The sequence below is a fragment of the Sebastes fasciatus genome, chromosome 17, assembly GCF_043250625.1.
Source record: "Sebastes fasciatus isolate fSebFas1 chromosome 17, fSebFas1.pri, whole genome shotgun sequence".
Lineage (NCBI taxonomy): Eukaryota > Metazoa > Chordata > Actinopteri > Perciformes > Sebastidae > Sebastes > Sebastes fasciatus.
In genome coordinates this window covers 28,419,305-28,535,845 of record NC_133811.1, presented here as the reverse complement: position 1 = coordinate 28,535,845, position 116,541 = coordinate 28,419,305, and the positions used below count along the sequence as shown (strand labels likewise).

The following is a 116,541-nucleotide window of genomic DNA, read 5'->3' as shown; positions in this document are numbered from 1 at the left end:
ATTAAAAAATAAATGTAGCCGTTAATTGATCAAATGTGACATAAATTGGTATTTATGTTTTAATTTGTTTCTTCTTTATGTTTGTATTAATTCCCTTGTTTATTTACTCTTCTGTTTAATTTTCCCTTTTATTTATTTATGTATTTATTTTTCTTTTAATCTTTAACTTTATTTATGTTTGCATATATATTTTATTTTATATTTATTTTAAAATGTATGTATTTATTTATTTTTTTATTTTAAGTTTGGGGAAATAAATAAGGGGTGAAATGCAAAGAAAATCATGCATAAATAAATGGATAAATAAATACAAATACATATTAAATATATAAATAAATACATAATGAATTAAAAATTAATTAAAAAAAACGAAAATAAATAAGAGGGAAAATTAAAGAGAATAGTAAATAAATAAGGGAAATAATACAGATAAATATAGAAGTGAAAACATAAAAACAGAAATATCAATTTATGTCACATTTGATCAATTAATTAAGGGTTATATTTATTTTTAATATTATTTTTGCTGCATTTAGTGACATATTTATCGTGTCATTTATTATTTATTCATTTATTTTTTATTTTGGCAGATTCCATCCTCCATAGAGAAATTTAGAAATTGTTCAAAAAGAAACACATTTCTTTTAGGTTTTAGAAATTGTTGTTTTTTTCAACGGTTTTCAAAATGAAGTCTCATTTCACTCCTGTTGAGTATGAAAATATGAGGAAGCCAGACAGTAGTAGTGCCCGAGAATCGTATCACTAACCCCATCAGCTCTTCCTCATCTGAACACATTTTTATGCTCTAAATTTGTATTTATGACGTGTTTGTATGTAACAAACATTTTATAAATGACGAGGTGTAAAAATTCAACACAACAGGAGCCTTTTTATATGTGAATATATTTATTTAGAATTAAAAAACAAAGTGTTGACAGTGAGACACACATCACAGTGGATGCTACAGCATTTAAACAAATAAACTTTCTTTCATTATGTGCATTTAACTGGCAGTGACAGCGTTACAGTAGTAAGAAAGCAAAATATAAATCTGAAACATTATTTCTACACATTTCACACATTTAATATGAAAAAATATAGCAAATGAAATAGCTTAAAATATCAGTTAAAGAAAAATTACTTTTTTGGGGAAAGATGTTATCTGAAACTGACTTTAGAGAGAGATCATTTATAGAAACTTGTATTTAAAGTCATTATTGACTTGTTTATAGAGCAGAAAGTAAAAACAGCCTTTTTTGAATAGCCAAGTTTATAAAATCTCTTACATTCAAGTTGTTTTTGTGCCATTAAATGACAAACAACAAAGAGCCGTTCTATCTGTGGTCATGTGATGAGTTTGGGATCTTGCGATTGGTCACTGCCGCGTAAGTGACGTCGTTCTCGACCAATCCTGTTCCTCCTCGGCCGGAGGGGCGGGGCTTGTCTGCATGCTTCAGACTGGAATAGTGCAAAGACACTTCCTGCAGAGACAGAAAACTAATTTGTCTCACCAAATTAAACTTTCATTAATATCAGATCAGTAATTTACTTAATATTTGTAATGAGGGTATTCAGTATTGCTGTTATTTAAAAGGACCAGTGTGTAACATTTAGGAGGATCTATTGGCAGAAATGGAATATAATATTAATAAGTATGTTTTCTTAAGTGTATAATCACCTGAAAATGAGAATCGTTGTGTTTTCGTTAGAAATAGAATGAGTCATTTTTATATATATATACAAATATATATATATATATGTATATATATATTTGTATATATATTATAAATATAATTATAGTATGTTAAGTGAGAAAGAAGTGAGGAATAAAGAGATGAGGAGGAGGAGGAAGAGGAGGAGGGCTGTGGACGTGTTCATTGTTTACTGACCTCTGTGACCCTCTGATTTGTGCTGCTTCTCTCCGGATTACAGCAGCAAACAGCTGGTTTACCTGCAGACAAAGGAGAGAAGGGAAGATTACACAAACAGCTGATTCTCTATTTTAATCTGGTTTAAGTAGAACTCACTGACTCTGAATCTAGTACTCAGTATTGTAACATGAGTCCAGCTAGCCTGGACAAATACAGCACACAAGTCCAGCCCTTATGAGAACAGCCTGTGACTCAGTCAGTCAGTGAAAGTGAAAGTATGAAAGTGAAACTAGGGCGAGTTGTTTTTGCCGAAGCAGCAAACAGAAAGAGACTTCTTCCTCTTCATTTCTACCTTTTCTTCAAGGCAACAACAACTCAGAACAGAGAAACAGACGGTTTCTAACATTAACCTCTGTCTAAGGGAGGAGTAAAGATTGTAGTTTCCTGCCAGCAGCATGCCGGTGGACAGCCAGCTGTGTCTGGAGGCCCTGTCGGCTCTCTCAGGCTTCAGAGTCGAGTCGACAGGTGGAGCCTCCCAGCTCACCCCGCAGGACTTTGTCAACATCGTGGCTCTGAAGGAGTTTTACAAGCAGGAGGGGTTTAAAGAGCTGGAGTACCCCAGTCTGGGGACGTTGTCCCTGCAAGACCTGGACGACAAGGACATGTACAGCTCCCCCCCGGCGCTGACAGAAGGCCCCACCATCGCCGGGCCGGCTGAGAGAGACAGGAAAGAGGTGAAGGTCAACCCTCAGGACTTCTTTGATCCGCAGTACAACTACGACTTCACCAACGTAAAGGTGAGGAGGTCACGTGATCTACACCTGAGGTTCATTCTCGACTAGAATAATAGTGATATTACGAGTTAATCAATGGATTAAGATCAATAACATGATCACGTTTATATGGTATTTATGTATATAGTAAGTTTGGATGTTTTTTTGCAAAATGTCAAATGTGATGAGAGGAAGTAAATGAGTGCATGAGTGAGGAAGTGAGGGAGGGAGGGAGGGAGGAAGAAGGGAGGTGGCGAAAGATTGGGTGAGTGAGTGAGGGAGGGAGGGAGGGAACGAGGGAGGGAGGAAGAAGGAAAAAGGGAGGTGGTGAAAGAGTGAGTGAGTGAGTGAGGGAGGGAGGGAGGTGGTGAGTGAGGGAGTAAGTGGGGAAGTGAGTGAGGAAGGGAGCAAACAAGGGGCGAAGGGAATGAGTGAGGGAGTGAGGGAGGAAGGCAGAAAGTGAGTGAGAGAGTGAGTGAGTGAGTGAGGGAGTGAGTGAGTGAGTAAGGGAGGAAGTGAGTGAGTGAGTGAGTGAGTGAGGGAGGGAGTAAGGAACTGAGAGGGTGAATGAGTGAGTGATTGAGGAAGTGAGGAAGGGAGTGAGTGAGGAAGGGAGGGAGTAGGTGAGGAAGGGAGTGAGTGAGTGAGGAAGTGAGAGGATGAATGAGTGAGGGAGTAAGGAAGTGAGAGGTTGAATGAGTGAGTGAGTGAGGAAGTGAGAGGGTGAATGAGTGATGAGTGTGTGAGTGAGGGAGTGAGGAAGGGAGTGAGTGAGTGATGAGTGTGTGAGTGAGGGAGTGAGGAAGGGAGTGAGTGAGTGAGGAAGTGAGAGGGTGAATGAGGGAGGAAGTGATGCAGTACATGTGAATATATTATTGTTATATTAATATAAAATATTGAGATTAGCATGTAGCATGTCCCTCTGACCCCGTTGACCCCGCTCTCCCCCTCCAGGACGGCGACAAGAAGTTCCTGCGTGGTAACGAGCCGTACGTCCGTCCCTGTGGGTGGAACCGGGTCGCCCTGCGGGTCACGCAGCGGTACGATGGCGGGGACACCTGGCTGGGGACGGGGAAGGACGCCTGGCCCGTCTCCTACCAGGGACGGAACATGGACGGCTCCCTCGGCATCATCCTGACCCGGGACGAGAGCCTCGGCGCCGAGCCGGAGTTCCTGGATGTTGCCGCCTCCTCTCTGGTCACCGGGGAGACGAGGGGCAGAGGGGTGTACTCCACGCCGGACATCAAGATGGCGGAGAAGTACTGCAAGAAGTTCAAGTCCAAAGTGGACGGGAAGACGTACAAAGTGATTCTTCAGAACCGCATCAACCCGGAGAAGAGGGCGAAGTGCCAGAGGGAGAACGTCTGGCTGGTCTACGTCCCGGAGGGAAGCAGCGACGTCGAGACGAGGGTCATCGTGCAGGAGTCCATCCGACCGTACGGGATGCTGCTGACGCCGGTGTGATCAAACCACGTCTTCACGGTTATCGGGGACATTAATTAGTGTTCTCAACGAAAAGGATTCATATGCTCAACGCTGCTGAGGAGGACTGTTTGTTTGTTGGAGGAATTACCAATAAACCAGTTCACCGTTAGGTTACATTTTATCAAGAATAATGCTGTTTTTCTTCTCAAAAGGCGACATGTACATGTTGTAACATTACACACTGACTTACTGACCTGAAGCTGCCTTACTTAAATAAACAAGCTCTGTAGAACTCAATTGAGTTAACACAGCAAGTGTTACAATTGATGGGTGTGACTTCTGGGAAATAAAAATGAAATGAACATGCAACTGTGGTTTCATCTGTAAACATTGGACATAAATCTAAGCAGCAGTTGAGCTCTCTACGACACCTAAAAAAAAAAAGTGTACGTTATATTTAGAATATTTTCACGGCTTTACCTCGCCGTCAGACGGCTCTTTCTGACGGGGAACTGAAACCGTTAATGCTCTCTTCGAAGCCTCCAGACTCCATTCACAAAACCAGTCATTTTACCTCTCAGAGCACGGGAGTAGCTACACACTTACGCCCTTATACACTTTCACAATTTATTTTAATTCATTCATTCATGTTTATTTCTGATTTATGACTAGAACAACTTGACACACACTGCTGAGCTGCATCTCAAATTAATAATCAGCTTCCCAGCTTTCAGATGATGTTCACCACTTCTATGTGACATCTACAGTTGACCTCTATCTCCCCCTAAAGAAGACACAAATGGGTCTATTGTGGCTCTCAGAGGCTTAAAGCTGCAGTATTGAGGACATGTACTGAGTACTTTCCACCACTAGGTGGAGACACTGTCCACACAAATGTCCTCCCTCTCTATGTCTAAACCTTTGGTCCTCAGAGATAGAAGTAGAGGACACAAACACACACCTGAGCGCAGGCAGATTCCAACGATGAAGACGAGACAGAGGACGAGGACAGCTGGAAGGACACAGATCCCCAGAGTCCAACATGGCAGCCTGGCTGACTGCCCGTCAACACCTGGAGACACAAAATACAGGAACAGTTAATAACTGATCGATTGATTTCTGATTGATTGATTCAATATTTCTGAAATATAACTTTGTTTCAGAGCTCCAGTTAGAACAACAAAGAGCTGCTTCTTACATGATTTCAGTATCATCATTTTCATGTGAACCACAAGGACATTTAAAATCTGCATTTCTTTCTAGAGAAACATCTGTCTTAAACAGTTTGCATGACGCTAAAGGCTGTTTTCATACAACCTTCCACACATCATGTGAAACATGAAATAAAACCCAGCAGCTCAGATGACTGAACGTCACGGCTGCTGAGCCCAAACTGAAGATGACAAGTCACAACCGGCACGTTATGAATGTTACCAATAAAACTGATTGTAAACGTCACCCAGTGGAGGAAAAGATGGCTAATAGAAGTCCTGCTCACTTTATCAGCCAACGTTAACATCAAGCTAACCACTGTTGACAAAACAGGACATGATAGCAACCCAACTTCCTGCCAACTAAACGCCACCGATCACGCTCGCCATCAGATTTGAAGAAACCTTTTCACCACTGAAACTGCTGCTTTCCTCAGAAACCTCACCATGACCTTCATCTCAGCTGAACAGCTCCATATAGTCACTCTTTGACTTAATGAAATAGTAATGAGTTTCTCTGTACCAATGTGTCTGTCCTCTTTACAAACTTTACAAACTTTAGTTCAAACTCACAGACGTTTATTTCAGATTCTAGACGAGGTCTCAACGTTTCCAGAGATACTAAATATGACAAACTACATTTTGGGGGAATTTGTAAAAAGATGAGACAAAACTTAGTTAGGGAGTGAGTGAGTGAGTGAGTGAGTGAGTGAGTGAATGAATGGGGGAGGGAGGGATGGAGTGAGGGAGGAAGGGAGGGAGGGAAGAAGTGAGGGAGAAAGGGAGGGAGGAAGTGAGTGAGTGAGAGCGTGAGTGAGTGAGTGAATGAGGAAGGAAGGAAGGGAGTGAGTGAGTGAGTGAGTGAGTGAGTGAGTGAGTGAGTGAGTGAGTGAGTGAGTGAGTGAGTGAGTGAGTGAGTGAGTGAATGAGGGAGTGAGGAAGGAAGGAAGGAAGGAAGGGAGTGAGTGAGTGAGTGAGTGAGTGAGTGAGTGAGTGAGTGAGTGAGTGAGTGAGTGGGGGAAGAAGTGAGTGAGGGAGGGAGTGAGGGATTGTGGAAGTGAGTGAGTGAGTGAGTGAGTGAGTGAGTGAGTGAGTGAATGAGTGAGTGAGGAAGTGAGTGAAGGAGGGAGGGAGGTGGTGGGTGAGTGAGTGAGTGAGTGAGTGAGTGAGTGAGTGAGGAAGTGAGTGAAGGAGGGAGTGAGGGAGTGAGGGAGGAAGTGAGTGAGTGAGGGAGTGAGGGAGTGAATGAGGGAGGAAGTGAGTGAGTGAGTGAAGGAGGGTGAAAAGAGGAGATGTCACGCTTCATATCATTGGGGTAAAACCTCACCTCTGAATTTAGCTGAAATAAAGATATAACAGATTAAAACAGATATACTGTAATAATAATATAAATAATAACTATATGAATAAATGAGGTTCTTACCATCAACCACCAGCTGAATTCCTCTGTTAACACTAACATCTCCATCACAGCGGCTGGTGCAGAAGTAGAGCCCGGCGTCCTCCTCCTCCACCTCCTGGATCTCCAGAGCCCCCGGGCCTCCTGTCACGTCGCCCCGGTGGCTGAAGCGACCGTCTGCGGTTTGATAGATCACAAGGACCTCTTTCAGTTTAGACAACGTCACCGTCAGCAGAGGCAGCAGCTGATCTGAGTGCAGACGGTACCAGGTGATGTCCACGCAGGACGTCAGGTTACAGGTGAGTGAGACGTTCTGCCCCGCCTGGACCACGAGGGCAGAGCGGAGAACAGGTGAGGCTGAAGTCAGGTGACATCCTGCAACACCTGAGGAGACAGACAGGTGAGGACAGAGATCAGACTGATGAGGACATTTAACTTAACATTGAGGGTACTTAATATTAATAGTGAACAACATATAAGATGTGGCCTAGAGAAGTAGTTTTGAGAAGGCATGACTTCACCATAACCACCTGATTCATGAGTCAAAATCATGAGCATAAACAAAATAAACAAACCACACATAATACATTCTTCTAGTTTCTCCACACAGCACCTTGAAAGTCATTGACACGCCCTTGCATGTGATATCCAAAGCAGCCCGCAGCCCTGCCTGCATTAAAATCAGCTAATAAATATAAAATCATTATTAACTTACAAAGTAAAGTGAGGATCCGTGTGACACCTGCCATCATTTAGTAAATTATAGTCTCCAGGTTTGGTACAGGAGATGCAGGAGGACTCGTCTGTTCAATAAGTGAACAAACAGTGACTGTAGTGGGAGGAAGTGAGAGGGGGTTTTTATTATGCACACAGTAGAAACAGTAGAAACAGTAAAAGACCACCAGTCAACATCTTGGAGCAGAAGATTTTCCACTAAACACACACTTCTCTGTAACCCCCCCTGTGTGTGAACTGATGAGGCTGCAGGCTGCAGGCTTTAGGTTTCGTTTCTGCAGAGATCCCTCAACATCGCTTACGTCATACATCCGAGAGATGCTTCAAAATAAAAGCACGACAACCCTAGAGGTTTTAAGGAGACAAGGCATGCTCAGTTTTCTTTTTTTTAATATCGTGAGAAAAAGAAGAAGATATTGTTGGCCCCCAACACTCACAGGATAGTTCACAAGTTAATATAATAATAATAATAATATATTTTTTTCTATTATATATTTATGTTTCTCGTCTATGCACCAATATGATACTCCAAAGCAGATAAATAAATAAATAAATAAATAAATAGATAAATAGATAAATAGATAAATAGATAAATGAATAAATAAATAAAATTTCTGGTTCTTCCTAGTTATATGCCCTCAATCACTGAACTAATGTTTAATTGGAATAACAATATTTCTTCAAAGTGTTTTCACAAATGAATTGATCAGTACAGTAATGGGCAAGAACAGAATAATTATTACTATATTTGATTTGATTCTGGCATAAAACAACATACACATACATACACAAAAAAAGAAACAATATAAATAAAATAGCGAATCTAATTAATTACCTGTTGCCAATTATCGTTCACTTTTAATAATTATAGTTATTTTATACATATATAATTAGAATATAATCATCTTTATTTGTAGAGCATATTTCAAATATTAGGTTACAAAAACCAACAGATTAAAAATTTACATAAATAAAAACATATCTAAAAAAACTTGATAAAAACATTAACTGGACCAAAATACAATTTCAGTTAAATAACATAAAATAAATAAAACCTTTTAGTTCTAGCTGAGTTCTAACTTTTTGATTATTACTTTTTTAAAATGTATTTATTAAAAGTACTGACAGTGCTTCTGTATGATTAAGACTTGTATTATTTGTAGTTTAAGTTTTAATTCTAATTGGACGTAGTGTATTTGGGCAGACTAATAGAGTTATGGCATATGAGACGTATTTCTTCTTTCTTAAAATGTATGACATCATAAAGTTTGAATTATGTAAACAGAAATAACCACTTGCAGTTAATTTGTCCATTTGTACATGGTAACGTTTATCAGCCTATTTTATCTGTAGTTTGGGATTTATCATATAATTATTATTAATGTCAATGTGTGCTTTATTAATTATTATTTATTTTATTTAAATTTATTTTTTATATATTATATATAATTTTTTTTAAATCTTCTTTTCTGTCTTTTTTCTTCTTTTTTTAAATGTAATTTTGTTTTTTGTTCTTTATCCTTTTTGCGTCGGCAGTGGGTGACGGTTGGGTGGGAGGGGACTTTGGGGGGAATATGAAAGGGACATAAATTACTACTGAAAAAATAATGTACTTTTATTTTGAAGGCAACCGGAAGTCGCTCATTGATAAATTGTGATGTCTGCTGATTGTAAACAGACATTTGAAACTTCAGTCAGAGGAGAGAGAAGAAGACTGAGCTAAGTTTCCAAACAGCAGGCATCATGAAAACAGTCAGCAAACGACAATGGTAAGAAACTTTATTTTGAAACTAAAAGCTTCCTTCAGAATATTTACTGTTTTTATGTTTTAAATTATTGCACAATAATCACAAATATTTTTTTTAAAATATAAATAAATATGGTAGTAAATTAAGCTGACTGAATATATATCTGCAGAGTAAAAACAGTTTGATATTAAAGAGATGAATTCCAGTAGGAGTTATGTTAGTTATAATGTGTCAGCTGTGCAGACTGCAGGCAGCAGGTGATGCTCTGTTTCGTTTATGAGGAACTCAACAAGTCTCTAGAAACGAAACTTACTGAATGAGTCAATCCTATAATCAGCTCCCTGTTGATAGACAGGGATGCCAATTAAGTTTCAAATTACAACAGAATATTAATAAACCTCATAATGAAACTTAACATAAGATACTGTTTCTTTTCTCAGTTCTGATCAAACACACCTTACATGAGAGAATAGCCTCAGTGTGTACATAATATATAAATATATGAGAATAAATATATTAATAATATATAAATATGAAGAATAAACATCTGAACCCCAGCCTGCATTAAGGATGGAAGTCCTCACTGACTCATGGTGTCATTATTATGAAATGTTTATAAACAGTCTGTTTTATATTCTGTCATATCCAAATTTATTATATTAAAAGATTTATATATTGAAAACCTATTTAATGTTTTTTTAACAAACTATATATAGATATATAAGCAAAATATGAATAAACCATATATCACTCTGGAATCGTCTGTGACCCCACCCTAAATTAGAAGTGTGTATATATATATGTATATATGTGTGTGTGTGTGTGTGTGTGTGTGTGTGTGACCCCACCCTGCCTTAGAAGTGTATATATATATATATATATATATATATATATATATATATATAATACAAATATCTGGACAAATATTGAATAAATATGTAAATTTCAAAAATATCTGTTAGTTTTTCTGTATCTTCAAGATGAAACTATGAATGTTTTCTTAATTAAAAATAAAAATAAATTAAAAGATTAAATACATTTTAAAAAAAAATTGAAAGGGTAATATTACATGTTTTATCCTTTTTTATTCCTTTTGCTGTTGTTTCCTAAAAACATTTATCATGACATGTTTATAAAACAATACATTTATAAAGTTATATATATATATATTTTAACGAACTATGTACGTATATATAAGCAAAATATTAATATACAATATAGATAATACAACTATCTGGACAAATATTGAATAAATATGAAAATTTCAATAATATCTGTTAGTTTTTCTGTATAATTAAGATGAAATTATTATTAATTTAAAAAACTTTTATTTCTTATGAATGAACTCTATCAACACTAAATATGTTTTATCATTATGATGAATAAAGTCAACTTCCGTCTGCTGTTGTTTCCTATAAACTCATATAAACTTTGAAGTATTTTTGGGGATGTTTGTGTGACGGTTGAGGTTAGGAAAATAAAAAGCAGGTGTAGTGTTTCTGTGGTTTTTCTAATGAATCTCGTCTCTTTCAGGTTTTTCATTCATCTACAGTGTTTCCTGGTTGGCAGTTTAGTTGGTGAGTTTCAGCCTGATGAACATAAACACTGTTAATTCAGTGTCATTAGCGTAGCTTCGAGGTTTAAAAGTTTAAAGGTGCAGTGTGTAATACCTGACTGTAAGGAGACAGAGTTATTCTGTTCTATATTTAAACTGGTATTAATAGTAGTGAAACTAGTCCATAAAGGATAAATCTCTGTGTGTTGCTCCAGTGGCGTTTCTACATTCTCTCCTCAGCAGTTGTCGGTCGCTGAACTTCAGTTCAGTTCAGCAAACCTACAAAAGGTCACCAGATAGATCTGGGTTATCATGTGATGATTAATGGGAGAGGAAAGAAAAACAATAATAATTTGACCTTTTGGACCTTAAACATTTATTAAAATGAAACCATCTGACAAGTTTAGATTATAAGTGTGTTTCTGGTGGAGCTGATAACAACTCACATGACAAGGAACCACAACTATACAAAATGTTTTGGAACTACTGGTTTAATCTTTAGCAACCTCCTTCAGGACAAGCTAGTATGACATGGTTTAGGTTTTCTAGTTTCATATGATACCAGAATATTCACTCAGGCTTTAAAACTGAGCCGCTACAACCTAAAAATTACAAGTTGCATTAATGCGTTAAAGGAATTAGTGGCGTTAAAACAAATTTGCGTTAATATCGTGTTAACTTTGACAGCCCTAATTACAAACCTACTTATTTTAAGCCAATCAATGATCTTTTTTCAAATCCTAACCAAGTAGTTTTTTTGCATAAACCTAGTTTCACACATGGATGTATAAAGAGAACGTTAACTTTGACAGCACTAAACGTTATATAACGTACTTAACTTGCGTCCGGTACGCAACATAGCCTACTTAACTACATAACAAACATACTTATTTTAACCCAAACCACCATCTTGTCCTAAACCTAACCAGTAGTTTAGTTGCCTAAACCAAACCAAGTACACGGAAGTTTATTTTGGTAAAACAGCGTATGCAGGTAACAAGCGGAAATTGACACGCACAAAACTGACTAGAGTCGTAGAGCGCCATAGTTTGAAACGTAGGATCACTGACCAAGCTGTGTTTCCTCTGTCTATTCTTCCAGAGTCCTCTCCCCTCTCCTCCACCACCCACTTCTTGTCCGTCACCTCCAGGGTGGGGAACCAGGCGGTCCTTCCCTGCAGCTGGAAGCAGCGCCTGGGGGCGGCGGCCCCGCCGGCCTGCCACATCCAGTGGACGACCCCGGCCGACACCGTGTTCGAGCAGCGTGGCGAGGAAAAGTGGCAGGCGGAGGAGTTCGAGGGGCGGGTGGAGGTTCCCGAGGAGAAGCTGGGGTCCGGGGACTGTTCTCTGATCATCACTGACGTTCAGATCGGAGACACGGGGAGATACGAGAGCTTCATGGTGGTGGACGGAGTGAGGTCAACCAAAACCAGGGTCTTCATTCAGAGCGTCAAGCTGTCGGTGTTTGGTGAGTTTAAAATCTAATAATTCTGTCTTCCATCTTTTGATCTCATTTGGTAAACTTTTTTCCATTTTCACTTTAGTCTGTCGTCTTTTTATATCATGTTTTCTCCTTTAATCTTATTTTTATTTGTCTTTAACAATGCTGACGTCCTTACTCGTTTTAATTAGGACCCGAGCACCGACCGAGGTCAGCGAGGCCTTATTGACATTTTTTTTTTCCCATCTTAGACCACAAATCCCTTCAGTCTCGAGGTCCAGGTGGGGACTTAGTCCTGGATCTGTACACCCGTCACTCTATGAGAGTGGTCTTCCAGGGCAGGTGAGCTGCTGACCTATAGTTTACATTCACATCTTCTGACCTTTTCTCATGTGCGTGCTCCTCTTTTCACACATTTCACCCACTCTCATCTCTTATGTTCTTGTCTCGTCTCTGCTGCCACCTACTCCGATTGTTTCCCTCCCCCAAAAAACTCCTATAAAATTACAGTTTGCATCAAACTAACACAGATTACAGGCTGCTGGTTGAGTTATGAGTCACTCGATGAAGTCTGCTCATAAAATAGAGGCTAAATAGAGACTGGAGCATGTGGGTTTTGGAAAGAAAAAATGCTTTATGTAGGAGAACTTTCCAAAGTAGGTGGATGCAATTTTGGAATTAATCATTTGTTTTTCCCTTATTGATGTTCACATCTACTGTTCGCTGCGACATGTACTGTGCTTTTGTTTGTTTTAAGCTCCACAACAGAACCAGGAACCATGTAGTCCTGTTTACACATCATACTGCTTGTTTAGTAAACGGAAAATTGAAAGAGTCACTCCAGGCTTTTATCATGCTGTGGTCCCTTCTGCTGCTTGCTGAGCAGACAAACATGTCTACTCTTGTCTTTATGTTTTTGCATCATTCTAACAGTAACTGAACTGTGCTCCACAGGAATAGCTCCGAGTGGTCCGACGTGTGGATGAGGGGGGATAAAAACAGCGAGCGTCTCCAGAAACATCTGCTGAACGAGCAGCTGGCGATAAAGATGTTAAAGAGCTCGGACGAAGGAACGTACAAAGTTCTGGATCAGAACGGCCTCGCCGTCAGCACCGTGCAGCTCTCCGTGGAGGGTGAGAGGCCGATTAATCTATCAGCCCATCTAAAGCTTTCTGATATCTGACTGTTTAAGTCATTTATCCAGCTAACAAAAAAGGCTTAATATTCTCTGGTTCAAGCTTCTACGTGAGGATTTTCTGCTTTTCTCTGTTTTATGTTTTTGTAAATTGAATATCTTTCAGTTTGGGACTGTTACATTTTAACTGCAAATTCAAGGTGTTATCTAGCTGCTCAACACGGAGGTAATCTGAAGGGTAAATCTGAACATTTGAAACATGAAACCCAGACATGGAGAGTAAATAACACACCCAGGTCCCTAGGTAATTTCAGTCCACTGTGAATAAAGATTTAATCACAGACTTTGAACCAGGAAATGTTTTGTTGAAAAGGTTTCTCTTCTATTGTTTACCCTTTCAGAGCTGTGGTCAGGGCCATATTTTCTAACTTACTGATATTTCAGAGCCGTGGTCGGGGCCATAGATTCTGACTTGTTTAACTCTTGCTTCTTTAACATTGTCCGTTTTATCAAATGAGGCATCTCTACAGACATGAGACTGATTCTTGTGCCACATCTGCTCGCTGCCTTTGCCATACATGAACTCTCCTTTCATTTCAGATCCTGCTTCTCTCTGCTGTCCTGCTGTAACCCTTGTGTTCCCTCCATTGTCCATCACCTGTCCTCCACCCCACCCACCTGCACACCTGTTCCCACTTCCTCATTAGCCTTGCTGTATATATACACCATCATGCTTGCCTGTTTTTTGATTACAAGTAAAGCTGAACATTTGACCTTGCTGGGCTCTGAGTTGTACCTTTGGGTCCAACCCTGGTTTACAGTGTCATTACAGCAGTTTGCCTTGACTTGTACTACAGGTCCAGTTTTTAATACTGAACTATGATTTGCATCTTTATCACATGAAACTGATGTAACTGTTCTCTGTTTAACATTAGACTCCACAGCTCTCAAAGTCCAGCAGGCTCTGGAGAACCAAGTACCGACAGGTGAGAAAACAACATTTATATTCTGGCACATGAACCAGACCTAAAGACGATTCACATGAAGGGAAGAATACCTAAAGACCTGCAGAATAACCCTTTATCTCCACCCTCTGATGTCTTCCAGATGACGCTGCCAAAAGCAGCTGTTCGGCTCTTCTCATCTTCTCTGTTCTGAGTTTCCAAATCCTTCATCTCCTCTGAGAAAATTCCCTCTGCAAAATAACTGCACGTATACCAACTGCTTAATACACTATAGCCAGCGAACGATGTAGACGTTCTCTTTCTGTCAGGTGTTATCATCGTTTTTATGACATTTAACCTGAGTGATGTTTCTAATGAGCCAGGTGAGCCGCGTGTGGGATTGTGTTGATTGTAAATTAAGTTCAGAGTGACGGATCGGAGTGCGTGAGATGAGATTTAAAAATGAAGAAAAGTTTTATTTTTTTTCTAAAACATCTTCAACAACATCTAAAACAAACTCTGGAGCCAAATTTCAAACAAAACAAAATGTGTATTTAAAGAATTGTTCTGCATTTTTGGATTATAAAGTTAACTATTAACTATGAAGCTTGAATCGTGATGTGGTTAGCCTAGCTTAGCACAAAGACTGGAAGCAGAGGGAAACAGCTAGCCTGGCTTTATCTGAATTTCATAAATACACCAACCAACACCTCTAATGCTAATCTAATCTAATCTAATTCATTAACATGCTTTGTCTAATTTGTCCAATCCAAATCCAAACAAGTGTAAAAACACAACATATTTTAATGGAAGGACATGTGCGGGACTATTTCTTGACTATAGGCAAAATTTAATTATTTCATGAATAACTAAGACGATACAGCGGAAAGGAGCAGCGAAGTAGCACAGCTCCAAATGTTGAACAAAATCCGGTGCACGGTAGTGGTGAGGACAGAAGAAACAAAGCACCGGCACTCACAGATAAACAGGTCTTTCTTTGTTTATTGTGGACAAAAAAACAAACGTTTTTTAATCTAGAAGCCATAAACAGTATTGATGACGCATTCGTTTTTTGCCCACAATAAACAAAGAAATAACTAAGAACACAGACTGAAGGAGAAGTTTAAAAATGAACAAAATTGTGTGAAAAAAATGTGTGAACTAGACACTGGAAAATGACTATATGTATGTACTGTATGTGTGTATTTTCATGGGTATATAAGTATGTACTGTATGTATGTTAATATGAACATACATACACATACGCACATATTTTCTCCTTTAGTGTTTTATAGTTTTTTTAAAAGGTCTGCAAAGTCCACTTCAAAGGGAGTTCCTCTCCCCCAAAGAAACACTGCTCCTGAACTGCCTCAAATGCCTTGATTGAAGTCCCGCCTTTTCTTCCGTAACGTGGTGATGTCATCAAGTAAGACATTTGCATAAAACCTGACTAGCAGCTAGTTTGGCACGCCCTCAAACAAGTAATTGATGATGTACAGCGAGCGGGTCATTGTTGTGAAATAAACCTTGACGGGTTTATTTCACAACAATGACCCGCTAGCTGTCCATTATCCCGCTTATTACACGGCTACTTACTGAATAAATCAATAACTTAACACGAAAAAGGTCCGCCAGAGTCCGACATCATAGCAACGGTCTGTTATAAAGAAATAACAGACCGCAGAACGCCGTAATTGACCAATCAGAATTGAGTATTCAACAAAGCCGTGTAATAATGCTAGTTAGAGCGGAGCTGGAGCGGAGTCCGAAGAGTTTGGTTTGGTTGACCAATCACAACAGAGTGAGCCAGCTGACCAATCAGAGCAGGCTGGGCTTTTCAGGGGTGGAGCGTTTCAGACATAGTATGAGAAAAGTAAAGTGTTTTTTGAACATTAAAGCATCTAAACATGTTCTATAGAAACCCAGAATACAATTATGACCTGAAAATAAGCATTATTAGTCCTCTTTAATGTTCTGCGTTAAATAGTAGCTGGTTTGGATTGTGTTTGCTTCACGTTTGTAGATTAATCCACACTTCATATGGTGTTCAACTTTCAGAGTGGTATTTCTTTTGCATATTTTAACCAATTAAAGTGGAAATGAAGCGCCGCCATGTTGCAGTACTCTAGCCTACGACGTCACTCGGTTGGCTCGGCTGAGTTACACAAATACAACGGTAGAGACCGTGAAAGACGGAGACTGAGGAGACACGAGACAGAAGAACATAAAAGGGTGTGTTTGACAATGTTAAAACCAAAACAGTCCATTTCATAAACCGACGCTGAAACGGAGATCTGTAACGTTAATAACTGCTGCAGCGCTGGCTCATTATCGGCTACCTGTGTCCTCTTCCAACTATCTAACTAAAGGACCAAATATTTAATAGACGCCGAAAGCACTACTTTATTCGAAGCCCACGTTATAGCGTTTGTTTACGGAACTTGCCGTTAGCTTCTGCTACCTAGATAGCGGCTCAACATTAGCGTACCGAAACTACCGTCACAAAGTAAAACTGGTCACCAAAACAAACGCTAGAGACATTATCGCCCTAATGATACCTGCGTTCTAGCGTTTGTTTATGACTCAACGACGGTTAGTTAATCTTTTAGTTCGCTAGTTAAAGGAGAAAACGGGTAACAAGTTAACAAACGCTATAACGTGGTCTTCAGGATAAAGGAGTGCTTTCTGCGTTTATTATTGGTCGTTTGGTTAGCTGGTTGAAGGAGAACACAGGTAGCCGATAATGAGACTAGCCAGCACTGCAGCAGTAACGTTACTGATCTCCGGCTCAGCGTCGGTTTATGAAATGGACTGTTTTGTTGGTTTTAACGTTGTGAAACTCATCTTTACATCCAGGAACTATAAAATAGTGTCCCCTCTTTTGTTTTCTTCTGTCCTGTGTCTCCTCAGTCTCCGTCTTTCACGGTCTCTTCCGTTGTGTCTGTTAACTCAGCCGAGCCGACCAACCTGGTGACATCAGACTACAGTACTGCAACACGGCGGCGCTCTCGTCACAAAAAGATGAAATGGATCTTCTTTGTTGTTTTAAATTTGTTTGTTGTTGTTTGTTTGTTAAATATAAATGTTCATCAGAGTGTAAATCTGTAAAGTAAACCAGCTTAACTTGGTTGAACGTTTCATTTCATCTTTAAATTTCCTGGACGTCTTCCAGACAGTCACAGGTATATTTTTTTATTTCAAGAAAAATCATTCTGATCATTTTTGTCAACAGTAATGTCATGTTTGTTTTTTTTGCTTTGATTAATATTTATATTTAGCCTACATTTCTATTGAAATATAATATATCTCATCTTTTGTATTTCTGTCAGCCTTAAAATCTCAAATAAAGAAATGAAAATAAAACAAACACAGTGTTGTCGTATTTCCATTATTCATTGTTAAACTCCACAGACTGGAATGATTTCACATACAGATAAATGCAACAAGATGAACTCTGCACAGCTACAGAAGATAAATGAGCAAAGGCACAACAACAACAACAACAACAACAACAACGTGTCACAACGAAGTGAGCGAGTGAATCTTTAAAGGATCCAGCTGGTGATATTCTGGATGTTTCTTATAGTCACTAGATGGATCTCCTAACAAGTATAGTGTATGTGTTTTAAAGATTTACTTCTTCAGTAGGAGCCGATGAGCCACAGACAGGAAGTCAGACAGTATTGAGAGACGGACCAACATTGGTTGTAATGACGATAAGAAACAATCAGAATATCAGCAGCTTCATTCTTTAACGGTCCGTCTCACCCGCTGACGTTCACTGAAGCTGCATCACAGATCAGACAAAAACAGTTTTTCAAGTAATGTGTTTGCAAGAGCTCCTCTCACTAGTGCAGCGTTAGAGATGTTAGAAACGTTATAAATCAAATCTGATCACTGAAGGATTTCTTCTTCTGGATTAAAATTAAAAGACAAAACATTAGTTCAAATTCTCATCATAACATTGTTTTTGTTTTTATATTTTCCTCATAAAGCTGGAACATTTTACACCAGTATTTAGATTTAACACTTTATAATAACCATCATTTATAAACGGTAGATTGATAGTTAATTAATAGTTATTTTACTGTTCACAAATAATGGAATGATAATGTATAATGTTTACTAATTATTTGTAATGTTATAATTGTATATAATAAATAATATATTAAAATAATAGTGTTATTTTATCATAAGTTTGTGTAATGTGAAATCATTACTTAATAAGTTATATATTGTATCATAGCTGATAAGAGATGATAACAATTACATTCTGATTACATTAGTAAATTATTTGTTAACAGTTTATTGTTGCACACATTATAACATTTTATAAACTATATATAAGTATTTGTAAACTTTTAAGAAATCGTTTGTAAAACATCTAAAAACATTAACAAGGTATTATAATCATCAGTTGCAACAGTTATAATATATGTATATATTATATATTATACAAACAATTTCTTTAGGTCTAAGGTTTACAAATAATTTCATAATCATTAACAAATACTTATATAAAATATATATCGTATATAAAATGTTATAATATGTGAAACAATAAACTGTTAAAATAACAAATTATAACATTACTAATAATTAGTAAACATTATTAATGATCATTTCCTTGTTTTTAACAGTAAAATAACTATTAACTAAGTTTAATTAACCATCAATTTACCGTTTAATGATTATTATCATATAAAATGTTACCAAAATAGCTTTAAAAGCTAAAATCCTCAAGATGTTAATCACTATTTATGGTCGACCGGGTCTGCCATTCCTGTGCTGGATTCATTTTGCCTTCACACACACACACACACACACACACATGCGCACACACACGCACACACACACATACGAGGGATCGACAGGAAAAAATGCATTGTGTTGCTTTCCAAAATAAAAGTGCAGCATGACTGATGTTCTTCAGATGAGAGGGAGGGAGGGAGGGAGGAGGAACCTGGGGATGAATCAACACCTCCAGACTCCAGGTGTTTCCAGGTATAATAATAATAATAATAATAATAATAATAATAAATGTTTCAATAAACAGCCAGTCTGGTGTCGTCGACGAAGCCGCCCCGTTAGAAGTTGGGTTTGTGCTTCTTCACCTCCACCATGAGGTGGTGCAGGTTGATGAGCTCCGAGCGGACGGCCAGGCTGCGGAACGTCGGCTGGTTCAGGACCTTGTGGAAGCCGTGGTAGTACTGGATCAGCTGGGTCAGAGCGCCCTGCAGCACAAACAGGAAGTGTTGCTTCGTGACTCACTTCCTCTTTCACACACACACATCAGTATGGATATATAACTAATATCATTTCCTCAAAACTAGTCAGGAATGAAAGCCAATGAACTGACGGATAAAGAGTGAAATATCCAACATTTTTACCAATAAAAACAATATTTCTAAATAATTAGTTGATTAATCTACTGACACTGATAATATAAGTAATGTATTAATTAAAAATGTAATGGTTTCAGGTTCTGAATTGGGAGAATTTGCTGCTTTTCTCTGTTTTTGGACTGAAATCATTATTTTTTGACAATTTCCCAATAAAACAACTGAAATATTAATAGATAGATTTATCAGTAATGATAATAATCATTAGTTGCTAATTCATTCATTCATTCAACCATTATTTATACTTGGAAATATGCTATATTTAGAATATTTTCACCTCTTTACTTCATCGTCAGACAGCCCTTTCTGACGGGGAACTGAATCTGCCACCAGACTCCATTCATGAAAACAGTCATTTTTTACCTCTCAGAACACGAGAGCTGCTGGTCTACCGCTTGACTGATCTACTGTAGGTAAAGCACTGACTATGGAGAAGTGCCTCTTACAAGCCCATTGAGAAACAGTGGGGTTTGATAGCTCTCTGCAGCTACTCGGGAACACCGGTAAGAGTCCGGAGCTTCAACATCTGCTGTTAATGATTCAGTGAAGACAGAGCAGCGTGTCTGAAAGCATACTTCCCTTCTTTCTAGAACATGATGTCTGCAAAATGAGTTTGATGAGTTCCAGATCTCCAGATGAGTAAATGTTAGTTAGTGCCGAGTCGGAAACAGGAAATAAATCACTGTTTTCAATGTATTACGAGGAGAGATCGATCGCTCCTCAGCAGAAATACTAAGTTTATTCAGATGACTCAGCATTTTCTCTTAGTATTTCTACACTTTTTTTTCCTGTTTGTGGTGGTCAGGTGGGATGGGGAGTATTTGTTTGTTGTGTATGTATGTGTACCTGCTGGGACAGCAGTACAAGGACTTGTATTTTTATTTCATTTGATTATACTGTTTGTATTCGTCGCTCTCCTGTTTTTGTTGTATCAAAATAAAACAAAGTGCTGCACAAATATCAGCACTGTTCTCATTTGTTATCGTACCAACAGCAGTGATCAGAGGTGTGAAGCCAAATTCACACCAGGCAAAGAATATGAAAGTAACTTGTAACGACTGCTATCAAATAAATAAACTGGAAGTACAGAGATGCGTAAGCAGCAGGAGAACACCTGTCTGCTGTCTCACCTGGATGATGCTGGTTCCATTTTTGAAGTTGGTGAAGGACCTCATTACGTCCTGACTCATCGCCTCCACCGACTGTTTCCATGTGCCGGAAAACCCCCGAACCAGCTGAGTGATACGAGCTGCAGGAGAAAACCACAGATCAGTTAAACGTCTGAGACCCTGAAGCAGGTTCAGAGTGAAGATACTGGTATCATATGAAACTAGAAAACCTAATGAATCCATTGGTACTAACCATGTCATACTGGCTTGTCAGTAAGGAGGTTAAATAACGCTTCAAATTTAGGCAAAAGTTTGGTGAGGAAAAACTGTCATGGACATTTTCAAAGGGGTCCCTTGACCTCTGTCCTCCAGATATGTGAATGAAAATGGGTTCTTTGGGTACCCACGAGTCTCCCCTTTACAGACATGCCCACTTTATTATATATTTCTGCATACTGGGGTCCCTAAACAGTCTTGGAATTACATAAATTGGGTATCACTGTAAAGCTGAGACTCTTGTGGATCCAATGAGCCCAACTGTATTCATGTGTGATGATGTTAGTCCCCATAGGAGACATTTCATTGTATTGAGACCATGTTTTTTAAACTTGTCCTCACTGTATAAAATGACCTTGTGGTGACCTCTAGGATAATCACAGCCTCATGAAACTTTACAGCCACAAACTAGAGACCTAGAGCATTCAGAGGATGGATGGATCAAACTAGAGACCTAGAGCATTCAGAGGATGGATGGCTTTCCTAGCTGACATTAAGGGGGTTGCTGAGTAGTTTCCAGAACAGAAGCGCTCGCCATCCAATCACCGAAAAAAATGCAATTCTTGCAGAAAATCTCCAAATGTCAAAAGTTTTTGATCCGAAATCACAGCATGACTTTTTCTATGGTGTTCCTCAAGGTCTTGGTGTCTTAATTAGGTATTTTGGAGGAATTATTGATCATTTTTATCAATTCTTGAGTGGTAAAAAAATGGTTAAATTTAGCACCAAATTTGTGTAACGAATGGTATCAACCCAAACATTGCTGCAACAATAACTAGGACAACTGGACACACTGTGCTGAGCTGCATCTCAAATTAATCTTCAGGTTTCCAGCTTTCAGATGATGTACACCACTTCTATGTGACATCTACTGCTGACCTGCTATCTCCCCCTAAAGACCCCCTGTACCCCCCTAAAAAAGACTAAAACGTGTCTATTGTGGGTCTCAGAGGGTTAAACAGATGGGATTAAATTAAAATCTATGTGATGTTGTTTGAGTTTCTTTTTACTTCTACACATGTGAGTGAGACTGTACAAATAAAATAAATAAACTGTGCAGGCATGACGCGTGAATGTGAGAGGAAATGTGAGATGTCAAAAAATGAAAAAAAAGGATGTGGGAAGCTGAAATATGTGCAGCCTCAGAGCGACAGAGGAGAAACAAAACCGAGAGGACGGCTGAATGAAAGCCGGTCATTACTCTGTAAAACAAAACTGAAGCATGAACTGAAAGAGTCACGCTGAAATGTGTGAGTCAGGATGTTGGTGGTTTAAAGAACGTAGGTCTATAACTGTGATGGAATTTTCTATGAATTCCTCTCTCGTTGGTCGGGAGGTCAGAGTGTTTCTCAGAGTTTCACTCTGTTGACATCATTGGGTTGGAGTCCTGTCTAGGGGAGCCACCGTTATCTGCACAGCTGTGTCTGTAGTAGGGACCGTAGAGCCAGTCGCCGGGGCAACCAGGGTCAGAGAGGAACCGAGTAAGTCAAAACATGATAAGGGTAAAACACTGAGCACCAGGGAGGAAGGGCAGAGTCGTGAGGCCTTCAGGCAGAGAGCACCTCAATGTGCAGCTGTGACGATTGCTCCTTGATCAAGCTTCAATAAACCTTCTGTGTAAGACATCAACAGCTCCGAGGCCTCTTCCTTCCTATTGAGTGAACTTGTGTATCAGAAATTCCTCCACAATAACAACACCAGCAGCTCTGTGAGGTGGTGTTTTAATTTAGTGTTATAATCTTTAATTAGAGCTGCCCCCCCTCTTAGTCGATCAGTCGTTTTGGTCTCAGTCGACTAACATTTCTTTAGTTGACTCGTTTTTTATGCTCTTTTCATGCTGAATGATTTATTTCTAAGAGACTTCTGAGCACATCTCTGGTAAACAGAAGATTTAAAGTGGTGCTTCTGTGTGATTCTTTGTGGAGAAACTGGATTAAATCAACTAATCGATTAGTCGACAAAAAGGTATGAGTGTTAGACGACTGAGATCTTCTTTGGTCGAGGAAAGACCCATCTTTATTTAAATGTTATTTCTAAGTTTTGTCTTGTTCCAGATATTCTCCTTCCTTCTTTCTTTAAAAATATTAAATACGTTTTTTAATTACACTTAAAATTGTAAATAAAATGTACATTTAAAAAGAGAGAAAATAACAAACCCAAAATAAATTGACTCTTCGTGCTGTACTGACATTCAAAGCTTCTATTGAGGTTTTTCGGATGAAGCTTTGAACGTCTGGCGTCATCACCCTAAACACATTTTTTAAATCCTCAATTTAAATAAAGTGATTCATCGGATCGGTCGTTAATGAAGTCGTCAGTGCGTTCTTCCCTTTGTGTGTGGCGAGCGTGAGAGCAAACCGTTTTTGAAAGGCTAAACGCCAACAAATATGGATTGAAATAATCCAGTTCTTTGTAAACTGTAAGCAGAGAGCTGAGCTTTCTGGATCAGTTACCAGTGAAAGAACACATTGATTTAAAGGTTATAAACACAGTAAAAGTGGCTCCTGAACACACAACGAGATAAACTACAGAATAATTATGTTGTGAACAATGTCAAGTGACGAGGTAAGTACACGAGGCGAGCAAGGGGGTGTACATCTCGGCTCTTATTTCGTTGATTGTTTACATGGTTGTAACTCGTCATTGTGTTCCACCCTTTGTGTGCAGCAAGCGGGAGAGCAAACACTTTTTTGACTGCAGTGAAAATGTTGTTTTTGAAAGGCTAAATGCCAACAAACATGTTGTGAATTTTGAACATGATTACATCTATTTTCTTACAATAAATGTTGACTTTTGGACTTTACAACACTCTGGAGTTATTGGAAATTGGAAATTTGGATTACACAAGTCGGAAACAATCCTATGCAGCCACCAATGGAATCTAATTCTACCAATAGTATAATATGAGTAATAATAGTGTAGCCTGATCTTTATCGGACACTGTGCAGAAATACCGGCTAGACATGAAAAAAAAAAAAAAAAGCTGCTCAGCATTTGAATGTCAACGTTACGAATGAAGCTTCTCACCTTCTTCGTTCTTCAGTCGGTCCAGCTGCCCTTTCTCCATCAAAGCCTCGGCCTCCTTCACGAATGCGATCATCCCTCCGAAGGGCGGCGACAGAATCTCTTCGATGAACTCCTGGAGGGGAGAGGAGGTTTAAAAACATGACAGAGAGGGTCTTTTCAATGTCTCTGAATGTTTTCATAATTAACTACAAGAATACACAAGTTACTTTTCAGTAGCTTGGTATTGACAGTATTCATTCATATACATTTAAAGTAGGGCTGTCAATCAATTAAACTATTTAATCAAGATTAATCGCACATTTTGTATCTTTTCAAAATGTACCTTAAATATGATATACTGTAAAGCTGTAGTATTGGTCTGTTTCCAGAGTCAATTAACACTTTTCCTGCAAGTGTGTCAAAATAAAAGCTCTGAGCACAAAGAGGACGCAGGAAAAGAAGGTTAGTGTAACGGGGCTTCAGATTTCCCATAATGCCTCTGTGATGTTTACCTGTGTCCTGGCCAGGAGCAGCTGCTGGAAACCTTCCACCTCTTTGCTGTCGTCTGCCGCCCTCTCCTGGACAAACAGGGAAATCAATCAATCATCACATGAGGGTTTTCATTTGTCTCAGGTATAAGGACAAGAAGCTGAGATCAACATGTCAGAACAAAGACACGGAGCAGCCGGTGCTGAAGCAGCTCACCATGAGGACGCTGAGCAACATGTCGTAGTTGTTGATGAGGAAGATGAGCTGGTCTCTTCTGGAGGGAAACTCTGCTGCCATCTTTAGAACAAAGTTTTCCACCTCAACCTGGAAAACAAATAAATATGTTTTATCATTTATGACAAAGTCAGTTTGTGACGAGAGTAATAAAATAAAATCTACTGCTAACTGATGCCGTGTCCACGCTACACGAGAGTCAAGACCATTTGTGTGTGTTCTACCTGCAGCTGTCCCAGCAGTGTGTTGGTTCTCTCGTTGGGAAACGTCTGGTTGATGCTGACGATGGCTGACGAGAACTCTGCGTAACGACGAGTGATCTGGAATCAACAAACACACACTCAAACACACTGCTGTATGTGGTGAAACACGTGTGTGTGTGTGTGTGTGTGTGTGTGTGTGTGTGTGTGTGTGTGTGGGTGTAGACCTACATAGTGTGGTCTGCTGTCCAGTACTCCCAGTTTCTGAGGGTCTGTGTTTCTGATGCTGTGGATGTTCATCTCTAGAATCATTTCAAACCTCGGCCACAGCAGCTCCAACACCGCCTCCCAGTACCTGAAACACAACACACACAGGTGAGGACACGTCAGTGTCTTCATCACTGTCTTCATCACTGTCTTCATCACTGTTCTCCAGGTCTTTAAAAACTATAAGAAGAGAGCTGAAGATAGAGCTACATAGATCTGTTATCCAGTGAAAGAACGCACTGATTTAAAGGCTCCAAACAAAAATAAACAAATAAATATGTCATTAAATATAGCAAAAATAATATTAAAAATAGATGTAGCCATTAATTAATTTATGAAATGTGACATAATAAATAGAAGTAAATGCAAAAACAAATAAATAAAAAAATAGATGAAAAAATAAATGAATAAATAACAATATATGCTACAATAAATAAATAAATTAAAAGAATTAGAAAAATAAATACATAAATAAATAAAAGGGAAAATGAAACAGAAGAGTAAATAAATAAGGTTATTAATACATAGATAATTAAATGTAACAAAATAATATTAAAAAAATAAACGTAGCCATTAATTAATTAATTGATAAAATGTGACATAATAAATAAAAGTAAATGCAAAAACAAATAAATAAAAAATAGATGAAAAAATAAATGAATAAATAACAAATAAATAATAAAAAAATAAAATAAAAATAAAACAATTTGAAAAATAAATACATAAATAAATAAAAGGGAAAATTAAACAGAAGCGTATTGTTTGACAGTATGTCAAGCATCTTTGAGAACTTTGAGAAGTGCTATATAAATCTGATGTATTATTTCCTTCTTGTAGCTTTTCGCCAACGACAGGTACAGTATATGTAACTTTCTTTTTTCTTTTCTGTTGAAATTAACAAGATCATTAACAGGACACTGACTTGTCGAGAGCAGGGATGGTCCTCTTGACGGTGATGGCTCTGAACCGGAGGATGATGTGGATGCAGAGGAAGACGGCGATGCTGTCATAGCAGTCGGACACGTACGTGGCCATGCTCTTCTGCAGGGACGGAGCAGACAACAGTACTGAAGGATACGATACGACGCCACGTTGTCTCAAATATAGAATTAAAAACACCTGAACAAGACAGAAGGGTGGTGCGTTGTTCGTACCAGGAACATGCTGAGAGTTTTCCCCATGATGCTGTTGAAGAGGTCGAGGGCAGAGTTTCCTGTCACCATGAAGAAGTCGGAGAGGAAGAGGTACTCCCTGCAGCCGTTGTCCAGCAGAGCGTAGTGCTGGCTGCGAAACAACGTCTCATAGGGATACTGGAGGAGAGAAATATATACTGTTGACATTATCTCCTGCAGTGATTAGTCTCATTTAGAAAACCTTCCATAATAAATCTCTCACAAGATGCCACAAGATGTCAGTGTTGATCAACAGCTTCCACCTCAGTACATGTCGATGAGTGATGAATCTCGCTTCATCATATGACATTCACTAAAGAGTCAACACATTCTTCCTCTACAGGTCGGTGTACTCTCAGACTGCACGGCCAGAACTTCTCTTTTCAAATCCACCAATGTTAACCTCTTAAATATCTCACGGCTTGTCTATGGGCCCGGCCACTATTCTGTCTTTCAGAGGTCGTTTTCAAGCTAAAGTGAAAATGCAATTCTTGCAGAAATCTCCAAAATGTCAAAAGTTTTTGATCCCAAATCACAGCATGGTTTTTTTTTATGGTGTTCCTCGAGGTCTTGACGTCTTAACGTGGTATTTTGGAGGGATTATTGATAATTTTTTATCAGTTCTCGAGTGGTAAAAAATGGTTAAATTTAGCTCCAAATCTGTGTAACAAATGGTATCAACCCGAGAAATTGCTGCAACAATAACTAGAACAACGTGACACACAGAGCTGAGCTGCATCTCTAATTAATCTCCAGGTTCACAGCTTTCTATGTGACATCTACTGCTGACTTTTTATCTAATATCTAATGATGTTAATCTGAAAATGTTATATTTATCTAGGTTTTTATTAATATGCTGCCCTATATGCACTAAAATTTAAATAATTTAATTCACAATGCTACAACCTGGATCTTGACTAATATTAAAAAACAAAATCACATCAAGAAATATAATAGTTTTGAATTTTCAATTCTTTTTTATTTTTTATTTTATAGTATTATTATCTTATAGAAATGTTCTCATTATAAATACCGTGTCTAAGGTGTGAGGAGGGAGAGTCACTTTAATGGCCCATTATCTGAGACTATTAACGTCTTTTGTTCCCTCGGGGCCGGGATGTTCAGCTCAAGATTATAATAGTTTTGAATTTTAAATTAGTTTTTTTTTATTTTAGTTTTCTGGTTTCCGTTTTAAGAAAGGTTTAGTTTTAATTTGTACATATTTAGTTTTAGTTTGTTCTTGTTAGGGCCAGGTATAATGTCTCACAAGACGTATGTAACTACAAATACATACAAAACACATGGTTGGAGAGCTGTATATTCAACATGCTCAATCGGCGGAAAAACTTCCAATGCGGGCGGACAAGAGCCGACGATGTGGGACAAGCGACGGACGCTCCCCCAAGGACCTTCGGACAGTTTGGGGCCTTTAAAGTGCACCTAACAAACTCCCTACTAAGCAGAACGGGTGCACATGTACCGTGTTGTTGTGTTTTAGTGACGTCTCACCCTGCTGTCTCCTCTCTGGGCTGTATGTGGAACCAGGATCGGCCCCTCCAGCTCAACAGGACTCAGTATGGCCCCCCTCTGGCCCACCGTGAAGATGGTGTTCCTGCTCTTCAGAGACGGTTTGGAGAAGAAACCTGCAGCGGGAAGTCAAGGAGCTCAACGCGTCGTATAAAAACGAACACAGACACCACTTTGATCACGTAACCCTAGGCAACATACAGTAAAGCCAGAATCAGGTGTTTTGTTATGGCTGATGCAGAGATCCTATTTCACGCCTTTTGTATCATCCAGACAGGATTATTGTAACGTTTTGTTGTCAGACCTGCCGCGTTCTCGCACTTTTTAAAATTTTTTATTCATGCATTATTTAACCAGGAGAGTCCTATTGACAGCCGTGTGTCACTGTCGAGAGAGGCAGCAGCATAACAACACAAAGCATTAGAAACGGTTCAGAACGCTGCAGAAAGAATCTTAACTAAACCTCTTCTTTTGCTCTTCCTGAGATTTCTTTCATTTTTACCTGTTAAAGGGGGTTTGTTTGTTTTGTTTTTATCTGGAGCGAGGGTGATAAAGAACAGAGGGTGTCGTCCCTGTACAGATCGAAAAGCCCCCTCGAGGCAAATTTGTTTTGTCGGGGTGATACAAATAAAACTCACTCGACTTGACTTTCAGTTTTGATAGCAGGGCGTTGGCGTTCCGCATGACGCCTGAGGAGTCGTTAACGAGCGGATCTGTGTGTACGGTATGCGAGTGTGACAGCGGCACGCCCGTCTAACAACGAGAGCGTTCACATGAAACAGTTACACCTACATACGCACAAACATCTGAGGCATGTCTTTTCACCTAATTCCATGCAATTACTTTAATTAACTGTGACTTGGAGAGGAGCCACGAGTTATTTCTGTTCTTGTGTTCTAGCACTTTGCCCGCTCAAAACTTCCGTTTATACATTTACAAGAAACCCTGTTCACGCACATGAAATGATGGTGATCACTCAATCAGGAATTATTCTATGTTTTGGTTTGTTTGGAGAGAATAAAACAATTTATGTAAAAAAAATGTGGTTCCAGCCTGAAATCCTGCCGAGTCATTTTGATATTCACTAAAGAGTCAACACATTCTTCCTCTAGAGGTCGCTCTACTCTCAGATTGCACGGCCAGAACATCTCTTTTCAAATCCAAGAGCGTCTTGCAGAAATCTCATGGCTTTTTCTATGTTGTTCCTCAAGGTCTTGACGTCTTAAAGTGGTATTTTGGAGGGATTATTGATCATTTTTATCAGTTCGCGAGTGGTAAAAAATGGTTAAATTTAGCACCAAATCTGTGTAACAAATGGTATCAACCCAAGAAATTGCTGCAACAATAACTAATAATAACAACGTGACACACAGTGCTGAGCTGCATCTCTAATTATTCTCCAGGTTCACAGCTTTCTATGTGACATCTACTGCTGACTTTTTATCTAATATCTAATGATGTTAATCTGAAAATGTTATATTTATCTATCTTTTTATTAATATGCTGCCCTATATGCACTAAAATTAAAATAATTGAATTCACAATGCTACAACCTGGATCTTGACCAATATTAAAAAAACAAAAATAAAGATCACATCAAGAAATATAATAGTTTTATTTTATTATATTATTATTTTATAGAAATGTTCTCATCATAAATACCGTGTCTAAGGTGTGATGAGGGAGAGTCACTTTAATGACCTATTATCTGAGACTATTAACGTCTTTTGTTCCCTCGTGGCCGGGATGTACCGTTCTGGATCGCCAGTTATGTGATTGACCACCGCAGTTTGGCGTCACGTTGCCTTTCTCCAAAAACACCGCGGGGCCACTTCACGCCCTGCAGCCACAGCCAAGGACGCACTACGCCCATTCAGAATGAATGTGTTCCACAAAGGGCTTTCTGACGTCAATGTAAAGCAGTAAAAATATTTCTAAATATAGTGTAGACTTAAACTGATTTATTAGATGTCTAAAACTCGTTTTGCTGCGGCCCCCCCGTCCACAGCAGAACTTTACTTTGCTCCCGTGCTGGTACTCCATCTACTGCAGGTAATACACTGACTAGTAGAGCTGGGACCAAACACCTATCTCAACACACACTCAGTTTAGTTTAAAGGATATCTTTCTTGGCTGTGTCTTCTACTCCCATCAGGTCATCTTTGTCTGCCACCTCCTCGTACTGCAGACAGGACAGAGAAACATCATGTCAACGGAGAGAAACACTGAGGCTTCATCCACACTAATACGTTTTAAAATGCATAACTCATGCTACGTTTATGTCTAGTGTCCACACTACTCCTTCGTTTTCGAGCCCCTAAAACGGAGAAGTTAGAAAGCTCTGCTGACCCCGTTTTAGTTTTAAAACTCCGGGTTTGCGTTTCAGTCTGGGCAGACAGAAACGAAGACCTTTGAAAACGATGGCGCAGACGCCCACGTTCTCTTCTTGATTGGGTCTTGACGTGTCCTTCCCCTGATTCGCCACGCCCCATCATGTGAAGCAGCTGTTGTGCAGTGAAATTCTACATCTTAAAATGCTGCTACTGCCTACATGTGCAGGAGGAAAGCTATTATTCGAGTGCCTTACATCAATTCCTGTGTCCAGCGCTGCTTCCTGTTAACACCGGCATGGCCAGTGTACGTGAATGATCATGTGATGTGCGTTTTCAGGCGTGGTAGTATGGACGGAGATTCATTCTGAAGCGACCCTAAAATGCTCGTCTGGAAGAAGAACGTTTTAAAACGAAAACGTATGAGTGTGGATGAAGCCTGAAACACGTCTGTAGCGCTCAGGGAGGTGCTGTGATAGAAATGCAGCTCTCCTTCAGCATCAGCACTCACAGCTGCAGTCAGTTCACCTGTGAATCCACTGACCTGCACTTTGAGCAGCCTGCCGCTGTACGACTTGAAGTAACTGTAGTAAATCTTGCTCATCGTGTCCACGTACTCGTCTCGGATCTCCTTCGCAACCGTTCTCTCGTTGGCCAACAGGAACTGATAGAAGAATCTACAGCGAGAACAACCAAAGCACCGAGTCACGACGAGGACGTTTTAATGTCTGTAGCTTTCTGAGCACCAGTTATCTTTTATATACTATGAAGAAGAAAGAAGAGGAGCTGATGTATTCATAGTCTGAGAGCCGCTGAGAGGAGCAGCTGAGCTCACCTGTACTTCAGCAGGCTGTTCTGTGGGATCTGGTAGTTGGTCATCGGCTTCCTGAAGGAGTAGATCTTCTGAAGAATGAACTCTCGGATCTTTGACACCGCCTGAAGAGAGGAAGAAATATTCATACAGTTTCACGCCAGCAAGAAAGTAATTTAAACCTCTGAGAGCCACAATACACCTGTTTTAGTCTCTTTTAGGGGGGTACGGGGGGTCTTTAGAGGGAGATAGCAGCTCAACAGTATATGTCGCATAGAAGTGGTGTACATCATCTGAAAGCTGGGAACCTGAAGATTCATTTGAGATGCAGCTCAGCACTGTGTGTCAAGTTGTTCTAGTTATTGTTGCAGCAATTTTTGGGTTGATACCATGTTTTACACAGATTTGGTGCTAAATGTAACCATTTTTTACCACTGGAGAATTAATAAAATGATTAATAATCCCTCCAAATTACCACATTAAGACACCAAGACCTTGAGGAACACATTAGAAAAAGCCATGCTGTGATTTGGGATCAAAAATCTTCTGCAAGAATTGCATTTTTCGGCAATTGGATGGCGGGCACTTGTGTTGTGTAAACTGCTCAGCACCCCCCTTATTGTCAATCTATAGCTAGGAAAACCATCCATCCTCTGAATGCTCTAGGTCTGTAGTTTGTGGTCATAAAGTTTCATGAGGCTGTGATTATCCTAGAGGTCACCACAGGTCATTTTATACAGTGAGGTCAAGTTTCAAAAACTGGTCTCACTACAATGAAATGGCTCCTATGGGAACTAACATCATCACACATGAATACAGTTGGGCTCATTGGATCCATAAGAGTAAATCAAGAATGTTAATGGACCCCAGTATGCAGAAATATTCATATACACCATTTTAGAATAGGCGAAAAATAACACATTAATACTGCATTCGAAAAACTACATGTGATTATCATAAAGTGGGCATGTCTTCACTAACCTTGAGTTTGAGGCGGTCCACGATGTCCTGGATGTCGGAGCAGGCCAGCGTCTCTCTGAAGCTCAGCTCTTTGGCGAAGTTGATCTTGTTGTTGAGCTCGTGGAGCTGCTCCAGAAACTCCTGCTCCGTCACGGGACTGTCCAGGATGGTGCTGCGTCGACATCAGACCAACATCAGACCAACATCAGACCAACATCAGACCAACATCAGACCAACTCGTTCACACTCCTACGATACAGTTAACTAAACAGCTGTGTGGAGCCACCGCTCTCTCTCTCTCTCTCTCTCTCTCCGTCACTACTTACGAGATCATGGCTCCGGGCACCACCAGCTCGTCCACCAGCTGGCTGAGGTGGCTGCGTACCGCCTGCCTGTTCTTCAGCCGGACGTTCATGCTGACCGACTGCTGCTGCAGCGTCTGGATCTCACTGCTGATGGAGGACAGGTCGCTCTGGAAGCCGCTCAGCATGCCCTCCATACGCTGACAGGAAACAACCATCCAGTTGAAACATTATCTAAACATTTCCTTCTGGATGTTTAATCTCTTTTACCGTGTTAAAATGCTGCCTTTAAAAACCTCATAAAATGCTGTGATCATTCATTATTATAATAAAACGACTCCATTTGGAGTCAAAATTACACAATTTAGTTGTTTTTTCATTGATTTTATACAGAATGTGATGATGCACAGGGTAAATGTCATGGCCAAAGGATCCATTGTGTGCACATAGCCTCCTGTAGTGGATATCACGAGTAGTTTAGAGCCAGATTCCCTTTCAAGAGGTAGAAAACCCACCTGGTCCTATCCTCACTAAAACCTTTGTAGTGGCATCTCTGTGCATGGCATCATCGCTATAATGGTGTTATCCACTGTCTAATCTAGAACACATTTTAGGCGAGGTTAAAAATGTAAATTTGTCCTTTGGTTCATCACAATTTACTCAGGCATAGGAACAGTCACAGTGTTACTGACACTGGGGATGAATTCTCTGAGGTCTTTTATATCCATAGAGACCAAGATCATACATATAGATCTGGTAGTTGTGGAGCTGTTCTTGATTTATATCCAAAACATCTAGTTTTAAGATCTGGTGACAGGTTTGGGGAGTTACATCATCATCTAAACGTTCACTGATTGGTCCGTTATCTGAGCAGGTAAATGTTTTCAGACTGAGCAAAATAAAACACTGACGTCCACAATCATCTATCTGTCCTGAACTCTTTACGTCTCCTACTGACTCACGCTGACTTCGTCATGCGGCGGACTGCGGGATCAGGATCTTACCTCCAGTATGGAGTCACAGGCGGTGATCTGGTTGTGCAGAAGAGCGATGTTCTGACTCTCCTTGATGTCTGACAGATGAACAGTCAAGGAAAACAAAACTATGGACGTTCAATCTCCTCCCAAAGATAATCTCCTCCTTTAGATAATGTCTGCAATAAAAACAAAAACCTAAATGATAAGAAGTTATGAGAAAAGCTGAATGTGTGCTCACAAGTAGGAATGAACCAACATCACATCAACATCCTGTATTTTACACACCTTAATATATCAGCTGATAAATATCAGCATTTGTAAGTGTTGGGATTTGCAGGTACAAAACATTTCCCCCACATAGTTGAATGAATTTAAAGAAACGATGCAGTGGTTTTTATTCTATTCCTTCTGGATTCTGGACTTTTGTATTAGAAGACATACTAAAAAAAGAGAAAATAAAAGTCTGGACTTTGAGGCAAATGCTGAAAAACACTGGACTGATACCAATCTTCCATTTAAGCTGAAAATAAATCAGTTTCTCTCAATCAAACTTTAATATAAACGGGCCGTAACCGTTGAGGAGACAGATGCATTTAAGCAAAAAACTAAAACCTGCAGATAAACAATAACAAGGTTGATGCAAAGTATATATTTGGCCACCTTAAAGAGACATTAAAGTAAAAAAACAGATTGTTATTAAAAGGTTGTAAGACCCTAGGAAATAGCAGGTAATAGGTCAAACCTAAATAAAGAGTTGCTGTAAGTCTCTCTGGTGTGTTATAACATTGTGACGTCATGAAGGATACAGTCTTTGATGGAGGCCTGTTCGATCCTCTGCAGGTCCGACTCCACCTGTTTGGAGTACTGCCGAAGGTCAACGCCCTGAACACAGAGAGGAGGAAAGACCACCGTCATCACATTTACAATAAACACACTGTACTGAGACGACATGCTTAGTATCGGCTGTGTTTTTTCTCTCACTCAATCTCACAAATACTGGACTTACTGTGTTTTTAATAGGGCTGTCAATGGCATGGCCATCTTCAAAGGGGTCCCTTGACCTCTGACCTCCAGATGTGTGAATGTAAATGGATTCTATGGTTACCCACGAGTCTCCCCTTTATAGACACGCCCACTTTATGATAATCACATGCAGACTGACAGCTGTTGTTGCCTGTTGGGCTGCAGTTTGCCATGTTATGATTTGAGCATGTTGTTTTATGCTAAATGCAGTACCTGTGAGGGTTTCTGGACAATATCTGTCATTGTTTTGTGTTGTTAATTGATTTCCAATAATAAATATATACATACATTTGCATAAAGCAGCATATTTACCCACTCCCATGTTGATAAGGGTATTAAATACTTGACAAATCTCCCTTTAAGGAACATTTTGAACAGATAAAAAATGTGCGATTAATCACAATTAGATATTTGATATTCGATCGACAGTCCTATTTTTAAGGTAACAAGCGAGATAATAATGACAGCTGACAGGAGATAAATTATAGAAAGTCAATCTGCGTCCATCGCTCTCTCAGACCTCCCAGTTAAATCCTGCCTGTCAAACATTAGCGACGTGATATTCTCACCGTTTTGAGCGCCTCCTTCACGAGGTCATCCTCCAGATTGGCCTGGATGTGAACTGCAGGAGACAGAGAGGAACAGCATTCGTGACAAATGAAACATCCCACCGAAGCTCTGGGCGACAGACGGTCTGTACCAGGCTGCAGCTTCTCTTTAAAGACACAGTCTTAAATAAATATCACTATACCTGATAGTAGTACATGACACAGATAATCTGTGATAAAATTAGGTCGCTCTGCTTCCTTTTGATCCTCCTATATATATATATTGGCATCAAGATTCAACCGCGCCCCAAGAAAAACAGCCAGTCAGAGCCAAGGAGTTTCTAAAGCAGCTGTCAATCAGCGCTCATATATTCAAATCAAATAGTAAAACTAGGTCGCGCTGATCAAATATGAGTTTAATCAGAGTTAATGAGCTTCACCAGCAGTGACTGACAGCTGCAGGAGGCAGAGGAACCGGATTCTTTTCACACATCTCATGAACTACTGTCAGGATATAGTGACACTTTGAGCAAATATGACTAAAAGTTATTTTTATTAAAGTTACCATTCGTAGATTTATCACTGGGTAAACCTTGTAGTTTCCTCCATACAGGAAGGTTTTAAAAGATCTGGATGCAGAAGTCGAAATTAAATGAAAAGTGCATTTTTAGATCACCTCTCCGGGCTTATTGTGCTCCTATTTAACCTATTTAACAATATATGCAAACATGTTTTTACAAAAAAAATCGATTTCTTTGTATTTTATATCAAAATCCAGTCGTCTTTTCTTCCTGTAAAACTAAATAAGACGCGTGCTTACGAAAGCTAGTACCACACAATTAAAAACAATAATATCATGACATCCATCCATCAGTCAATCTGTGTAGCTACTAGGGCCGGGCAATATGACCAAAATCATGCTATGATTTCATATCTCCATAATGATATATGTCACGATAGAGCATGTTTTCTAGTAATTAATGAATAAATATATAGTATAATAGTAATAGTAAATAAATGTATATTGTTTTGATGATATATATATCCTCATATAGGGAATGGAAATGTGACGTCACAGGGTAAGCGTGTCATCTGCAGACTATTTACTGCAAATATAAAAAAATAACAATATATAAAATAATAACAAAACAATGCACAGTGAATAAGATTCAAAAGCCAAAATGTAGTATATATAGAATACAGTCAGACACAAAGGTAGGCTAACGTTATGGGTTTCATTTTGTAAGATAGCGGTAGATTAATTATGCGGTATTAGCCGATGTTTTGTTAGTATTCCGTTGGCATAACATTAGCTAACTTATCTTTGTGTAGCTGTCAATGTCCTCCTGATTTGTAATGATTGATATCATAAACTAACTTAAATTTTGTAATATATGGCCCTTTTGTCTCTTTATATGGGTATTTAAATATTACATTTATTTTAATATTAAATATTTTGAATTTATTTTAATATTAAATATTTTGAATTTATTTTAATATTAAATATTTTAATTACTATTAATGATTAATTATATATTAATTATTATTAATTATTTAATAATATTTTAATTATTATTAATTATTTTAATATTAAATATTATAAATAATTATTTAAACATTACATTTATTTTATATTGGTATGTATACCTTTACCTCTCCTGTGATTCACTCTGTTTGCTGATGTTGCTGCTTTGACACCTGAATTTCTCTCCGGGGATTAATAAAGGTTCATCTTATCTTATCTTATCTTATTTGTCTAGCACACGTACTTTATACATTTCCGATGATGAACGATTGACAGATGACAGATAATGATGGCAGCACGCCCCAGAGTGCTCCGTGATTCCCATTCCCTCTTGCCCAGCCAGAGTAGCTACGTATCGCGCTACACTATAAGCCCGCCCACTTTTAGCGGTCCAATCAAATGTGAAGGATTTGATTGAGATCTCTCTTGTAACAGTACATCGCTCAAATGTTCTGTTTCACTGTGAGATTCGTCACAGTACAGACGCTTTAACTTCCGTTTCACTGGGACTTTAACAAATGCAAAGTTACAACGATTCTTAAGTTACAGTTAAAAGACACTGCAATCATACGGTTTAAAAAAATATGAATACTGATAGCGTCAGGCCAACAATCCATCACTCATCTGTGTTGTTCTCCTTTGTGTCCCGATCACAATACGAGACACATTAATGATAAATGCTGCCTTACTGTCCACTTCATCCAAGATGAACTCATCAGTGGTGAGGTCCAGTTCTCCCAGGTTGAGGTTCACCATGTCGCCATCGGTGTTCTGGAAAAACAAAAACAGACATAATCACACACAAATAATTATTTAAAACAACTAATGGGTCCGAGGTGGCGGGTCTGTCTTTAACACATGTAAGTAAAGGAGGTTTAGGGTTCCCAACGATTCAAAATCCAATCACATACTCGGCGTTACTCTGGATCAAAGCTATTGCTGAGAAAGTTCAATCCAAGAGTGCTTGTAATCTCATGTTCCTGTATCACAGATCTTTGATACTGCAGATCTTTGATACGCAATAAAAAAAACTCCTTGGTGAATTTACTTTAGAGGGAAAAATACACATAAAATCAGAGTCAGACATCGAGGAAGTCCACAGAGAGGATATGGAGGCCTGAGATGAAAATCATCTTTGGAGAGTTTTTGTTGTTCAATACAAAGTTCAATGAGTCAACGCATTTAATAAATGCTCAACTCTAAACTAAACTGTTTTTTTTTTTTATATATTTGAAGGGTTTACATTTGTGTCTGCTTTTGATGTGGAAGGTTTGTTTCCATCTGCCTGCAAATAACTCCTATATTTCCATTTTATCCTCATTAATTCCCATGGAAAGTTTCCAACTTGAATATTCCTGGAAATTTGCCGCCCTAGTTGCACCTAAAGATTATGGGCATGAATCTTCAATGAATTGTGTAGTCGATAAAGTATCATTAAATAGGGAAAATGCCCATCACTAGTTCCCAGAGCTTTTGCTTTATGAATAATTTCATGATTAATTAATAAAATTGCCAAATTTCTATCAATCGACTAATCAATTATTATTTAATTTTTTTATGAACACATGCTCATTTGCTGAGATACAAGCAGATGCATAGACAATAGAAAAAAAGTACACAAAACAAAAATAGTTATATATAATTTCATAATGCCAGAGTTTATGTTATATGCATCATAATATATTAATTTAATAACTTAAAGGTCTTAATGGCTTTTCTGTTTTTAAAGGGACTGTTTGTAAGAATCAGAATTGCTTGTTAACAGCAACACCTGTGACCGTTAAGTCAACGTAAGTCAGCGTCCTGTTGCTCGGGCTCGCTCTACATAGACATGAAGGAGCATCGCTCAACACAGTGAGGCGACACACGTCAGCTAAAGCACAATATCACTCTATATTTCACTGCTTGGCAGTAATGTTAGCTGACCAGACGAAGGTCTCTCCATGAATCAATGCTGATCCTAGTGTTGGCTTTTCCTGCCTCAGCCTCCCGACCGCGGCCGGAGGGAACAGGGGAGACGCCGGAGTTTTGGTCGGAGACGATAACGTTTCTCTCTGCGGAGCCCCGTCACTTCACAAGACACGGGAAACCTCTGTTGGTCTGGAGGAGCTGCAGCAGTTATTTCTGCACAAACGTCCACTGTACATTCACTAGATATTCTCAGAGCTACTAACTCTTCTGCAGTGTGGAGTGTGCGTTCATGCACGTGAGGTGGAGCGAGCTGAGTGAAGGCAGGCAGAGGAGCAGAGGAGCAGAGACTCCGGTCCTGGAGACCAAAGCTACGGTCTCCTCCGCGTCCTCCGACCGCGGCCAACACTGTTTAACAGACGGGCTTCACTAGATACAACCAAGAGGTTTTGGTGCTTCGGTGTAGTTTGTGTTGGAGTCTGAGTCTGAACAGCGTAGCAACACGCGAGCGTGCATGGGACACCGACCCGGTAGATTTATACATGTAAGAAGTAACAGTCCCTTTAAAGAGGGTACGACGATGCTATATGGTTTTAATTCATTAATAAAGAGCAGGGAAGCTGGCTCGGTTATGAATGTGTAATTTTCCAAAAAATAACTGTATGATATGCAGCATGTTATTTTCAATCTCATCTCGACTAATCGACTAATCGCCTTCGACACCAGTGACGTCACAGGATGTGTTCCGGAAGTCGTTGAGCTCCTCAGTGTTTTGACAGGATGCTAACAGCTAGCTACATTAGCTTCATCTACATGGAAACAGCTAATCAAAACACACAATGTGGAGAGTTTACTGTCACAGCTTTACTAATTCATCAGGCTGCTCATCTGACCAGATACACTTCAGTTATCTGACGTTAAACGTCACAGTTCATTGATAAAGACTGGTGTCTCTTCTGATGCTAACAGGAAGTAGGAACTAAAAGCTCATCAGCTGTTGAGTGTTTCATGTTTTAACTTCGACTGTAGATCTAAATAGAAGTAATCAAATGTCACCTCGTCTTGTAAATACGCCATGGCGACTTCTGTCGGGTTTCCAGTTGTGTTTACATCCAAACCAGCTCCAGCTGCTGCAGCTACCTCCGCCATGACGGCCAATCTACTCTAACGTTAAAAAACAAACAACTACCGACGGAAGGTTCCGCCTCCGGTCAGCCGCCGAGGAACGAAGAAGCGTCTCTGAGTTTTATAGAATAGAACAGATTAGAAAGCTTTATTGTCATTATCGTATCAAATACATCGAGATTCACAGTTTCCACTTCTGGTCAGTGCTTTAAAGCAAATACTTGACAAGACTAAACAAGGCAGATAAAACATATAACAAGTATAACATATAACAGTTATAAAGCAAATAAAACAGGTAAAACATAAAACAGATAAAACATATAACAGATAAAACATATGACAGTTATAAAGCAAATAAAACAGGTAAAACATATAACAGATAAAACATATAACAGTTATAAAGCAAATATAACAGGTAAAACATAACAGGTAAAACATATAACAGGTAAAACATATAACAGGTAAAACATATAACAGATAGGAGGACGGTCTGCAGGACAGATAATAATGCACACAGTGCACTATCATAGACTAAGCTACTGGAGTTACCCTGCACTATACTCATTTATATATTTTATATAAATGAAATATTTATTATAGTACTTTATACACCACTATAATAAATATAATAATATTTATTATAGTATTTTATACGCCATGTATTATTATAGTATTTTATAATTATTATAGTATTTATTATGAAATATTTATTATATTAGTATATAATATATACTGTTATATTTTTATAACAGTCTCTTTCTGCACTTTTTTAATAGTCGTGTATCACAGCTGTTACCCTGCACTATATTCAGTTTTAACAGTTTTCTTCATCTCCTTGTATTTTTATATCTGGTATATTTTTTTGCACTTTGCACTACTAACTTTTTTTACTGCATTTTTACTAACATGTTTTGCACTATGGAACTGTGATGCTGGAAACTTGAATTTCCCTCGGGATCAATAAAGTTACTATCTATCTATCTATCTATCTATCTATCTATCTATCTATCCATCTATCCATCTATCCATCTATCTATCCATCTATCCATCTATCCATCCATCCATCCATCCATCCATCCATCTATCTATCCATCCATCTATCTATCTATCCATCCATCTATCCATCTATCTATCTATCCATCTATCCATCTATCTATCCATCCATCCATCCATCCATCTATCCATCTATCCATCTATCTATCCATCCATCCATCCATCCATCCATCCATCTATCTATCTATCCATCCATCTATCCATCTATCTATCTATCCATCTATCCATCTATCTATCCATCCATCCATCCATCCATCTATCCATCTATCCATCTATCTATCCATCCATCCATCCATCCATCCATCCATCTATCTATCTATCTATCTATCTATCTATCTATCTATCTATCTATCTATCCATCTATCTACCCAAGGTCAGAAGGAAACATGGTGAGGCTGCTTTTAGCTGCTCAACTGTGGAACAAACTTCCAGATGAGATCAAAGATGCACCAAACAGTGGCCACCTTCAAATCTAGACTCAAGACCAAAAACTGTTCTCAGACGCTTTTCTTTAATTGATCAAATGCTGCACTTTACTGTCTTTGATTGTTTTTATTTATTCTTTTAATTGTTTTCTTTTAATTTATACTTTTATATTCTTTTATTCGTTTTTATCTTATGCACTTTGTGCTCTTTTATCTTGCTTTTATATAAATATGTAAAGCACTTTGAATTGCCTTTGTGAATGAAATGTGCTATATAAATAAACTTGCCTTGAACAGTGGACTAACTTTCATGTCGGACAGATTAAAAGTGATGGACTGACTTCCGTTCACAGGCAACTGTCAAAATCTCGCGAGAACTCGTCGACTTCCTCTTCGCTCGGAACCTCCTTCCAAGATGGTGAGTGCGTTTTCTGTTTCTGGAATAGTGTTTAAAATCTGTCATCATCTGCTGTTAATCTCACGCGTTTATCACATTTAGAGCTTTAATATGTATCTACACAGTGTGTGTGAGCGGTGTGATGTTGAATTGTTGGCGTATTAGTCGCAGAAATGGAGGAATTGACGTAGTTTCGTGTGGACGCTGAGCTGGATGGACTGACTGAAGCTAACGAGCAGTTTTAATACAATAAAACACGTGTGGCCTGTTTATAACCGGTTTAAAGCAGCGCTGGAACCGGGCACAACTTCTAACGTTACCGGAACCGTTAAAGATGAATAAAACATTCATAACAGAAGGCGGCTAGCAGCAGAAGCTAACTAGCTTCATGCTTTCCAATGGCAAGGTGTTAGCATGTTAGCATGTTGGGATCATCAGACAGACTGAGAGACAACGTGCGCGTTGCACCGGGGTAATACAGACTTTGGTGTGTGTTGTTAGTGAAGTCTATCAGTCTGAGTCGTTATGAAGGCTTTAGAGATGCACACAAGTTGGTGATTAGAGTTAATAACAGCTAATAGCTGCACTTAAAGGAGCCAAAGCGTTCGCTGCAGAGGCACAGAGGCTATACACGAAGTATTTGGCCCATATTAACTTAGACAGACAGCTTTATTGATCCTCGTGGGGAAATTCAGACAACAAACAACAAAAACACAGTATTCACAATACACCAATAAATCTCATAAGAAGCCCTTTGAGACATAATCAACAGCTGAGAGGAACCATGGATCTAAACCATATCTAAGAATGGTCATTACAAAATCTGACCGCTGCTGGAACAAGAGACCTCCTGAATCGTTCAGTAGAACACTGAGGCATCACTAGAACACTGAGGCATCGCTAGAACACTGAGGCATCGCTAGAACACTGAGGCATCACTAGAACACTGAGGCATCACTAGAACACTTATGTATCACTAGAACACTGAGGCATCGCTAGAACACTGAGGCATCGCTAGAACACTGAGGCATCGCTAGAACACTGAGGCATCACTAGAACATCACTAGAACACTGAGACGTCTCTAGAACACTGAGACGTCTCTAGAACACTGAGGCGTCGCTAGAACACTGAGACGTCGCTAGAACACTGAGGCGTCGCTAGAACACTGAGGCGTCGCTAGAACACTGAGGCGTCGCTAGAACACTGAGGCGTCGCTAGAACACTGAGACGTCGCTAGAACACTGAGGCATCACTAGAACACTGATGCATCACTAGAACACTGAGACGTCTCTAGAACACTGAGGCGTCGCTAGAACACTGAGACGTCTCTAGAACACTGAGGCATCACTAGAACACTGAGGCATCACTAGAACACTGATGCATCACTAGAACACTGATGCATCGCTAGAACACTGAGACTTCACTAGAACATCACTAGAACACTGAGACGTCTCTAGAACACTGAGACGTTGCTAGAACACTGAGACGTCGCTAGAACACTGAGACTTCACTAGAACATCACTAGAACACTGAGACATCGCTAGAACACCGAGACGTCACTAGAACACCGAGGCGTCACTAGAACACCGAGGCGTCACTAGAACACCGAGACGTCACTAGAACACCGAGACGTCACTAGAACACCGAGGCATCACTAGAACACCGAGGCATCACTTGTCGCTCACTGAATGAGCTTGTGAGTCCGTTAACAACACCATGTAATTGATGGCCTTCAAAATGCAGAACTGTTTTAAGTTTGGCCCTTGTCCTCTTTTCTATAGTGACCTCCAGTGAGTCTGGTGCGAGACCAATCACTGAGCCAGCCTTTCTGATCAACTTATGTTTATCTCAATCGGCTGACCCTTGATTACCACTGAGGAGACCTCCTTCTTCCTTCTAAAATCAATAATCAGCTATTTGGTCTTCTGATCAGACCCCAAACCCCTCTGTACGTTATGTTTAAAATTAAATAACATAAGTTGGGGTTGAAATTACCTTTTGAGGACGCAGAAGTGTTTTCAATCACTGCTATAGTACCAACATGTTACCATAAATGCATCATAAGTATGTCTGGACTGGATTAGTGTCACTGTATCCAGTACTGATCCAGCATTTCTACCTCATATCTAATAGTAACGTAGACTAACGGTGTTTTGTACACTTTTCGCCATTCAGCGCCACACCAGGGAGCACTCCTCTGTTATTAAGAGCCTGACAAGCTGCTTTCGCTGCTCTAGTCATAAGCTTCCCCTCCGGGCGCACCTCACAAACTTGCTGAAATCTCACAGAACAAATGGTTGAGGTCTCTCGCTTGGTCGGGAATGAAAGAGGGGGAACTGAAGAAGACACATAAATTGTTAGTGTTTGTAATTGTTTGTTAGTGTACGTTACTCTATAGCTGATTGTGAGATTCATGCTAACGTGTATGTTCTGTGTTTTCAGTCTCTAGTCATCCCTGAGAAGTTCCAGCACATTCTTCGTGTTCTCAACACGAATATCGATGGTAGGAGGAAGATCGCCTTCGCCATCACTGCCATCAAGGTGAGGTGTTCTCTGAAATACACAATGCTTAACGTGCACTCAAAGCTGCTTTCTTTACTTTTCCAATATAAGACTGAACCTGATGGGTAATGCTTGAGTTGCAGTATTTAAGCATTCCTGTATTTTCACAGCTTATTTGATGTTGAAGTTATTTTGCACATCAGACATTCATGTTGTGTATCAAGAGTACAATGACGCTTACGTCCCTGTCTGTCTCGTCTCAGGGTGTTGGCAGACGTTACGCTCATGTCGTCCTGAGGAAAGCAGACATCGACCTCAACAAGAGGGCCGGAGAGCTGACTGATGATGAGGTGAGGAGAGCCGGGGGTCTGTAGAGGGAACAGCGTTATAAATATATATTACTGCTTTTTAATGCTTAGATTATCACAAGACAGTTTGTCTATAGCCTTTGTGCACATTTTGGAAAACCTGTGAAACTTGAGCCACCTAAAACCACATAAAGAAACGGAACTACCCCGATGCTGTTTTATAGAACTTAAGTTGAGAGTTGATGTGTTTGTAATAAATTGGCGTGTTTTAATTTTCCACACAGGAAGTTGATGATTTCCCTTTAGGAGTAATAACTACATCTACACAGATGTATGTAGGCATGTGCAGATGTTACTGTGTCATGTGTTCTACGTCTGAGGAGTCTGTTGTGGTTTAACTTTGGCACATTCTGTTAATTTTCCTGTGAATTAACAGCTGTATTTTTTAATTTTTTCAGGTTGAACGTGTGGTGACCATCATGCAGAACCCTCGTCAGTACAAAATCCCAGATTGGTTCCTCAACAGGCAGAAGGACGTCAAGGACGGCAAATACAGCCAGGTATGTGACCACCAGTAAAGCATCAGAGGCTTGTACTATGAAGTAAAGCAACCCAGGGTTTCTCAATCTGGCTATGAGTGTGTTCACATGAAAAGGGCGGGGTTTGCAGCATCTGACCAATCACAAACATGGACAAGTCTACTGTCAGCAGAGCGGCACATTTTACAAACTATAATATTAGACAAATATGAAGAAGTTAAACACATAATCAAGACTAAAAGTTACAGTTAAAGCTGTAAAATGCAGGAAAGAGCTGGCAAAAGAATGCAGATGTGTGAAATTAACAGACTTATTAATTTAATTTGATTGAAGGGTTAACCCTGAAGTTACCTGCTTCGTAGTACAGGCCTCTGATCTCCTGTTGACTCACTAAGTTCAGGTGAACCTAAAACCACAATTACAATGATAATATGAATAGGATGACGTTACATTAAACATAAGAAGTCGTGTTCTATGAGCAGACGTAACCGCCTTTCTGTGTCTTTATCTCAGATGTATGACTGAGTAATAATTTGAAAGGCGTCATCCTTGTTGTCGGTTATCAGTCGGTGTGTTTTGATCTGCAGCTTTTGGCAGGCGACTTTTCTATTGTACGTCAGTGAAACGCCTCCGCAACAGAAACTGAAAGTATTTGTAGTTAATTTAGAGAATTTGTTTACATGTTGTGGTGTTGATGGTTGACCGATATGTCAGATTAACAGCAGGTGAGAATATGGTTCTACGACATACTTGACGCTACACTGGTATGTAGGTGATAAGGAAATGCCAAACCTGTCTCTCTCTCTAAACTAATTGTTGCGTCTTGTTTCAGGTCCTCGCTAACGGTCTGGACAACAAGCTGAGAGAAGATCTGGAGAGGCTGAAGAAGATCAGGGCTCACCGTGGTCTCAGGCACTTCTGGGGGTAAGAGATCCGATCCAATCTGCAGTTGGGATGCAATTATTGTTCGGTCCAAAGTGAGACAAGTCTCTGCATTGAGATCATGTAATCTATGAAGTTAGGTCAATCACAGCATTTTATAGAAATATTAGGGCTGTCAATCGATTCAAATATGTAATCGCATGATTGTCCATGATTAATCGCAAACTAAAATGTACCTTAAAGGGAGATTTATCAAGTATTTAATACTCTTATCAATATGGGAGTGGACAAATATGCTACTTTATGCAAATGTATGTATATATTTATTATTGGAAATAAATTAACAACACAAAACAATGACAGATATTGTCCAGAAACCCTCACAGGTACTGCATTTAGCATAAAACAATATGCTCAAATCATAACATGGCAAACTGCAGCCCAACAGGCAACAACAGCTGTCAGTGTGTCAGTGTGCTGACTTGACTATGACTTGCCCCAAACTGCATGTGATTATCATAAAGTGGGCATGTCTGTAAAGGGGAGACTCGTGGGTACCCATAGAACCCATTTACATTCACACATCTGGAGGTCAGAGGTCAAGGGACCCCTTTGAAAATGGCAAATAAATGACAAAATAGCGTTATTTAACCTCCTTCCTGACAAGCTAGTATGACATGGTTGGTACCGATGGATTCTTTAGGTTTTCTAGTTTCATATATCAGTATCTTCACTCTAGCTTTAAAACTAAGCCCGCTACAACCTCAAAATCACAAGTTGCGTTAAAGAAATTAGAGGTGTCAAATTGCATTTGTGTTAACGCGTTATCACATTAATTTTGACAGCCCTAAGAAGTATATAATCATCTTACCCGTCATGGTGCTGCTTCTCCGCGAGCTGAAGTGTGTTTGCATCTCTGGGAACGTGACGCTTTGCAGTTCAGCTGCTCGGTCTTCCTGTCTGACATTAGAGAGAACAACATAACATTTCTGGGTCAGTGGAGGAGATTCGGTGCAGAGAGAGTCTGTCCTGGAAAAACTTGAATCTAAAAGCACGAGTGTTACCTGAGAGAGCTGAAGTAGCTGTTGGAAACCACTTCCTGTCATAAAGCACTCCATTAAAGTTCAGTTAGTCAAAGTGATGATTTTGGTGCACAACATACTGTTTGACTTTCCTAATTTTTAACTCTTAACTTCTCTTCTCCTTCCAGTCTGCGTGTTCGCGGTCAGCACACCAAGACCACCGGCCGTCGTGGTCGCACCGTCGGTGTGTCCAAGAAGAAGTAAACTCCCCTGCTTCCCTTTGTTTCAATAAAACGCCACAATTCAAAATCTGTGTCCTGCTGTGCTGTTTCACTGGGTTTGAAGACACTGGTGCAAGTTTGAAGCTTTTGCATCTTGGTTTCTTGGCAGTTTCACTTCAAAACAGTCGTGTTAAAGAGGTTCTCTAGTGCAGAGGTTCTCAGTCTTTTTCCAGCCTCTTAAAGACGGAGAATAAACCAGTGACCCCTTCATGTACGTCCCTTGGAATAATTTGACAGAGCTTATTTTTTTTACATTTCTATAGTAAGGTCAAAGAACACAATACTAGACATGTATGTAAAATGACATATCTGTAACTTCTATGAGTTATAGATATATATTCGATTACAACATAATCTTTGATACCAACCCAGTCGTCAGAAAAAATGTTGGCATTGTACGTTCCTGCAAACCACGGGATACGTTGGTTTCTGAACCAGTTTCATATCGGCCTCGTATCACAGAAACACACAATGTTACGTTGTGAAACTATTGGTTGGGTTTAGGCAGCAAAACTACTTGGCTAAGGTATAAAAAAAAATCATGGTTTGTGTTTAAATAACGTAAAAATGTAACTAAAGTAAATATAACTGCCCTCAGCGGACTTTCTTACGTAACGTTACATAAGCCTAAAAATGTTATGTAAATCGTTGCATTAAACGCCACGCAAGATGTCACAAAACATTACGTAAAACAACGCCTCGCATTTGGTTAAGGTTAGAAAAAAGATCTTTGTTTGAATAATAACGTAACAATGTAACTAGAGTAAAAATACAGTATACCTGCCCTTTCCGGACTTTCTTGTGTAATGTTATTTAACAAGCGCAAAACATTCTATAAAACAATGTTGCTTTAAGTAACGTTGCGTAAAACAAAGTCATGTAAAACAACGCTGCGTACTTTAAGGTTAGAAAAAAGATCTTGGTTTATGTTCAAATAACCTAACATTGTAACTAGCGTGAAAAAATAACTGCCCGTAGCTGACTTTCGTACGTAACGTTACATAACTAGTGAAAAACGTTGCATAAAATGCCACGCAAAATTAAGTCATGTAAGACGACGTCACAAACCGTCACGTGAAAAATCGTCATGTAAAACAATGTTATGTAAAAAGGATAAAGTCGGCGTTTACTCTCTCCTGGGTGAAAGTCCGGGGTTTATGGAGTTTCGTGTTTGTTATAACGGTTCAATATACTACATCACATCACTCGCTCTGACTGGATGCGAAACGTCCACATTCGTACACGTATCTGTGGTTTGCGGAAACGTATGTAATGTAATGTATGATGCCAAAATGTTTTTTCCCTGACGACTGGGCTGATTATACTGTAGATTTGAAAATTAAAATATTAAATGAATATGAGTATATATTATATACCCCACTTTGACAATCACTGCTCTATTGATTTTAATAAATGAATTGAAGCAAGACCATATGCTGTAATAAATGACTTCCTGTCAAGTATAGTCACAGAAAAATCACCTCCCTCATAACTTTTTTTAATTTAAGTTTATTGTGCTGCATTTGCTGACAGAAGGATAGAGTATTATACAACAGAAGAAAAGGAAATATTCTTAATATACAAATATTCCATAAAAACTGAGGTAAGCGAGGAAAACGTATATGGCTGCAGGCAATATAAAGTGCATAAAGACGGAAATGAAAGAGTCTAAACGGTGAGAAACTCAGGTTAAATCTTACAGACTTATGGCTTTTTAAGGGACGAGAACACCCTGTGGACAGTTATTATTAAAGGGCGATGAGTGTGAAGTGAAAATGTCATGCAACCAAACACTTGGTATTTTATAGGAGAACTAACTAAACCTTTATGTTTAAAGAAACAGGAGGTATGGTGGGAGTTACAGCTACATCTTTAAAAGGTGGAAAATGAATATATCAGTAAAATATAGCAGACGAGTTTAAGGTACCTGCACACATCTTCGTAGCTCTTAAGTTACACATTAAAAGGAATAAAACCGCCTTTTCATAACAAGGCTTTAAGAAAAGAAACTCAACTATTGCTCCTAACAATGTGTCGTCACCCTGTCCTACCCCAGTGCATGCTGGGATAGGCTCCAGCCCTTGACAGGAGAAGCAGATTAGAAAAATCCATGGATGCATTTGCAGAAGTTAGGAATGACTGAACATTAAGTTTAAGTACGTTACAGCTGTGTGTCTTTAATTCAAACTATACTAAAGTGTAAGTTTAGTTGTGACTGTATGAGAGAGGCAGCGTTAAACTCTACACGTCCAGCTGGGAGTGGACCGAGAAAGCAGCAAAGAGCTTCAGTCATTCTTCAGTCGTGTTCTTAGAAATTAAATTATATAAATAGATTAATTCAGACGTTACGTTCTGATCTAATTACTGAAAGAAACTTTTTTTTTTTTACAACCAAAAACGGACTTTGATTGTTATATTTCTCTCTGATCTTACCAGAGAAACAGACGATACCTAAAAGTCTTAAAGCGTCATTTTGTACACAATAACTGCTCAGATTATTAGTCTTGTTTATATTTTCTTCAGCAAGATATTTATGGATGCTTATTTCTGCCAGGAGAAAGAAAAACATAATGTCATGTTAGGAATTACAAAATTATTGAAGAGGACAATTTTAATTACTGCGTCAAAATAAATAATAAAAATTGCCTAACTTATCTCAAAATTATTACTTAATATTCTATAATTTTGAAGTGTCAATAAATGTAGATAATATTTGAAAATTGTGATAGTTTAAATTTAGACTAACATCATAATTTTGACTTCATGAGTATTTTTTTATATTTTTTATTTTTTATCATTTCTAACTTTTCTCTTTTCCTGGCTGAAACAATCTGCTGTAGGTGTTACCATAATACATTTGCCAATTTTGGTATTTCATCTCCTATCAGTTGTTTGGAGAAAAAAGAAATGTGTTTATATTGAGAAAATTAAGACAAGACAAAATTTGAATTACTGCATCAAAATTAATAAAAAAAAAACCTTCCTCATAATTTTTATTAACTTTTTTTCAAAGAAAATGTAAAAAAACAAACCATTTAGTCAGTTATTAGTATAATTTCGAGTAGTCTTGAATATTTTTTATCATTTCTAACTTTTCCTGGCTGTAACAAGCTGCCATTGGTATTAATTTAATAATAATTGCCAATTTTAGTATTTAATTTTCTATCAGTTTTGAGAAAAAAACGTGTTTATATTGAGAAAATGAAGACAAGGCACAATTTGAATTACTGCGTTAAAATAAATAATTAAAAAACACCATACTCATATCCAAATTATAACTTAATGTTGTATAATTTTGACAAATAAAATGACGATAAAGGTAGAGACTATTGGAAAATTGTGACTTCAAATTTAAATTTAGACTTACGTCATCATTTTGACTTAGAAATACAAGTTAGTATTAGTATAATTTTGAGTATTCATGAGTATTTTTGTTATTAAATTAAATTGAATCATTTTGTAACTTTTCCTGGGTGTAACGAGCTGCCGCAGTTATTACCATAATAAGATTACCAATCTTAGAATTTAATTTTCTATCAGTTGTTAGAAAAAAATGTGTTTATATTGAGAAAATTATGAGAAGACAAAATTTGAATTACTGCTTCAAAATAATAAAAAAAAACTTCCTTATAATTTTTATTATCTTTTGACAAAGAAAATGTCAATAAATGTAGATAATATTTGAAAATTGTGACAATTTAAATTAAGACTTATGATTTTGATTTAGAAAGTCAAAAGTTAGTGTTTAATTTTGTAGTCTATATATATTATATAGTATTTTTTATTTTTTATCATTTCTAATTTTTCCTGGCTGTAACAAGCTGCCGTAGGTATTACCTTAATAATAAAAATGCCAATTTTGGTATTTAATTTTTTATCAGAAAAATGTGTTTATATTGAGAAAACTAAGACTAAGAAGAAATTTTAATTACTGCGTCAAAATAATAATTAAAAAAAACTTACTTATCTCCAAATTATAACTTAGTATTCTATTATTTTGACAAACTAAATGTTAATAAATGTAGATACTAAAAATTGTGACTTTAAATTTAGACTTACAACCTCATCATTTTGAGTTAGTCAAAAGTTAGACTTACTATAATTTGGAGTATTCATGGGTTGTTTCTTTTTATGGTAAAAAGGTATTACCTTAAAAATTATTGCCAATTTTAGTATTTAATTTTCTTTCAGTTGTTAGAAGAAAAACAAAGTGTTTATATTGAGAAAATTAAGACAAAATTTAAATTACTGTCAAAATAAATTACAAAAAAACCCTCCATAATAATTTGTATTATCTTTTGACAAAGAAAATGTTAAAAGGGAAAGAAAGAAAATTAAATTTAGACTTATGATTTTTACTTAGAAAGTCAAAAGTCCGTATTAGTATAATTTTTAGTCATGAATATTTTTATTTTTTAACTATTAACATTTCTAACTTATCCTGGCTGTAACAAGCTGCCGCAGGTATTATCTTAATAAAAATTGTCAATTTTTTTGTATTTAATTTTGTATCAGTTGTTTTGAGAGGTTATAAAAGTAAGTATTTGAAAAATAATCCTATTTGGAATTAGATCTGAAACCGCTCTGGCGACTTTGCACAGCTTTGTCTTTTTAAACGTGTGCAGTTGTTATACGATATCCAAACTGACAGGAAACAAAAGGAAACAGTTCCGCCTGTCACCTCCAGGTCCGTCGGCCACAGTGAGTTTATAATCCCCAAAAATAAACTGTCAGAACTTCTTCCCACATTAGCAAAGAACACAAAAGCAAAGATTTACCAGCTGTTATTTACTACTTTGTGTTTTTTTTGTCTTCTTGATAAATACTTCAGTTCTCAGGTCTGTAAATGAAATCTTAATTGCAAGTAGATATTTTTAAAAAGCTGCGCTGATAATGAGCTGTGAAATGGCGGTGACTGAACTTCCACCTCCAGAAGAAGACGAGTGGTTCCCTCATCCCTCCCTCTGCGGAGGAGGAGACTTCTGCTGCTGCTGCTGCTGTTGCTGCTGTTGCTGCGGTGGTGGTGGTTGTTGTTGTTGGTCCTTGGTGGGAGCGTAGTAAAGCTCCAGAGGCTTCCTCACCTTCCAGTATTTCTCGTTGACCAACTCCAGAGTCAGAGAACCGTTCAGCGTCTGAGAGGGAAGGAAAGACGGGAGTCTAAAGCCTCATCCACACCAGGAACGTCAAGAGCGCGTGGCGGATGCACCACCTGTCGTTTTTTTAATTCGCTCTAACCAAAATGCGTCATCCCTGCAGCACTCTACTGATACACATCATTGACACATACCTCATTTCTCTACAAATACATATTTTTAATTACCTTGTATATGTCTGCCAGTGGTCCATTAAAAGAATAGTTTGACATTTTGAGAAACGTATTCACGTTCCTGCCGAGACCCTGACGAAGAGATTGATACCACTCTTCTATATGAAGCTAAATGTTCATCAGTTGAAGAGTTTTGGTTTGTTTACTCACAGAGAACTGTCCTCCTCTCGTCAGGATGTAGATGGTGTACTGTTTCTCGCTGACATTGCTCAGACTTGACCTCTCTCCACTTCCTGCTGTTCCTCCACTTTCTCCTATTTCCTCTCCTCCTCCTCCTCCTCTTCCCTCCTCTCTTCCTCTGTCCTCCGTCTCTCCGTTGGTCTGTCTGTCCTCCAGGGCGATACGCAGAGCGAGGTATTTAGACAGATGGTCCACTGTGGCGTTGGCTGTCGTCTTCACATATCTGCAATGGGAGAACATTTGATAAGAAGTGAGGGACAGACAGTCACATATTCTCCTCGATGCATTCAGTCGTGGCACTAATTTACTAATGACCTGCTTTAAATTAGAATCTACATCAACTTGAGTAGGATACTTTTTAGGATTGGGGAGTCCTGGTCAAGCCTCGGATCCGGTCTCACCTGGTCTGGTTGTAGTCCTCGGCTTGGACCAGTTCCGGGTGTGGTCTGAACACCAGCTCAATCTCCGAGGCCGGCCCCTCTTTGTGGCGCCTCAGCGGAGGGGTGGGGCTGCCGCTGTCCGCCTCGGGCCCCGAGCCGTCGTCTGACGCTCGCGGCCGCTTGCGGCTTGGCCCGGCCTCCGAGGGGGTCTGACCGGCGGGTAGAGGGGCGTGTGAGGGGGCCGAGTCATGAGACAGGTGTGAGCGGGCGTCGCCGTTGTCTTCCCCACCGCTGAAGGTGGTGTTGTCGCTCTCCTGAGTCGGCTTCTTCACCCGGTGGTTCCTGCAGGGCGGAGACAAACACACAGTTAATCTGCTTGAATGTGGCTGTGTTCTCAGATGATGATGATGATGATTACCCAACACTAATTTAAAAACAAAGCAAGCATTTCCTCGCCCTCTGCCCCCCTCCCACTTTTCTTACCTGTAGCGGGCCTGCTGTCGGAGCCCCTCCTCGATGCTGGAGCTCAGCGCCTCCTTGTTGTGCAGCCTGTTGAGTCGCTCCAGGACGCGGCGCTGGTGGGCCTCGTACTCGTCCCGGCTCGGGTAGATCTTCGAGATCAGCGCGTCGAAGTTTGAGTCTCGGCGCAGCGAACGCCTGGAGACCAGCTTCTTCCTGCAGGTCGGACACTCTTTGTTCCTGGAGAGAGAGAGGAGGAGTTGTTGACGAGACAACCGATTAATCTAAAGAAAACAAATGATTGATGAGTCGCTGCAGCACGGCGCTCACCCTGATCGCAGCGCGGTGACGATGCAGTCGGAGCAGAAGCGGTGCAGACACTCTTTGGTCGTCATGGTGTTCTTCAGCATGTCAAGACAGATGGGACACATCAGCTCGCTGTGCAGAGAGCGAGGAGACACCGCCACCTCCGTCCCATCCATGATCGCCTCCTGAAGACACACGCACACACGTTTATTATCATACCTGTGAGGACATTCACTGTCGCCTCAAAAGCTGCGACATTTCATCTCCTGCTTCATGCTGAGTCGAACATTAAAAATTAGCAGATGTGTTGTGTGTGTTTTTGGATCAAATCGTGTTAAAGGAGGATCCAAAAAATCATATTTAGCTGAGCCACTGTCGCATAACAATGCATGCTCATGGGGGATCTCTTGTTGGGTCTCTAAATTATAGAGTACAGTCTAGACCTGCTCTATATGAACAGTGTCTCGAGATAACTTCTGTTATGATTTGATGCTATATAAAAATAAATTGAATTGAAATTTCCATGGTGGAAATTAAGGCTTCCCCTTCTTATGGTGTGTTCACACCAAGAGGGATGCGAAATTTTCACGAGGGGCGATTTCAAACAAAGTCAATGCAAAGAGACGAACAGATGTCGAGCGTCAAACTGTGTCGTGAAAAGCCTCTCGGCGTTGAGATTCTCCTCCTGACGTCCTGATGTTGTTAAATCAGAAATGAAGGACAAAAATATTGTGTATAAGCCACAGACTGTCTATGGTAAAAACAACAACGTCGCTGCCGTAATTATGCCTAGATGACTTTATCTTCGCTCAGCACAATCTGTTTTATTTGGGTTCATACTGCTGCAGCGAAGGGTGGCTTGCTAGATACAGTTTTTCCTTGCAAAAAAATAGCCCAGATTGATAAAGGACTTTCAAACGCAGTGATATATCTGCTGATATATTGTGTTCTTCAGCACTTTTAAAATGTTAGTCAATTTGTAAATGGTAATGACAGAATGAGCAATAAGTAACTGTACACACACACACACACACACACACACACACACACACACACACACACACACACACACACACACACACACACACACACACACACACACACACACACACACACACACACACACACACACACACACACACACACACACACACACACACACACACACACACACACACACACACACACACACACACACACACACACACACACAGGTTTACCTGAGGGCTCCTGTGAAGCTCATACAAACTCAGCTCCCAGGTCTTACTCGGAGTCAGGGTGTTCACCGGAGCCGCCATGACGACTGGTTCCCACAATCCTCACTGGACCGAGAGAGAACACACACACATAAGAAAACTGTCCCTGCGGGTCCCTAACAGCCTACCAGCTAGGGCTGGGACGATTCACCTGACTCACGATTCGATATGTATTGCGATTCGACATTACGATCTATTGTGATTTTTGTTAACTTCTTTAACACTAGACTAGACCAAGTTGAATCATAGACTTCTAGAGATGTCCTGAAGTCAAATATTATCAGTCATTGTCAGGAATTGTTTATTACGTTTTTTTCCAGCAACCCAAAAATCAAAGACTAAAGACATGTCCCTCACAAATTAGTGTTACTTTATTTTTAATTTATAAGGGACATGTAATGTTTTATACTTCTAGTGAATATAATCCAATCAATCTTATTTCCATAGATGTATTTTGTTTATACAGTTCCCTTTGTTAACACCTTATTTTGAAAACCGGACGTATCTACTCTCATAATATTACAACTTCTATTCTCGTTAACTTTTGCCTTTGTTCTCGTAATAGTACGACGTAATTATTCTCCAAATCTCACATTTATTTATTTGTCCTGAGACTAATGAGACTACCTGAGACTACCTGAGACTACCTGAGACTAATGAGACTACCTGAGACTAATGAGACTACCTGAGACTACCTGAGACTAATGAGACTACCTGAGACTACCTGAGACTAATGAGACTACCTGAGACTACTGAGACTACCTGAGACTACATGAGACTACATGAGACTACCTGAGACTACCTGAGACTAATGAGACTACCTGAGACTACCTGAGACTACCTGAGACTAATGAGACTACCTGAGACTAATGAGACTACCTGAGACTACATGAGACTACCTGAGACTACCTGAGACTAATGAGACTACCTGAGACTACATGACTACCTGAGACTAATGAGACTACCTGAGACTACCTGAGACTAATGAGACTACCTGAGACTACCTGAGACTACCTGAGACTAATGAGACTACCTGAGACTACCTGAGACTAATGAGACTACCTGAGACTACCTGAGACTAATGAGACTACCTGAGACTACCTGAGACTAATGAGACTACCTGAGACTACCTGAGACTACCTGAGACTAATGAGACTACCTGAGACTAATGAGACTACCTGAGACTACATGAGACTAATGAGACTACCTGAGACTACATGAGACTACCTGAGACTAATGAGACTACCTGAGACTACCTGAGACTAATGAGACTACCTGAGACTAATGAGACTACCTGAGACTACATGAGACTAATGAGACTACCTGAGACTACATGAGACTACCTGAGACTACCTGAGACTAATGAGACTACCTGAGACTACATGAGACTACCTGAGACTACCTGAGACTAATGAGACTACCTGAGACTAATGAGACTACCTGAGACTAATGAGACTACCTGAGACTACCTGAGACTAATGAGACTAATGAGACTACCTGAGACTACCTGAGACTAATGAGACTAATGAGACTACCTGAGACTACCTGAGACTACCTGAGACTAATGAGACTACCTGAGACTACTGTGTGTGTTATTAACAGTCTCAGGTGTCTCATTAGTCTCAGGTAGTCTCATTAGTCTCAGGTAGTCTCAAGTCAGTCTCAGGTAGTCTCATTAGTCTCAGTCAGTCTCAGGTAGTCCCTGTCAGTCTCAGGTAGTCTCAGCTAGTCTCAGGTAGTCTCAATTAGTCTCAGTCAGTCTCAGGTAGTCCCAGTCAGTCTCAGGTAGTCTCATTAGTCTCAGGTAGTCTCAGTCAGTCTCAGTCTCAGGTAGTCTCTGTCAGTCTCAGGAGTCTCAGTCAGTCTCAGGTAGTCTCATTAGTCTCAGGTAGTCTCATTAGTCTCAGGTAGTCTCAGGAGTCTCAGTCAGTCTCAGGTAGTCTCATTAGTCTCAGGTAGTCTCATTAGTCTCAGGTAGTCTCATTAGTCTCAGGTAGTCTCAGGTAGTCTCATTAGTCTCAGGTAGTCTCAGGTAGTCTCATTAGTCTCAGGTAGTCTCAGGTAGTCTCATTAGTCTCAGGTAGTCTCAGGTAGTCTCAGTCAGTCTCAGGTAGTCTCATTAGTCTCATTAGTCTCAGGTAGTCTCAGGTAGTCTCAGGTAGTCTCAGGTAGTCTCAGGTAGTCTCATTAGTCTCAGGTAGTCTCAGGTAGTCTCATTAGTCTCAGGTAGTCTCAGGTAGTCTCATTAGTCTCAGGTAGTCTCAGGTAGTCTCATTAGTCTCAGGTAGTCTCAGGTAGTCTCAGTCAGTCTCAGGTAGTCTCATTAGTCTCATTAGTCTCAGGTAGTCTCAGGTAGTCTCATTAGTCTCAGGTAGTCTCAGGAGTCTCAGTCAGTCTCAGGTAGTCTCATGTAGTCTCAGGTAGTCTCAGTCAGTCTCAGTCTCAGGTAGTCTCTGTCAGTCTCAGGTAGTCTCAGGTAGTCTCATTAGTCTCAGGTAGTCTCAGGTAGTCTCATTAGTCTCAGGTAGTCTCAGGTAGTCTCATTAGTCTCAGGTAGTCTCATTAGTCTCAGGTAGTCTCAGGTAGTCTCATTAGTCTCAGGTAGTCTCAGGTAGTCTCAGTCAGTCTCAGGTAGTCTCATTAGTCTCATTAGTCTCAGGTAGTCTCAGGTAGTCTCATTAGTCTCATTAGTCTCAGGTAGTCTCATTAGTCTCAGGTAGTCTCATTAGTCTCAGACTGTTAATAACACACTGAACAACAACATCACGGTGATTCTTCATCACGGTGATTCTTCATCACGGTGTCAATCAATGAAGAAGTTCGTAAAGTTGTATTTGTGTTTGTAAACAAAGAGTGAAACCTTCCTACTCCTCGATGGAGACCTTAAACCAGAGAGAAGAAGAAGAGGAGGAGGAGGAACTCACCTGATGTTTACCTGACGGACACACACACACGGCCTCTCCTAAACTACTCAACAAGCCAGTCTAATAACACACTGTGCTCGTTACGTCCTCCTGCTGTCGGCGGATAGATGTGTATCTGTGTCTGTGCCTCGCTGGAGGAGAGAAACAAGACAACAGGAGCTTTAAGAGCAGCTAACCGAGCTAGCGTTAGCCTCGGACATCTCTCTTTCTTCTTCTTCTTCTTCTTCTCCCCGGAAACAACTCGCGTTCTCCCCGCTGCCTGCTCGGCTCAGCAGCGCCCCCTCCTCATCGGTACACATCCCCAGCGGCCAGGCGGTGTATTACAACAGATGGATGGATGGATGGATGGATAGATAGATAGATAGATAGATAGATAGATAGATAGATAGATAGATAGATAGATAGATAGATAGATAGATAGATAGATAGATAGATAGATAGATAGATAGATAGATAGATAGGTGGATGGATGGACGGACAGACAGACGGGTGGGTGGGTGGGTGGATGGATGGATGGATGGATGGATGGATGGATGGGTAGGTAGGTAGGATAGATAGATAGATAGATAGATAGACATTTTATTGTAGTGAGAACATTTTAGTTTTTTAAAACTTGTCCTCACTGTATAAAATGACCTGTGGTGACCTCTAGGATAATCACAACCTCATGAAACTTTACAGCCACAAACTAGAGACCTAGAGCATTCAGAGGATGGATGGATCAAACTAGAGACCTAGAGCATTCAGAGGATGGATGGATCAGACTAGAGACCTAGAGCATTCAGAGGATGGATGGATCAAACTAGAGACCTAGAGCATTCAGAGGATGGATGGATCAGACTAGAGACCTAGAGCATTCAGAGGATGGATGGATCAAACTAGAGACCTAGAGCATTCAGAGGATGGATGGATCAGACTAGAGACCTAGAGCATTCAGAGGATGGATGGATCAGACTAGAGACCTAGAGCATTCAGAGGATGGATGGATCAGACTAGAGACCTAGAGCATTCAGAGGATGGATGGATCAGACTAGAGACCTAGAGCATTCAGAGGATGGATGGATCAAACTAGAGACCTAGAGCATTCAGAGGATGGATGGATCAAACTAGAGACCTAGAGCATTCAGAGGATGGATGGATCAGACTAGAGACCTAGAGCATTCAGAGGATGGATAGATCAAACTAGAGACCTAGAGCATTCAGAGGATAGATGGATCAAACTAGAGACCTAGAGCATTCAGAGGATGGATGGATCAAACTAGAGACCTAGAGCATTCAGAGGATGGATGGCTTTCCTAGCTGGATTGACAATAAGGGGATTTCTGAGCAATTTACATAACAGAAGTGCTCGCCATCCAATCGACGAAAAATGCAATTCTTGCAGAAATCTCCAAAATGTCAAAAGTTTTTGATCCCAAATCACAGCATGGCTTTTTTCTATTGTGTTCCTCAAGGTCTTGGTGTCTTAATGTGGTATTTTGGAGGGATTTTTGATCATTTTTATCAATTCTCCAGTGGTAAAAAATGGTTCAATTTAGCACCAAATCTGTGTAACAAATGGTATCAACCCAAACATTGCTGTAACAAACTCTAGAGACATAAATGCATGGGAATGACCATCATATACTTCTATCATAATGTTCTAAAACCCTTATACATTTTTATAATTAATTTTAAATAATTCATTAATGTTTATTTCTGATTGATGACTAGAGGAACTTCACACAGTGCTGAGCTGCATCTCAAATTAATCTTCAGGTTCCCAGCTTTCAGATGATGTACACCACTTCTATGTGACATCTACTGTTGACCTGCTATCTCCCCTAAAGACCCCCTGGACCCCTTAAAAAAGAGAAAAAAGGGTCTATCTTGGGTCTCAGGGGGTTAATACTTCTTACAGCAGTGTAAATACCAATAATTGATTGCTGATGTGACTAATGCCTAATGCTTTAATCAGCTAAATGATCTTCTGCAATTAAACTTTTATCCCTCTGACTCACTCTATGACATTGTCCGTGTCTTTGTGTTTTAAATGTTGGTTTATAGCCTCTCTGAATTGCCTGGCTTTGTGTTCGAAAGGTTTTTTCACGATTAAGCTTGCCTTGCCTCCTGCCTCCATTCTTCTCTAAAACAGAAGAATGTTTTAAACAATAGTTACTGAAAGGTGATGACGACGTGTAATTTTCAGGGAGGTTTCAGGGCGTCATAACGAGTGTCTTTGGTATGATATTTGGAATGTACTAATTGGTTGGTATTTCCTTTTCCACCTGTGGCTGACGGCACCACGCCTCACAGCGCACCATCCTGACCTTGTTCACTTAACCGCCTCAGAGGAATGTGTTGGAGCCAGCGAGAACATCCCCCAGGGTGCTACTGCAGCTCATTTTCAATGATCTGTGAGTGATGAAAGATGCGACAGAGCTGGAACTCCTTACCATTCCGCCCTCTGTTTTTAGGGGGTGCAGGGGGTCTTTAGGGGGAGATAGCAGGTCAACAGTAGATGTCACATAGAAGTGGTGTACATCATCTGAAAGCTGAGAACCTGAAGATTAATTTGAGATGCTGCTCAATAATTAAGATAAATTGATTAAAAGTGTATAAGTGTTTAGAACATTCTGATAGAAGTATATGATGGTCATTCCCATGCTCTATTATGTCTCATAAGTTGTTGCAGCTACAATTTTGGGCTTGATACCATTTGTTTCACAGATTTGGTGCTAAATTTTACCATTTTTTACCACTCGAGAATTAATAAAAATGATCAATAATTCCTCAAAAATACCACATTAAGACACCAAGACCTTGAGGGACACCGTAGAAAAAGCCATGCTGTGATTTGGTATCAAAAACCTTTGACATTTGGAGATTCTGCAAGAATTGCATTTTTCAGCGATAGATGGCGAGCACTTCTGTTGTGCAAACTGCTCAGAAACCCCCTTATTGTCAATCTAGCTAGGAAAGCCATCCATCCTCTGAATGCTCTAGGTCTGTAGTTTGTGGCTGTAAAGTTTCATGAGGCTGTGATTATCCTAGAGGTCACCACAGGTCATTTTATACAGTGAGGTCAAGTGTCAAAAACATGGTTTCACTACAATGAAATGTCTCCTATGGGGACTAACATCATCACACATGAATACAGTTGGGCTCATTGGATCCACAAGAGTCTCAGCTTTACAGTGATACCCAATTTATGTAATTCAAGACTGTTTAGGGACCCCAGTGTGCAGAAATATTCAGATACACCATTTTAGAATAGGAGACAATAACACATTTATACTGCATGTGATTATCATAAAGTGGGCATGTCTGTAAAGGGGAGACTCATGTGTACCCATAGAAACCATTCTCACTCACATGTCTTGAGGTCAGAGTTCAAGGGACCCCTTTGAAAATGGCCATGATTGTTTTATGTTATTTAGCGTTCTTCGCTGGCGGGCCGTCGGAGTAGGTTGGTGGTTTGATCCTCGGCTCCCACTGTCTGCATGTCAAAGTGTCCTCAAGCGAACACTGAACCCCAAATTGCTCCCCGGGCGCTTCACATCAGCCTACTGCTCCTAAAATGCGTAGGATGGGTTAAACGCAGAGGTCAAATTTCAAATGTGATGATTGTAACAGAATTTAAGTTTTTTAAGTTTTATTTTTTTAAATTAAATTAAAAGAACAACAACTATATAGATCAGTAGGGCTGTCAAAGCGGTAATAACACGTTAACGCAAATATGTTTTAACGACACTAATTTCTCACAACTTGAGATTTTTAGGTTATAGCGGCTCAGTTTTAAAGCTACAGTGGAGATACTGGTATGATATGAAACTACACAAACTTACACTAAGTTTTGGCGAGGAAAAACTGTCACGGCCATTTTCAAAGGGCCTCTGACCTCCAGATATGTGAATGTAAATGGGTTCTATGGGTACCCACGAGTCTCCCCTTTACAGACATGCCCACTTTATTATAATCACATGCAGTTTTGGGGCAAGTCATAGTCAAGTCAGCACACTGACACACTGACAGCTGTTGTTGCCTGTTGGGCTGCAGTTTGCCATGTTATGATTTGAGCATATTGTTTTATGCTAAATGCAGTACCTGTGAGGGTTTCTGGACAATATCTGTCATTGTTTTGTGTTGTTAATTGATTTACAATAATAAATATATACATACATTTGCATAAAACAGCATATTTGCCCTCTCATGTTGATTAATACTTAACAAATCTCCCTTTAAGGTGCATTTTGAGCAATGTGCGATTAATTTGCGATTAATTATGGAAAATCATGCGTTCAATCATGATTAAATATTTGAATCAATTGACAGTCCTAATCAGTATATGCATAACCCGTTCATATGTGCATCTACAGACTTTTCTTTACCCCTCAGTGGACAGCGACACTTGTTGCCAAGTAATGGGCAAATAATGAAGGAAATAAACAAATGTACAAATGAAGACAGAAGCAGACTCTGGTAAATAAAGTAGTTATTTAAAAGCAACCGTTGTTATTTCAACAAACCTTGACTACTCTTTTTATGTTCCTAGTGTGGAACATTTTTTCATAATCCTATAGTACAATTTAACTCATCTCTTTCTGTCATCCGTCAGGATAAACTAGTATATAAAGGTACTTGATCTCCTGAAAAATACGTACATACATGTGTAGTATGTATATGCATACGTATCCATAAATATGCACATCTAAAAGGAAAAAATGCATATTTTATATTTCATATCATATATTCCATGATATATTTGTTGATTTGTTTGCAGACCACAAAAACTATTGTGCTGTTTCACCATCACACAGATGAACCGGTCTGATCTAGTTAAAGGTTCAAATGGATTATATACAACTTTAAGTTGTGTTTATATGACAATTAGTTATTTCTTTTTTTAAATCTATTTGTTCATCTGTAAGAATTCTTGTGTTTAATTTGTTGGTAACACTACACACTATGTTACTCCCCCTTATTTACCATTCATAAGCTGTATATAAATATTTAATAAAGACTTTATGACACAAAATAAATGAATCATTATCAGATATCATGACATTTGAAGTGCTTATATATACACTATAAGGTATTTGTAATTTTGTTTCCCCTAAAGTAGCTTCAAATTAGGAAAAATCATATATGACTGTGTCACATATATAATCTGTATCATCTTGTTTCAACTCTTCATTGCAGATGTATGATGTTTCTGTGAGTTGAATATTCAAATATTCACATTCCAAGACTCCCCCAAATAATTTTGACATATTTGGTGTCTGTGAAAACTTTCAAATAAATGAGGTTTTCAATGAAACAGAATGAGGCAAAAAAAATTCAGTTATGATTAATTTATTGATTGAGAAGTTATTATATTATTTCATAAATTATGTTTAAGTGCAAATGTTTACAATCACAAACATTCATAAATTTATAATACTAGTAATTACAATAAACTATAGAATAAGCTATTTACATCATTTCATATAATCACAAAGTTTCCTTCAATATTAAGAACTTAATTTAAACGATGGACAGAAGAAGTGTGGCATCTTTGCACACACACACACACACATGCACGCACTCACACATCATAAGTGCAATAACTTGACCTGAAATCAATCTAGAGATCATTTTCTGTTGTTCGCTCGATGTACAATCTAACTCACGCATGCACACAATAAATACAATAATAAATACAATTGCTTACACCTATTCAAAAGATTAAATATCAGCCATCTTTGCCACTGTTACTGATTAGTGAAAGTAATTATTCAAATTTTGACCCTTCCTCTCCTTTCTTTGATCTGCCTTCTCTGACTGTTAAAAGAAAATTATTGAAGATTTATAATTTATACATACACATGATAAATTGGATAAGTAAAATAATACATTTAAATAATAACTATATCTTTGTATGCAACAGGTAAACTATGAGTTCATCATTCCTGACATGCTGATGTAGATGTACTGTGTTGCTCTTTATAGAAGCATAGCAGCTATGACAGCCACCGTGACAGAAATGAGACTGATTTTGTTGTTGATTGCAGCTGCTGTTGCTGTTGATGATGTTGTTGACGTAGTTGATGCTGCTCCGGCTCCTGTTGTTGTTGTTGCTGCTGTTGTTGTTGTTGTTGCTGCTGCTGCTGTTGTTGCTGCTGCTGCTGTTGTTGTTGCTGCTGCTGTTGTTGTTGTGTTTGGTTGAACTTCCGCTGGTCCTCCCGGGACTGTTGGTGCTGTTGGTGTATTTCCGTCTCGAATTGTTTCTGCTGCATTTGCTGCCGCTTTTGCTGCTTTTGCTGCCGCTCGTGCTGTTAACGCCATTATTGCCGTGTTTCCTATTTTTGAAGCGTCCTCTATTGTTTCTGCTATAAGTGCTGTTGCTCCTGCCACTTCTGCCACAATTTCTGTTGTGGCTAATGCTGAACGAGCTGTCGCTGGCAAGTTTGCTGCTTGTTCCGCTGTGACTTCTGATACTGCTTTTGATGTTTCTTCTGCTGCTTCTGCCAATTGTTTTGCAGCTGCTGCAATTTCTTTTGGTGTCTTTGCTTTTGCTGCCGCTCTTGCTGCCCCTGCTGCTTTTAATGCCGCCTCTGCTCTAGGTGATTGCCCTGCTCGCATTGCTGCTAGTGCTGCTGCCTCTGCTGCGTCTGCTGCCCGTTTGGCTGCCAGTGCTGCAAATGTTACAGGTATTATTCCTGCTTCTAATAATTCGGCAGCTCTAGCTGCGTCTGCTGCAGCACCTATTGCACCTTGTACTTCGGATGGTGGTGCTCCAGCAGCTATTGCTGCTGAGGCTGCCAGTGCTGCTGCTGCTGCTGCTGCTGCTGTGGCTGTTGACTGTGCTGCTGCATTTTGCTGCTCTGTGAGTGGTGCTGCTGTTGTTGTTGCTGCTGCTGTTGTTGTCGTGTTTGGGCTTGATGTTGCATTTGTGGCTGTCCCTAGAGGCGCTCCTGCTGCTTTTGCTGCTGCTATTGCTTCTTTTGCTGCTTCTGCTGCTTTTACTGCTTGGGCTGCTACTTCTGCTGCGATTCCTGCTGTTGATGCCAGTATTGCTGTGTTGTTTGCTGCTGCAGCGTTCCCTATTGTTCCTGCTATAACTGCTGTTGCTTCTGCCAAATCTGCCACAGTTTCTGACATGGCTAATGCTGAACGAGCTATCGCTGGCAATTTTGCTGCTTCGTCCGCTGTGACTTCTAACGTTTTTGATGCTTCTTCTGCTGCTTTTGCCAGTTGTTTTGCCGCTGCTGCAATTGCTTCTGGTGATGTTGCATTTGCTGCCGCTCTTGCTGCCGATGCTGCTTTTTTTGCTGCCGTTGCTCTAGGTGATGGCCCTGCTTGCTCTGCTGCTTGTGCTGCTGCCTCTGCTGCCTCTGCCGCCAGTTTGGCTCTTTGTGCTACCGATGCTACTGATGCTTTTCCTTCTAATAATAATTTGGCAGCTCTAGCTGCTTCGTTTGCAGCTTTGATTGCATTTTCTACTACTGGGGTTAGTGGTGCTCCAGCTGCTGCTGCTGTTGAGGCTGCCAGTGCTGTTGCTGCTGCTGCTGCTGCTGTAGCTGTGGCTGTTGACAGTGCTGCTTCATCTGGACGTGGTGGTGTTCCTGGTGGTACTGCTGTAGTGCGTGATGGTGTTTCTGGTGGTTCTGCACTGATGTCTGCACGTGGGAGTGCGGCTCCTGCAGCTGTTGCTGTTGCTAATGCAGAGCTTGCCGATACCTTTGCTGCTGCTTCCATTATTGCTGCAATATCCCCTGTTGCTGCTCTTCCAATGGCTAATAATGCTGTCAATGCTGTTGCTTCTGCCATTTCTGCCGCTGCTTGTGCTGCTGATATTGATACTGCCGCTGGGCCACGGGCAGATGCTAATTCTGTTTCTAATATTTGCGCTGCATCCATTGATTTATTAGCCACTGTTTCTGCAGCTTTTGCAGCTTCTGCAATTGCTGTCAAGTTACCCGAGGCTGCCGTTGTTGCTGCTGTTGCTGCTTCTTCAGCAGCCTCTGCGGCTATTGATGATATATTTGCCAGTCGTGCAAGGACTTCTCTGGTTGAATTTGGTAATGTTGTTGCTGCTTGTACTGCTGCTGCTGCGGCTGCTGCTGCTACGTTGGCAGCATCGGCAGCTATTGTTGCTGCACGTGCTACAAAAAATGCTGATCCTCTTCCTTCTGTCAATAATTCAACAGCTCTGGCTGCCTTGCTTGCAGCATCAACTGCCGCTTTTGCAGCTGTGAATGATGTTTCTCCAGCAACCACTGAAGTGGCTCCTGCTGCTGCTGCTGCTACAGAAGCTGCTGCTGATGCTGCAGAAGCTGCTGCTGCTGTCACTGTGGCTAAATCTGTTGTGGTTGGTGCTATAGTTGTGGTTGGTGCTGTAGTTGTGGTTGGTGTTGTAGGTACAGGTACATTTGGAGCTGCTGCTGCTGCTTTTGCTGCAGCTGTTGCTACTACTGAGGCGATAGCTGCAGCCTTCGCTGCATTTATTGCCTCTTTTGCTCTTTTTGTGGATACTCCTGCCAAATTAGCTGCTGTATCTCTTGTTGGTGCTGCAGCAACTTCTGCTGCGGTTTCAGCTACTATTGCAGTTCTGTTTGCCGTTACTGCTGCCATTGCTGCTGCTGTCTCAGCTGCATCTACTGCTAATTTTATAGCAGCTGCTGTTCCTGCTGGTATTGATCCTATGGATGGTGCTTCAATTAATGCTTTTAGTGCCTTTGATGCTTCTTCTGCTTCTGTTGCTGCTATTGTTGCAGCTCTTATGGCAGCTGCTACAGTTTCTGGTGTTGTGTCTGATTCTCTAATGTTTGCTGCTAATCTTGCTGCTGTTGCTGCTGCTGTTGCTGCGTTTGTTGCTTTTACTGCTGCGGCAAGTGCTTTTTGTCCCAATGCTGCTGTTGCTGCTGGTGCTGCTGTTAGTGCTTCTATTGCTGCCGTTGTAGCTGCTATAGCTGCATCTGCTGCATCTGTTGCTGCTTCTGCTGCCACTTGTGGTGAAACTTCCCCTTCTATTAGTGCCATGGCAGCAGCAACTGCTGCTAGTGCAGCTTTTGAAGCATTTTCTGCAGCTGCTGATGTTTCTCCAGCAGTGGCTAAAGTTGTCGCTGCTGCTATTGTTGCCGCCGCTGATGCTGCAGCTGTTGCTGCTGTGGCTGCTGCTGTTATTGATCGGGCAGTTGTTGGTAGTGGTAGTGATGCATTTGTTGACAAGTCTACAGTAGTGGATGTATTTGTCTCTGCTGCGGCAAAAGTGGCTGCTACCGCAGCAGCAGCTGCTGCTTTTCCTGCAACTGCAGCTGCGTTTGCTGCTGCTGATGCTCCCTTAGCTATTTCAGCTGCTTCTGTTGCCTTTCCAGCTGCTGTTTCTTCAGTTGTTGCATTTAAAGCCGCTGCTGCAGATTCTGTTGCTGATTTTGCTATAGTTGCTGTTTCAATTGCCAGTTCTGCTGCTATTTCTGCAACACCAATTAATATTTGTGTTATTGGTGTTTCCATAATTGTTCCACTTGTTAGGTTTTTAACTGCTCTTACTGCCGCACGTAGTGCTGCTAGAGCTCTTGCTGCTTCTGCTGTTGCCTCTGTTGCAGCTTTTATAGCTGCTTTTGCAGTTTCAGTTGTGTTTGCAGATGCAGCCATTGCTGCTGCCTCTGCTGCTTTATCTGCTGCAGCTGATACATTTTGTGATGCCTTTGCAAGTACTTCTGCTACTTCCTGTGTTAATGCTGGTGTTGTTTCAATTGCTTTTTTCGCTGCACTTGCTGCTACTTTGGCTGCTTCTGTTGCATTTCTTGCAAATTCTGCTGCCAACATTGGTGATACTGATCCATTTAATACTCCTGCAGAAGCTAATGCTGCATCTTGTGCAGCTGCAGCAGCAGCTACTGCAGCTCTTGCTGCTTCTCTCGCGAAGGGTCCAGGAGCGGCTGCTGTTGCTGCTGTTGCTGCTGTTGCTGCTGCTGCTGCTGCCATCCCTGCTGCTGCTGCTGTTGCTGCTGCTGTTGTTGCTGCTGTCACATTTTCTTCAGGCTTTTGAGGTGATACTAGAGACAGGGCCGCTGCCGCAGCAGCTTCAGCTGCCTTTGCTGCTTCCTTAGCTTTATCAGCTGCTTCTGTTGCCTTTTCAGCTGCTGTTATTTCAGTTGTTGTGTTATCAGCAGCTGCTGCGGCTTCTGCTGCTGTTTTTGCTTTAGTTGCTGTGTCTGCAGCCAGTTGTACTGCTGTTTCCGCGTTTACTCCAGTTTGGTTTTTAGCTGCTGTTACTGCCGCAAGTAGTGCTGCTAGAGCTCTTGCTGCTTTTGCTGTAGCCTCTGTTGCAGCTTTTGTAGCTGCTTTTGCAGTTTCTGGTGTGTTTGCAGATGCAGCCATTGCTGCTGCCTCTGCTGCTTTATCTGCTGCAGCTGATACATTTTGTAATGCCTTTGCAAGTTCTTTTGCTACTTGTGGTTCTAATACTTGTGTTGTTTCAATTGCTTTTTTCGCTGCACTTGCTGCTACTTTGGCTGCTTCTGCTGCTTTTCTTGCAAATTCTGCTGCCATCATTGGTGATACTGATCCATTTTTTACTCCTGCCGAAGCTAATGCTGCATCTTTTGCAGCTGCAGCAGCAGCTACTGCAGCTCTTGCTGCTTCAATAGCGGGGGGTCCAGGAGCGGCCGCTGCTGCTGCTGTTGCTGCTGTTGCTGATGCTGCCGCTGCTATTGCTGCTGTTGCTGCTGTTGCTGCTGCTGTCGCAGTTGCTGCAGGTGCACGTGCACGTGATGCTATAGACAGGGCCTCTGCCGCAATAGTTTCAGCTGCCTTTGCTGCTTCCTTAGCTTTATCAGCTGCTTCTGTTGCCTTTTCAGCTGCTGTTATTTCAGTTGTTGTGTTATCAGCAGCTGCTGCGGCTTCTGCTGCTCTATTTGCTATAGTTGCGGTTTCTGTAGCGAGGTCTAATGTTGGTTCCGCGTTTACTCCAGTTGGGTTTTTAGCTGCTGTTACTGGCGCACGTAGTGCTGCTAGAGCTCTTGCTGCTTTTGCTGTAGCCTCTGTTGCAGCTGTTAATGCTGCTTTTGCATTTTCTGTTGTGTTTGCAGATGCAGCCATTGCTGCTGCCTCTGCTGCTTTATCTGCTGCAGCTGATACATTTTGTAATGCCTTTGCAAGTTCTTCTGCTGCTTGTGGTTCTAATACTTGTGTTTTTTCAATTGTTTTTTTCGCTGCACTTGCTGCTACTTTGGCTGCTTCTGCTGCTTTTCTTGCAAATTCTGCTGCCATCATTGGTGATACTGATCCATTTTTTACTCCTGCCGAAGCTAATGCTGCATCTTTTGCAGCTGCAGCAGCAGCTACTGCAGCTTTTGCTGCTTCAATAGCGGGGGGTCCAGGAGCGGCCGCTGCTGCTGCTGTTGCTGCTGTTGCTGATGCTGCCGCTGCTATTGCTGCTGTTGCTGCTGTTGTTGCTGCTGTCGCACTTGCTGCAGGTGCACGTGATGCTATAGACAGGGCCTCTGCCGCAATAGTTTCAGCTGCCTTTGCTGCTTCCTTAGCTTTATCAGCTGCTTCTGTTGCCTTTTCAGCTGCTGTTCTTTCAGTTGTTGTGTTATCAGCAGCTGCTGCGGCTTCTGCTGCTCTATTTGCTATAGTTGCGGTTTCTGTAGCGAGGTCTAATGTTGGTTCCGCGTTTACTCCAGTTGGGTTTTTAGCTGCTGTTACTGGCGCACGTAGTGCTGCTAGAGCTCTTGCTGCTTTTGCTGTAGCCTCTGTTGCAGCTGTTAATGCTGCTTTTGCATTTTCTGTTGTGTTTGCAGATGCAGCCATTGCTGCTGCCTCTGCTGCTTTATCTGCTGCAGCTGATACATTTTTTAATGCCTCTGCAAGTTCTTCTGCTACATCTGTTTTTAATGCTGTTGTTGTTTCAATTGCTTTTTTCGCTGCACTTGCTGCTACTTTGGCTGCTTCTGCTGCTTTTCTTGCAAATTCTGCTGCCATCATTGGTGATACTGATCCATTTTTTACTCCTGCCGAAGCTAATGCTGCCTCTTTTGCAGCTTCAGCAGCAGCTACTGCAGCTCTTGCTGCTTCAATAGCGAAGGGTCCAGTAGTGGCTGCTGCTGCTGTTGTTGCTGTTGCTGATGCTGCCGCTGCTATTGCTGCTGTTGCTGCTGTTGTTGCTGCTGTCGCACTTGCTGCAGGTGCACGTGATGCTATAGACAGGGCCTCTGCCGCAGCAGCTGCAGCTGCCTTTGCTGCTTCCTTAGCTTTATCAGCTGCTTCTGTTGCCTTTTCAGCTGCTGCTATTTCAGTTGTTGTGTTATCAGCAGCTGCTGCGGCTTCTGCTGCTGTTTTTGCTTGAGTTGCTGTGTCTGCAGCCAGTTGTACTGCTGTTTCCGCGTTTACTCCAGTTTGGTTTTTAGCTGCTGTTACTGCCGCAAGTAGTGCTGCTAGAGCTCTTACTGCGTTTGCTGTAGCCTCTGTTGCAGCTTTTGTAGCTGCTTTTGCAGTTTCTGGTGTGTTTGCAGATGCAGCCATTGCTGCTGCCTCTGCTGCTTTATCTGCTGCAGCTGATACATTTTGTAATGCCTTTGCAAGTTCTTTTGCTACTTGTGGTTCTAATACTTGTGTTTTTTCAATTGCTTTTTTTGCTGCACTTGCTGCTACTTTGGCTGCTTCTGCTGCTTTTCTTGCAAATTCTGCTGCCATCATTGGTGATACTGATCCATTTTTTACTCCTGCCGAAGCTAATGCTGCCTCTTTTGCAGCTTCAGCAGCAGCTACTGCAGCTCTTGCTGCTTCAATAGCGAAGGGTCCAGTAGTGGCTGCTGCTGCTGTTGTTGCTGTTGCTGATGCTGCCGCTGCTATTGCTGCTGTTGCTGCTGTTGTTGCTGCTGTCGCACTTGCTGCAGGTGCACGTGATGCTATAGACAGGGCCTCTGCCGCAATAGTTTCAGCTGCCTTTGCTGCTTCCTTAGCTTTATCAGCTGCTTCTGTTGCCTTTTCAGCTGCTGTTCTTTCAGTTGTTGTGTTATCAGCAGCTGCTGCGGCTTCTGCTGCTGTATTTGCTATAGTTGCGGTTTCTGTAGCGAGTTCTAATGTTGGTTCCGCGTTTACTCCAGTTGGGTTTTTAACTGCTTTTACTGCCGCAAGTAGTGCTGCTAGAGCTCTTGCTGCTTTTGCTGTAGCCTCTGTTGCAGCTTTTGTAGCTGCTTTTGCAGTTTCTGGTGTGTTTGCAGATGCAGCCATTGCTGCTGCCTCTGCTGCTTTATCTGCTGCAGCTGATACATTTTGTAATGCCTTTGCAAGTTCTTTTGCTACTTGTGGTTCTAATACTTGTGTTTTTTCAATTGCTTTTTTTGCTGCACTTGCTGCTACTTTGGCTGCTTCTGCTGCTTTTCTTGCAAATTCTGCTGCCATCGTTGGTGATACTGATCCATTTTTTACTCCTGCCGAAGCTAATGCTGCCTCTTTTGCAGCTTCAGCAGCAGCTACTGCAGCTCTTGCTGCTTCAATAGCGAAGGGTCCAGTAGTGGCTGCTGCTGCTGTTGTTGCTGTTGCTGATGCTGCCGCTGCTATTGCTGCTGTTGCTGCTGTTGTTGCTGCTGTCGCACTTGCTGCAGGTGCACGTGATGCTATAGACAGGGCCTCTGCCGCAGCAGCTTCAGCTGCCTTTGCTGCTTCCTTAGCTTTATCAGCTGCTTCTGTTGCCTTTTCAGCTGCTGCTATTTCAGTTGTTGTGTTATCAGCAGCTGCTGCGGCTTCTGCTGCTGTTTTTGCTTGAGTTGCTGTGTCTGCAGCCAGTTGTACTGCTGTTTCCGCGTTTACTCCAGTTTGGTTTTTAGCTGCTGTTACTGCCGCAAGTAGTGCTGCTAGAGCTCTTGCTGCTTTTGCTGTAGCCTCTGTTGCAGCTTTTGTAGCTGCTTTTGCAGTTTCTGGTGTGTTTGCAGATGCAGCCATTGCTGCTGCCTCTGCTGCTTTATCTGCTGCAGCTGATACATTTTGTAATGCCTTTGCAAGTTCTTTTGCTACTTGTGGTTCTAATACTTGTGTTTTTTCAATTGCTTTTTTTGCTGCACTTGCTGCTACTTTGGCTGCTTCTGCTGCTTTTCTTGCAAATTCTGCTGCCATCATTGGTGATACTGATCCATTTTTTACTCCTGCCGAAGCTAATGCTGCCTCTTTTGCAGCTTCAGCAGCAGCTACTGCAGCTCTTGCTGCTTCAATAGCGAAGGGTCCAGTAGTGGCTGCTGCTGATGTTGTTGCTGTTGCTGATGCTGCCGCTGCTATTGCTGCTGTTACTGCTGTTGTTGCTGCTGTCGCACTTGCTGCAGGTGCACGTGATGCTATAGACAGGGCCTCTGCCGCAATAGTTTCAGCTGCCTTTGCTGCTTCCTTAGCTTTATCAGCTGCTTCTGTTGCCTTTTCAGCTGCTGTTCTTTCAGTTGTTGTGTTATCAGCAGCTGCTGCGGCTTCTGCTGCTGTATTTGCTATAGTTGCGGTTTCTGTAGCGAGTTCTAATGTTGGTTCCGCGTTTACTCCAGTTGGGTTTTTAACTGCTTTTACTGCCGCAAGTAGTGCTGCTAGAGCTCTTGCTGCTTTTGCTGTAGCCTCTGTTGCAGCTTTTGTAGCTGCTTTTGCAGTTTCTGGTGTGTTTGCAGATGCAGCCATTGCTGCTGCCTCTGCTGCTTTATCTGCTGCAGCTGATACATTTTGTAATGCCTTTGCAAGTTCTTTTGCTACTTGTAGTTCTAATACTTGTGTTTTTTCAATTGCTTTTTTTGCTGCACTTGCTGCTACTTTGGCTGCTTCTGCTGCTTTTCTTGCAAATTCTGCTGCCATCGTTGGTGATACTGATCCATTTTTTACTCCTGCCGAAGCTAATGCTGCCTCTTTTGCAGCTTCAGCAGCAGCTACTGCAGCTCTTGCTGCTTCAATAGCGAAGGGTCCAGTAGTGGCTGCTGCTGCTGTTGTTGCTGTTGCTGATGCTGCCGCTGCTATTGCTGCTGTTGCTGCTGTTGTTGCTGCTGTCGCACTTGCTGCAGGTGCACGTGATGCTATAGACAGGGCCTCTGCCGCAGCAGCTTCAGCTGCCTTTGCTGCTTCCTTAGCTTTATCAGCTGCTTCTGTTGCCTTTTCAGCTGCTGCTATTTCAGTTGTTGTGTTATCAGCAGCTGCTGCGGCTTCTGCTGCTGTTTTTGCTTGAGTTGCTGTGTCTGCAGCCAGTTGTACTGCTGTTTCCGCGTTCACTCCAGTTTGGTTTTTAGCTGCTGTTACTGCCGCAAGTAGTGCTGCTAGAGCTCTTGCTGCTTTTGCTGTAGCCTCTGTTGCAGCTTTTGTAGCTGCTTTTGCAGTTTCTGGTGTGTTTGCAGATGCAGCCATTGCTGCTGCCTCTGCTGCTTTATCTGCTGCAGCTGATACATTTTGTAATGCCTTTGCAAGTTCTTTTGCTACTTGTGGTTCTAATACTTGTGTTTTTTCAATTGCTTTTTTTGCTGCACTTGCTGCTACTTTGGCTGCTTCTGCTGCTTTTCTTGCAAATTCTGCTGCCATCATTGGTGATACTGATCCATTTTTTACTCCTGCCGAAGCTAATGCTGCCTCTTTTGCAGCTTCAGCAGCAGCTACTGCAGCTCTTGCTGCTTCAATAGCGAAGGGTCCAGTAGTGGCTGCTGCTGCTGTTGTTGCTGTTGCTGATGCTGCCGCTGCAATTGCTGCTGTTGCTGCTGTTGTTGCTGCTGTCGCACTTGCTGCAGGTGCACGTGATGCTATAGACAGGGCCTCTGCCGCAATAGTTTCAGCTGCCTTTGCTGCTTCCTTAGCTTTATCAGCTGCTTCTGTTGCCTTTTCAGCTGCTGTTCTTTCAGTTGTTGTGTTATCAGCAGCTGCTGCGGCTTCTGCTGCTGTATTTGCTATAGTTGCGGTTTCTGTAGCGAGTTCTAATGTTGGTTCCGCGTTTACTCCAGTTGGGTTTTTAACTGCTTTTACTGCCGCAAGTAGTGCTGCTAGAGCTCTTGCTGCTTTTGCTGTAGCCTCTGTTGCAGCTTTTGTAGCTGATTTTGCAGTTTCTGGTGTGTTTGCAGATGCAGCCATTGCTGCTGCCTCTGCTGCTTTATCTGCTGCAGCTGATACATTTTTTAATGCCTCTGCAAGTTCTTCTGCTACATCTGTTTTTAATGCTGTTGTTGTTTCAATTGCTTTTTTCGCTGCACTTGCTGCTACTTTGGCTGCTTCTGCTGCTTTTCTTGCAAATTCTGCTGCCATCATTGGTGATACTGATCCATTTTTTACTCCTGCCGAAGCTAATGCTGCCTCTTTTGCAGCTTCAGCAGCAGCTACTGCAGCTCTTGCTGCTTCAATAGCGAAGGGTCCAGTAGTGGCTGCTGCTGCTGTTGTTGCTGTTGCTGATGCTGCCGCTGCTATTGCTGCTGTTGCTGCTGTTGTTGCTGCTGTCGCACTTGCTGCAGGTGCACGTGATGCTATAGACAGGGCCTCTGCCGCAGCAGCTTCAGCTGCCTTTGCTGCTTCCTTAGCTTTATCAGCTGCTTCTGTTGCCTTTTCAGCTGCTGCTATTTCAGTTGTTGTGTTATCAGCAGCTGCTGCGGCTTCTGCTGCTGTTTTTGCTTGAGTTGCTGTGTCTGCAGCCAGTTGTACTGCTGTTTCCGCGTTCACTCCAGTTTGGTTTTTAGCTGCTGTTACTGCCGCAAGTAGTGCTGCTAGAGCTCTTGCTGCTTTTGCTGTAGCCTCTGTTGCAGCTTTTGTAGCTGCTTTTGCAGTTTCTGGTGTGTTTGCAGATGCAGCCATTGCTGCTGCCTCTGCTGCTTTATCTGCTGCAGCTGATACATTTTGTAATGCCTTTGCAAGTTCTTTTGCTACTTGTGGTTCTAATACTTGTGTTTTTTCAATTGCTTTTTTTGCTGCACTTGCTGCTACTTTGGCTGCTTCTGCTGCTTTTCTTGCAAATTCTGCTGCCATCATTGGTGATACTGATCCATTTTTTACTCCTGCCGAAGCTAATGCTGCCTCTTTTGCAGCTTCAGCAGCAGCTACTGCAGCTCTTGCTGCTTCAATAGCGAAGGGTCCAGTAGTGGCTGCTGCTGATGTTGTTGCTGTTGCTGATGCTGCCGCTGCTATTGCTGCTGTTACTGCTGTTGTTGCTGCTGTCGCACTTGCTGCAGGTGCACGTGATGCTATAGACAGGGCCTCTGCCGCAATAGTTTCAGCTGCCTTTGCTGCTTCCTTAGCTTTATCAGCTGCTTCTGTTGCCTTTTCAGCTGCTGTTCTTTCAGTTGTTGTGTTATCAGCAGCTGCTGCGGCTTCTGCTGCTGTATTTGCTATAGTTGCGGTTTCTGTAGCGAGTTCTAATGTTGGTTCCGCGTTTACTCCAGTTGGGTTTTTAACTGCTTTTACTGCCGCAAGTAGTGCTGCTAGAGCTCTTGCTGCTTTTGCTGTAGCCTCTGTTGCAGCTTTTGTAGCTGATTTTGCAGTTTCTGGTGTGTTTGCAGATGCAGCCATTGCTGCTGCCTCTGCTGCTTTATCTGCTGCAGCTGATACATTTTTTAATGCCTCTGCAAGTTCTTCTGCTACATCTGTTTTTAATGCTGTTGTTGTTTCAATTGCTTTTTTCGCTGCACTTGCTGCTACTTTGGCTGCTTCTGCTGCTTTTCTTGCAAATTCTGCTGCCATCATTGGTGATACTGATCCATTTTTTACTCCTGCCGAAGCTAATGCTGCCTCTTTTGCAGCTTCAGCAGCAGCTACTGCAGCTCTTGCTGCTTCAATAGCGAAGGGTCCAGTAGTGGCTGCTGCTGCTGTTGTTGCTGTTGCTGATGCTGCCGCTGCTATTGCTGCTGTTGCTGCTGTTGTTGCTGCTGTCGCACTTGCTGCAGGTGCACGTGATGCTATAGACAGGGCCTCTGCCGCAGCAGCTTCAGCTGCCTTTGCTGCTTCCTTAGCTTTATCAGCTGCTTCTGTTGCCTTTTCAGCTGCTGCTATTTCAGTTGTTGTGTTATCAGCAGCTGCTGCGGCTTCTGCTGCTGTTTTTGCTTGAGTTGCTGTGTCTGCAGCCAGTTGTACTGCTGTTTCCGCGTTCACTCCAGTTTGGTTTTTAGCTGCTGTTACTGCCGCAAGTAGTGCTGCTAGAGCTCTTGCTGCTTTTGCTGTAGCCTCTGTTGCAGCTTTTGTAGCTGCTTTTGCAGTTTCTGGTGTGTTTGCAGATGCAGCCATTGCTGCTGCCTCTGCTGCTTTATCTGCTGCAGCTGATACATTTTGTAATGCCTTTGCAAGTTCTTTTGCTACTTGTGGTTCTAATACTTGTGTTTTTTCAATTGCTTTTTTTGCTGCACTTGCTGCTACTTTGGCTGCTTCTGCTGCTTTTCTTGCAAATTCTGCTGCCATCATTGGTGATACTGATCCATTTTTTACTCCTGCCGAAGCTAATGCTGCCTCTTTTGCAGCTTCAGCAGCAGCTACTGCAGCTCTTGCTGCTTCAATAGCGAAGGGTCCAGTAGTGGCTGCTGCTGCTGTTGTTGCTGTTGCTGATGCTGCCGCTGCTATTGCTGCTGTTGCTGCTGTTGTTGCTGCTGTCGCACTTGCTGCAGGTGCACGTGATGCTATAGACAGGGCCTCTGCCGCAATAGTTTCAGCTGCCTTTGCTGCTTCCTTAGCTTTATCAGCTGCTTCTGTTGCCTTTTCAGCTGCTGTTCTTTCAGTTGTTGTGTTATCAGCAGCTGCTGCGGCTTCTGCTGCTGTATTTGCTATAGTTGCGGTTTCTGTAGCGAGTTCTAATGTTGGTTCCGCGTTTACTCCAGTTGGGTTTTTAACTGCTTTTACTGCCGCAAGTAGTGCTGCTAGAGCTCTTGCTGCTTTTGCTGTAGCCTCTGTTGCAGCTTTTGTAGCTGATTTTGCAGTTTCTGGTGTGTTTGCAGATGCAGCCATTGCTGCTGCCTCTGCTGCTTTATCTGCTGCAGCTGATACATTTTTTAATGCCTCTGCAAGTTCTTCTGCTACATCTGTTTTTAATGCTGTTGTTGTTTCAATTGCTTTTTTCGCTGCACTTGCTGCTACTTTGGCTGCTTCTGCTGCTTTTCTTGCAAATTCTGCTGCCATCATTGGTGATACTGATCCATTTTTTACTCCTGCCGAAGCTAATGCTGCCTCTTTTGCAGCTTCAGCAGCAGCTACTGCAGCTCTTGCTGCTTCAATAGCGAAGGGTCCAGTAGTGGCTGCTGCTGCTGTTGTTGCTGTTGCTGATGCTGCCGCTGCTATTGCTGCTGTTGCTGCTGTTGTTGCTGCTGTCGCACTTGCTGCAGGTGCACGTGATGCTATAGACAGGGCCTCTGCCGCAGCAGCTTCAGCTGCCTTTGCTGCTTCCTTAGCTTTATCAGCTGCTTCTGTTGCCTTTTCAGCTGCTGCTATTTCAGTTGTTGTGTTATCAGCAGCTGCTGCGGCTTCTGCTGCTGTTTTTGCTTGAGTTGCTGTGTCTGCAGCCAGTTGTACTGCTGTTTCCGCGTTTACTCCAGTTTGGTTTTTAGCTGCTGTTACTGCCGCAAGTAGTGCTGCTAGAGCTCTTGCTGCTTTTGCTGTAGCCTCTGTTGCAGCTTTTGTAGCTGCTTTTGCAGTTTCTGGTGTGTTTGCAGATGCAGCCATTGCTGCTGCCTCTGCTGCTTTATCTGCTGCAGCTGATACATTTTGTAATGCCTTTGCAAGTTCTTTTGCTACTTGTGGTTCTAATACTTGTGTTTTTTCAATTGCTTTTTTTGCTGCACTTGCTGCTACTTTGGCTGCTTCTGCTGCTTTTCTTGCAAATTCTGCTGCCATCATTGGTGATACTGATCCATTTTTTACTCCTGCCGAAGCTAATGCTGCCTCTTTTGCAGCTTCAGCAGCAGCTACTGCAGCTCTTGCTGCTTCAATAGCGAAGGGTCCAGTAGTGGCTGCTGCTGCTGTTGTTGCTGTTGCTGATGCTGCCGCTGCTATTGCTGCTGTTGCTGCTGTTGTTGCTGCTGTCGCACTTGCTGCAGGTGCACGTGATGCTATAGACAGGGCCTCTGCCGCAATAGTTTCAGCTGCCTTTGCTGCTTCCTTAGCTTTATCAGCTGCTTCTGTTGCCTTTTCAGCTGCTGTTCTTTCAGTTGTTGTGTTATCAGCAGCTGCTGCGGCTTCTGCTGCTGTATTTGCTATAGTTGCGGTTTCTGTAGCGAGTTCTAATGTTGGTTCCGCGTTTACTCCAGTTTGGTTTTTAGCTGCTGTTACTGCCGCAAGTAGTGCTGCTAGAGCTCTTGCTGCTTTTGCTGTAGCCTCTGTTGCAGCTTTTGTAGCTGATTTTGCAGTTTCTGGTGTGTTTGCAGATGCAGCCATTGCTGCTGCCTCTGCTGCTTTATCTGCTGCAGCTGATAAATATTTTAATGCCTCTGCAAGTTCTTCTGCTACATCTGTTTTTAATGCTGTTGTTGTTTCAATTGCTTTTTTCGCTGCACTTGCTGCTACTTTGGCTGCTTCTGCTGCTTTTCTTGCAAATTCTGCTGCCATCATTGGTGATACTGATCCATTTTTTACTCCTGCCGAAGCTAATGCTGCCTCTTTTGCAGCTTCAGCAGCAGCTACTGCAGCTCTTGCTGCTTCAATAGCGAAGGGTCCAGTAGTGGCTGCTGCTGCTGTTGTTGCTGTTGCTGATGCTGCCGCTGCTATTGCTGCTGTTGCTGCTGTTGTTGCTGCTGTCGCACTTGCTGCAGGTGCACGTGATGCTATAGACAGGGCCTCTGCCGCAGCAGCTGCAGCTGCCTTTGCTGCTTCCTTAGCTTTATCAGCTGCTTCTGTTGCCTTTTCAGCTGCTGCTATTTCAGTTGTTGTGTTATCAGCAGCTGCTGCGGCTTCTGCTGCTGTTTTTGCTTGAGTTGCTGTGTCTGCAGCCAGTTGTACTGCTGTTTCCGCGTTTACTCCAGTTTGGTTTTTAGCTGCTGTTACTGCCGCAAGTAGTGCTGCTAGAGCTCTTGCTGCTTTTGCTGTAGCCTCTGTTGCAGCTTTTGTAGCTGCTTTTGCAGTTTCTGGTGTGTTTGCAGATGCAGCCATTGCTGCTGCCTCTGCTGCTTTATCTGCTGCAGCTGATACATTTTGTAATGCCTTTGCAAGTTCTTTTGCTACTTGTGGTTCTAATACTTGTGTTTTTTCAATTGCTTTTTTTGCTGCACTTGCTGCTACTTTGGCTGCTTCTGCTGCTTTTCTTGCAAATTCTGCTGCCATCATTGGTGATACTGATCCATTTTTTACTCCTGCCGAAGCTAATGCTGCCTCTTTTGCAGCTTCAGCAGCAGCTACTGCAGCTCTTGCTGCTTCAATAGCGAAGGGTCCAGTAGTGGCTGCTGCTGCTGTTGTTGCTGTTGCTGATGCTGCCGCTGCTATTGCTGCTGTTGCTGCTGTTGTTGCTGCTGTCGCACTTGCTGCAGGTGCACGTGATGCTATAGACAGGGCCTCTGCCGCAATAGTTTCAGCTGCCTTTGCTGCTTCCTTTGCTTTATCAGCTGCTTCTGTTGCCTTTTCAGCTGCTGTTCTTTCAGTTGTTGTGTTATCAGCAGCTGCTGCGGCTTCTGCTGCTGTATTTGCTATAGTTGCGGTTTCTGTAGCGAGTTCTAATGTTGGTTCCGCGTTTACTCCAGTTTGGTTTTTAGCTGCTGTTACTGCCGCAAGTAGTGCTGCTAGAGCTCTTGCTGCTTTTGCTGTAGCCTCTGTTGCAGCTTTTGTAGCTGATTTTGCAGTTTCTGGTGTGTTTGCAGATGCAGCCATTGCTGCTGCCTCTGCTGCTTTATCTGCTGCAGCTGATACATTTTTTAATGCCTCTGCAAGTTCTTCTGCTACTTGTGGTTCTAATACTTGTGTTTTTTCAATTGCTTTTTTTGCTGCACTTGCTGCTACTTTGGCTGCTTCTGCTGCTTTTCTTGCAAATTCTGCTGCCATCATTGGTGATACTGATCCATTTATTACTCTTGCAGAAGCCAATGCTGCATCTTGTGCAGCTGCAGCAGCAGCTACTGCAGCTATACTTGCTTCTGTAGCGGTAGGTCCAGTAGTGGCTGCTGCTGCTGCTCCTGCTGTTGCTGCTGCTCCCGCTGCTATCGCTGCTATTGCTGATGTTGCTGCTGCGACTGGTAGTGCATTTGGGTCCCTTCTTTTGGGACACTTCTGTCTCAGGCTTCCCTCAGCTGGCTGGCTGTTGGATGCTGTTTTAAATTAAGGGTTTGGTCATATTTCAGTTATATATTGGTACATTTAGTTGTGGTTTCCAATATAAATATATTACTTTTACTACTTACCAATAAGTACAAGAACAACGATAACGGTTTTGATGATCATTGTGATTTTTTTTTGTTCACCTCCACCTTCTCTTCCAAAACTACACACCATCATCTCCTGAAAGAAAATGAAAAATAGTAGAAAGGAGATTTTTAGTCTCTACATGTTTGTTAGCAAAACAATAGCATGTTTTATTTCCCCTGAGGGCTTATCTAATGTTGTAGAGTTCAATATATTAAAAATTTAATTGAGATTTAATTTTTGTATTTTCTAAGCATGTGTCACATAATATATGGAAAAACAATGAAAATCCAGGAATGTGCTGAGAAAAAAAGTATTGTATTTATTACAGGGCTCCTCTTTCAGTAGTTCAGTTATTATAAAGTGCTCATATGTACTTCATTAAATAAATGATAAAAGAAACGTGCTCTTGTATTAAATTGACCCATTTTCTTTGCAGAGTGACATAAAAATGGTATTCAAAATTTCAAAAATGTTAAAAAATGATTTCACCATATGATAGAAACAAAATACAATAATAATTAAAGCTGCACGCAGCGATGAAAGGGCCCTCGCCCCTGCGTGCATGTCGGGGGAACGCGCACGTCCGAGAACCCGCTGTCGTGCATTCCCGTGAAAGTCGGAAACTGCACGCAACAGTTAGAGTGAATTTTCTGCTTGGAGCGTGTGGCGCTGTAAATGACGGTTCACGAGTTATGAAGGGGGGCGTGGCTAATGTGTAGGGGGCGGGCATAACATTCACCAATGAAACAGGAACTCTCTGCTGAGTTATATGACACTTCCCACAAGACTACGACAAACGGATCATGAGTTATGAAAGGGGGCGGGGCTAATGTGTAGGGGGCGGGCATAACCTTCACCAATGAAACAGGCACTCTCTGCTGAGTGATATGACACATCCCACAAGACTCTACTACAAACGGTTCATGAGATATGAAAGGGGGCGGGGCTAATGTGTAGGGGGCGGGCATAACATTTACCAATGAAACATGAACTCTCTGCTGAGTGATATGACACTTCCCACAAGACTCTACTACAAACGGTTCATGAGATATGAAAGGGGGCGGGGCTAATGTGTAGGGGGCGGGCATAACATTTACCAATGAAACAGGCACTCTCTGCTGAGTGATATGACACATCCCACAAGACTCTACTACAAACGGTTCATGAGATATGAAAGGGGGCGGGGCTAATGTGTAGGGGGCGGGCATAACATTTACCAATGAAACAGGAACTCTCTGCTGAGTGATATGACACATCCCACAAGACTCTACTATAAACGGTTCATGAGATATGAAAGGGGGCGGGGCTAACGTCTTGGGGCGGGGCTATGAGTATATTTTTTCATATACATGTCATCAGTACTGGAGCAACATCATACCTGAGAGATTTGGGGCAGATCGGACTATGTACAGTTGAGTTACAATAACTGGCGAATGGCTCAAAATGGCCGCCACGCCACGGTCCGCTCGTTAAGTGAACGCTCACCATTTTAATAACTTTTCATCCTCAAGGTCTTGAGATGGTCCTGACCAAATATCAACTCGATCTGATCAAATCTGTAGGAGGAGTTCGTTAAAGTACGCGGCCAATAAAACGCAAAAATGACATAAAAATCCAATATGGCCGACTTCTGGGTGGGCGGGGCTAATGAAACCCAATGAGGAATATGTTTCAAATGATGAGTGGGATATGCATACCAAATTTCATGAATATCGGATCAACTTTGACAAAGTTAAAATTTCAACGCGTTAGGGGGCGCTATAGAGCCGAATAAAAACACACTGGGCCTAATGGCTATGCAGTTACATAAAGTTCACAGGTGTCTATCATTTTGCCAAATTTTATGAGATTCCGAGTACCTAAAGGTATGTTCAAAATCTGAAAGACATAAGGGGGCGCTAGAGAGCCAACATGCCACGCCCAAGCAAAATTTCACCACTAAAATTAAGTAATTACTAGTTTGGATGTGTGTGTAAAGTTTCATAAATTTTTGTGCATCCTAAAGTCTTCAAATATGCGTTCGTAAATTCTAAAATCACGCAGGAAGTCCAACATGGCTGACTTCCTGTTTGCCGGAGAAATCTCAAAATCATTTAATCCAGGTATGAGGGCGTGAGCAATGACATACTTGAATTTCGTGAAGATCGAAGAAACTTTCTCGGAAAAACTGCGTACGTTAGGGGGCGCTATGGAGCCCCCTGGAGACACCCGAGCCCAGTCACTCCAGAACATTGAATTTCCCACCAGTTCTGACGCATACTCCACTTTTCGTGAGTTTTGGGGATGGCTAAGGTCGTCAAAAACGCGTTCTTGCAGCGGAAAAAGAATAATAATCTGCAGAAAAACAATAGGTTCCTTGCACTTCGTGCCAGGACACCGTTGGGTCCTGGCACTTTCGTGCTCAGGCCCTAATAATAACAATTTTATTTGTAGAGCACTTTCCAAGCCCAAAGCACAAAGTGCTTTCCAAGGAAATTCACATCATAGACAGCAGAATACACTGAAACATAAATAATGAAATAAAAAACAATAGAATGGGAAAATAAAGAAACAAGCATATACATATTCATACAATTACATATGCACATACATATACATCAGCACACAAGCATACAACAGACTAAAATTCAGCTAATTGGAAAAGCCATTCTATAAAAGTGAGTTTTAAGACTGGATTTCAAAGTCGTGACAGAGTCTGCTGATCTAATGCTCAGTGGAAGACTGTTCCAGAGACAGGGAGCCAGTACTGCAAAAGCTCGATCACCTTTTGTTTTTAACCTGGACTTTGGAGCAGTTAAAATACCCAGACTGGCAGACCCGAGGAGCCTGTTTGGACAGTACCATGTGAGGAGCTCAGTTATCTACTCCGGTGCCAGGTCATTCAGAGCTTTATATGTGATTAAAAGCACTTTAAAATAAATTCTAGAAGAGACTGGGAGCCAATGAAGTGAAGCCAGAATGGGTGTAATATGAGAGAATCGCTTAGTTTTGTTCAGTAGTCTAGCTGCAGAGTTCTGAACTATTTGGAGCTGCTCTGTTGCTCGATTGTTTAAGCAAGTATACAAGGCATTAAAGTAATCGAGCTGGTTTCTTGTTAAAGTGAGTAGCTGTGATTTACATTAAGTACTAAAGGAATCTCTGCTGGTGCGAGGGTGTAATAGTTCAAACTGTAAATGCAGTTACACCCAATACAAAAGAGACAATAGTCAACTACAATTAGAGTGACCTTTCCTGATTACTGGTGCTATGAATTCATATGACGTTAATGTTATAACAGCAACTGAAACCCAATAAATGTCTGAAAGTCCAATTGGAAAACGTCAAAGACAAACAGTGAATCTCAGCAGCATTTTGTTGCTGTGCACACTGGCAACATTGAGTGATTGAGGGGGAGCACAACACAACTTTACTCTAAAAATCCCACTGCCGACAGACAACTTTCAATACAGGCCATAGGGACAAAAAACATATGGCAACCAATTCTGACAGTTTTCAATTCCTTCTGATCTGATAAATATTCAACCAAATATGTAAGGAGCAGTTAGACAGATCCTTGGCTGAGTTTGCATGCCTGTGCACCTTGTTGTGATGTTGCATTTAGAATTTGGAGGGTGACAAAAAATACGTAAAATCTGAATAAGATCTGAATAAAATCTGTTAAAAGTCAAGAAGACAAAACTACTCAGAGGCCAAAGTAATGCCTTCCAGTCGCTATTATGAGAGTCAAAAAGACTTTCAGCAAATCCTCACATTAGAAAAGCTAGAACCAACAAATGTTTGGTATCCATAAACACGACAACCAACGAAGTTACAATAATCTATCATCAAAAGATGATACAACTGTGGGGATCTCCAGAGAACATCCAGATTTGTGTGTTGTGCAATTTTGCAGTTTCAAATTACAAGTTGTAATACAAAAAAATAATAAAGAAATCAATTTAATTTCAATGTTTTCATGGATTAATGGAGCCATTGGAGCTCTTCACAAATTGATTCACAAATGATAGAAAAAGGCATGTTATCATCTCTACTCTACTGTAGGTTTATTTTCATCAGCAACATCACCTGCTTAAATGATTTTACACATATTACATACAATAAAAAAATATATATATCATTGCTAAATCATAAAAAATAAAACATTTAATCAGATACAAATTCAGATTCAGTTTCAGAAATCAAGTTATTTTAAATTTGCCACTTACTTGGATGATGAAGTCAAGTCCAAAAACTGAAATAATGCGGTTTCCCTGGTCTCACTTGTCTTCTTATTGAGAGTGTCTTCGCTGTCTCGTCTGGGGCCTATTTATCAGTCCTCTGTCCCGCCCGCTTGTATTTATGGGTTGGGTTAACGTCACATGTACAAATGTAATGACTAATTAATAATAATGATCATAATTACAGACCTGGAGACTTTCCCCTCCCAGATTAAGGTGGAGGCCACAGTGTTATCTTTTCTGTGCGCAGCAAGTAATTGGATGCCGATGCTTGAATGGTTAATAGAGACGTGTAACTTGTTGAGTGACATTTCATGCCATCTTGACAGTGCACCCAGTAATTAAGAAATGTGTTATTTACTTCATGTTGCTAGTGATTGTAATGTTGGGAACACATGTTTAAGTTTAGAACAGGACATTACGCAGGACACTGTCACAATGTTGAGTGTTGAAAAACTGCTGCCACTACATAAAATAGGCTCGATAATTCCTTTAAATTAAAAAAATACCTTTGATGCCTTTTATTCTCAACTAATTTGGAGAAAACGGCCATTAAATATGTGGATTGTTAAATGTCATACATTTTGAAGACTCTACAGGTGAATAGGTTAAGAAATTAACTAATAGATATCACCATGAAACTTCCCCAGTTGATTACTGACATTAAGACAATTATTTTTTGTACTGCAAGATTTTTGAAAATGTTAAGTTTAAATATGCAAATGATGCATTATCTTATTAGATATGTGCTAATTTTCATACATTTCCAGAGCAGAAATCGGAACATTGGACAAAGCCAGGTTAAAAATTATTTTTTCATTGTTCTTGATATATTAGAATCAAAGGTTTCTACAGAGGGAATTTAGGATATTTATTTTCTCACTCCATAAATCAGAATATACTGTCAACAGCCATATAAGAAAACAAATCCATTTTCCCCATGTTTTTAGGGATACAATGTTGGATAAATCAGGCTATGAATGATAGATGAACAAAGAACTCTGTAAAAAACATTCAGAATATAGATAGGAATGAAACAGGGAAGTTTGGTGGATGTAAGTGCTAATAAAGTGGAGATTTCTGGCTCAGAGTCTGAGAAACAGCCTTTAAATATGTGGATTGTTAAATTTCATATATTTTGAAGTCGTAAAGGTGAATAGGTTAAAAAATTAACTAATAGATATCACTATGAAACTTCTGCAGTTGATTACTGACATTAAGACAATTATATTTTGTATTGCAAGTTTTTTGAAAATGTTATGTTTAAATATGCAAATGAGGCATTATCTAATGCTAACTTTTGGTGAATTTAGGAGAAATCTACAGACACAAATAGAAAAAGTAGTAAAATAAACACATAAATGTGTATTTTGGATGTTTTCTTTCCACTAGTCTGAAAGATGTGTTATGTTCTGGAAGCAAAACAGCCCAAAATCTCAGATATGACCAGTGCATTAAAAACAATATTTTTTTGCCTGCATGTTGTTTCCTTCTGGGTTTTGTTGATGAGAGCAGAAGAAGATGAGAGACCAACAGGTAGGAAACAAATCCTGCAACATCTCTGGAGTTGAACTCCATCTCTCTTTATGCTAATTCTGTGCACTATGACATGTTTTGGCAGCTACTCTGACATGACATGCGGCACATGATAACCAACTAGCTCAGTTTGACATTCCAGGGCATTGATGGGGGACAGCACAGTTTTAAGGAGTCAGACAAGGATGTCACTTCTGTTTTAACGTCGACTAAGATAACAACCAAAGAGACGTGGAGACTAACTTTCACAGACGCAGGAGAAGACACCAGACCTGACGGCTACCTTAACACAGGACCGATCCGTACAGAAATGTATGCGGAGAGTAATTTGAATCTTTGAGATGAAGGTAAGTCATTTTGGTTAGAATATACACTTGATTCTGTTTTGAGCTGTGAATTAATCAGATCACATGGATGCTTTCTTTGTGTTAGATGAATCATCCTTGTTGAGATTTTTTTGTTGAGCCACCTCCAATGTGCAACAGGTACAGTTTGTTTGTTTGCTTGCTTGTTTGCCTCTGTAATTGTTCAGTACATTTGAGTACACAGTGTCAGCCACTCCTTTGGCAGACCTACATCTGACTGATCCATTGTAAAAGAGTATCTTCTGCCTCCGTGTTCAGTAATGGAAGCTGTTGTAGAATTAATTGACTCTAATAACATATCAGACATTGTTTGCAATGTTGCACCACACCTAAAGCATGCAGTAAGGCTTGTCTGTCCTGGAACTCTGCCAACAAACAGGAATCTTCTCAGAGCAGCTGCTGCTTTAGACCTGAACTATATTTAACCTTAATGTCCCCTCCACCCCCCCAATCTGAACTGTAAAAACTACTACTTACCAATATGTCTAGCCTCATGACCTTATTACACTTAACTGACATACGGAGGATGCAGAATCCTCAACAAACAAGATATACATGGAGACGAGGAGCTCAGGCAAGTAGCTTATTTATTCACACCTTTTTCATTGACTCTGAAGATTACGGCTTATTTTTACTGAACAGCAGGGTCTGAAATTAGCACCCGCCACCCGCCAAATGCGGGTTAATTGTTGGCATTGGCGGGTGAAATGATCAGGACACTTGTCACTTTGGCAGGCAGGGTAAACGCTATTGATGGGAATAGAGAACCGTAGCTTTCTTGGCATCTCATGCCCCTGTGACTACCGATTCCTCTGTATCGATGCTTTCCAACAGTTGCGCATGCACAATGACGCATATGCACGCCGTATCATGTTTTAGTTTGTTTTGGACCGGAGACAAGGCGGAGAGAAAAAAAAACGCTCAAAAGCGTGGCGCTACTAAACCTGAACGGACGCACCCTATTTTTTCCCTGATAATGCAACACTGTGAACAACAAATCTGTGTTGAAATCAGCAAGAGGCGAGTTAGTAACGTTAGCTGTTAGCAGCAGGTGGACAGCACAGTCCTGACTGGTTAAACAGCGGAGCTACTAACATTAATGGAGGTGCCATTGAGTTATTATTATGAGGCGTTCAGAGTCTGCTAAGGAAAAAGGATTATTGGGCGAAGGTAAATTACAACGTTATCATGATGCGCTCAAATGTAATCTCGTAAAATTAAGTTTTTGGCGGGAAACTTGAATAAATCCAGTTGTTTGAAGGAGATGTTTTCACATCAATATAAAATAGATATTAGAGAGGGGATTATGACCTGTTTAACTTCATAACAACTTTCCAAGTTTTCACTGAATCATTTGATTGTGTGTTTTTATGCAAATAACCACTATAGATGATAACAGCAAAGTGCAGTACATTACTGTGTACACTACCCTCCCTCCACGGTGTAATTCGAACACTCTAATTTACCATGCATATAATGTTTGTTGTGTAAAATATATCGAACATTGAATGACATCAGATCTAAAATGTTATTCCTTCATGTAGCGCATTGGATTTCAAAAGTGGCAGATCAAATTTCTTAGTGGCAGACAAAAAAAAATACTTGCCTGCCACAGTGGCAGGAAGTGAAGAAAGTTAATTTCAGACCCTGCTAACAGTCTTCTGTAAACTGTGAGTGCAATCGTCAGATCTGTTTGATGGGACATCACAACTCTATTGCACGTCTGCAAAAGGTAACTCCCCCAAAACATTTCATTCAAAATGTTTACATGTTTTTTTTACTATCAACCCTGGAAATGTTTCTAATATACTAATCTCTGTTTTGTTCTACTTTCTGTTGACACTGGCTGCTTACTGTACTATACCAGACTGTCAGTTTAGTCTAGCTGAAGGCTGTCGTGTATCACACTGAGCTTTTTAGATTCACATTTCAAGGTAAAAGTTTACTGAAAGTACACAGGAACAGGATATACACATATACAGTACATTTATTTGTGTAGTGTTACATGTATTATAAACAGAAAAGTCCCCTTTGATCTGTCATGTAAAGTCATATACAGTGAACAGAAAATCTGCCACAAAATGGCAAAAATAACGAAAGCAAAAAACAACAACTAATTGTACCTCCTCATACTACGTAACACCATGTAATACACTCTAAGAAAAGTCCGTAAAAATGCGTGCCAATGTGCCGTGTTAATATGAAGGAATTTTCTGGATCGATTTTTCACATTGATTTAACCTGTTTAAAGCAAACAAAAGCCATTGAATTAACTTTTATGAATATGTTTACAAGAGGAAAAAATAAACATGTTCAATTGTATATATTGTGGTAGATTTATTTGATCATGTTGCTGTAGCCTAATAGCTGTTCAAATAGTTATTCTATCACATTAGAACATCACATTGGTCCGGTGATTATTGTATTTTAGAATTGTTTTAGAGTGGAAGAAAAATAATGATAATGATTAAATAATTTACCAGAAAATGTTGGCTACAAGTGACTATAGAATTTTACAGCTGTGATGAAACTGTCCATAGAAATGCAGTGCAGATTTAATTATTAGAATTTTCAGTGGAAACATGACTGTGGATATGCTGTAATTTTACAGAAATTTCTGATGTGGGATTGACGGAAGTGTCCGTGAATGTTACAGAGGACATCCTGTAAATCAACAGAAATGTCTGTTTTAGGGGTGAAGGAAATGTCCGTAAACATAACGGAAAATGTAATGGTAATTTTCTGCCAAGACATTTTTTTTTTTCTACGGATTTTTATCTTAGAGTGTAGATATTTGGGTGATATCTGACAGATTTTGATAATTGAATGGATCATTTTTTGTCATGTGACGGCTCAAACGATGAAGGAATGTTTAGAAGTGAGAAACAACTCATCACGTTTGATCATGTGCAAGGGGTTGTTGTACTGACTCTTTGGCACACGTGCCATAACACATTGCAATTTGCTTGAATGAATGAAAAATCTAAATCTGTTGTGAACAATAAACTAATTGTTTAGACATTTGAACTTAAAAAAAATATATTCTCATTCAAGAATTGAGCCAAAGCGAATGAGAAAAACTGTAATAAAGCTCAGATTAAAGAGATTTTATAACTGAGCAGAAGTACCACCAAGTCTGAAACAGGACCTGACCCATTATTTATATGGGATGCTGCTTTTAAATGCCCCTTTGAGGAGACATTGCATTCAACACAGCTCCAGATAAATTAAAAAATGTTGAGAGAAACATTTTGTTAAAAAGAGGAGGATGGCTGTTTAATCTACAGTATAGAGTGAAAATACAAGAGGGAGACACAATGCTCCAAACAAAGTATGTGGATGCAGAGATTTAACCTGAAGAAGAAAATTGCTAAACTTGAAATGCTAATGCATTTCTGGAAGTGCAATTAAAAAGGTCATGCATAAAAAAAATTGTTTAGCAACAACAGTTAGACAATAAAAGAAATGTGTCACAAACTTTATTGGAGAAAGCTATCAAATATAGTGGATAGAAAGGAGAGCAACCACACATATTTTAAATATGCAGCATACAAACACTTCATTGTTTTTTTTTTCTTTGTATTCATTGTTTTATTGTTTTTATCTATTGAACTGTTTTATCTGTGTTAAATTTTTTCCCTAGTTGTGTCTTTTTTGTTGTTACTGTATATTGTCAAATATCCTGCTTTGGCTTTGCTTTGTCTGCCAAAGCACTCACTCTGTTTTTAAAGTCATTATTATTATTATTATTTGTATTATGTAAATGGGCATGCTCCTTCCTATATGTCTGATCTGCTTAAACAGTATACTCCAATCAGGACTCTCCTCTCTCAAAATACAGAGCTCCTGTCTATCCTCCAAGAAGTCAGCAGGCCAGAGGGCTTTTTCATATCGGGCCCCTTTCCTCTGGAATAACCTCCCTATAGATATCAGACTGTCTGATTCTGTGGAGGCCTTTAACCCTCTGAGACCCGTAGGATCGCGAGAAATACGTTGTCTCTGTAGTACTCTTTTCACATGAACAACAGCACGCTGATTCACAGACGTCTCTTTCCCAATGCAAAAAAGTATTTTTAGGCCCAATAGCATCACGTGACGGACCCCAGAAGTTGTAAATTCCACCGTTTGGCCACTAAAATATGCCTCAAAAGCCCACTGCTCTTCCTGGGGGGCTTGGTGTATCCCTGGCGCTCCTCGGCTCCCTCCTGGCTCCCAGTTACCGCTGACTACCTCAAGCTCATCACTCTGCAGTATACTAAAGCTTGGCCTTTCATCCATTCATCACCACATCGTTCCATCAGCTGCAGCGGTATGGTTTTCAGGCCGCTCCTAGACATCTCCTTGTGCGTTTTGCTGCCCTGCCTAATCCTGTTTCCCTTGTGCTTCAGGATCATCATCTACAGCCTCTCGCTCTGCATTCACACCCAGCAAACCTCGCTGTTCCCTCCTCATTCTCTCGCCACGCCAAACCAGTGCTCAACACTCCCTGCCATCTGCCCCAGCCAGCAACTTTCCACCCATTCCCCAGGCAGAGGTTGATGGCAGATTTTTATAAAACATTAAACTCATTGTACAGCTGTTCTCCTACCCAACCTTTACAGTGTATGTGAATGACTTGGCTCTTGAAATTAAGGAATCTAACTTAGGCATACATTTGAATGGGTATTTTGTTGTATGCAGATGATAATGCTCTACTGGCTGAAACTCAGGACGATTTACCAAAGATGTTAAATTTGTTAAAGATCCGGGGTAACAGATGGAGGTTGTCAACAAATCAAAGGAAAACACAGATTGTTCATTTCAGGTAAAAAAAAAAACTGGTATTGAAAGAAATAGGAGGAAAAAAAACACTTTTGGGACTGTAACACTGGAATATACAAATATTTGGGATTTACACTTTTGGAATTTATGACCTATATAGGAAGTTGGAATTAAAATCTTTCAGCTGGGAGAGCATTAGGGTCAGTTGTCAACAAAAAATATGGAGAAGATATTTGAAGGGAAATATTGATTTGTACAGCACTTTGAGTTGCACTAACCTTTATGAACCTGGATATTGATATTAAAAATTGAACTTATTTCACACAAACACCAACAGACTCTCGCCTCTTTGCATGATGTGAATGTGATATTAAAACAGCAAAAAGCAATGCAGATGTTGTTGCACTAACTGTGACACTGTGACATCTCAGTGAGGAATGATAAAAGAATTTATTAGATCACATGATCGATTTCTTTGTGTGTCATTCTTTCAGAGGACACTGCTGAGATTTTTGTTAATATTTGCGCCGCCTCCAGCAGGTACAGTTTGTTTTTCTCTGTCGCCTAGTCGCTTTGTTCATCTGAGTACAGCCTGACTACTCGTGTAGCCGCTCCTTTGGCAGACCTACATATGACTGATATACATACAGAACTAGGCTACATAATGGAGCTGATTCCAAGGCTGCGGTCAAAAAGTATTTTTCTCTCTTAGGAAGGTTTCTAAATGAGTGAAATGACCCATAAGTATCTCAGTAGCAGCCATAATAAGAGCTGTTTGAACCTCTAAATGTTAAGGAAAGGTGCTTCAATGCTTCCTTTGTTATCTCCTTTAGCAGAGGATACATCCTTTACCAAAGGAAAGGAGATAACGCCGGCCCACAAACAAACAAAAGAAATTCATATTTTGTTTCACTTTATTTCTATTTATTTATGTCGAACAAGTAACAAATAAGTACAAATAAGTGTGGCATATGTGCTGTGGAGGTGTTCAAGGTGCAGAACCAAACAAAGATTCTGTCAGGTGGATGTGACTGCAGGAAGAGAGTACATGGGGCAGTCCTTCATGTCCAAGGGAGGGGTTTGTTTTTGTGTGATGATGTTAGTCCCCATAGGAGCCATTTCATTGTAGTGAGACCATTTAAAAAAAAAAAAATTGTCCTCACTATATAAAATGACCTTGTGGTGACCTCTAGCATAATCACAGCCTCATGCAACTTTACAGCCACAAACTAGAGACCTAGAGCATTCAGAGGATGGATGGATCAAACTAGAGACCTAGAGCATTCAGAGGATGGATGGCTTTCTTAGCTAGATTGACAATAAGGGGGTTTCTGAGCAGTTTACACAACACAAGTGCTTACCATCCAATTGACGAAAAATGCAATTCTTGCAGAAATCTCCAAATGTCAAAACTTTTTGATCCCAAATCACAGCATGGCTTTTTCTATGGTTTTCCTCAAGGTCTCGGTGTCTTAATGTGGTATTTTGGAGGGATTACTGATCATTTTATCAATTCTCAATTGATAAAAAATTGTTAAATTTAGTACCAAATCTGTGTAACAAATGGTATTGCTGCAACAACGTATGAGACATAATACAGCAAAACAATTTATTCATGTTTATTTCTGATTCATGAATAGAACTTGACATTAATCTTCAGGTTCCCAGCTTTCAGATGATGTACACCACTTCTATGTGACATCTACTGTTGACCTGCTATCTCCCCCTAAAGACCCCCTGTACCCCCCTAAAGAAGACTAAAACAGGTCTAATGTGGGTCTCAGAGGGTTAGTGTAGCTAAATACAGGATTGGGAGCATTTCCATTGCCTCTCAACGGCTCTCAGCATGGCGACGCGGCTCACAGCACTAAACTGCTGACAGAGATAACAGAGTCTTAACTTTGCAACGGTGCCGTCGGTCGGGACGGCGTTATCAGTGGTAACCGCCGTATGAGAGCATTGCAGAGCGGCGGCCATGAGCTAGCCAGTGGGGCATGCTCACATGCACTAACATGCACTAAAAGGCCGGCCTGGGGATGTCAACAAAGCACAGAGGAGTTCTGATTAACATTGGTGTGCATCTGAATTTCTGTTTCAGATCTCTGGGGACGGATAGCATGCATATACAGGAATAATATTTTGAGGGACTAAGTGATTCATAAAAGGATAGGCCTACTTAAGGTTTTGCTTTGCAGCTTATCATTATTTTAACTTGCTTTGGTTTAATTTGTTATGTCAACAACTTCTTGTTATTAGAACACGTGTTGGCAAAGCATAACATATCAATTCAAGTACAAGTTAATTTGCATAAAATGTCAGTTTCGTTTATGTGACTGTGTGTGAGCCATTCAAAGGAATGCAGTGCAGGTCGTAAACCGAGGAGGAGGAGGATGTCATGAATCCTACTCTGTATATCTTCATATTTTTTCTCCAGTACATGCGTGAGAGCTCCAACCTTTACAACCAACTTCAGTTCTTTTCATAGTTAAACATAGCATTTTAATTAATGCGCGTTTAAATTTAAACATTCATTTAAATTTGATTTTATTGAAAATAACTAAAAAGAGGGTTGACACTCATGATTGGACTATACTAAAAGAGGGAACAACGTGTTCAAAATAAATTAAAAATGGTTGCCAGACTTTGCAGAACTTTTGAGAATCGTGTATTTAAGGTGCTCGAGTTTGAGGCGTGACATCACCTCTTCCTCCACCCAGCAATTATGAGGCGGTGGCGGCTCTGCCTTCTCCAATTATCAGACACTCGTCTAGCCAGTAATGTGGATAAAGCTATAGCCTGATGAGCCAATAACTGCGTCTTGGCCGGTGTTATCTATATAATTTTTGCTATATATAAGTGAAAACACTCTAAATATATCTGTCCAGATTTAGTTATGGGGCGTACCCAGATCATACAAAACCAAAAGAAAATATCATTACATTCAGTTGCCTTTTGTTGGGTGAGATTTGATCACATATAGAAATGCTTTGGGTTCAGCTAACACGTAACCACCAGGTCTTACACCTAGTTTAGCTTTTCATTTCCTCTGTGAGAAGTATCTGCGTTCATGTCTCCAGATTATCTCTGGCAAGGATCAAAAATACATTTCAATCTGTTGCCAAGATAAGATTTAGAATAAACGGAATTGGCTCAGTACGTTGGCACATGCAAGGAATTAGACTCACGTTGCAAACGCACCGCTGAGATCAAATGTACAGAAAGATGCACGTGGCATAGTTATGCAAGAAGGATATATAGTAATTATCGCCGAGTTATCAAAAGTCTTTGACTGTTTGCGTCATCTTATTGAGATAAATGTCCTTCCTGGTTGTCACAAACTCTTATTGTAAGAGTGACTTGCATTCATTTTTAATCCCTTACTGACTGTCAACTTGTCCGAGGCGTAAGCCTTGCACAACACACACAAAAAACACGTATACTACATTAGAAATATGTTATTTTTTTTTTAAATCACAGCAATTTTGCCTTGAGACAGTTGTCCATACTAGCCTATATCCTCGTACCGTGATTGTTGTAACACTTTGTTTACCTCGGAAAGAGAGATAACTGGTTGCTCTGTGTATTCAACCGTACGGTAAAACGTGTCGGGCAAATCCAGGCTATCCAAAATACTAAAACGATTGGCAACGAGGAAGGAAATATATTAAAAAGCTTTTATTGTAGTGGCTAAATTGTTAAAAAGCCAACAAGCAACCACATGATTACCATAGTATTACAAAATATCACAAAGAAAGAACACACAAACAAGTAATTTATGTCCAACATCAATGAAACTACTCCTACTTTTCAACAGAGGCTGCAAAGCAAACATGGGAGCCTCTACAGAGAGAAGGAAATATATTTATATATATATATAAATATTTCTTATTCACAGAAAGCTTGTAAAGTCTATATCCTCATTAAGACCCGGATACTTTAAGGCATCCAATCGATGGATCCAAAAAGTCTGACAAATGGTTTAATATGTTCGATGCCCTCTATGCGTAACAAGGAATCAGCACCGTGAACCTCACTAAAGTGTAAAGTAGCCATGGGGTTGTCGCGATTCCTGACTCTGATGGCATATTTACACTCAGCGAGGCGATCTCTCAGGCATCGACCTACCCCACAAATGATCTCAAGACTAGTAACAGTTTAAAATGTGTGTTCATACAATGTGGTGGCTCAGAAGGACGGCAAATAAATACCACGACATTACACGTGTCATGACCAAGCCTCCACTTGGAAGAGCGCCGGCCACTGATGCCAACTTTCGTAGTTGCCAAACGGCGGTACTACAACTTCCGTGTCCGTCACGTGATGCCATTGGGCCCAAAAAGGCTTTTCCCCATAGACTTACATTGGGAAAGAGACGTCTGTAACTCAGCGGATCATTTTCTTTTAGGTGAATCAACTTCCCATTACGAACACTTAAATCATTAGGTCCTAAAAGTTATTTCCCTTACTTCATGTGAATGAGACCCAGACCGAGGCTGGAGCGAGGGCTGGGAGGCGGAGTTAGCGAGCCGTGGCGACAGCGGGACGGCCGTGACCCAGTGACCGAGCCATGTGACCGAGCGGACGCTACTGTGCCTGCTCCATGGGCCCAATGGATGCGGAAGATCGCCAAAAGATCCGGGTACTTTTCCACTGGGAAGTCGAGCCATTTTGGCTTCATGCTCCACTGAGCAACTTTCATAGGAATGAATGGGGCCCCGCCTCCAACGCTGTATCTGGCTCTTTTTAATACATCCATGGTCATGAGTATGCCTTTTACCCTTTTTGTATGCAGCGCAAACGTCTGCAGTGCGGTTCAGGCAAGAAAACCACTTAGTTAGTTTACGTACTTATTTAAAGCCCAACTGTGACATTTTTCTTAACCTAAGTAAAATACTTACGGGAACAATGTATCACAACTACGTAAAAGACGTCACTAAAAAAACTTGACAATCATCACTAACGTAACTTACAAAACAAAACACCGGTCGACAACGGTCTCTAACACGGGTCTCCTGGTTAAAAGTCCTGTGTTTGTTGGACCCATCCACCTCCCCACCTGCCCACCATAGGTGGTCTTTCTCTCTTTTTATTCTATGTCACTAACTCTTACCGTAGCTTTTATACGCGGATGTGTTTACATTGCCGTCAGTACAGGATACATGGCGTACAAATGACGCGTGGAAATCAAGAAAGGCGTAGTTATTGCACGCTAAACGTCTCGCGCATTGCTACGCCTTTTTGAGAGAAAAGGGCTGCCAGATACAAAGCTTTGCAAGGGTTGTTTGTTACATGTTTTTGTTCTATTGGTTCATTTTTAATTTACCTACAGAGTCCAAGTTAAAAGCAAAAGGCTTTTACAGAATGTGAGGAACAGAAATCTGTCTTCTGACCACATTTTTTAAACAATTTGAACTAGTTGTTTTTAAAGCTACATCCTCTTTTATTATGTTTAATCTCTGTCTTGTCGTAGTTTCTTCCTGTCATTCTATTGTTTTATATTTTATTGTTTTTTTTTGCGTAATAATCATATTTTATTTCTGTCTTTCTCATATCCTGTTACCCGGAAATTCTATTCAAGCTACTCGCTTGAGAAGAATACAATTGTAATTGTTATTTCTTTTGATTATTTTGTCTGATTAAAGTGCGAGTGGCCTGTGTTAGAGGTCACACGGCGGTGGCAGCAACACAAAACGTGTGACGCAGAAGACCGAGACAGAAAGTCTAAAAATACCTGTACTCACCGCAGTTCTGCAGAAGAAAAGACTTTCACATGCACGTAATTAGCATCTCCACCCTTTTCTACCTGGGACAAATTCAGCTTCTGGTATGCAGACTGTGATACAGTACATTTAATTACAGAGGACGCCCGAGTACACCATGTAGCTTCCCTGTTTCATTTTTATAAAAGGGAATGCAGAAGTTACAGTAAATGACGCACATCCACTATTAATACAAACAACCCCTTCATTAAGTACACGTGTTCTATTTTGATACCGGAGTTGCACTGGAATAAAGTACATTGAGAGGTGTTTCTAATATTACCTCATGAACCTGAGGACAATTATTGCTGCCTCTCCCACCTCCTCTTCTGTACAGGACATCCCTGTTAAAGCTGACCCTCCTGAATGTGAGATCACTCTCAAATAAGACATTTATCCTGAATGATTTGATCTCTATGGAGCCGCCCTAGACCCATGGGAGAACATTTTTATTAATTCCTACCTTCAAGTTAGTAACTCGTTCCCTCGAGTTACTTCATAGCGCACTTCCTCCAATCATTCCTGACAATCCATATTTTTATAGCATCTCTTTGTAGATGGTCCCTGCCAGCTCGTCTCACAGCCGGCTGCACATAGCCGATGTTATGTGTCCAGCTCGGAGGACGGCTCGTTGTGATTAAAATGAGGTTGTACCTCGTTGTCTACCTTACTACGGTTGAAAGAGCCCTCGTTGGTGTTTTAACAACGTTTAGGTTATGAGTTATTGATCCGGGAAGGTTGAATCTGTCAATATCTTTCCAACTTTACCAAAGTACATCAGCTAGGGGGGCTCCGTACATCAGCAATGAGTGGACTGTCAAGAATGATTGGAGGAAGTGCGCTATGAAGTAACTTGTTCCCTCGAGCTGTGAGACGAGCTGGCAGGGACCGTCTACAAAGAGATGCTATAAAAATATGCAATAACTTTACTGTTATACAGTGTAGTACCACCAGAATTACCTCACACCTCAATGGTCTCCTCCAAGTTGTTGTACTACAACACTTAGTTTGAAAAATATTCAATAACTTCACTTTTATTAAGTGTAGTGCCATCAAAATATCGTAATTAGTTTAATAAGCTTAATCAGGAAGAGATCATTGATGTGTGAAGTAATTTTGATGGTACTACACTGCATAATACTGAAGTTATTGAATATTTTTATGAAGTAACTCGTTCCCTCGAGTTGCTAAATCCGTAGAGATTAAATCATTCAGGATAAATGTCTTATTTATACCTAACTCGAGGGAATGAGTTACTAACTTGAGGGAATGAGTTAATAAAAATGTTCTCCTAGGGGTTTAGGGGGTCTCTGTGGTCTCAGCCTTGTGGCGCTCCAGTATTTAGAACAAGCTCGTCAGAGTGGACCCCATTCATTAAAAATCTCTGAGGGTGGTCAGTTAAAAAACTTCTAATCCAGTGAATGAGCCCACCGTTCACATTCAAAAAGAGCGTCAATTTGCGGAATATTAAAAGCCGAGCTAAAATCAAATAAAAAGAACACGAGCAAATGATTTTGGTTGTTGCAGGGGTTTAGCTATTATTATAGTTTAGTCACCAAAACTAAGGCCACAGTTAGGTTTAGGAAAAACATCATGCTGGCCTTAAAATAAGTACAGGAACTAAGTACAAATACGTACGTAACTAACATAACTAACGTCACTTAAAAAAACCTCAACAACACTTTGGGACACAAACACACATGTCCTTTGAAAGACAGGTTTGTACAACAAGACTAATTGTATGTTATCAATCTGTAATCTGAGACAGAGAGGAAAAAAACCCTCATGGTTATATAATAAAGCCATGCCCTAATTTAAAAATAAAAGTATGCTAAACAGTATATACCCAGTATGTGTGCACGACAATAGTGCATGTGTTCGGGTTTGACTGTGTCTCCTGCAGTGGGGGAAGAGTCTGTAAAGAATTACTTTTGTAATGTTGTAAGAAAGGTTAATGACATGGTAGGACTGACATAAAGATTAGGTCTAGTTAAAGTTTGTTGTTGATGACGCTACAGTAGGTGCAGAGTTCCTGTCAAGATTTCACTGATTCCTGTTCTCTTTTATGACATCTTACAAATTTTTATAAATGCATCTTGAAACTGATTTCTTTTTAAAGTCAAACTTTGGAATCATGTGTCTTCAATATCAAATATCTTCAGTTGTCCAGGAAATAGAAATGCGATACAATAAATGTGTTAGACATTAATTCTTGTGGTGATGAAGTGATTGACGTTGATGTCTGTCAATCCATCAAAAGTCATGTTCTCGCTTCCTCTTCAAATACAGATTCAAAATGTTGAACTAATGGTTGTCCAGCAAATAAAAGCGCAATAAAATAAATGTGTTAGACATGAATTCTTGTGGTGAGGAAGTGATTGACGTGATGTCTGTTAATCCTCTTCGTGAGCGCTCACATGTCACTGACAAATGTTTCTCTTAAATTTATTCACATTTGCAAGTTTGACCTTTTTTTTTTGTATCCAAGTCACCTGGAAAAACAACCACATGATGATTCAGTGCATTCATACTCATGGATAATTGGCTAATTAGCCTATATGTGATTGACCTACTTCTACTTAACCTACTTAAAGTCAGCGGCTCCCTTCAACAGAGTCATGTCATCAATAACATTTGTTTTAAGGAGGGCATGAAGTGTGCATGTTGGTGCCAAAACCAATATTATCTCACGGGAATTTTTAAATTTTTTAATTTGTCACTTGTTATTTGTTATTTTAACCCAAACTAACTAAATACCTTTGTTGTTTGTTGCTGGACATTCGTAGGAAAACGCACAAAAAAATATGTCGTTGAAAGTCGTGCTGAGCATCTCGAGAAAAAGAGGGAAATTTGTGTTTATGAACACGAATCAAATAGATCAAATTTCGTGATTATTTCACTAAGTGCTGTGAGACTGTGCGGTGTACAGCCAGATGGTCAACACTGTGGGTTAAAAAAGTTAGATATACATATTTATTTGTAATATTTATTCATATTGTGTATTTATACAGTCTTAGCAGCGTCTGTTGTTAGTTTGGGGTGGGATTTTTTATTTTATGTAATTTTATTTTAGTTCTGTTTGTGATTGTTTTCTCTCTCTTGTTGTTGTTTATTATTGATCTTTAAAATGTAAAAATCAATAAAAACAAACAAAAAAAAGTACTCATTGTGCAGTAAATTCTGCATAAAGAAAAAAAGTTAGATATTGTTCCAAAAGTGAATTATTATTGCACTTTTACTTCCTGGACAACCAAATATATTTAATATTGAAGAAACTTATTTATGATAACGTTCAAGATTTAGAATCTGTATTTGTATTATTAAGTTTGATTATAAAGCTTTTCCTCTGGTCCTCCTCCTGTTTTAGGATTTCTTCTTTTGAACATTTCTCTCGTTTAGTCTTGTATCATTATAGCGGTGAGATGAACACTGTTTACTGTCGATGCAAGTTTTTTAGCTTTCATCAACCAACGTACGGCACAATAAGCCGCTTTGTGCCGGGTGTAACGATAAATGTCCACACCCTCTGTCCTTTCCGGGCTTCCCATTCATTGTACAGTATGTACAATGTGAGCAGCCGTGCAATGCATTCTGATATCGTGGCAGCCCTATTTGAAAAACGGACAGTCACGTCGCCCGCTCCTCATTTGCATAAAGTTGAGGTCTAGGCTACTTTATGCAAATCACGGGCGTCCGACGCGACTCACCGAAACTCCAGAGAATCTTCCAAACTAACCGTCGTCGATCCAAAATAAAGACAGATTCATCAACTGCATGGCTTATTTGGATATGGGGCGGCTGTAGCTCAGTGGGTAGAGCGGGTAGTCCTTAAAACCACAAGGTTGGCGGTTCAATTCTCGGCTCCTACAGTTTGCATGTCGAAGTGTCCTTGAGCGAAACACTGAACCCCAAGTTGCTCCCCGGACGCTTTACAGCAGCCCACTGCTCCTAAAATACTTAGGATGGGTTAAATGCAGAGGTCAAATTTCATGTATATACCTGTATGTATATGATGAATGTAATAAAGGTTTAAGGTTTATTTCTCACATAAAATGTTTTCAGAAACACATTGCGATGAACTATTTTCATGATATAAGAGAAGAAAGTTTCGAAAGGAGCCGCCATGTTGGTTCCGGTTTGAAAGCTGGGAGCAGCAGTAGCCCACGACGGAAAGCGTTTGTCCAATCAGGTACCGAGTGCCTTGTGTCTAGTGGCAGCCCATCAAGCGTCCAATGCTGGGAAGAGAGGCGATCCCTCGCAATAAAAAAACGCCCCTGTGGACCCGTACAATGAGATAGGGCTCCTCTGTCTTTCTTTCTCTCAGGAGGGTGTGTGCTGTTCAGAGGCAATGCGCAATTACAACTATGATGACAAATTGTTTTGGGATGTCTTGTGACAGCCGTAGTGTTCACCTTTAGTTGCACTCATGAAATCTCAATCAAACAAACACAGGACTTTAAACCAGGAGACCGCTGCTCGTGTCCCAAAGTGTTGTTGAGTTATTTCGAAGTTATGTTAGTGACGTTTGTGACGTGTTTTCTGTACTTATGTTGTGTCAAAAAATACCCAGACTTTCACCCACGAGACCGCTGTTCATGTCCTGTGTGAAACCAAAAGTCAGCATTGATTTATTGTCACGTAACTGACGTACTTAATGCCGCTTCAAGAGTCATTAACCCAAACTATGATCTTTTCCTGAACCTAACTAAGTGGTGTGAAGACCGAAGTTTATTTTGAAAAAACTGTATGCATGTAACGAGTGGAAATTGACACGTGTTGCAGGAAAACGAACAAAAAAGGAAGAATAACTTTTTCGTAATATATCATACAAACAGTTGCATGATGATACGTTGAACAAACACAGGACTTTAGACCAGTAGACCGCTGTTCGTGTTGTTGAGTTATTTTCATACTAACAACAGACGCTGCTAAGACTGTATAAATACACATTATAAATAAATATTACAAATAAATATGTATATATCTAACTTTTTTAACCCAAAGTGTTGACCATCTGGCTGTACACCTCTGGAGGCAAACCAACGGCGTTACTTACGCAATGACGTCACTCCAACATGGCGGCTCTCTAGCTACATAGCTAGGTAGAAACAACACATACTTACAGCAATTCGTGAAATAGTCACCAAATTTAATCTATTTGATTCGTGTACATAAACATGAATTTCACGTTTTTTTTCGAGATGCTCAGCAAGACTTTGATTCAACGTATTTTTTGTGAGTTTTCCTACGAATGTCCAGCAACACGTGATGCACGTGTCAATTTCCGCTCCACTCTTTTCAAAATAAAATGTTGTACTTAGGTTAAAGAATAGATTGACTTGGTGAGGCTGAGGCAACAAAACTACTTAGTTAGTTTGGTTTAAAATAACATCAGAAGTGGTGAAACGTGAAAAGTACAGAAGTTAAGTGACAAATTAAAAACCTTCCCGTGAGATAATATTGGTTTTGGCACCAACATGCACGCTTCATGTCCTCTTTAAAACAAGTGTTATTGATGACATGACTCTGTTGAAGGGAGTCACTGACTTTAAATAGGTTAAGTAGAAGTAGGTCAACCACATAGGCTAATTGGCCAATTATCCGTGAGTATGAATGCACTGTATCATCATGTGGCTGTTTTTACAGGTGACTTGGATGTGAAAAAAAAAAAGGGTCAAACTTGCAAATGTGAATAAATTTAAGAGAAACATTTGTCAGTGACATGTGAGCGCTCACGAAGAGGATTAACAGACATCACGTCAATCACTTCCTCACCACAAGAATTCATGTCAGGGAATTATGCAGTTAATACACAACGAAGGGTGTTACATTTATTTTATTGCACTTTTACTTCCTGGACAACCAAACATATTTAGTACTGAAAAAACTTATTTATGATAACGTTCAAGATTTAGAATCTGTATTTGTATTATTAAGTTTGATTATAAAGCTTTTCCTCTGGTCCTCCTCCTGTTTTAGGTTTTATTCTTTTAAACATTTCTCTCTTGTTGTGTCTTGTATCATTATAGCGGTGAGATGAACACTGTTTACTGTCGATGCAAGTTTTTTACATATAAACTGACGAAAAGACGCCGCATTAAAAATATATCGTAGCTTTCATCAACCAACGTAATGATTCACTTTTGGAACAATATCTAACTTTTGTTTTTTTCTTTATGCAGAATTTATTGCACAATGAGCACTTTTACAACTGATACTTTAAGTAGATTTTACTGCACAATGAGTACTTTTGTTTTTTTGTTTTTATTGATTTTTACATTTTAAAGATAAATAAAAAAAACAACGAGAGAGAAAACAATCACAAACAGAACTGAAATAAAATTACATAAAATAAAAAATCCCACCCCGAACTAACAACAGACGCTGCTAAGACTATACATACACAATATAAATAAATATTACAAATAAATATGTATATCTAACTTTTTTAACCCAAAGTGTTGACCATCTGGCTGTACACCGCTGGAGATGGCAAATACAAATACAGATTAAAAAATCTTGAACGTAATCAAATGTTTCTTCACTATTAAATATGTTTGGTTGTCCTGGAAATAAAAGTGCAATAATAAATGTAACATCCTTTGTTGTGTATTAACTGCATGATTAAAGAGGGCATGAAGCGTGCATGTTAGTGCCATAACCAATGTTATCTCACTGACAAATGTTTCTCTGGAATTTTTTCACATTTGCAAGTTTGACCTTTTTATTCGTATCCAAGTCACCTGGAAAAACAGCCACATGATGATACAGTGCATTCACAATCACGGCTATTTGGCCAATTATCCTACGTGATTGACCTACTTCTACTTACCTTATTTATAGTCAGTGACTCCCTTCAACAGAGTCATGACATAAACACCATTTGTTTTAAAGAGGGCATGAAGCATGCATGTTAGTGCCATAACCAATAGTATCTCACGGGAAGGTTTTTCAATAAATCACAAGTCAAAGTTGATTTATTTGTCACTTAGCTTCTGTACTTAAGTTTCACCACTTCTGGTGTTATTTTAACCCCAATCCTCCAAAATGTAATTATTGTGCCGTACGTTGGTTGATGAAAGCTAAAAAATTGCAGTAAACAGTGTTAATCTCACGCAAGACGCAACGAGAGAAATGTTCAAAAGAAGAAATCCTAAAAGAGGAGGAGGAGAGGAGGAAAATCTTTATAATCAAACTTAATAATACAAATACAGATTCTAAATCTTGACTGTAATTGTATGTTTCTTCACCATTAAATATGTTTGGTTTTCCTGGAAATAAAAGTGCAATAAAATAATCGTAACCCCCTTTGCTGTGAGTTAACTGTATAATTAATTAATTAAGCCACAGTGCGACCTTTTTATTTTCCCACATTAATTGACCTGCAAAACAGCCACATGATGATAAAGTGCATTCACACTATAAGAAAAGAGTCAATTATGTGATTGACCTACTTCTACTTAACCTAATTGAAGTCAGCTACTCCCTTCTACAGAGTCATGTAATAAACACCACTCGTTTTAAAGGTATAATATTTAACAGTTGTCGGTTGCTGTTTATAAACGACGAATGGCGTTCAAATGTTGGCGTCTCCTCCTCAACTCAACAAGCGAGCGAGGGAAAGAGAGCAGCGATGGTTGAGTGAGATAGAGCATGAATGAAGAGAGGGAGCGGCAATAACGAGAACAAAGCAGTTATTGTTAAATCCCGGAAACGTCCCGAACACAACGAAATAATAAGAAGAAGAGAGAACATACAGACACCACCACCCAATCAATTAGTGATGATTGACAGAGATTAATTTTGTGTCAGTCTATACTTTGTGCACATTGTGTAACGTGTGTACATTGTGTACCATGTGTACATTGTGTACCGAACACCGACGGCGGGACAAAGCCTCATTATTTAACGCCCTGGGAATGAAAACAGGCCGGCTCTGCCGTCTTACCCTTACCGAAAGGAAGTTTATTCAAATGTGCTATTAGTATACTTCTTTTAAACTTATAATAAGAGAAAATACTTTCAGTTTACTTTTATCGGAGCTATACTTAACAAAAGTATACTTTGCTCACAAGTATACAGAAAAGTCTACTTGGCTTATACTTGTACTTAATCGTTTGATCAAGATGTACTTAAGAAAAGTATACTTGCGGTATAAAAACTATTTAACTAGTAGTTTACTGAATATACTTTAAATTGCACTTTCATAAAGTGGGCTACCAGTACAATACTTACACTTAAAAGTATACTTTTATAAACTAAAAAGTGGGCCCATTTAGTCCCAATAAGTATTGAAGTAGTACACTTACAAGTGCAAAACTAGTAAACTATCTGTATACTTATAGTATAGTTGCAGTACAAAATAAGGCTTAAATGTAAACTAGCTATGTACTCAAAGTTTACTATTCTTACACTTAAAGTACACTTAAAAGTACACTTTTATAAAAAAAAACTGTGCCAAATTAGTCCCAATAAGTATTAAAGCCATACGCTTATAAGTATACCTACTACATTGATATTAGTATAGTTACTACATAAATTATCCTTAGGAAATTTATACTTTTATAACGCTTTTTCGTAAGAGTAATTACAATCGATAACCCAAATATTTGCCCTCTCAGTAGTATTGGATGAAACTCCGGAGTACTCGTGCTGCACTGAGGCCAGAACCTGTAACAAGACAATACTTCATACTTTGTTTTGCAGCGTGATTATAGTCTGGTTATCGTCCTCTAGTTGTTCCAAACATGTTGTAACATTATTGTTAAATAATAAAGTAGAACATTTGACTGCCTTCTTTTGTGTCCTGTTTCTGATGATGTCCTGGGTATTGTGAAAGGTTATTTGAGGTTGAGTTATTTGTTTGTCTCTACAGAAACACAGCTGTGGTGTCAAATGAAGCTTATTAATTGATTCAATTAAATGTGGTTATTAAAACGCAACCTGATCTCCTGGGAAGGCGTATAAATGGCACAGCATTTTAACCCGAGACGCGTGGGAACGCCGGCGATCCTGACCGACTTTACTGTCTTTCAGACGCTCTAGTTTTAGAGCTACAGTGAAGATACAGGTATCATATGAAACTAGAAAAACCAAAGGAATCTATTGGTGCCAACCATGTCGGGAAGGAGGCTAAATAATGCTGTAATAATTATGATAATCACATGTAGTTTTTTTCATGTAGTCTAAATGTGTAATTGTCTCCTATTCTAAAATGGTGTGTTTGAATATTTCTGCACACTGGGGTCCCTAAACAGTCTTGAATTACATAAATTGGGTATCACTGTAAAGCTGAGACTCTTGTGGATCCAGTGAGCCCAACTGTATTCATGTGTGATGATGTTAGTCCCCATAGGAGACATGCATTGTAGTGAGACAATTTTTTTTAAAAACTTGACCTCATTGTATAAAATGACCTGTGGTGACCTCTAGGATAATCACAGCCTCATGAAACTTTACATCTACAACTACAGACCTATAGCATTCAGAGGATGGATGGCTTTCCTGGATAGATTGACAATAAGGGGGTTTCTGAGCAGTTTACACAACAGAAGTGCTTTGCCGTCCAATCGCCGAAAAATGCAATTCTTGCAGAAATCTCAAAATGTCAAGAGTTTTTGATACCAAATCACAGCATGGCTTTTTCTATGGTGTTCCTCAAGGTCTTGGTGTCTTAATGTGGTATTTTGGAGGGATTATTAATCATTTTGATCAATTCTCCAGTGATAAAAAGTGATTAAATTTAGCACCAAATCTGTGTAACAAATGTTGTCAATCCCAAAATTGCTGCAACAACTTATGAGACATAATAGAGCATGGGGATGACCATCATATACTTCTATCATCATGTTCTAAACCCTTATAAACTAGAAAAACTTGACCCACAGTGTTGTACAGCATCTCAAATTAATCTTCAGGTTCTCAGCTTTCAGATGATGTACACCACTTCTATGTGACATCTACTGTTGACCTGCTATCTCCTCCTAAAGACCCCCTGTACCCCCCTAAAAAAAAGACAAAAACAGATCTATTGTGGGTCTCAGAGGGTTAAGGACATTCCGTGTGTCATGATAACGAATTTTTAGGCTTTTCGTCTGTCATTTAACGTCACGTTGTTACCGTGAAACAGTCGATATGTTAAGGCAACAAACCCACTTAGTTAGGTTTAGGAAGAACATCATGGTTGGGCTTAATTAAGTAATTAAAATATGTACGGAAACAACGCAAAATGGGTCACAAACGTAACTTCAAAATAACTCAACAACACGAACAGCGGTCTAAAGTCCTGTGTTTGTTCAACGTATCATCATGCAACTGTTTGTATGATATTTTACGAAAAAGTTATTCTTCCTTTTTTGTTCGTTTTCCTGCAACACGTGTCAATTTCCACTCGTTACATGCATACAGTTTTTTCAAAATAAACTTCGATCTTCACACCACTTAGTTAGGTTCAGGAAAAGATCATAGTTTGGGTTAATGACTCTTGAAGCGGCATTAAGTACGTCAGTTACATGACAATAAATCAATGCTGACTTTTGGTTTCACACAGGACATGAACAGCGGTCTCGTGGGTGAAAGTCTGGGTATTTTTTGACACAACATAAGTACAGAAAACACGTCACAAACGTCACTAACGTAACTTAAAAATAAGCCCCTCTGTCTTTCTTTCTGAGAGAAAGAAAGACAGAGGAGCCCTATCTCATTGTACGGGTCCACAGGGGCCTTTTGTTATTGCGAGGGATCGCCTCTCTTCCCAGCATTGGACGCTTGATGGGCTGCCACTAGACACAAGGCACTCGGTACCTGATTGGACAAACGCTTTCCGTCGTGGGCTACTGCTGCTCCCAGCTTTCAAACCGGAACCAACATGGCGGCTCCTTTCGAAACTTTCTTCTCTTATATCATGAAAATAGTTCATCGAAATGTGTTTCTGAAAACATTTTATGTGAGAAATAAACCTTAAACCTTTATTACCTTCATCATATACATACAGTTGTGTTTCACTCAAGGACACTTCGATATGCAAACTGTAGGAGCCGAGGATTGAACCGCCAACCTTGTGGTTTTAAGGACTACCCGCTCTACCCACTGAGCTACAGCCGCCCCATATCCAAATAAGCCATGCAGTTGATGAATCTGTCTTTATTTTGGATCGACGACGGTTAGTTTGGAAGATTCTCGGGAGTTTTGCTGAGTCGCGTCGGACGCCCGTGATTTGCATAAAGTAGCCTAGACCTCAACTTTATGCAAATAAGGAGCGGGCGATGTGACTGTCCGTTTTTCAAACTGCGCCGCCACGATATCAGAATGCATTGCACGGCTGCTCACATTGTACATACTGTACAATGAATGGGAAGCCCGGAAAGGACGGAGGGTGTGGACATTTACCGTTACACCCGGCACAAAGCGGCTCACAACCATCATTAGACTGACACAGTCATCATTTTCACGCCCAGCACCCACATTGTGTAAGTAGCAAATGTCCTTGCGCCCATCTGTGGCGCCCAGATGGGCGTGTTGGTCTTAAATGAGGTGTGTCCAGGTGCATTGTTGGTGCATTACTATCTTGTAGCTGCAGAAAGTGATTGCGCCATTGACCAACAAAAACCTGGTCAATGAACTTGGAATTACGCAGAGTCAGAATTCAGCTACGGATGTCCGTAATTCACACTACGGTTATCTGCAAATGATTTGTAGATATCTGTAATGACTAACCCCAAACACATGAATGGTAATAGTAGCTTGAATTGTACTAGTCAAAATGTAATTACGGATATCTAAAATCAGAGTTTTGCCTAGTCAAATTAGGGATATCTAAAATTAGAATTTTGACTAGTCAAAATGACGTTGCAGATATCTCTAGTGAACATGACGTACATTGAGAAAGCACAGGGAACAAGATACCTGAATTAATTAATATCAAACACATCATCACAGTTAGATAAGTTATAATTATAGCATCTTGATAGTAACTTTGGCATCAATGATGGTATTTTCTTCTCATTTTAAACGCATCACACACACATGCCAACCAATTTCCAAAGAGTCTTAATTATAGCAGAGCAGTATCTATTAGGGCATCGGGTTCAGGACTCGGTGGGCGGAGTGTCTGAGGGCTGATTGTGACATTTACTTATGTCAGTCTGCACACAAGCTGCTGAAAGTGTGCCTGTGATTGACGTCTACAAGAATCTTTTTTTTTTTTTTTTTAAACTGAAGCGCTCCACCACAGTAGCTGCTCTTTGCTGACTCTGTTTGGGTCACCTGAAGTTTATCTCTGGAAAAAAATGCGAGTGTGGCAATAAGTCATGTGGTTCTACCCACACTTCATGTACGCTATCTATTATTTGTCGTGATGGAAACCACATTAAATATGTGACTAATTTATCTGTCTGTCACTGTCACTGGTTTCAAATGCCGGTACGTCTGGCTGACCCAATTAGATTACTCAGCAATCAATTCACGCAATCAAACATCACTAACGTGTACATTCCCAAAGACAAAGAAACACGTCAGTGTGTACGTCAGTGAAACAAGAGTTATGTATGTGTGAGGGTTAAATGATGGGTGTGTGTGTGTGAATGTTTGTTGCAAAAGCAAAAGTAACCATGGTGACATAACCACAACCAAACCAAAGCAAGTGTCTGACAAGAGAAACAGAGGCTTTATTTATTTATTTATTTATTTGTACATATATAAAACAGCACAAAATCCAGTCAATGAAAAAACAAAAACAATAAATGTGACAGGAGAGGTCAAGAAGCCACAGGCTTATATACAAGGGACCTCCCCACAACCCCAGGAGAAAAAAAGACAAAAAAGGAAGAAAGATCTCAACTAACATAATTTTAAAAATACAACAAAAGTTAAACAACAACAAGAAGTACACAAAATGTGCAGAAAAACCAACCAAACAGTGAAAACAATTCAATAGAAACAATGAAATACATACAAAAAACAGTAGAGAATAAAATAAAATATATCTAAACACATCAAAAGAGAATTAGACATCATGAATTAAATGTGATGATAATTTCCTTTTAAAGTGTTCTAAGGATAACGAGCTCTTGATAACGTGTATTTTGGTGTTCCATATTTGTACACCACGATATCTGAGGGAGTAGCCTACTGGCCATGTTCTGGTGAAGATAATTAACCTGACTAGTATTATGTGAATGAATTTGAGAATTAGATTTAAATAAGTTGCTAAACGATGATGGTAAAGAAGAAGGCAAGAACATATAATTATATATAAACACACATATATGATGAATATTTATGTCATAAACTGAAAGCATGTTCAGTTTTCTGAACAGTGGAGCAGAGGCCTCCTTAGAGTTTGACAAAGTTGCCAATCTTACAAATCGTTTTTGCAACAAATAAAGTTTATGAAGATTGGAGGGGTATGTATTTGCCCAAACAATATTACCATAAATCAAATAGGGATAAATCATGGAATAATATAAGGTTAATAAACAAGAAACATTTATGAAACTTCTTAGTTTGCTGATGATTCCTACTGACTTCACAATTATATTACAAATAAAATGTATATGTTTTTTCCAATTTAATTTTTCATCAACTAAAATGCCTAAAAAATGAGTGTGAGAGACTTGAGCAATTTCTTTTCCATCTACTGACACTCTCGCATAATCCCTAACATACTTTCTGCCCCTTCCCACAAATATTATGAAATTTGACTTTTTAATATTTAATGAGAGCTTATTGAGTTGAAACCATTTTGCAACTCTCTCCATTTCCTCATTTGTGTTATTAATTAGAGTGTGTAAGTCAGTATGTGATAAAATTATGTTGGTATCATCAGCAAACAAAATAGGAAAAGAAAATTTAAAAGATAGTGAAAAATCATTAATGTAAATAAGAAATAATAAGGGTCCTAACATGGATCCTTGTGGTACACCACATGTTATATGAACTGCGTTTGAAGCACTACCATTTATTATAACATATTGTTCGCTCTTTAATTCCCCTCAATTGTAGATATCTACATTGTCCTTTTTAGATATCTAAAATTAAATTATGACTAGTCAGAATGGCGTTGTAGATATCTCTAACTGGAGTTAGGGATAGTTAGAATGTAATTACAGATATCTATAATTAGAGTTGTGACTCGACAAAATTGTTTGTATTATCTTTGTCTAACACTCATTTGTCTGTCTTATATCAGGACTTTGCACGTGAGCAAAGAGACAATTCTACACTGGGGAAGCCGTTCCAGTCTGTTCTTCCAGTGGAGGAGATGAAAAATCGTGCTCACGGTTACTTCATTCAAAACGATGTATTAGTGAGGAAATGGGTGCCACAGGGTGAGGGTTTCACTGGCGAACCCGTGTATCAAATTGTGGTACCTTTAAAATTCTGTGATTCAGTCTTGCGTGCATCACATGAGTCGGGTCATATGGGGGTGAGGAAAACCCATGACCGCATTCGGAGACTTTTTTGGCCCCGTGTTAAGAGAGATGTGGCAGCTTACATTAGGACTTGCCACACGTGCCAGATGTTGGGTAGGCCAAGTCGAACGATACAAGTGGCCTCTATGTATCCCTTTCAGAGTGCACCTGTGGATTGTGCTCATCCTGTGTGTGTTTGTAACACACTTTCATCGAGTAAAGTTCTTTGTGAAGATGGTTTGCCTAATCATGATTCGGCATTGTTAACAGGCCGCTTGAAAAACTCTGAAGTTTAACGTAGCCTGGAGAGTGTTTTTGGTCATTTATCCACGGCACAGCACGCCGAGCTAGCCGAGCTAGCCGAGCTAGTAGGTATGTATCCGTTGATTGGGGATGCAAAACTGATAATAGTTAGTACAGCAAAACGTACGTTTTTGGATTCTGAAATTGATTACATGCTAAAAAATGGCGTCGCTGAGCCGTTGTCGTCGAGCGGGGCGTCGCCGTGTTTGCTCTTTAGACATGCGTCATATTAAAGGAAAGCGTTGTCCAGAGCCCCGTTGCCAGTGATTGTTGTTTTGATTTATTCATGTCTTAATGTCTCTGTCTCTCTCTTAAATTAGCTTCAGGGTACCAGTTGCTGAGAGGGGAGGTGAGACCATAATGTGAAGGGCAGGTGAACAAGCATTAAGGTGACTTTGTATTTTAGGAAGTGAAGTTAAGATGTATGTATTTTCAAAGGTGTATAACCTGTAAGTTTATGTATTTTCAGAGGGCTATAGCCTATAACATTTATGCATTATTGTATGCAGTAGTTATTTAATAGAGATTTGATTTAATTTACTAGGAAATGGTAGGGATATAGACTGGTTTGGTGCTGTGCTGTACCTGTGTGTGTTGCAGTGTCCTGGTCCATGGTGGGTTGGAGCTGAGGAGGAGGTGCCGATCAGGCGATTGGAGACAGCTGGCCACTGTCTCCGGGACTATAAGGCCCACCCCATCCTCATGGTTGATGGACGTTATTCCCCTGGCACCACGGGGTGCTAAGCCAGCGTGGTGTAATGTAATTACGAAGTTCTTCCTTGTCAAAGTAGAATTACAGATATCTTGTATCAGAGTTTTGCCTCGTCAAAATGACGTTGCAAATATCTGTAATGAACATCCTGTCTAGCTATTAAATGTTAAAACGGCTTAACACACCTATCTGTGAGCATCACTTTGGGGCTCATAAAACACACAGGGTGTGATTATAATGAAGTTTGTGACACCATGTTGTTAAGTGTATTATTACGGAGACATTTTCTCGGTAGTGTTTGCAGCTCTTGTTGAGACTGCAGGAGGGTGGATGAGGAAACACTGTATGGACACGATTTAAACATTTATCCTCTCAGGACTTTGAGCGGACAATTAACAGTGGTATGATTGTCATGTTAATGCTGTTATTTTGTTTGTTTATTGGTTATTTGCTTTTATTCATCATTTAGTATCAGTCAATCCTCACCTACTTTAATTTTATTTATTTAAATGTTTGTTAAATCTGTTTTCTGTCTGGCATTATTTAGGGATGTTGTTGGGTTTTGATTTCAAATTCAATAAACTTAACTATAAAAAAACAAGTAAGAAGCCTTTAAAATAAATTAAAATACAGGTATCATCAGTATAATTAAGAGGCAGTTAGTTATATTTTAAATAGCTTCGTATTTCTATTTAAACTCCACTTCACTTTTGTTTCGGTTCTTTGATGGTTTCTTGTGTTTTTGTGAATTTTGTGTTTTCAAGCTGCAAAATGACTCAATGTAGTGTTTTTAATTTGTGTGACTGTGACTGATGGGGATGAACAGATGTATTATCTTCTCTCCTACAGCGCCACCTGGTGATCACCTGTACAATAGGTGGTAGTAGTAGTAGGTGAGGTGTGATCATTATACACAAATGCTTGCTGGACTTAACTGATCGCCTGTGAGCTTTCAAATGGATCTGAACCTCTTCTACCCGACGAACCCGCTACCAGGCTGAGCTGTGTGTTAAAACGCTGCCTTTAAAAACTTCATAAAATATTGTGGTGGTCTTTTTTTCTGAATGGTTTCAAAAAGATGAGGCCTTAACGCGACTAAAACAACACTCCACGTGTATTTTGTCCAAACAATGTTTATTTGGCAACGATTTCAATATTTTAGTTAAAAAATCAACACATGAGGAATTGTATTTTATTATGTTTTTATATTGAATGTACATACTTGACTTTGGATTCTTATTTGTTATCTTATTCACATTGTTATTGATCTTATTTGTTATCATCTACTTGATCATATTTCATTATTATAATAAAACGACTCCATTTGGAGTCAAAATTATATAATTTAGTTGTTTTTTATTGATTGTATACTGTGCACAATGGTAGAATGTGATGATGCACGGGGTAAATGTCATGGCCAAAGGCTCAATTGTGTGCACATAGCCTCCTGTAGTGGATATCAGGAGTATTTTAGAGCCAGATTCCCTTTCCAGAGGTAAAAAAACCATTTGGCACACTTTGGGTATATAAGTGTGCCAAAGTCCTCCTGGTCCTATCCTGACTAAAACCTTTGCAGAATCTATGTGCTTTGTGTTATTTATATCTGCTTTGGCACAGTTGTAGTCGAGGAGTTGCTGAATGAATTCAGTGGCATCTCTGTGCATGACATCATTGCTATAATGGTGTTATCCACTGTCTGATCTAGAAAACATTTTAGGCGAAGATAAAAATGTACACAGTCATTCCAGTAATGTCTTTTATTCAGCAGTGAGTTTTTCAGTTTGCTTGTATCTGTCACAACTGCATGAAATGCAGGAGACAGAGTGGTAAAGTTCAACGAGGATATGTATACATTAGGGCTCCCTTGACCTCTGACCTCTGACCTCCAGGTATGTGAATGAAAATGGGTGTCTCTGCAGATCAGAGCTGGACTCGTCAGAGAGAGAGAAAGAGACGGAGGGTTTTATTGTCTCTCTCTTCTTTCCTCTGACATCTTTCCCTTTCTCCCTCCTTCTTTCCTCTTTCACTTCCATGTTCATTTAATTTATTCTCGTCCTCCTCTCTCTCTCTGCTTCTGTCTGTCTGCCACTTGTTCCTTCCATCCACTGAGGATGCCTCCCTCCCTCCCATATTGTTTTTGTTGCTCTCAGTGCATCACTTCATCATCTCTACACTGTTTTTGGCAGCAACCTGAGACCTCTCTCTCTCTCTCTCTCTCTCTCTCTCTCTCTCTCTCTCTCTCTCTCTCTCTCTCTCTCTCTCTCTCTCGCCACAGAGTTTTTGGGATGTAATTCATCTTGAGTCACACACACATCCATGCAGACTGTACATGCACTCAATTCCACATTACTCACATAATCTCAGGCACATGAATGCACGCTTGACTGCACAAGTATCACATTCCTGCAAACACACAATTTGGTCGAGGAAAAACTGTCATGTCCATTTTCAAAGTGGTCCCTTGACCTCTGACCTCCAGATGTGTGAATGTAAATGGGTTCTATGGGTACCCACGAGTCTCCCCTTTACAAACATGCCCACTTTCTGATAATCACATGCAGTTTGGGGCAAGTCATAGTCAAGTCAGCACACTGACACACTGACAGCTGTTGTTGCCTGTTGGGCTGCAGTTTGCAATGTTATGATTGGAGCATATTGTTTTATGCTAAATGCAGTACCTGTGAGGGTTTCTGGACAGTATCTGTCATTGTTTTGTGTTGTTAATTGATTTGCAATAATAAATATATACATACATTTGCATAAAGCAGCATATTTGTCCACTCCCATACTTGATAAATCTCCTGTGATTAATCACGATTAAATATTTGAATAGATTGACAGCTCTGATGTATATATGGTTAAATATATAGGCAGGTTCAGGTCCAGCTTAAGGTAACAGGAGCTGAAATGAGTGAAATTGAAGTGGTATTTATGTTCTACTGGTGACGAGGGAAAGTGGGAACAGGTGAGGAGGTGGGCGGGGACGGTGGGAGAGGAGGGAGAATGGCCATGGTATGCATGGACATGGACCACGAAGCAGAGTGTGACAGTATCATCATCATCATATGCATTTGCTCTACAGTTTAAGATTAGTACTTTATATTATTTCTGATAATTAGTATTACTTCCATGAATCATCTATTTATTGTTTTGCCTATAAAATGTTAGAAAATAGAAGTATTAAAAAGCAGTCAAAAACACGAAGATATTCAGTTTTCTATCATATATGAGAACTTTGCTGATGTTCTTGCTGCTGTCACTAGATGTCGCTAAAAGCCAAACATTTGACTGAATACACCTTTAAATAATAAATACAAGAGGAGATGAGCCAAACCCTCTTTAAATACACTACATGGACAATATATATATGGACACCTGGGGGCAGAAGAGCATTAGTTAGCTCCAACACGGATGTTGGGTTAACAGTTATTAATAACTTTGACAGCTTTCAGATCAGAGCTGCAAAATGATAATTTCACACATGGAACCTTTTTATTTTTTCATTGGGAAAAAACATGCTTTGATTTTATTGCATTTTTGTGAAAGGAAATAGGAAGTGAAAAGTATTTTTTTTTAATAATAACTACTGTAGATGGATGGCTCTAGAGGGTAGTAAAAACCGACAAACTTCCCTCTCTCTAGCAAGGAACTAAATACCAGAATAAGAAACATTTTATTGATCCCTGGGGTGGAGGGGGTTGAGTTACGTATTGCTCCTGTTCTATGCAAATAATGTAAATGCATGCATAAATAAAAATGCAAGAATAGTGTAAATAAATAAGAATATTAGTTTAAATGTAAACTGTGTGTGTGTGAGAGAGAGGGTGAATTTGTAAGTGTGTGAGTGTAGGCATATGTGTGTGTGTATGTTTGTGTGTGTGTGTGAAGCCCAACGGAGGCTACACTACTCTATGTTTGCTGTTCCCATTCCTGTTTTTATACATACAAAATGTATTTCGAACATGTAAAATAAAAAAATAATAATAATAAAAAAGAGAATAATCATACAAACAAGTGGACAGCCAAAAAAAGTAATATTTACATACAATGAAAGGCATAAGCAAAAGAAATTGTCAAACACTTGATGCCTTGGTTTACATATTTGAAAAGGAGTGAGAAGAAGTACAAAAGCAAAACATATACTCTAGTTAATTTTCCTAAAACTTTTATCTCTGTCATACAAAAATATAAATTAATTACTGATATAATTATCCTTATCAAAATCTAAATTCATTATCAGAATAAATAAATAAATAAATAATCATTTATAATAAATAAATAGTTGCAGTGTTAATGATTATTGTACAGCTGAATTATTGCACTAAACTATTGGACTGTTAGGTCAGTAATGCACAGTTGAAGATATAATAAATTATGTGGTTATAGCTGCTGATAGGGGTAAGAAATAATAAATATATATGTATAAATATACAACAATTTACTGGTCTAGAAAACGGGAGACATGTTCATAATGAACATGTCTCTCGTTTTCTAGACTAGACATGGGTATATTGGATCCTAAATACACCCTATTTACTTTAAA

At 40.1% G+C, this 116,541-nt stretch overlaps 6 protein-coding genes and 1 pseudogene across 7 annotated transcripts; 3 read left to right on the top strand and 4 right to left on the bottom strand.

Annotated features, from left to right (window-relative positions):
- Positions 1-940: 940 nt before the first annotated feature.
- LOC141754556 (uncharacterized) lies at positions 941-7,650 on the bottom strand. The gene is made up of 5 exons (XM_074613689.1): positions 7,395-7,650; positions 6,704-7,063; positions 5,031-5,141; positions 1,890-1,951; positions 941-1,481 (listed from the first exon to the last, which is right to left on the bottom strand). Exons 1-5 carry the CDS (start codon positions 7,429-7,431, stop codon positions 1,335-1,337), a joined length of 717 nt encoding a protein of 238 aa, XP_074469790.1. The 5' UTR covers positions 7,432-7,650; the 3' UTR covers positions 941-1,334.
- Positions 2,053-4,438, top strand: LOC141754555 (uncharacterized). Its single transcript, XM_074613687.1, has 2 exons — positions 2,053-2,668; positions 3,599-4,438. Exons 1-2 carry the CDS (start codon positions 2,327-2,329, stop codon positions 4,106-4,108), a joined length of 852 nt encoding a protein of 283 aa, XP_074469788.1. The 5' UTR covers positions 2,053-2,326; the 3' UTR covers positions 4,109-4,438.
- Positions 7,651-9,062: 1,412 nt separating the features above from the next.
- Positions 9,063-17,603, top strand: igldcp (Ig-like domain-containing protein). 2 transcript variants are annotated; one of them, XR_012590507.1, is made up of 7 exons: positions 9,063-9,183; positions 10,696-10,739; positions 11,819-12,184; positions 12,409-12,499; positions 13,112-13,290; positions 13,893-14,278; positions 14,400-17,603. XR_012590507.1 is itself a non-coding variant. In XM_074612426.1 (7 exons), exons 1-7 carry the CDS (start codon positions 9,158-9,160, stop codon positions 14,474-14,476), a joined length of 834 nt encoding a protein of 277 aa, XP_074468527.1. In that variant the 5' UTR covers positions 9,067-9,157; the 3' UTR covers positions 14,477-17,603. The 2 variants fall into 2 exon arrangements, 1 of the variants encoding a protein (XP_074468527.1); XM_074612426.1 differs by having other exon boundaries at positions 9,067-9,183; positions 14,228-14,278.
- vps52 (VPS52 subunit of GARP complex) lies at positions 17,127-39,516 on the bottom strand. The gene is made up of 20 exons (XM_074612398.1): positions 39,359-39,516; positions 37,084-37,165; positions 34,891-34,943; positions 34,105-34,180; positions 33,326-33,393; positions 32,346-32,521; positions 32,041-32,191; positions 31,084-31,184; positions 30,793-30,925; positions 30,045-30,100; positions 27,901-28,036; positions 26,374-26,529; positions 26,142-26,260; positions 25,184-25,307; positions 24,977-25,072; positions 24,735-24,842; positions 24,542-24,607; positions 24,051-24,162; positions 20,769-20,887; positions 17,127-19,470 (listed from the first exon to the last, which is right to left on the bottom strand). The coding sequence occupies exons 1-20, from the start codon at positions 39,449-39,451 to the stop codon at positions 19,324-19,326; spliced, it is 2,172 nt and encodes a 723-aa protein (XP_074468499.1). The 5' UTR covers positions 39,452-39,516; the 3' UTR covers positions 17,127-19,323.
- Positions 39,517-41,188: 1,672 nt separating this feature from the next.
- rps18 (ribosomal protein S18) lies at positions 41,189-46,865 on the top strand. The gene is made up of 6 exons (XM_074612429.1): positions 41,189-41,323; positions 43,746-43,844; positions 44,069-44,155; positions 44,572-44,673; positions 45,485-45,576; positions 46,745-46,865. The coding sequence occupies exons 1-6, from the start codon at positions 41,321-41,323 to the stop codon at positions 46,818-46,820; spliced, it is 459 nt and encodes a 152-aa protein (XP_074468530.1). The 5' UTR covers positions 41,189-41,320; the 3' UTR covers positions 46,821-46,865.
- A 4,361-nt stretch (positions 46,866-51,226) lies between these two features.
- On the bottom strand, positions 51,227-57,928 carry LOC141753816 (E3 ubiquitin-protein ligase RING2-A-like). The gene is made up of 7 exons (XM_074612415.1): positions 57,669-57,928; positions 54,709-54,810; positions 53,513-53,673; positions 53,207-53,422; positions 52,745-53,065; positions 52,314-52,566; positions 51,227-51,969 (listed from the first exon to the last, which is right to left on the bottom strand). The coding sequence occupies exons 2-7, from the start codon at positions 54,784-54,786 to the stop codon at positions 51,790-51,792; spliced, it is 1,209 nt and encodes a 402-aa protein (XP_074468516.1). The 5' UTR covers positions 54,787-54,810; positions 57,669-57,928; the 3' UTR covers positions 51,227-51,789.
- Positions 57,929-65,140: 7,212 nt separating this feature from the next.
- Positions 65,141-80,174, bottom strand: LOC141754926 (uncharacterized; annotated as a pseudogene).
- Positions 80,175-116,541: the final 36,367 nt, after the last annotated feature.

Bases quoted from the DNA above. Each gene is read 5' to 3' on its own strand.
- LOC141754555 (XM_074613687.1), top strand. From the start codon at position 2,327: ATGCCGGTGGACAGCCAGCTGTGTCTGGAGGCCCTGTCGGCTCTCTCA. The intron at 2,669-3,598 runs GTGAGGAGGTCA...CTCCCCCTCCAG, and splicing joins ACGACTTCACCAACGTAAAG to GACGGCGACAAGAAGTTCCT.
- LOC141754556 (XM_074613689.1), bottom strand. From the start codon at position 7,431: ATGATGGCAGGTGTCACACGGATCCTCACTTTACTTT. The intron at 7,064-7,394 runs GTAAGTTAATAA...CTGTCTCCTCAG, and splicing joins ACGGATCCTCACTTTACTTT to GTGTTGCAGGATGTCACCTG. The intron at 1,482-1,889 runs GTCAGTAAACAA...CTGTCTCTGCAG, and splicing joins CAAATCAGAGGGTCACAGAG to GAAGTGTCTTTGCACTATTC.
- igldcp (XM_074612426.1), top strand. From the start codon at position 9,158: ATGAAAACAGTCAGCAAACGACAATG. The intron at 9,184-10,695 runs GTAAGAAACTTT...CGTCTCTTTCAG, and splicing joins ACAGTCAGCAAACGACAATG to GTTTTTCATTCATCTACAGT. The intron at 12,185-12,408 runs GTGAGTTTAAAA...TTCCCATCTTAG, and splicing joins CGTCAAGCTGTCGGTGTTTG to ACCACAAATCCCTTCAGTCT.
- vps52 (XM_074612398.1), bottom strand. From the start codon at position 39,451: ATGGCGGAGGTAGCTGCAGCAGCTGGAGCTGGTTTGGATGTAAACACA. The intron at 34,944-37,083 runs GTAAGGCAGCAT...TGTCTCCTGCAG, and splicing joins CATCTTGGATGAAGTGGACA to TTCACATCCAGGCCAATCTG. The intron at 30,101-30,792 runs GTCAGTGGATTC...TCCTGTCTGCAG, and splicing joins GCAGGCTGCTCAAAGTGCAG to TACGAGGAGGTGGCAGACAA.
- rps18 (XM_074612429.1), top strand. The intron at 43,845-44,068 runs GTGAGGTGTTCT...GTCTCGTCTCAG, and splicing joins TCGCCATCACTGCCATCAAG to GGTGTTGGCAGACGTTACGC. The intron at 44,674-45,484 runs GTATGTGACCAC...GTCTTGTTTCAG, and splicing joins AGGACGGCAAATACAGCCAG to GTCCTCGCTAACGGTCTGGA.
- LOC141753816 (XM_074612415.1), bottom strand. From the start codon at position 54,786: ATGGCGGCTCCGGTGAACACCCTGACTCCGAGTAAGACCTGGGAGCTG. The intron at 53,674-54,708 runs GTAAACCTGTGT...GTGTGTCTTCAG, and splicing joins AGCTTCACAGGAGCCCTCAG to GAGGCGATCATGGATGGGAC. The intron at 51,970-52,313 runs GTGAGTAAACAA...CTTCCCTCTCAG, and splicing joins CGAGAGGAGGACAGTTCTCT to ACGCTGAACGGTTCTCTGAC.